The following is a 121,896-nucleotide window of genomic DNA, read 5'->3' on the forward strand; positions in this document are numbered from 1 at the left end:
CCAAGCTGGGGAAGGCAGCAGTGCCTGAACCAGCCCTGCCATTTTGACTGCTTGAAGTTGGTTTAGAGTTGATATTTGTTGAAATTATTTCAGCATGTGTGTCTGGCTTCCTGTCTCAGTCGCAGGCATAGACGGAACGTTCAGAGTGAGGAAGAGTGTGTGAGCCAACGGGAGAGACAGAACACACAAGAAGTCTGTGCCAAACCAGCATCGCATTTTCTTTAACACTTTGTTCAGTTGTCCTGAAGTAAAAGAACTTTTTCTAAAAATAAAACAAAATATTATAAAAGCTATACAATCAAATGATTTAGAGCAGATTATAGGTTTAAATGTGCAAATAAAATTTTAAAATAAATATCCATCCGTGTGTGTATGTGTGAATGGTGTGTGTGTGTGTTCTTGCCCATGTGTGTGATATGCCCCTCTCCCTCTCCACGTCCCTCCACCACCTGTCTCCCTCCCCTTCGTGCCCCCTCCTTGCCATGACTGATAACCCTGAAAGCAGAAGGCTGAAACTCTGATGTTCAGCTTATTAAAAGGCTTTTATTGAGCTCAAAATAATTAAATTTGTCTTTAAAAGCATCTAACTTGATCGAGTGAGCAAATGCAAAAATGAATTTTTAAAATTCATGGAGTTAGACTCCTGCCTGTTCTTTTCAGGCGTGAGCAAATGCAGGGGAAGCTGCAAAGGATGGAGTCAGGGTCTGGCTCTATAATCATCTCATCTGCCCTTTGTCCCTTTCCAGTAGTTAACCCACTGGGGCCTCAGTCCCTAGAAAAGTGACTTGTCCAGAGAACTGTAGCAAATGCCACTGGTTTCCCCATCGTATGGAAAACTGCTTCACCAGTTCCATGTCTGTCCACGTGGGTCCAGCTTCCAGCCAGCGCTCCTCGGCCCTGGTGCCTGAGGCTTTCTGTGGTCCAGAAGCTTCTCTGCCCACCATACTGCAGGCCAGATAGCCTGGGGGACTTACACGGTTGTGAGCAGCCTCCTCCAGGGATGGGAGTGGAGGGTAAGCACGTCAGCTTCCCCGCCCTCTGTGGGGAACCCCAAGAAGATGCTCCCCATGTGCCCAGTATTCCTAATGCCCCCAAGTGTACCCAGGTGGCTTGCTTGTTGGCAACTGGTCCATTGTTCCCCTGCCCCAGGTTCCCACTGCCCTCCCAGGGTTTCTTGGCATCACCTCCCAAACAATTACTTGCATTCAACTCTGTGCCTCAGGGTGTGCTTCTGGGGCTCCCAGGCTCAGACAACAAATTGTAAAGTGCTGGCAAAAGACACCAAACTATAATGTGAGGTCAGAGCACCTTGGCGAGACGGGTCCCCTGTGAAGAAGGCATGGACGGACCTGTGTGTGTGTGTGTGTGTGTCTGTGTTCAGGGCTGTGTGTGTCTGCTCAGGTGTGGACATACAGTCACCAAGTTTTGTTTTCAACCAGATATATCCAAAATACCATTTCAACATGGAAAGAATGTAAAAACTGTTAATGAGAACACCAGTCTTAAATATCAGACTCTTGCCTACTAACGTGTCAGGGTTCTGCCCCTCTAAGGACTTAGGACAGTGCTCAGCTCATATGGACACTATACAGTGGAAATGAGAAACATATTTAAGGGACTAGATCTGATAGACAGAGTGCCTGATGAACCATGGACGGAGGTTCATGACGTTGTACAGGAGACACGGATCAAGACCATCCCCATGGAAAAGAAATGCAAAAAAGCAAAATGGCTGTCTGGAGAGGCCTTACAAATAGCTGTGAAAAGAAGAGAAGCAAAAAGCAAAGGAGAAAAGGAAAGATATATCCATCTGAATGCAGAGTTCCAAAGAATAGCAAGGAGAGATAAGAAAACTTTCTTCAGCGATCAATGCAAAGAAATAGAGGAAAACAACAGAATGGGAAAGATTAGAGATCTCTTCAAGAAAATTAGAGATACCAAGGAAACATTTCATGCAACGATGGGTTCGATAAAGGACAGAAATGGTATGGACCTAACAGAAGCAGAAGATATTAAGAAGAGGTGGCAAGAATACACAGAAGAACTATACAAAAAAGATCTTCACGACCAAGATAATCACGATGGTGTGATCACTGACCTAGAGCCAGACATCCTGGAATGTGAAGTCAAGTGGGCCTTAGAAAACATCACTATGAACAAAGCTAGTGGAGGTGATGGAATTCCAGTTGAGCTATTTCAAATCCTGAAAGATGATGCTGTGAAAGTGCTGCACTCAATATGCCAGCAAATTTGGAAAACTCAGCAGTGGCCACAGGACTGGAAAAAGTCAGTTTTCATTCCAATCCCAAAGAAAGGCAATGCCAAAGAATGCTCAAACTATCGCAACAATTGCACTCATCTCACACGCTAGTAAAGTGATGCTCAAAATTCTCAAGCCAGGCTTCAGCAATATGTGAACCGTGAACTTCCTGATGTTCAAGCTGGTTTTAGAAAAGGCAGAGGAACCAGAGATCAAATTGCCAATATCCGCTGGATCATCGAAAAAGCAAGAGAGTTCCAGAAAAACATCTATTTCTGCTTTATTGACTATGCCAAAGTCTTTAACTGTGTGGATCACAATAAACTGTGGAAAATTCTGAAAGAGATGGGAATACCATCTGACCTACCTCTTGAGAAACCTGTATGCAGGTCAGGAAGCAACAGTTAGAACTGGACATAGAACAGACTGGTTCCAAATAAGAAAAAGAGTATGTCAAGGCTGTATATTGTCACCCTGCTTATTTAACTTATATGCAGAGTACATCATGAGAAATGCTGGGCTGAAAGAAGCACAAGCTGGAATCAAGATTGCCAGGAGAAATATCAATAACCTCAGATATACAGATGACACCACCCTTATGGCAGAAAGTGAAGAGGAACTAAAAAAGTCTCTTGATGAAAGTGAAAGAGGAGAGTGAAAATGTTGGCTTAAAGTTCAACATTCAGAACACGAAGATCATGGCATCTGGTCCCATCACTTCATGGAAAATAGATGGGGAAACAGTGGAAACAGTGTCAGACTTTATTTTGAGGGGCTCCAAAATCACTGCAGATTGTGATTGCAGTCATGAAATTAAAAAACGCTTACTCCTTGGAAGGAAAGTTATGACCAACCTAGATAGCATATTGAAAAGCAGAGACATTACTTTGCCAACAAAGGTCCGTCTAGTCAAGGCTATGGTTTTTCCAGTAGTCATGTATGGATGTAAGAGTTGGACTGTGAAGAAAGCTGAGCACTGAAGAACTGATGCTTTTGAACTGTGGTGTTGGAGAAGACTCTTGAGAGTCCCTTGGACTGCAAGGAGATCCAACCAGTTCATCCTAAAGGAGATCAGTCCTGAGTGTTCATTGGAAGGACTGATGCTAAAGCTGAAATTCCAATACTTTGGCCACCTGATGTGAAGAGTTGACTTATTGGAAAAGACCCTGATGCTGGGGGGGATTGGGGGCAGGAGGAGAAGGGGAAGACAGAGGATGAGATGGCTGGATGGCATCACCAACTCAACGAACATGAGTCTGAGTGAACTCCGGGAGTTGGTGATGGACAGGGAGGCCTGGTGTGCTATGATTCATGGGGTCACAAAGAGTCAGATACGACTGAGTGACTGAACTGAACTGAACTGAAGTGGGAAGTGAAATGTTTGGTTCCCCTCAATAAATTCATTTGTTGGAGCCCTACACCACAACATGATGGTGTTAGCAGGTGGAGACTTTTAGAGGTAATTAGGATTAAATGAGGTCATGAGGGGGTAGCTCCCACGATAGGATTAATGTCTTTAAAAAAAGCTATTCATTTCATTTATTTTTTTGACTTCTCTGTGCGGCATGCAGGATGTTACCTCCTCACAAGGGATCAAATCCATGCCCCGCCCCCTACAGTGGAAGGCAGCATATTAACTACTGGGCCACCAGGGAAATCCTGAGACTAGGGCCTTTATAATAGAAACACAAGAGAGCTTGCTCCACCTCCCCCGCTCCTGCTGAAGGCACATTGAGAAGATAGCATCTAAGAACCAGGCTTCCCTGGTGGCTCAGATGGTAAAGAATCTGCCTGAAATTCAGGAGACCCAGGTTCAATTCCTGGTTCAGGAAGATCCCCTGGAGGAGGAAATGACAACCCACTCCAGTATTCTTGTCTGGAGAATCCCACGGACAGAGGAGCCTGGTAGGCTACAGTCCATGGGCTTGCAAAGAGTCAGACATGACTGAGTGACTAACACTTCACTTCACTGTTTCATGGGATGCTGGGGAAGACTAAAGGTAGGAGGAGAAGGAGGCGACAGAGGATGAGATGATTGGATGGCATCACCGATTCAATGGCCATGAGTTTAAGCAAACTCAGGGAGACAGTGAAGGACAGGGAGGCCTGGCATGCTGCAGACCATGGGGTCACAGAGTTGGACGCGACTTAGTGCCTGAACAAATGCAACAATAAGATAGCTAGAAGAATTGAAAAAATAATGTAAAACACTGGAAATAAGGTCCATAATAAGCACTAAATAAATCAGTTGCTATCCAGTTGCTAAGTCTTTTAAGAAACATCTTTGGGTCACATTGTAGGGTGTGGTTTAGTCACTAAGTCGTGTTGACTCATGACCCTATGGACTATAGTCTGTTAAGAATTCTTTGTCTATGGGATTTTCCAGGCAAGAATACTGGAGTAGCTTGCCATTTCCTCCTCCAGGGGATCTTCCCAACCCATGGATGGAACGTGCCGCTCCTGAATTGGCAGGTGGATTCTTTACCGCAGGGCGGATTCTTGAGCCACCTGGAAATTTCAACTAAGCCGCCTTTAAAACAACACATTTTTAATTACTCATTCTTTTAAAAAACAATATTCTACCTGCATATTTTCCGCATATTCCTCCCATTTTTTTAAATGAAAAGAAGTCATGAATTAACATGTAAAAGATTCTGCCGTTGCCCCATCTTCCATCACATGCTTGACAACACCCCAGAGCACAACTCTCCTGGGGCCATGATCCCCCAAAGACCAGGAACCCTGGCCCTCATGGTCTGTCTCTCTGAATTTCTTCATTTTATTTTATTTTTTAAAGGTGAAGGCCTTTTTTAAAAATATATTTATTTATTTGGCTCTGCCGGGTCTTACTTATGGCATGTGGGACCTTATTTGCCCCAACAGGGACTGAACCCAGGTCCACCTACATTGGGAGCATGGAATCTTAGCCACTGGGCCACCAGGGAAGTCCCTGCGTTTCCCCATTTTATCTTCTAGGTATAGAAGTCTTAGTACCTCAGACCTACAGATGCTTCAAGAGCCCATGAAAATGCTTGAGCTCCAAAATATGGGGGAAAACCTTGCAAAATCAGATGTTTGTTTAATTAAACATCTAGAAGACATAGCATTATGTCAGGTTCATTAATTGCTCCATTTAATCACCATAAAAATTTCAGGATACTTCATTATGTCTGAAACGAATTTATAGGTGAGATCTCTTCATTGTGCAAGAATGCCCAAGAATACTGACCCCTTGGTGGAGGAGTTGTGGCCAATTATAATTAAATGAATTTCTTGTAGGCAAAGCATTTTAGAAGCAGCATTATCAAAAAAATCTTTTGATTATAAACAAGTTAGATGATTATATACGAGTTAGATGTGAATTCATTTCAATCTATTTTGGGGGGATGTGGGGAAGGACTTTCTAAAAAGAGTCAGGGCAGGGGGAAGAAGGGGAGAAGAGCCTGATGCTGGCTAAGCCCCCTCCCCTGGACTCATACAGCCTCCTCAAGGTGGCAGCCCCCTCCCCTGCTGACCTCCTGCCAACACTCTCCAGCACCCAGGCGACCTCTCCAAATCCCCCGCTCACCTTGGATGAACACCTTCCAGTGGGGCTTCTTCTGCCCTCAGGGAAAATCACAAGTTGCAAATCATAGCTTTCAATGCCCTGATCCCTGCCCACCCCGTGACTTGTGTTCTCCTGCTCAAGAGTCCGAAACGCAGTACTTGGATTCAATCTCAAAAATGACAGAATGATCTCTGTTCATTTCCAAGGCAAGCCATTCAATATCACAGTAATCCAAGTCTATGCCCCGGGCAATAATGCTGAAGAAGCTGAAGTTGAATGGTTCTATGAAGACCTACAAGACTTTCTAGAACTAACACCCAAAAAAGATGTTCTTTTCATTATAGGGGACTGGAATGCAAAAGAGGGAAGTCAAGTGGGCCTTAGGAAACATCACTATGAACAAAGCTAGTGGAGGTGATGGAATTCCAGTCAAGCTATTTCAAATCCTGAAAGATGATGCTGTGAAAGTGCTGCACTCAATATGCCAGCAAATTTGGAAAACTCAGCAGTGGCCACAGGACTGGAAAAGGTCAGTTTTCATTCCAATCCCAAAGAAAGGCAATGCCAAAGAATGCTAAAACTACCACACAATTACACTCACCTAACACACTAGCAAAGTAATGCTCAAAATTCTCCAAGTCAGGCTTCAACAGTATGCGAACCATGAACTTCCAGATGTTCAAGCTGGTTTTAGAAAAGGCAGAGGAACCAGAAATCAAATTGCCAACAGCTGTTGGATCATCGAAAAAGCTAGAGAGTTCCAGAAAAACATCTATTTCTGCTTTGTTGACTATGCCAAAGCCTTTGACTGTGTGGATCACAATAAACTGTGGAAAATTCTGAAAGAGATAGGAATACCAGACCACCTGACCTGCCTCTTGATAAATCTGTATGCAGGTCAAGAAGCAACAGTTAGAACTGGACATGGAACAACAGACTGGCTTCAAATCGGGAAAGGAGTACGTCAAGGCTGTATATTGTCACCCTGCTTATTTAACTTATATGCAGAGTACATCATGCGAAATGCTGGGCTTGAAGAAGCACAAGCTGGAATCAAGATTGCCAGGAGAAATATCAAGTGAAGAAGAACTAAAGAGCCTCTTGATGAAAGTGAAAGAGGAAAGTGAAAAAGTTGGCTTAAAACTCAACATTCAGAAAACTGGGATCATGGAATCTGGTCCCATCACTTCAAGGCAAATAGGGAAACAGTGGAAACAGTGACAGATTTTATTTTGGGGGTCTCCAAAATCACTGCAGATGGTGACTGCAGCCATGAAATTAAAAGACGCTTGCTCCTTGGAAGAAAGTTATGACCAACCTAGACAACTTCTTAAAAAGCAGAGACATTACTTTGCCAACAAAGGTCCATCTAGTTGAAGCTATGGTTTTTCCAGTAGTCATGAATGGATGTGAGAGTTGGCCTATAAAGAAAGCTGAGTGCTGAAGAATTGATGCTTTTGAACTGTGGTGTTAGTTAGAAGAGCTCTTGACAGGTCCCTGGACAGCAAGGAGATCCAACCAGTCCATCCTAAAGGATGGATATTCATTGGAAGGACTGATGCTGTAGCTGAAACTCCAATACTTTGGCCACCTGATGTGAAAAACTGACTCATTTGAAAAGACCCTGATGCTGGGAAAGATTAAAGGCTGGAGGAGAAGGGGACGACAGAGGATGAGATGGTTGGATGGCATCGCCGACTCAATGGACATGAGTTTGAGTAAATTCTAGGACAGGAGTGGACAGGGAGGCCTGGCATGCTGCAGTCCATGGGGTTGCAAAGAGTCAGACACAACTGAGCGACTGAACTGAACTGAGCTGCTCAACTCCTCTTACCAGGCAACACTTCCAGGAGTGGTGGGGGACTCAGGACTTGGCCTTAGTCACCCATCAATACCTCGATTGAGCAGATTGGCTTTTTCTGCAGTTGAAATGAGAAGTGGAACCAGGAACTAGCAAGAGGACTAGCAACCCCCACTCCCTCCCGGCTCTAGCACCCAGCACATAGCCTGGGATAAAGGAGGCACACGGAATCACTTGATGCAAAACCAGATGAGTGAATGGGACTGCTTTGTCATTCAGAGAGGGACAGATGGGGGTCACAGTATGAAGACACAACAGTGCCTGCTCTTGGAGCACACACTTTGCTCCCAGTGCTCTGCTGGGACCTTCCGGGGGATGATCTTAGGGAAGCTTGCAAAGAAAGACCCCTGGCAGAGCTGCTACGATCCCCTTTCTCCAAGGGAGAAATTGAAGCCCAGAAAAAGTAGTGAGGGGTTCAGGGCATAGAGCCACGAGATCAGAACCCCGGATCAGAATCCCAAGTCTGTCCAACTCCAGGAGACAGTGATGGCCCAAGGAGCCTCCCTGACCTGTTCCTTGAAGGGCAGTGAATGTAGCCTGGGGAAGACGCCTTTAGGGGCAGAACCTTCGGAAGCTACACAGAGAACGTGCTGCCTCCCGTAGCCCCTGGTCTGATCTTTGTTCCCCGCCCTCTACCATAACTCTTGAGATCTTGCGTAATCTCTGTCTCCCTCTGGCCACCTCTGGTCCTTTGACCTTTGCCCCTGGACAAAGGTAGTAATTATTGTCCCCACTTGGTGCCTTCAGACCTTTCCACTCCCTCCCCCTGAGGTGAATTCACAGAGAAACCATGATCATAACATTCAGGCTGCCTGGTAGAAAGGAGACTGCGTTTTGCCAACAGAATGTGCAGCAAAAATATCTCTCTTTTAAAAGGGAGAAAGAGAGAGAAATTTAAAGACTCAAGATCAGTAACATGTAATTATCATCTGGTTGGGGCGGAGAATTCTAATAGTTTCCAGAAAAACACAAGCAATGAAAAAGGAGTGTGCTTTTCAAGGCAAAAAGGGACCTGGGCTCCAGCAGGCAGTGGCGCCATTTTGAAATTCCTGTGGCCTTTGAGGTCCTTCCCAGGGAGAGCAGGGAGCCCCTAGCATCCTCTCCCCTTTTGTCTTCCACCCTGAACGGGAGTCTCTGAGAGTGTAGGAACTACCTGTGAGCCAGCCTCAGACCTGCTCAATACAGAAGCTCCGCTGAACAGATATGCTTCAAAGCATAGAGGAGGTTTCCCTGCTCCTTTCTTGGGGGTGAAAACAGCTTCAAAATGGCAGGGACAGCTAAGTATCTTCCAATATCTTATCCCCTATTTGGAAGTTAATCAATCCCCCAGTGTTAGCTAGGTAACATTGTAGCCCAGAATAAAGACCTTTCCCAGCCTCCCTCTTGGGCTCTGAGAAGACTGAGGGATGTCAGGGGAATGTCTGTGCAATTCGTGAGTGTTCTTAAAGGAGAGATACTTATTCTTCTTCCCTTGCTTCCTTCCTCCTGTGAGGAATGGAGTTGTGATGGCTGGAGCTTGAGCAGCCATCTTAGAACATAAAGCCCAGAAATGACAGAGCAACAAAATAGAAGGGGCCTGGGTCTCAGCACTGTGGTGCTGGGCTACCTGCCAGACTGTTATAGGGGAAAGAAAGAAGTTTCTGTATAGTGTAAGTCACTGATATTTCAGTGAAAGACCATCCTTATAGTCAAAATTACCTTGAAACTCTCTTAAGTAGAGAAGAGGAAATGCAAGCTAATTAAAACTTCAAAAGTAAGAACTCCATTCAATGTGGTAAGATGTTCACAGCAGGTTCATGGTTTCCATTCCAGGTGTACCATGGAACGCAAAGGAAGGAGGACCCATCTACATTAAATTGTTTTTTTTTCCTTCCTCTTTCTCACTTTTTTTTTTTTTTTTTGCCTAGTGTCTAAACTTGGGCTCTCCTGGCATCTCAGCTCAAAAAGAATCTGCCTACAATGCAGGAGACCCTGGTTCAATTCCTGGGTCAGAAAGATCCCCTGGAGGAGGGATAGGCCACCCACTCCAGTATTCTTGGGCTTCCCTGGTGGCTCAGACAGTAAAGAATCCACCTGCAACTCAGGATACCTGGGTTTGATCCCTGGGTTGGGAAGATCCCCTGAAGGAGGGCATGGCAACTCACTCCAGGATTCTTGCCTGGAGAATTCCACGGACAGAGGAGCCTAGCAGCCTACAGTCCATTAGGTGGCAAAGAGTCAAACACGACTGAGCAACTAAGCACAGCACAGTGTCTAAAGTTATGTTATGGAGATCTATCAACCACATGGCACTTTCTAAATGATGCAAATTTTATAAACACCTACTAAGTGACAGATAAACATGCTTTTTCTTATCTGTTATTTCTGTTTTATAATTAAACCAAGGCTCAGAGAGGAAGCGACACACTGTTAGGGAGAAGAAGGGTTGCAGCTCAGAGGTGGGTGATGGGGACACAGGGCCACCCGAACATGTGCATACAGACACACACCAGAAGCAGCTGACCCTCAGATCAGACTCTAGTGTGACCTGCAAACCTCCCAGGCACCCAGGTCTAGGCTCAAGTCGGAGTGTCCACACTAAGGACCACATGGCTGAGAAGCCAGAATATGGTCGGATGGAGTTGGGGTTATCCTAGGATGGGGGCAGGTGAGAGCCACCCCCGCTAAATGAGAGGAACTGGGCAAAGGGAGCCGGGACTCAGTGAACGGGCGCCACCTAGTGGCCAGTCCCGGGGTGGCGCCTCCCAGCCGCCCACAGTGACTCAGCCTGAGCCTGAGTTCAGAAGACACCTGACAATCTCTCCCAAAACACCCAATTAATCCTCATTTAAAATGAACGTTGTCAACGCACATAGAGACACACGTTTCTTCTGTTTTACATTCAGTTCCGTTCAGTTCAGTTCAGTCGTTCAGTCGTGTCCGACTCTCTGCGACCCCATGAATTGCAGCACGCCAGGCCTCCCTGTCCATCACCAACTCCTGGAGTTCACCCAGACTCACGTCCATCGAGTTGGTGATGCCATCCAGCCATCTCATCCTCTGTCGTCCCCTTCTCCTCCTGACATTAAAAAGGAGCAAAACCATCATTGCGGCTTCCTATTTTTATTGAGTTGTCCAACACTTCACCTCTGGTTCAAGTGAAGTCCTCTAGGACTTCCAGCCCTGCCTCCCAAGATGGGGACTTAATTGGTCTGAGAGTGGACAGGGCATCGGGATTTTTCTTGCTTGCTCTGCAAATGTTGCAGGAATAAACCACTTCTGTCTCCACGTTGGAGCTGTTTCTAATTTGCTCTCTGTTGCTTTTGTTACAATCACGCATACTGGCCTGCCTCAGAATCCTGCCCCCTCCGCCTGACTGTTAAACTAGAGTGCCTTTGTTCAGAACCCTGTCCACCTGTAGATGGCAGGAAGGAAGAAATAAACACATCCCCTGCCTGAGGCTTGCCATTCTAGGAGATGTTTGCAAGATTAGTGGCCTTTTTACTTTGTTTCCTCATCTCCCTCCACCTCTGATCTGTGAAAGAACCCAGCATCCAGACCCCATAAGATGGTTATTTTAAGACAATTGTACGCCGTCTTTTCGGTCAGCTGGCTCTCCGAATAAAGTTGTATTTCTTGCCTCAACGCCTCGTCTCTGATTCATTGGCCGGTTGTGCAGTGAGCCGGGAGGACTTGGACTCGGGAACACAAAGAGAACTTTGAGATAAGCCTTCGGGGCCCTTTCCATGGCTGTACTTGTTCCCGAGTGCCTCCCTTTGCAGAAATGCTGGGGATGGTGTCCCCCTGGGAGCCCAGGACTGGCACCCACTCCTTGGCCTCAGCTGAGACCCTGAGCCCTTGACCCTCTGGGCTGCCTCGCACAAAGCCCTTCACCTCTGTTGGCCTCAGTTTCCCCTTCCGTCACCTGGACTGAGCAGTGTCTCTGAACTGTTTGGGGAGATCAGTGGCCCCTGTAAGAAGTTTCAGAAGCGATGGGTCTTTTTTCTAGAACCAGGTCAGTGGGTGCCCAGCTGTGTTCACGGCTGTAGAGGTGCCTGAATTAACCCTTTTAGTCCTCGCCACCACCTCTTGAGGTCACTCCTTTTATTAGCCCATTTCATAGATGAGAAAACTAAGACATAAATAGGTAAAATAACCTGCCCAAGGTCCCACAGCCAGTAAATGGTGGGGCTGAGTTAGAACCTGAGCATCTCTGTGACCTTGGACAAGTGGCCTCATTGACCCAAGCCTCAGTTTCCTGAGAAAAGAGACCCTAACTAGACCCTAACCTGTAGATGAGTCAGGGGCACATGAGGTTGGAAAGTACATAATAGGTACTCATTAAAGAGAGTCTTCCTTTTTTTTTTTTAACTAGAGGGTAATTGCTTTTCAAAGTTGTGGTCTCTGCCATACATCAACACTGTCGTCGGTTTGATATGCACACACTTGTGTGGTTTTGATGATCACAGGTGCTCAGCCACCCACCCACCCACCCAGGTATCTTGGCCTGTGGCTAGGGGAGTCAAGGTGGACAGCAGTGGGAAACCCCTCAGCCCCAGAAGAAGCTCTGGTCTCCTCCATCTCAGCAGCTCCCTACCAATATCTAGTAGAAGGCCTGTGTCTTGCTCAATTCAGCTTTCGGTTTTGTTTCTCTGAAAAACCACACATAGAAGTTTCATTTTCATTTTCTCCAGAGACTGATAAGGTTGGCTGCCTAGGGCCCCATTTCCGGGGTGTGAACAGCTGACAGCCGACAGCCGTCCGGATGAAGCTGGAGTGTCTTCACAGCTGCCAGAAGCACCAGCCTGGCCCACAAGAGTACACCCAGCCTTGACTGGACCCACCTTCTGCAGGCTCCAGAGTCAGAGCCTGCTGCTGACTCCAAGTCTCCCAGGCCCCTCACAGCTGCTGCCAGAATGGCCGAGGTCCCTGCTGACCCAGGAGACACAGGTACTTTTTTCCCTCTAAGGACCCATGGGAGTGCCCGGGTGGGACTTAAATTTTCTTCTGGTTCCTTTTCTTGGTTCAGATGACAACCACGATAGGCTAATATCTGAAGGCACAACCGTAAGAAAGAGAGGGAGAGAGCATTGCATCGGGTTCAGAGCCTTGCTCTACACCAGGCATCTTGCAACACGCTCCGTGTGCGTTTTGCAGGAACCCTCAGGGGAAGCCCGCTGAGGTTCCCACCTCACTCCTGAAATCACAGGCGGCACAGGTGAAATGACTCAGGGGACCACGGCTGAGCTTGGGGCCTGAACACCCGTCTTCACTTTGGTTTTGAAGAAGGAGAGAAGTTGCTTTGCTAAGAGTGGCAAGTGCTTATACGTGGCTTTCCCCCTGCTACTGTTCTTTCATTGAACAGCACACATGCAACTTAACTGGCACTGAACAGAGCTGTTTTCTAGGGTCCCCACTGAAAGCATGTGGGCTGGGGGCTGAGGCGGTTTTTGTCTGTCTTTGTTCTGTGATCAGTAACTATCTGAACCTCACCACGATCTGAAGTAGTCACGAATCTCACCATTTCAAAGAAGGGGAAATGGAGACCCGAGGTCACACAGCTGGTAGATGGCAGAGTTTTGGCTCAAACCCAGGAAAATATGCTGTGTCAGGGAGGGGGGTTAACTGGGAGTGGCCCAGGATCCCAGGCTGGTTGGTTCTCAGGTTCCTGTTATATTTTCCAAAGGAGACATGTCAGGGGCACTGGGTAACTGAATTTAACTTGTTCCCCAGCAGGTTTTCCTTTTAACTGATCCCTCATCCCATTTTTCAATTTCTGGTTCAGCAGCCAGAAGACTCAGTGGGGGAGGCAAGCCCAGCCTTCACTGCATGGACCCCATTTCCTCTTTGAGGTCAGGGGAGGGAGGAAGAGAGAGAGGCTCACCCAGGAGCAGGTTTTTCAGGAATCAAAACTCTTTTCAAGGCTAGGCAAAGCATCAGTGGGTTGGATGGGTATGACAGTCTCGGGGGTAGTGTTTAGTGAGTGAAGTTCGGGCTGGGTCACCCCAGGGGTGGTAATACCCATCACCTGCCCCCAGAAGGATGCAAACATTCCATTCATAAGAGCAAGCCACACTGCCCAGCGCAGAGCTGGTAAACAGGTCATCCCCTAGTGCTGCCCACTCAGAATCCAGCAAGAACCCAGAGGTCAAAGGGTTGGGCTGCTGCCCTGGAAGGGTAACTTGGTCTTCCCAAGAAAGGCCCTGCTTTGCATTCCCACGGCGTTCTCAGGGGCAGACACTTTCTCTCCCAGCTCCATGCACTGCTGGCTCTGCGTCCACCAGTTCTTTCACTCCCCGCAGGGCAGCTGGCTTGGGTTTATGGGAGCCTGCCTGCGAGGATTGGGGCCATTTGGAAAGTTCCTCTTTGAGCCTCGAGGCATCCTGCTTAGGACCATTAACTCTGGCAGAGGGGAGGCAGAAACAGAGGCCTTGGAGGAGCGCCCATCCCCTGCCCAGGCCATCTGAGCACACACCTACCCAGTAGTGGACACTCACTCTTTCATCCAGTCCCTCCTCCACTCAAATGCTGTAAATAGTTCCTGAGACCCTACTGCATGCCTGGCCCATGGCTATACACAGAACCACTACAGTGAATCTGGCAATCACAGCAGCAGATCCCTGGGGACACTCTGCAGGGGACCCACACAGGACCAGCATCCCACCTGATCAGGGAACTCAGGACAGCCTTCCAGCATTGGAGTCTGAGTGAGAACTCACAGTGGACAGGTGGAAAGGGGGGGAAGAGCACGCCTGGCAAAGGGAACGGCATGTGCAAAGGCCCAGGGGTGAGTATGGCTGAAAGGAATTCAAACAGGTTGGCACTTGAAGGGCAGTTGAGGGTGGGTAAAGATGAGGCTGGCAGAACCCGTTCTGCCAGCCAAGAGGAGGGTGGACTGGAGGGAACCTGGAGTTGGTGGAACTGCTGTCATTGAGGGGATGCTGACAAGGAGTGGGGAGTGGAGGCAGAGAAAAGGAGAAGAAGGGGTTGAGAGAGTCTGGAGCAGTACCACCAGGACTCCATGGTTGGGCAGCAGGGTGAAAGCTCTGTTTCTGAACGCCTGCTAGGTTTCTGATGGGGATGAACAGTGACATCGCCCCTGTGGATGGTGAGCCCAAGGAGTAGATTCCACAAGGCAGGGTGGATGGGGGATGGAGAGCACCAGGGACAGGCCTCACTCCCCCCGCTCTTCTGCTCCGCCCTTACCCTCCTGCATCCTGCGGCCTCCACTCTCCTCTGCTCTGAGGACACCTGAGAGCTGACTGTTCCCAACTGTCCTCCAGTGCTCACACAGGCGGGGGACACTCGGAAGGCCTGGTGGCTCCTCTGGCCACCAGACTGTCCGGCCCAGGTCATTTCTGAGCAGCCCACGCACCCCTCCCTGAACAGAGACACTGATGGATGTCTACTTTGACCTCTGTTCCTCCGTCTGCCCTGGATCCCTCTCTGAGGGCTCCCGACGGCCCAGGCTGCGTCGTGGGGACCTCAGTTCTGTCTCTGCCCCTGTCTTGCTCTCCCAGACCTTGAGCAGAGGATTCTGGAGGTGTTGAGGGATGCTGGCTCCCCTGTGAAGACCGCCCAACTGTTAAAGAAATTCCAAGTGCCCAAGAAGAAGCTCAACCAGCTCCTCCACAAGATGAAGCAGGAGTCAAAAGGAGTTATGCTCGCAGGCCCTGCGACGTGGTGCTTGGGCGACGGCGGGACCAAAGAAGTGGTTCCCACAGAGCGGGGTAACCTGTCACCGCGGGCGGGGGAGGTGGGGGTGCGGGACCCAGCATGAGCGGTCCTGGTATCAGCCAAGCCCAGATTTGGACCTGGGTTCAAGTATGGGCTCTGCCCTTGAGGGTGCATGCAGTCTTCTCACTGCATCCTGATTTCTTTCTCTGGCCAATGGAGGCGAGAGGATTTGATGCAAAGGGCTAAGCCCATGCCAGCACATAGTAGATGCTCAACAAAACTTTAATAATAATGGTTATGACACTACCAATGACACAATAATAATTGAACAGTCTTAGCATCGCATGAGATCTACTTCTCTGGTTCTGCAGCCCATGGACCTAAACAGCTGACATGTGTCAAGTACTTACAAAAAGCTGTTGCAGGACCAGGGTTGGGGGAGGGGGGGCTGAAAGTGAAAGTGTTAATCACTCAGTCATGTCCAACTCTTTGCGACACCATGGACTGTAGCCCACCAGGCTCCTCTGTCCATGGAATTCTCCAGGCAAGAATACTGGAGTGGGTAGCTGTTCCCTTCTCGAGGGGATCTTCCCAACCTAGGGATTGAAACCAGGTCTCCCATATTTACAGTCTGAGCCACCAGGGAAGCCCAGAAGTGGATGGGGCAGGATTTGAAGCTAAGTTCCTTTAACTCTAGAATCTGAGTTTGGAGACCCGTGTGCTGGGTCCTCTACAGAGCAGCCCGCCTTTGTCTGGCAGAATCCACATCCCCTCTCCCGTTCCTTCACCCTCTGACTGTCTTTCTTTCTCCAGCGGAGAGGCCCCAGCAAGATACAGTTGCAATTCCAAAGAAGCCAGGCCCCCAGCTCAGTAAACAGGGTAAGCATCCTGGTTTCATTCAGCACCAGTTCCCTCTGCCCCCAGACTCTCATGGTCATTCAGGAAGCTACACGTGTCCAGCGACAACCACCACACCCACTGAAAGGTCCCTCCACTGCACACAGTGTTCAGAGGCAAGGCTCTGTCTCTTGGGGAGAGGCTAAGTGACTGAGAAATCATTTGTCTGATGAATGGTTAGCATTTGCTGTGTACCTAGCGTGGGCGGGCACTGTTCGAGCCGCTGAAGAGAATTCCCAACCCCCAGAACGACCTCTGTGGTGCAGTATTATTATTGTGTCCATTTCACAGATGAGGAAAATGGGCACAGGGGCTGGTAAGCAGGGGAGTAGATTCAGCCTCCAGGGTCCTCTTTAACCACTGGCCTCCCACCTCCCAGAGGAAGAGATCTACCAGTTTCTGGAAGCCCATGGGCCCCATAAAGCCCTGATGATCGCCAAGGCCCTGGGGATGAAGACAGCGAAGGAAGTCAACCCAGACTTGTATGCAATGAGGGACAAGCACCTCCTGGACTTTGACCAGAAATCAAACTCTTGGACAATTTATCGATCAGGTAGGCCCTTACTCTGGACAGGGTAGAGGGCAGAGCTGTGAAGAGAAATTGTAACACTCAAGCCCTGGTCCTTGCCGGGCTCCTGCTAAGTACTCTGGCTGCCCCACCTTGTCAGAAGCTGGAGTCTTGCTGACCTGTCCCTGGCAGGGGATTCCAGGAGGGAGGGGAATGCTGGTAGGAGTAACCAAGGAGGGCTTCCTGGAGGTGGGGTCCACCCCTGACTGTATCAACCCTGGGACACAGGTCTCAGTTTGAGTTTGCGAACAGTTTTCTGTAAGCATTTTGCCCAACTTGGAGTTTTAAAGTTGTTGAAGGAGTCGGCTAGGCTGGGCTTACATTCCCACAGGTGGAGTCCCAGAACTGACTTAGGCATTACAAACAGCAGGCCCAAGGCCTAGAGACTCCAGTACTTTTAGGAGATCACCAAATGCTTCAATTTCTCTTTAAATTGGAAGAGAAAAATGGATATCATAGTAAGAATGAATAGCTAATAATTCCAGCTGATTTATATTTGCCTTTATCCAAACACAGTCATTAAATGCAATTTTAAATACTTTTTATGGAGTTGAGGGCTCACAAAGACACAAGAGCTAAGGGCCCACGAAGGTGGGAATGTGGCCCTTTGTGTGGAGCCCACGTGGAGCTAACACCCCTGCTTATGGCACCCAAGGAGGGTCTCAGCATCTTAAATGCTAGATGTTAAACAGTGGTGACTACTCCAAATTATTAAAACTGCCTTGTGAACCAAACAAAGCTTTTCCCATGGTTAGAAGCAGCCCGTGGACAGCTCCTAAAGGGAGAGAGGAAAGGTCCCGAGAGGAAAGGTCCCTATAGGAAAGCGGAGGTTAGAGCTGTGGTTTCCTTGCAGTGGGAGGGGGCAGAGGGTGCAAGCAGGCACCAGCTGCCCTCCCACAGTGGCAGAGGACACATGGGTAGGGTGGCCTGTGGGACAAAGTACAAGTTTACCTGCAGCGTTTGGTAAACACTCTGGCTCCTGGGGCCCACTTGGGCCCACTGACTCAGAACCCCAGGGTGGGCCCCTGGGAATTCGTGTTTTAACCAGCCCCACCCCCCACCCCCGCCCCACCCACCCAGGAGATTCTGGTGCTGTAGACTAGTATTTGGAACTTCCATCCCCTTGAGAGGCCAAAAGGATTGAGTGGAATATTATTTTGCAGAAGGTTCTAGAAATCAGTCCACCCCAGTTATTTACCAGCAAAATCCAATCAACATGATCTGTCAGAAGGGACCAAACAGCCACATTTCCATCCAGAACTGTGAAGATATCCAGATTGGACATGGGAATCTCCTAGTGAGACAAATGGGCTCTGTGGAAAACGGTGAGTCCTCTGAGATGCCTGGGAGAGGGGTCCTGTCCATCTGGGTGGGGTGAGGAGCAGGGGGTGCATGTCTCCAGAGAGAAAGGGCAGCTATCAGATTTCCAAGGTCCTTTCTGGCTTCCCCAAGAATCAGGCTGTCTCTCCTTGTGCCTGGATCAAACCCTTCCTGCATTCCCTTTACTCTGCCATCTTTTGCCACATTTTCCACAAGAAACAACTTCATTCATTCTCTCTCACTAAGATGGCACAAGGCATCATTGTAACATTGTGTTTGTTCCAAGACACTGTTTCTTCCCTCATGTTAACATTTCACAAACTGGGATCCCTCTTACTGGGTGCATCCTGGCTTTGATGAAATAACAGTAAGCAAGTGAGTACCTACTCCGTACCAGGCACTGTGGGGAGAGGGGACAGGGCCACCTCTCAGTCCAGCTATGGGACATGAGTGAAAGCATTGACCCCAAATTTGGGACACCCCCTTGACCTCGAGAAAGCCCTTCCCCACTCTGGGCCACAATTTCCCTAACTGTGAAATGAGGACTTTGTTCTAGACTCTAAATCAACCTTTCCCCCACCTTCAGTCCTCTGAGCTCCACCTTCTGTAATTTTGGCTGAGTCCCTGGCTGACTGTTTACTTGGTGTTGCTAAATGGTTTACCTTTTATTCTACTCAAATTCATTTTAAAGTAAACTTTTACAGCATTTCCTTGAAAACCACGAAGGTCACCCCAAGGAGACTTTTTCCCAATAGGCCAGAGGGGTGAGAATGGCTAGGAACAGAGGGCGAGCTCAGTATTTGGGTTTTCAATGCCCCATTGACACCCCAGGCATCCCAGTTATAAAACCCTGGAAACCCATGCTAATTGTTCTGCCGATCCACCTGCTCTTCAATTCAGAGCCTAAAGTAGTCACTTCCAGTCTGCTGGTGTCCAGAAAGAATTCAGAGTCTTGTTTCCTCTGTCTGGCTAGGATTTATCTGTGTGCATGGTGGGGAAGGGGTGGGAAGAGCGGTATCAGAGGGTGGGGGTTAAGGGTCATGTTTCCGTGTCCTCTACCAGGCTCCACGGCTCCCTGCTACCTCCCTCCAATGGCTTCTGCTGATCCCTCAACTCTGGATTCCCAGGCTGGATCCTGGGGGCCCCAGGACATCCGGATGGAGAAGTCTGTGCTCAGGCGAGTTCAGATGGGACATGGCAATGAGATGAGACTTCACAGCAACCCAGCCAAGGGCTCTGCCCACGGCGCCTGTGACAGCCCCCCAGGTAACGGGACAGTGGGCTGCCATCCTGCCCCCACCCCACCCCATCTGGCCTCCTCGATACATGGGACTTGAGCCAGTCCTTGTGGGGAGAGAGGCATGATGGGAAATTCTTCCCATCCCACCAGGAGGCTGTCCACAGAGTAGAGCAAGGGGGTCTGGCAGAGTTAACACTAGGGTTCCCATTCCTGCTACCCACCTAGGAAACCTCGATGTCTTCATCTCTACAATGGGCAGGGATCATTTCCTGGGCCAGATGAAGCAGAGACAAAGGAGATGGCTGGGCTGGAAAGGCATCTAAGGAGCCACCTAGGTGCTGTTGACCAGAGGGCTGAGGCGAAGTCCTCGCTGGCACTGAGCATCCAGGCTGGGGGAGATGCAGCAGAGAGGCCTGGGAGAGGAAGAGCCCTGGGGATGCCAGGGCACAAGTTTCCAGAAGAGAAGAGGCTGTGAGATCAAAGGAGGGTCACGGGATCTGGCAACAAGGGGTCTGCAGTGACCTGAGGGGCCAGAAGGAGTGAGGGCAGTGGAAGGAGGTGAGACAGAGCGTGGCCAGCTCTCTTCTGAAGTTTGGCAGGGGAGGCAGGAGCAAGATGGCAGGGGCTGGGGACTGGGCCGGGGGCCACGTGAAGATTCTAACTGAAGATGGTGATGGTGTTCCAGAGTTGCCAGAAGGCAGACAGCAGAGAGACAGGGACAAGGGTCCGCGGGGGCAGTGGTTGAGTGCCCAGGGAGGCACAGAGGACCAGGTCAGTGGGGATGGGCAGCAGGAGGAGGGGAACTCAAGCTGGCAGACCCAGGGGCCGAGAGAACTGGCAGCCCAGGCACATGAAAGGAACATACAGAGGCACCACGTGAGGCCACATGTCTGCCCATGACAGAGCACGGCACGGACCACTGCAGGGAGGCTCCAGGAGGATGGTCAGCTGTGCAGGACCTGGGAGCCAGGTCGGAGGTCAGGCCTGCTGTCCAGCTGCTCACAACCCCTCCCCAAATCCCTTTCTATGACCGACCTGCAGCCTCTGTCCTGGGCACCAGCCCAGACGCTTCCATCGAAATTCAAATCCCTGAACCAGGACCTCAGTCCGAAGGGGTCACGTCCCAAAGAGTCCACATTCGCTCCTGCTTCCTCGAGGACACCACCGTCGGCAACAGCAACAGGATGATGGTCCACCCAGGGGCAGCTGATGTCAAGCGAGTCAAAAGGCCTTGGGAAACAGGAGGGGACGCGGGTGAGCCTGGGGCAGGGCGGGGCCCCCATGCTCTTTCTCTCATTCACTCAACAGTCATGAATCTCCCGTTTCCTAGAGTCTGGGAGGCAGGAGAGTCATGGCAGAAGTGGAGTCCACCTAACCCATCACTCAGCTGGGAGCCTTTGCTTCCCCATCTATAAGTTGAGGGTTAGAGGAGCCCATGGCCCTTGGGCTGTGGGGAGGACTGGATGCACTCCACTCACTGCTGCGGCACCTGGACCAGACCAGTGACATATATGTGGGGCCCGGTGCGGCAAGAAAAAGCAAGGCCCCTTGTTCAAAACTTAAGAAGAATTTCAAGACAAAGACACGAGAGTGGTAAGCCGCCATGAGGCTGGGCTGCCTTGGAACCTTCTGGAACACGATCCCTCCTCTATTCTTAGTCACCCAGCTCACTAATTCTTCCCCACAAATAACACTGTAGCCACCTTACGCTTCTCCCACGTCTTCAATTGTTAGGAAGAAGTCATTCATTCATTCATTCATTCACCCACTTTGGCCCCACTCCTGCACGCAAATTCTCCCCATCCCTGGAGATACAGCTAAGAGCACAAAGAGACCAATACACCCCACTCACGAGATAAGAGTCCAGTAACGAGTAGAGACTAGCCTTTTGAGACCAGCACTAAAAAGAACTATAAAACGGGAGGCAGCAGTGTAACCTAGTAGACGTGCCTTAGCCAGGCCGACAGAGAAGCTCAGGATGAGGTGGCATCTGTGCCCAGGCCTGCAGGAAGGGAGGAACCAGACAAGCATAGATGTGGGAAGAGCACTGCAGGCAGAGGGAACAGCAATCGCAAAGGCCCTGAGATGGGAACAAGGTCCAGAACCACACACATGAGCCCAGGGAGCAGAGGGATGTGATCCAATGGGCAAGGCTGGGTCTCTCCCTGCTGGGAAGCCCAAGAAAAAGGTCTGGGTCTTATCTGAAGTAAGCTGGGGTGGCCTGGGGGGTTGGAGCAGGGGGCAACATGATGTGGGGCACAATTTAAAAGTCTGACCAAAGATAATCTGAAATCAAAGGGGGCAGAAGAAGTGGGAGCAGTGGTCTGGGGGAGAAAGGATGGGGCTTCGGAGATGGGGACATGAGGTCATCCACCCATGAAGCCTGCACCCCAGGCAGCGGCTTCAGCAACCATGAACCAAGTCACCTCGGTTGTTCAGTTGTTCATGGGGAGACGGCTGACGTGTTCCTGGTGTCCCCTCTCTTCCCCAGAGCCTCCCCACCGAGATGCACCATCCAGAAGCGAGGTCCCTCCTGTTGGCAGTCAGGCCGACCCCGTCAGCGCTGAGACGCTCATCTCAGAAAAGCTGACAGCTATGACCCTTGAGAGGCATGACTCCGAAAGGACAGAAGACACCTGCTGAGTGATGGACCCGAAGAGCTGGTGTCCCCCAGGGTTGGGGGGGTGGGACTCAGAGCAAACAGCCTGGAGGCAGACTCACACAGAAAGAGCCTGGGGGCGGGTGAGCTCTCTGCTGCCATAAATGTCATTTTTTACCTTCTCGCCTCCGGACACACGACCAGTGTGGGTCAGCATTTGGGCTGGACCCGGCGTGGTGTGAGGGCTATGTCGAGGCAGTCTGAGTGCGGCTTGGAATAGAGTTTCCAGACCCAGAGTACTGCAGAAAGGAGTGAGTTTATTAAGAACAAAGACCAGAAATAATGTGGGCACTGCGGTCACAGTGGGCCGTCAAGTCCCAACAGGCCTGGGCAGTTGCTGTCCGAGTGCTGTCCCCTCCCTGTGTTGTGGCCAGGTTTGTCCTGCCCTGTCTGGGGCTGCTCGCTCGATGGCTGCTCTGCTTCCTGTCACCAGACTCAGTTCCTCCGGCCACCCCTGCTCCTAACATCCATCCCCGCTGTGCGACCCCTCAGCCTGATGGGCAGAGACTGCTCTGGTTGGGGCCATGGGGTGGGGGTGGGGGGGCGCAGAAGGCAAGACTGGCACCCACAGCATGTGGACAGGAAGAGAAGCTAGGGGGCAGACACTGGGGTCTGGAAACTAGACTTGGTCTGGACAGTGCTGGCCTGCACCCCGTGGGGCCTCCTCTGGCTGCTGAGATGTCTGCGAGCCATGCTGGAGGGGGCATCTGGGTGGGCCCAAGCTGGATCTCCAGCCGAGGAGGGCAGGGACAGGGCCTATCATGCCTGAGGACCTGGGGTGGGGGTGGGCTGGGCTGGGCTGGGCTGGGAGCGCCCCGTGACACACTGTGCTTTTCCCATGTGCTCTGTGTGTGTCTGGGCTGTGCCCAGGGTTTCACAAATAAAGTCGTGTGGCAGCAGTGGGGAAAAAAAAAAAGGACTTGCCTGGATGGTGCTGGTTTTCCACCCTGTGGGGTCTCCTTTGGCTCCTGAGAAGGGTAGTCATTCCCTTCTCCAGGGGATCTTGCCAATCCAGGGATCAAATCCAGGTCTCCCACATTGCAGGTGGATTCTTTACCAGCTGAGCCACAAAGGAAGAATATTGCAGTGGGTAGCGTATCCTTTCTCCAGCGGATCTTCCAGAACCCAGGAATTGAACTGGGGTTTCCTGCATTGCTGCTGCTGCTGCTGCTAAGTCGCTTCAGTCATGTCCAACTCTGTGCGACCCCAGAGATGGCAGCCCACCAGGCTCCACCGTCTCTGGGATTCTCCAGGCAAGAACACTGGAGTGGGTTGCCATTTCCTTCTCCAATGCATGAACGTGAAAAGTGAAAGTGAAGTCACTTGGTCGTGTCCGACTCCTATCGACCCCATGGACTGCAGCCTACCAGGCTCCTCCTGGTAGGAGGGATTTGCTATGGGATTTGCCAGGCAAGACTACTGGAGTGGGTTGCCATTGCATTATCCATTGAGAACAAAGAGCAGAGATAAAGTGACCACTGCAAGTGCAGCGGGCCAACAACTCCCGACAGGCCAGGGAGAGATGACAGGTTTTGCAGGTTAATAGCCGATTTTTAAGAAGCAAGGTCCAATGCTGTAAAGAGCAATATTTCATAGGAACCTGGAATGTCAGGTCCATGAATCAAGGCAAATTGGAAGTGGTCAAACAAGAGATGGCAAGAGTGAACATTGACATTCTAGGAATCAGCGAACTAAAATGGACTGGAATGGGTGAATTTAACTCAGATGACCATTATATCTACTACTATGGGCAGGAATCCCTCAGAAGAAACGGACTAGCCATCATGGTCAACAAAAGAGTTTGAAATGCAGTACTTGGATGCAATCTCAAAAACAACAGAATGATCTCTGTTCGTTTCCAGGGCAGACCATTCAATATCACAGTAATCCAAGTCTATGCCCCAACCAGTAACGCTGAAGAAGCTGAAGTTGAATGGTTCTATGAAGACCTACAAGACCTTTTAGAACTAACACCCAAAAAAGATGTCCTTTTCATTAGAGGGCACTGGAATGCAAAAGTAGGAAGTCAAGAAACACCTGGAGTAACAGGCAAATTTGGCCTTGGAATACGGAATGAAGCAGGGCAAAGACTAATAGAGTTTTGCCAAGAAAATACACTGGTCATAGCAAACACCCTCTTCCAACAACACAAGAGAAGACTCTATACATGGACCTCACCAAATGGTCAACACCGAAATCAGATTGATTATATTCTTTGCAACCAAAGATGGAGAAGCTCTATACAGTCAACAAAAACAAGACCAGGAGCTGACTGTGGCTCAGATCATGAACTCCTTATTGCCAAATTCAGGCTTAAATTGAAAAAAGTAGGGAAAATCACTAGACCATTCAGGTAAGACCTAAATCAAATCCCTTATGATTATACAGTGGAAGTGAGAAACAGATTTAAGGGACTAGATCTGACAGATAGAGTGCCTGATGAACTATGGACTGAGGTTTGTTACACTGTACAGGGGACAGGGATCAAGACCATCCCCATGGAAAAGAAATGCAAGAAAGCAAAATGGCTGTCTGGGGAGGCCTTACAAATAGTTGTGAAAAGAAGAGAAGTGAAAAAAGCAAAGGAGAAAAGGAAAGATATAAGCATCTGAATGCAGAGTTCTGAAGAATAGCAAGAAGAGATACGAAAGCCTTCCTCAGCGATCAATGCAAAGAAATAGAGGAAAACAACAGAATGGGAAGGACTAGAAATCTCTTCAAGAAAATTAGAGATACCAAGGGAACATTTCATGCAAAGATGGGCTCAATAAAGGACAGAAATGGTATGGACCTAACAGAAGCAGAAGATATTAAGAAGAGGTGGCAAGAACACACAGAAGAACTGTACAAAAAAGATCTTCACGACCAAGATTATCACGATGGTGTGATCACTGACCAAGAGCCAGACATCCTGGAATGTGAAGTCAAGTGGGCCTTAGAAAGCAGCACCTGGCAGAAGGAGGGGGTTGGGAAGGGAATGATGTTCTAGGCAAGGGCTCAGCCTGAGCAAAGACACAATGCTCAGAACTTCCTCAACTTACTTAAGACAACTTACTCAGAGCAGCACAGCAGTGTAGGTGTTGCTGAAAAACCCAGTGCAAAAAAAACACAACTGGACGATCAGCTGGAGGGGAATCTGGACTTGATGCTGAGCTCTGAACAAGCACCGCTCCACCTGCACAAATATTCAGGGAGAACAAGGAAGTTGGCTTCATTACAAGGAAGGTAGGCTTTTGTCTGGTGGACTGGAATGGCTCTGTCTACAAGGGGACAAAGTTATCTCGACCACCCCTGTGATCTAGGGCTCCAAAATCATTCCTGCCTGGGATAACCGGTTTGCAAACATGCCACCAGGATGTCAGGGGCATGAAATCAGGTTTGGCTCCTTGCTTCTGGCATTGTCTTCCCTCTGCAGTGAGCTGAAAACTAAGTGCTTGCCTCAAAGTTTGCCCGGCGTCTGTGGTTAACCAGGCCTGTATCGGCGGGTGATCAAAATCATCTCAGAGCTCAACTTCAGCTCCCACCTGCAGCCCAGGCCAGAGCACTCAATTTTCCTGTGAGATTTCACCTCTCTTTGTGATTAATTTGGTGTAAACACGCTGACAAAGCATTGTTAGCAGTTAATGGGGGCTGGAGGTGAAGGTCAAAGCTGGTCTCTTCAGGAATGAAATTAACTAGCTACCATTAATACAAAGAATGATTAAGTCCATCTATCCCCAGCCTTTTGCTCTCACTAGCTCATCCATTGCCCCAGGTTTTTCAATGATTCTTGTGCACACAGAACTTGAAGCCTCTGGAGTGGGATAGGGTGAGGGTTGGGATGGGGAAGGAAGAATTTCCTACTTGAGTTAAAAGCAATTTTCCAAAATCACCATGACCTGCTCACAAACATGATTCTATTTTCCTTCTTTTTAAAAACATTTTATTAGAATATAGTTGATTTACAACGTGTCAGTTTGCTGTACAGCAGTGAATCAGTTAGACATAAATAAATACCCACTCTTTTTTAGATTATTTTCTCATATAGGCCATTAAAATATATTGAGTAGAGTTCCTCTGTGCTATACAGTGGTCCTTTTTAGTTATGTATTTTATGTATAGTGACGTGTATTTGTAAATCTCAGCCTCCCAATTCATTTCTTCCCCACCCTCTTTACTCCCTGGTAACCATTAGCTTGTTTTCTACATTTGTAACTCTATTTCTGTTTTGTGGAAAAGTTCATTTGTTCCCTTCTTTTAGATCGCAAGTATAAGCGATGTTATGTATTTGTCTTTTTCTGTCTTTCTTATTTCACTCAGTATGACGCACTGTAGGTCCATCCATGTTACTGCACGTGGCATTATTTTGCTGAGTAATGTTCCATTGCACACATGGCTAAGTAACGTTCCGTTGTACCTGTGCACCACATCTCCTGTATCCATTCCGGTGTCAGTGGATGTTTACTTGGCATCAGGTCTTGGCTACTGGAAACAGTGCTGCAATGAACGTTAGGGCGCATGTATCCTTTCGGATCTTGTTTTTCTCCAAATATATGCCCAGGAGTGGGATCGTGGGGTCAAAAGGTAGCTCTAGTTTTAGTTTTGAAAGGAAATAGCAGTATGTGTCGTGGTTGGCACGGGGGTGGCTACCCACCTGGACCATTGGTTGTCTCGGGGCAGGGGGAGCAGGTTCCCGTTGCTGCTGTAACAAATTGCCGCATGTGAGGGGTTTAAAACAACACAAACTCAGCATCTGGTCCTGGAGGCAGACTGGATGAAAGTCATGGCTTGAGCAAAGCCAGTTCCTCCGGAGATTTGGCAGAGAACCGTTCTCTTGCCTTTCCTAGCTTCCAGGGGCACCTGCTCTCCTGGCTCACGGCCCCTCCCTCTATCCCCAAATTGAGCAGCATCACATCTTCGATTCTCTCCCCTCCCTCCTCTTTCCACCTCTTCTAAGAACCCTTGTGATTACTGTCTGCCCATCCAGGATAATGGTCCTTTATCAAGGTCCCCTCAAGGTCCTTTATCACCTCCACACCCTGCAAGGATGAAAGGGTATCATGCACAGTGATTTTCAGCTCTCAGAACATCTAACAAATGCTGAGTTCCAGTCCACCCCAAATCGACTGATGACAGTCTCTGGGAGAGAGGCCTGGGCTGGGGTATGTTTTTTAAAGCTCCTCTGTGATCCCAAGGAGCCCCTTGGGGGCTGAGATATCCCTGCCTGGCTCCAGTTGGACATACCCAGGACACCAACAGACCACAGCTGTTAGGACCGCAGAAATCCCTCACCCAGCATCACCTTCTGGCTGGTGAGGGAGAGCGTCTAGAGGGAGCCAAGTCCCAGCCAGGTTCAGGGTCCCAGGTCCCAGGTGGCCCTCAGCCTGGGCTGTGGAGGATTCGGGTTCAGCCTTTCACTGCTTTGGTTTGAGCGCCACCTGCTGGCGACAGACAACTTGGCCACTGGCCGGCTGCAGCCCCCACCAGGCTGGGCTTGTGAACTTCCAGGGTCCCAGTCTAGGGTGGGGTGGGCTGGGACCATTCCCTCCCATTAAAGTGGCCAGACTTACATCTGGGGCCCTGCCTCACAACCTAAACTTGTCCACAGACCCCAGATTAAGTCCCTGCACTGCCCTCCCTTCCCCCAGCTGCCAGCACTCCAAAATCAACAACCCAGTGCCCGCAAAAGCTGATTCTCTTTCCTCAAGAGGAATACCCCTATAAGCTTGGAGACCGACCCCCACCCCCTGGAAGATCCCAGCCCAACTTCTGCGGGAATCCCAGGGACCTGGTCTACAGCGTCACAGCTCTGAGTCCTGACATTTGTGGAACTCCTACTTGCACTAACTCACTTCATCCTTCCATCCAGCCTGTGAAGAAGGGAATTCTCATCCCATTTCACACAGTGGGAATACTGAGTCACAGACAGGTTAAGCTCCTTGCCCATGATCACACAGCCAGCATCCAATCCAGGGGACAAAGTGGGTGAAAACAGTCCCTCGGGGTGTAAAAGAAAACCTCTGTACATGGCAGGCCCACATGCTTGGGCAATGCCTTGGTCTAGGAGGTGGGGGTGGCTCCCAACTTTCCCCACCTAAGTGCAGTCAGCCACCTGTCCTCAGGCAGGCCCACCACGCAGGTGAATGCCCCCATGTCTCTGCAACAGTATAGGGCTGAAGGGAACAAGCTCGGGGCAGCCCGTTTCTGAGTTCAGCCGCTCCCTTTCCTGCTGTGTGATTTTGGGCAGGTGTCTGGTCTGTCTGTGCCTCAGATTCCATATGTATGGAATGGGCTAATCATGGCTCTTCCTTCACAAGATGGTTTGCAGGATGAAATCAGTGTCTGGTTCTTAGGAACCAGAAGCCCCTGTGGCAGTGCTGTTGATAAGTGTGGCCCTCCCATATGGCCCCCTAGGAGACCCACATCTCAAAGGCTGCCCCTTTCCATGTTGCCCACCCCCAGGCCCCCATCCTCCTCCAAATCCTGGTATAGCCCCTGGTTTTACTCCAACATCAGTGTGGACAGGATGGTCAGAAGCTGCACCGCCCCTAGCAAGCCCCGTCAGGCCCAGTAGGCAGAAGCTTCACCCTCTGGGCTGCGACTCACCCTGAGTGATCTGCCACCTCGGGCCTCAGCACCTCAACTCCACAGTGCACACACAGCTCAGGGCCCAGGACAGAAGGGGTGCCCCTCCCGACAGGGAAGCCCCCTCCCACCGGGACGCGCACACACACACACACACACACACACACGCTTCTGGGCAATATCACCTCCTCCTGCCTACCCAGGGGTAGCCAGGCCTGGGACCATCAGGGCTCATATTCTTAGCAGAGGCTTGGCCCTGGAAACACTGTGCAGTCTTTCTGAGCTTCGGATTCCCCATCTGCAAAGCAGAGGTTAACACATGCTCCGTGGCAGTGTCCAGCGTGCAGTGAGCATTCCGCGGACATCTGTGGACGTGGCTGCTGTGATCCTGTGCTCACAGCTTCCCACACAGCCATGGCCACAGTGACAGCAAACAGCGAGCCTAAGCTGCTGTGACTTAATGCCATGTGCTGCTCAGGCCCCTCCTAGGAGGTATCCCGACCCTGTCTGCAGAGGACGAGAGCAGGCCAGGCCTCATCCCATAGCCTGTGACTCTGCGTTTGAATGCTGAGCTGTCCCTCCACACAGACGTCACCTGTTCAGCCCTCACACCAGCCCTAAGAAATGCACAAAGAGATTTTGCCCACTTCACAGATAAGGAAACTGAGGCCCAGGAAAGATCATATCTCCGTCTGACCAGCCCCCTGGTGGGTCAGGACCCTCCAACAGAACCTGGGGCAGGTTGTGGGGTGACTCATAGATGATGCTAGGAGGCTGGGTGGGCCTGGTCCCCAGAGCCATGAGGTGTGTGTCCAAATGTGGATTTGTCAAAACTCCCTTCTCATCACAGAGCCAATGGCTTTGAAGTTTCAATCTTCCTCAAGGGATGAGAAACTCTGGAAAACTCACTTTGCCCTAATAAATCCAACCTACAGTGCTCAGCCAGCCTGAATCACCCTTTGGCCACACCCAGAGGGCATGTGCAGCTGCTCAGATTATATTGTGAAAGAACCTTCAGTGACACGGAAGGAGACCCAGCATCTTGTGTGTGGGGACAATCCCGGCAGGTCCCAGAGCTCCATGTCGGGGGTGATGCACTTTTTGGATAAAAAGTATCTGGATGCATGGGAAAGAGACGGAAGAGTCGGTGTATGTGTGTACGTGAAGAAAGGCTCTCCTTGGCTGAAACTCCAGGTGCTTGGTTTCTTTCTGCTTTACCTGCGTCTTCGACTTTCCCTGCAGGGCGAGTGCATTAATTGGGTAACTATAAACATGGGCTTCCCAAGTGGCACCAGTGGTCGAGATTCTGCCTGCAATGCAGGAGACACAGGAAACGCGGGTTCAATCCCTGAGTTGGAAAGATCCCCTGGAGGAGGGCGTGGCAACCCACTCCATTATTCTTACCTGGAGAATCCATGGAGAAAGGAGGCTGGCCAGCTACAGTCCATAGGGTTGCAAAGAGTTGGACATGACTGAGGGTCTTCCAGGACAGGAAACATCTGTCATAGGGCCTCCTGGGCCCCCCAACCCTGTGGGCCCTGACGTGGGCCATGGCCAGGGCTCTGACCACCAGGTGGCGCCCCCGATCTTCTTTTGCAAATCAAGCCCAAGTTTGGAATTAATGGGGCAGTGGGGCGAGTGCTCATGGGATTCAATTTTCTGCCTCTAGTGAGCCCAGGACACCCAGGGTCAGGACTGGGTCCTGAGATCCAGAGCTTCAGACTCTGAGAAGTGGGTAGGAGGTCTCTGTGGACTCGCCACACCCAAGTCAGCAGTTCTTCCATAGAGCAAGGCGATCACCCTGCACATCTCTTCCCTCTGCCCAGAGGTGTGTGTGTCCTCAAAGTGACCTTCAGGTGACCTTGTGTTCAGTCCCCGCAGGGATCCCACCTGTCCTGGCCCCTTCCCAGCCCTCACTGACTCCCTCATTCTGGTCAGTGTCACACCCCATGCAGGCCTGAAGCGCCATCAGCTCTTATCTTCGGCTGCCTGTCTCTCTCAGCATTTCTATCTGATTTCCTCTCTCTGCCTCTGTCTGCCTCTCAGCATCCGCTCCTACCACATGAAATCTTACTGTCCAGCAAAGTCCAGGTGTCTGCACAGGCAGACTACCAGACCCCACCCTTGAGAATTCAGGTGAGTAGGTCCGGGTGGACCCTGGAATCAGCATTTCATGCAAATCTCATCAGCTGCAAACACTCCGTGGTGAGCTCACTGCTCAAGATCCCTGCCAGCCTAGGCTCTGGGTCTGACCTGGCTCTGCCAGCCCCTCGCCTTCCTCTCCTGACATCCCTCTGTCTCCCTCCCTGGCCTCAAATTGCATAGCCTTGAATTTACCCCAGGCCTCCTGCTCCAGGGCCTGTGCACACACAACTCCCTCCAGTATCCTGTCTCTGTGTCTTCCTGGCTCGCCTTCCAGGTCTCAGTTCAAGTGTCTCCTCCTTAGAGAGTCTCCCCTCAACCTCAGGCCCTCTTTGCCACACTCGCTGAGCTATTTCCATCTAAGCATCCAGAGTGATCTGCCATACCTTATGTCCCTGCTTCTTTCATTACCGTCTCTCCCTGGACCACATTCTTTGCTCTACCAGGGTAGAGATCTCGTCCATCAGTTTGTCTGAGATCCTCTCAGTGTCAAGAACTATATCTGGCTCTCATATACGACACAATATGTTTGTAATTCATAAATGAATGAGTGAACACCCCCAGGTGACTGATGCCCAGTGAGGGCTGGAACCTGGTCAGTTAGCCCGCCCTTCAGGGCCTTTGAAGGTCAGGGCTTCACTCCCTGCATTTTCCCCCAGGTGCTTCCCAGACCTGATCACTCCAGTCCAGGGTCACCCTTTCCAGCCCCTGAGCCTTGGCTTAGGCAGTGCCCTCCACCTGGGTGCTCTCTCAACTCTGCCATAGAACTCACTGTTAAGGCCCCACCTAACTTTGGACTCTACCAAGAAGCCTTCCTGGACTGTTCCTTGAGTCAATATTTATCATTCTGTCCCATAAACTCCACCCCATGCTTTATGGGTTTCTCAGGGCATTTGCTGTTTTCTCCAGGTGCAGCACCCCCAGGCACCTGGCCTGTATTGATCATCCTCAGACCCCAGTGTGGGTTCCATAGAAATGCTGGCTCAGGGGCCCCTGACGAAGAGGGGCAAGATGAGTGTAGCCCGGGAATCAGCATCAGCAGCCTGCTTTCCGGGACCTTATGTGGGCTGGTGGTTGGCTGAGCTCAGTGACTCATGTCTTACCAAGCCAGGAGCCCAAACCCAGAAGGAGCAGCTCTTGCCCTCTGCTCTCTGCCCTTTGCCTTCTGCAGGACCCAGGGCAAGCAGGGGAAATAGAGGCCTCCTTGCCCACCTTGTCCCAAGGGCAGGCGCTTTGTCCCAGAGTAGCCTCAGCAGTTCAAACCCTCTCCCAGGCTGTGCAGCCCGGGGCAAATGCACACCCTCTCTCTGCCCGGCTTCCCGCCTGCACTGAGCTCACAGGCTGCTGTGGTGGTTCAGGAAGCCCAGACACCTGACGTGCTTGAACCAGCCTGACACAGAGAGGCAAGAGCCGTTTACTGAAGAAGAAACAGTCCAAAGAGTGAGCAACTCTTCCAGTCCCCATACGACACACAAGGCAGAAGGGCGGGTGTGCTGGGGACCCTCCAAGGTCATAACAGGGACCCTCATCCATCCACCTCCCACCTGGACGGCAGGGAGGGACTTAGCTCAGCGCCTGTTCTCTCCACTGGAAAGTGAGATCTGAAGACAGCAACTGTGCCATCATTTGGGGACCCTGTCCCTGTGTGCAGTCCCAGATGATCCTGTCCCCTCGCCCTATAAGGGGAGTCCGTCCCAGCAGGACTGCATCTTAGATTCCTCAGGGGACCACAGTCACAATGCAGGAAGGTCAGGTGCCCCAGGAACCCCAGTCTCTGCACCCACCACTCTTGGGGCCCTGGCTGCTAAGCACCCCACAGAGTCGAGCAGGTGGACTTGAACCCAACTGGCGGGCCAGGACTTTGGGCTGGGACTTCGCTCTGGGCTGAGGTGTTTACAGAGACCCCGGGCCTGGTCCAAGTGCTGACACCGTGGCTGATGTCCCTGTTGGGTTAAGCATTGATGGTCCTGGCTGATTCCGGCTTTGGACAGGGGACGCCTAAGGGAACTGCTGGGGCCAGACATGACAGAAACGATTCAGAGTCTTTCCACCTGAGGTGGGGGCTGCCCTCCCACCCCAGACCCAGCTTCTCCTTTTCTGGCTTTCAAAGCCCGGACCAAACCTCCTCTCTGCCCTTGGCGCCAAGCTGCCCTCCCTCTTGCCCCAACTCCTTTGACCCTATCTCTCTCCTCCAGGCTGATCCCCCACCCCCTCTTCCAGCCTGCCCTTCCTCTGTGAGGGATGGGGTGGGGGGTGGGCTGAGCCAGTCTTCCCTGCCCCTTCCACTGCTCTGAGGTGGTCCTGGCTCCTCCTAGGTGAGACAGAAATCCTGAAGGGTGAGGCCTGGCACTCTGGGTCTCTGCCCTCCCAGTGCCCCGGAAGTAGGGGAGGGCCTGGCCAGGCAGCTCCAGGCATCCCCAACCCCTGCTCATCACATTCTTCCCAGGACCCTACAGATCTCTCTTGAGCAGTCTCCCCAGGGAGAGAGACAACCTTCACCCAGTAGAGCCCTCAAACCCACCATATCCCCCTGCTTCCAAATCCACCCGGCCCGGACGCCACCATCTTTCTACAAACACTGCAGGAGCCTCCCCACTGACCGCCCCTCTCTCACCTCTCTGCCCCTTCTCCACCCGGCATCCAAGAGACTTGGAAAATGCTACTCCAGTTCTGCTGCTCCTCCACTGCAGCCCTCAGTGGCTCCCCATTGCCCCCTCAAACTCGGCCCTCAGGCCAGCCAGAACCGGCCCTCCAGCCCCTCTGCCTCTTCTCCCCACTGCTTACCCCCAGCTCAGCCCACCACCCCTAACTACCGCTTCTCTTCCCCACATGCCTCGGCCTCACCCTGGCCTCCAAGCCTCTGCACAAGGCTATTCCCTCTTATGGGACGCCCTTCCCACTTCTTCATGTGGCTCAGCTCAGACATCTCTTTGCAGGCAGGAGGCTCCTGTCAGTCTCCCCGTCGAGGTGCTGTCTTGGCCCTGCATGTGGCCCTAGGACTGGCACTTGGCCTCCACTGGAGGCAGCTGTGTTGCACTGAGTGGGCCTGGGATGACCAGAGACTGTGAGTATCCCCGGGACAGAGCAGAGTGGGTGGACCCAGTTCCTGCCAGGCGCTCGTGGGGACATATTCCATCTGCTGCTCAGGTCCCCTCCCAGCGAAGCCTCCCCCACCCAGCTCTTCACTCCAGCTAATGGTAGCAGGTCTCAGCCCTGCCCCGGGTGGCCCTTCTGGGTCTGCGAGTCAGCGAGTCCTCAGCCACCCCCACATAACCTGCTGGGGAGCTGGCCATTGGCCAAGGGAACATGTCCGTGTCGCTATCCATCCCAGGCCTGCCCACAATTGGCTTACAGGTGACAAGGGGCTCAGAGCTTACCTGCTCTGCTGTTTCCTGGCAGGGGGCTGACCCCTCTGAGCTTCAGGCTGCCCTGGAGTGGAGCTAATGGTAATCTCCCCACGCAGGGGGCCAGGGTGAGCTGGGCAGTTGTTGAGAGCCTGGAAATAAGCCTGATATGTAGTAAAAGCTCAAAAAATGTGAGCATTTCCTTGTTAATTTCAACATCCTTTTACCAAGATTTCATTTTCACATTTGTGTCTGCCCCTGGTGTCTCATACCACCAGGTGTTCTGCAGGTGTTTAGTGAGTAAACAACGGTTCCTGGGCTCCAAGGAGACCCTGGCCCTCTTTACAGGCTGTGGCAGGAAGTGGGGGGTCTCTGGAGCTGCCCAGCTCCTGTGCCCCAGCCCCTGTTTCTCATCTAATCTCATCCCACCGCCTGTTGGCTCTGGAAGGAGTGTGAGACAGTGTGACCCCAGCCATAGGAACTCAGGCCTTCCCTGCAGACCCCAAAGTTCCCCCTTCCTCGGGCAGGTCACAAAACACCCCACGGGACTGATCACAGCCAGGCATGATGCTGGGGCCTGGGCTAGCTGGGCCTGGAAAGTTCTTCCAGGCAGGACTCCAATGGACAGGGAATGATTAATGGAGCTGGCTAGGGCTGGATCTCTGGCTGGAAATGTCCAAGCTCTTTGAAACAGTGGTTTGGATTAGCTGTGGCAGCCCGCCCCTACCCTAGCAGGTCTGCACCCCACTGCCCAGGACTTTGGTAAAGCAAAATCAGGCATGCAAAACCCTGTCCTAGCAGGGCAGGGGCAGTGCAGGGGACACCGGGGGGGGGGAACCTCCCCCCACCTGCCAGGAAAGGAGAATTCCCCAGAACTGGTGGCATCCAAGGGGCAATGGGGCAGGGAGACTGTCCTCAAGTCCTTTGTCCTGACTGTGCTCTTTGACTGGCTCTGAACCTGAAGCCATTCCTGGGGAGCGGGTAGCTTGTTTGCAGACTGGGGCTCCTGGCTCCCCCAGCTCAGCCCTCTGCACTGATAAGCCCACCTCTGAGCTCTCCCCTGGGGCCACAGTCCTGATTCAGAGTGCAGCCCCTTAGGGTCAGGTTGGGCCAGGCCTGCTGTGTGCCCAGCTGGGATATGCCCCAATTCCTCCTCCCTACAGCCCCAAGGGTAGAGAAGGGTGGTAGGGAGGAGCCAAATCAGACTGGGAGCCTTTCCCAGCTGAGTCCAACCCCAGATGTGTCATGCTGTTCTCTGAAAAATGGGCAATAATCCATCTCAGGGAGCTGCACTCGAAGCGGGGAGACCACTGGCCACGGATCACACAGCTGGGAAACAGCCCTGTAGGAATGCTGTCCACATATCTATCCATGACTCCCCCAGCCATCACTAGAATCTCTGCCCTCCTGCAGATGCTGTCTGAACTACAGCCACTTCCAGGCATACCCTGGGTGTCAGTGTAAAGGATGCTGGCTCAGAGTGGAGCCTGCTTTTTCTGTCCATGAGGAGGAAGTAGTAAGGATAGCACTGTGTGGTTGTTAATTACAGGGGCTCCGCTATTTGGGAATGCATGTTTGTGCTAAGCCACTTCAGTCCTGTCTGACTGTTTGAGGCCCTATGGACTATAGCCTACCAGGCTTCCCTGTCCATGGGATTCTCCAGGCAAGAATACTGGAATGGCTTGCCGTGCCCTGCTCCAGGGGATCTTCCCAACCCAGGGACTGAAGTCATGTCTCTTATGTCTCCTGCATTGGCAGGCGAGATCTTTATCACTAGCACCTCCTGGGACCTGAGTTCAAATCCTGCCTCCCTATGTGGCCTCAAGCAGGTCTAGTCTCCCTTGTCAGAGTGTCCCCATTTGTAATGAGGACAAAGACAGCTCCTCTTATGGGAGGTGATCCGAAAGCGACTCTGGGCCAGTCGCCAGAAGCATCTTCGTTTTCACCATTCATGTGCTTGACTTGATTCCTTAGAAGGTCTAGGTTAGTGTCCAGGGTTAATATCCAGGGTTCAGCCCAGGGCTCAGGAATATTGATCATAAGCCACTTGTGCTTTCTGGCCTTGGTTTCCTCTTCTGTTAGACAGAAATAGTAACAGTCTGCACTCCTCGAGTGCTTAGAAGTTACCAGGCCCTGCTCTAAGCTGTTCATGTATATTTGTTGTTGTTCAGTCACTCAGTCACATCCGACTCCTTTCCATCCCATGGACTGTAGCACGCCAGGCCTCCTGTCTCTCACTATCTCCCAGAGTTTGCCCGAGTTCATGTCCATTGAGTCGGTGATGCCATCCAACCATCTCTTTCTCTGCCATCCCCTTCTTCTGCCCTCAGTCTTTCCCAGCATCAGGGTCTTTTCCAATGAGTTGGCTCTTAGCATCAAGTGGTCAAAGTGCTGGAGCTTCAGCATCAGTCCTTCCAATGAAGATTCAAGGTTGATTTCCTTTAAGATTGACTGGTTTGATCTCCTTGCAGTCCAAGGGACTCTCAAAAGTGTCTTATCTCATTTAATTCTCACCACAGCCTAGTCTGTGCAGGTGTGGGGAGGGAGGGCCACACCTCCCCAGGCTGCTAAGAAGAGAATGTGGCTTAGTCCTTCTAAGAAGCTAAAACACTCCTGGCAACAGAGAGTGCCTTGTATGGGCACCCGTGTTACTATTCCCAAGGTGGGACTGTAGGTTTTACTTATGTCCTCGCCCCACCCCAGGACATACCAGTGTCCGCAGAGTCAGCCTGAGGGTCCAAGCTCACTGTCGTAGATGCCTTTCTTCCCCTCTTGCCTCTTCCAACTCCCAGACTGATGTGAAGCAACACGGGGATGCTGCAGGCTAAACCCCAGAAGCCTCCTTGGAAGACCAGGTCTGTTTCAGGCATTGTGTGAGGTAAACAAGGGAGGGGCCACCCACACCAGGGCAGCAGGATCTAAGGAGGAATTGCAGGGCTCAATGTTTTCTGGGACATAGACACAAAGCCCTTGAGGACGTGGAGGGGCTTCTGGCTCTTGACCCCTTTGGATATAGCCATTCTGCAGCTACTTGGGAAAGAGGGAGGAAGCTTCCCATCCCAGGATGAGATCAAGCAAGGAATGTACACTCCATTGTCTATGGTCTCGCAGTGGCTTGCCCTGGGTAAGAAGGTGAACTGATGGTTCCCTCAGGTGGCAGTTTGACAGTGGGAGTGAGTGGATAAATGAGTTAGTCCAGGTCAAGTGTCTACCATAGCGTCAAGCTTACAGCACCCTAATGTGCTGGTTTTTCCATAAATGTCCCTTCCTGGCCTGAATTGCATGAGTCTGTGACTTTGCATTGATGTGTGCTGTGTTTTAAGTAGCTTCAGTCATGTCCGACTCTTTGCAACCCTATGGACTGTAGCCCACCAGGCTCCTCTGTCCATGGGGATTCTCCAGGCAAGAATACTGGAGTGGGTTGCCATGCCCTCCTCCAGGGGATCTTCCCAACCCAGGGATCAAACCTGTGTCTCTTATGTCTCCTGCATTGGCAGGTGGGTTCTTTACTACTGAGCCACCTAGGAAGCCCTTTGTATTGATACATATGACCAATTGCATAGCATGGTGAAGAGACACCAGGTGAGAAAATGCTGAAGGATTTAGGTTTAAGTCAGAAACCAATTGGGAGAAGGCAATGGCACCCCACTCCAGTACTCTTGCTTGGAAAATCCCATGGATGGAGGAGCCTGGTGCGCTTCAGTCCATGGGGTTGCTAGGAGTCAGACATGACTGAGCAACTTCACTTTCACTTTTCACTTTCACGAATTGGAGAAGGAAATGGCAACCCACTCCAGTGTTCTTGCCTGGAGAATCCCACGGATGGGGCAGCCTGTGGGCTGCCGTCTATGGGGTCGCACAGAGTTGGACACGACTGACGCGACTTAGCAGCAGCAGCAGCAGCAGCAGAAACCAATTAAGGAGTGAGTTGAGACACATCTCTGAGCCCCAACTCCCCAGGTGCTAGAACTTTGGTGGGAATGTGACAAATTGGAGAAATTCATATTTACTAGGGCTCCTCTCAGGAAGAGTGTGTTTGTGATTGCAAGAAATCTCAGGACAGACTGACTGGTCTGAAGATGAGACTCTTTTCCAAAGATGTGTTTAGATGATCAAAGCATCCCCTACAGCTGCTTCTAAAGAGGTGCAGCCATGGCTCCAAAGGACTGGTTTAACAGAGCAAGGCTTCCCTGGTGGCTCAGAAGGTAAAAAAACTGCCTGTAATGCAGGAGACCCAGGTTCAATCCCTGGGTCAGAAAAATCCCCTGGAGAAGGGAATGGCAACCCTCTCCAATATTCTTGCCTGGATAATTCTATGGACAGAGGAGCCTGGTGGGCTACAGTCCTATGTAAACAATCCTATGTATGGGCTATGGGGGCATAAAGAGTCAGACATGACTGAGTGGCTAACACTTTCACTTGCACTTTGGAGCTGAAGCAGAATAGCTCCAATGAAAAAAGAAGGTTAAATCCTATCCATCACCTTCTCAGTCTTAACATAGGAAACAGGCACAGGGACACCCAAGGAGGAGGAGTTTTCTGGGCCCGCTGTACTCTCTCTTCAAGAGTCAGTCCCAAATTGAGAAGCCTCCTTTTTGGATGGAGAAAGAGGCAGGGAGACAGATAGGTCCCTTATGGCAGCAAAAATGTGTCTCTCCTTCTTCTGGAAGAATCCACAGGGTGTACTGTTCAGTCCTCTTTGCTTGAGATACCTCCCAGCTATCCCAGCAGACACTGGAGGCCCCTGGGGTGCCCTCAACCTGCCCCCAGGGAGTAATTTCTCAAGGATGACCTCATATGATGACCCCTAGCTAGGCCACCCCACTGGACTGTGTGCTCTATGGGGACAGGGCTGTGTCTGTCTGCTCCGCCATTGTATCTACACGTGTGTAAAGTTGGTGGGTACTCAGTTAATATGTGCTGGATCAGGTTACACACAATCAAAGCCTTGTCCAGAGATGAGCATCTGTTTTCGTCCTCGATCTGACATTTCTGAGCTCCTATGTTCAGTGAACCTGAACTTCTCTGCCCAGCCTGATGGGCTACTCCACAGCTCAACCCTAGGCATCTTCTGAGCTCAGGGTGCCACCAGGCCAGTCGGTCCCCAAATGTGGTCCTTCCCACGTTGCTCCTTCCTGCCGCATCTGCCTGTTGTCACCGCTCTCCACTTAATTCCAGATTTCTGCAAGTCCCAAATACGCTCACTTCTCCCCTCCTCTCCATTCTGCATGAACATCCTCGGGCGGCATCAGACATTGTTTTCCTAAGCATGTAGATAATGGAATTATTTTTCAGCGCTTATTAAAAGTTATCATCTGGTTTTTAAGTTGGCTCTGACATCAGGATAACTCTGTTCTCCGACATGGACACCGTGGTGAGCCCACCGGTGTCCCAGACAAAGCCCTCTTCGTACCTCGGAACTGCCAGGATGTGGTCATCCTTGGAGGGCTCCACGTTTGGGTGGACAACCATCACTTTAAAGCTTGGAATGCAACTGTGGGACATAGCTGTTGAGTTTTTTTCCTGAGCAGGGGTACAGCCAGCCTCACCTGCAGTGTTCTCCACTCTAGAACTTACACCACAGCCTGGCTGAAGCCAAAAATCTAGGGAGCATCCTCGGTCCTTCTTGGTGTCCCACCATCAGCCTATCCATCTCCAGGCTGGTGGCCCAACCCTAGAGGTAGCCTGAATCTGACACATTCTTTCTACCCTCCTCTCTCTGCTGAAGCCCCTCCTCCATAGGATGGAGACCCTTTCTGTCCCCCTCACCCATCTCTCACATGACAGCCAGAAGGAACATTTGAAAACCGTCTACACTACTGTCTGCACTGTGTGTGCTCAGTCGCTTTAGGCATGTCTGACGCTTTATGGCCCTACGGGCTATAGCCCACCAGGCTCCTCTGCCCATGGAATTCTCCAAGTAAGAATGCTGGACTAGGTTGCCCAGTATTCCTGTCTTCAGCCATCTTCCTGACCCAAGGATCAAACCCGGGTCTCCTGCATTGCAGACAGATTCTTTACCTTCTGAGCCACCAGGGAGGCCCTGCTCTGTTAAACCAGAGTCCTTTGGGTTGGCATCAGCAGGCAGGTTCTTTACCACTAGCGCCACCTGGGAGTGGTTCTCAAACTTGAGTGTGGGCCAGAGTCTGAATGGGGGGAGTAGTCCTGGGCCCCACCTCTAGTCTCTGATTCAGCATGTCAGGAGTGGGGCTCCCAAGACCGCCTTGGTAACGAGTCCCCAAGTCCTGCTGCTGCTGCTGCTGCTGCTGCTGCTGCATGGGGCCCTGTGCTGACTTCAAACCAAAAGCAGAACCATACATCCAATACCCCGCTGGGCAGGGGTTAGCGCACAGACTCGGGAACCAGACTGTCTGGACTCAAGCCCTGGCTCTGCCACTTTCTGTGTGTCCTTAATCAAATGGCTTAACATCTCCGTGCTTCAGCTCGTTTTCCTTCTCTTCAAAATGGGAGCAATAATAGCATCTCCTTCCCAGGGTTTTGTGAGGATTGAATGAGCTAACACCATGTCTGGGTCAGGTTCTCCCGAGAGCAGACTAGAGACAAGGATGGGAGTGACTCTGGAAGCCCCAGGGGAAGAGTAGGGAAGGGAGACCGGAAGCAGGAGGCAGGCAGTGCAGGGGCTTGGACGAGGTAGGTCATCCTCAGGGGCAGCTTGGACTTGGCCCTGTGGTGGGGAGTGGGGCTCCAGGACCCCATGCAGGACACACTGTTGGTAACTGTGAGATGGAGTTTATTCCCAGCAGGAGGTGAGGGAGACTTGGGGTTTACCCAACAACAGGAGGAGCTGTGGGTTGATGGCTGCCCCCAGCGGGATGCGGGGCAGTGTAACCAGCCTGCCCCACAGTGGGAAGAGCAGTTCCAGTGGCCTCAGAAAGCCCCCAGCACTCAGAGTCACAGCTGCTACTGGGAGAGAGCTAGGGGCACATGAGGACATCCTGAAAATACCAGCCTTGGCAGACAGAGCATGGGGAAGAGCTCATGGAGTTCAGCTCCCCTCGTAACCCCCCATGAACTGAGCCCTAATCGAATCGCCTTCCAGGCTTGCTGCCCCTCCCTGGCCAGCTTCCTGCTCCCCTGACATGCCCAGCCTGAGAGCCCTTGCCCTGGCTGCGACCTCTGCCCAGAGCATCATTCCCAGCTCCCACAGCCCCTCTTCCCCTCCTCCCTGCATTTCAACACCGTCCCCTGCGCAGGGAGTGCCTCCCTACTGCTCTTGTAAAGCCCACCACCACCAACACATCCCTCTCAATTCCCATTCCCCTTTCACTCCCAGCCTAACCCACCTACTCTAGAACCTCCACATCCATTTCCTTGTTTATTGGCTCATAGTCTGTCTCCCACTGGAGACAACTGTCTACCTCACCCTGAATTCCAGAAACAGCAGTGTTTACCATTCTGTCCTCAGACTCTAGCAAGCACAGAATGGCCTTTACTAGATGAATAAATGACTAGAAGTACTTGCCTGAGAGGCAGAGAATCAGCAGTGTCATCTAAGGAAACTGCTGTCCTGAGCTGGCATTGTAAGGCTTGAATCTCAGCCCATTTCTCACTCCTGTGTCCTCCCTCTGACCCTCAGTGTATTGCTTTTCTCATGGGATCACTAATACCCCTCTCACTGTGGGACCTGGAGGCATTGACCATGACTGTGTAGGGGGGACTCCTCCTGCAAGGGTGAGACCCATAGATCTGAGGACAACCTGGACAGGGTCAAAAACATGTGCTTCCTCCTCTGTCCTGGGCACTCCCAAAAGCCTAGTTGAGTATGAGTTAGAAGTCAGAGCAGAGAAACCAAGGTAAAAGCAGCTTCAAGAGTAGCAACAGATTATTTACCCTCCTGTAGGAGAAGCTCAGAGGAAGGATGTCTGGGGTGAGTAAGGCACCTTGCAGAAGTCAGCAAAGCCCAGTGCTTTCTGCCTTGTTGCCCCTCTATCTGCAACACAGAGCTTCTACCTCATAGTCCAAGATTGTGGCTTGTGCTCCAGCCATCATGTCTGCATTCCAACCATCAGTTAAAAGAAAGAGGTGAAGAAAAGCTTGCTCTCTCCCAATATGGACACCTCCCAGAATGCCACACATAAGACTTCTGCTTATAACTCATTGGCCAGCATGTGACTGAACATTTATCAGACACTGATAAAACAGCAGGGGGCAAGATGAAGAAAGCCCTGCTTGCTGACTGATGGGACCCACACTCCAGAGAACGGGACAGAGAAGAATCAGATCAACACACACATGAGCTGGTGGCAGTGAAGCCCTCTGAAGAGAACAACAGTGATGAGAAGGAGCAGTGGGGAGTGAGGGGGTGGAAACCTACCCAAGCCGAGGAACACAGAGTCGGCCTTTCTGAAGAGGAGCCGTTTGGATGGAGCTACTGACCATTCCAAGAAGCAGGAGATGGCTTGCATGCCTCCACTGGGCTATGTGCCTGCTGTGTACCCCTGGGCATGTCCCAATATCTCTCTGAGCCTATCTTTTCTCCTCTATGAAGTGAAGAGCAGCCACTCTCTCACTGGGTTGTGGGGTGGAATCTTGCTCACAGAACTGGATCTCCACGAAGAAATGAAGCTTACAGAGACCAAAGAACCTGGTTCTAGACCAGTAATTCTCAACTGGAGGGGGGTGTATCCTAGGGGACATGTGTCAATGTATGGAGCCATTCCTGGTGGTTACAGAGAGAATCATGAACCCCAAAAGTCAGCAGTGCTGAGTCTGAGAAACCCCGCTCTCTGCAGTCACCTGGCCAGAAGGATCAGAGTCAGGGTCTGAATGCAGGGACAGTTCATTCAAAGTCCACTCTGTCTTCAGGGTGAGTTTCAGAATCCCTACCCCAGACCCCTTCTGTGTCCTCCAGACAATGGGGTTTAGGTGTCTGCTTTCTCAACAAACAACCACTTCAGTGATGACTCAGATATTCACTGTAGTTTAAGGAGAACTAAACTTTGTGCTTATAAAGTGCCAGGCACGTATTTGCCGCTTCCCCCCGGCTCCCCCACCACCACCCTCGCCCCCCCACACACCAAAATCCACACACCAAAATCCGTTACGAGTTTAAAGTACAGCTATTATTTTTACAGCATCGCTTAGAAATGGCTTGCAATCTCTAATTTGCTAAATTGATGTGTATATTGACTAAATAAATATTCGGCACGAAGCCCGAGTCCCCCTTCCACACTTATTAATCCTCAGGAAATGGAAACACAAGACATGAAATGAGCTTTTGCTCAGAGCTACAGACAGGAATACATTAGGTTGTTTTTCAAGTGCTCGGGGACTTGACGCGCTGCAGCAGAGGCGGGCCAATCAGCTGCCTCTATGGTTTCCATAACGCACGTGTCTGCCAGCAGGCGTGATTGTGTTGCTAAGGCTCTTCCTCTGACTTTGAGAGTCTAAGACAGAAGACTCTTATCTCAGTGGGGGGACATCTGGAGTGACTGCCTTTTGGGGAGTTGATTTGAGGGGCTGATGTCTGGCACCAATATTCATTAATAGAAATCAAAACTGCTATAGGACCCCCAAGAGATAACCTGGGGACAGTTTTCTTTCTTTAAGGACTGGGGTTGTTTTAGTTCTCTCAGCTATGGGGAGATAAGAGAGCTACCTGAGGCAGAGGAGGCAGGGGAACATGTCTTCTGTCAACAGCCCCTCCCCCTGCAGCAGGGAATAAGGAGACAGAGGGGTGCAGTTCCCAGGGGCAAAGTTTGCTCTTAGTTTCTGGAGGCTCTGACCTGGCATGCTGATGAGTCCTGGGGCTGACATTATACCAGGATGGCCAAGGGGAACACTAGACAGGTAGGGGTGACCCAGGGGTAGAGAAGGTCTTGCAGGTACTACCATCTAAATGTTCTTAATCCACAGAACATTCACCTACCAGGCTGGCTGGCAGCAGCGAAGAAACAGAGCCCGGAGTTAGCAGACAAGTTTGTCTCACGAGAATCAGGAGATACTAAATGCTCTCTGGAGAGAAAAGGTGAGAACTTTGCTTTTGCCCTACTGGGAGGAAGTGAATCCCAAGAGGGAGGCATTTCTTCAAGTGTAGTCTCTGCCCAAAGCCAGCCCAGACTGCTCAGGGTCTCCTCCCCGAGGGGGAAGCCAGACTCCACGGACTAGAGATGGAGGGGGTTGTGGACATGGTGGAGACTTCAGTGTCCTGGTCTGTCTGATGGGCTTGTTCACAAGGGGACCACTGGCAGTGACCTCGCCTGGCACCTAATCCTGCAAGCAAGCCCCTCACTGCAGAGGACAGTGGTGACACCCCCTGGACATGCATCCACTGACGGATGGAGCCAATGGATGGGAAGGCAGCAGAGGCTTCTCTGCAGACTGTGTTTAACCCCCAGTGAGCCTGTGGGACCCCAGGATGGAGCAGCTACAGAGGACACAGGGGTGAGAGAGCAGAAAACACAGATATCTCCAAGGGAGGCCCCTCACTCTCGGGGCAGGAGGAGCAGCCAGTGCAAAGGCCCTGGCTTAGGACCAGATCTGGTTAACAGGTGGGATGGTGGCCCGAGATGCGGGCAGAGGGAGCCCAGAAAGCCAACTCTCCTGCAGACCAGCAGAGACTTTGTGGATTAAATAAAGGGGAATCCTACGGCAGATGCCACCATCACACATCTGCTAGGGGAGGAGACAGACATCAGACCACACTGAGTGCTGGCCAGGGTGCCAACTTCTTGTCCACTTGGAAGTGTGCCTGACAGTTCCTTAAAAAGTTAACTCTGTATGTGCCCTACCCAAGAGTAAACGTCCGGAAGGAAAGACCAGGACAGGCATTCACAGCAGCCTTATCCTAAACAGGCAGCACTGGAAACAAACAAGGCAGCCATAGAGAGGGGAATGGCTCAATCAACTGTGCTCACTGCTTCCAGTGGAGAACCACACAGCCAACTCCCAGCAGTCTCTGCAGTGAGGTTGCCTCTCCTGAGACCAAGCACCAGGGAGGGCTTCTGGAAGTGCAGTCTGGTGAGGACTCAGGGCAAAACAAGCAGAAAACAAAACTGCGCACGGAGGGTGAACCCAAGTCGACCTGGGACTTTGTCTGCCATGGGTAAGGAGAACCTTGTTTCTAGTGACAGAAGGATCAGTGGTTCCCTGGGGCTTGGGGAGCTGGGGGTTAATAAAGAAGGGGACTTTCAGGGGTGAAGATGGAATGTTCTGGATCTTGCTCCAGATCTGGATCCAGGTGGTGGGTCCGCACAGGGGTCCAAACTGCTCCCACTTCCGACTTAACACCTGTGAGTTTTGCTGCAGGTAAAATATGCTTGAGTAAACAGTATCCGTGCAATGGGGTCTGCAGGTGGGTTTGGGATCCACACCTGCCCCTCCTCTGTCTCTCTCTCAAGCTGCCCAAGTTTCCCAGACAGAAGGCAGAAGTTCTAAGCAGGTGGAAAGTGCCTCACTCCAGGGCCGAGGGCTCCTGAGGCCACCGCGCCTGCCTGCCTGCGCCACATCCATCGTGTTATTGCCAGAGCCTGAGAACTGCTCCCCAGGCGGAATCTTGAATATTCATCTGATTTACTGCCCGCTGCCGACAGCTTTATGAATCCGCCCACCAGTACCTGCAGCCGGTCATCAATCTTCCCCCGAGACTGTGCTGCTGCCAGTAACTCATGAATTAAAGAGGCCCCTGGCGGCCCCCACACCTCCCTCCCCCACGCGGCGCGTCGTGATGGAGAAGAACCTGACCAGAAGTCAAAACACTGCTGCTGCCTCGCCTCGCAGCTCAGGCAACCTTGGATGACTCCCTCAGCCTGTCTGCAGTCAGGAAGAGAAACTCAGGGGCCCTCAAAGCAGCCCCTTCCGAGCTCCCAATCCCAGTTTCCCTGTCTGCAGAGACGCAGGGAGTGCTCAGCATCACCTCTGTCTGCTCACCTGGGCGAGGGGCTGAGGCAGTTGGGTGGGCAAGCCCAGGCGAATGCAGGATGCTTGCTACGATTCGACTTGGAGATGCTCACTGAACGAGAGAGGTGGTGGTCCTCGCAGCAAGCTCTCCTAGGCGTTCTTATCAAGAGTGGGAACGAAGGGAGCATCTCCCTCCAGGACTTTGGGGGTCTCCAAGTGCGCCCCCCGGCCCCCGTCCATAGGGAATAAACATGATGATGTTTGTCCAGGAAGGAACAAATCTCACAGACTTAGCTCTGGGCTTCAGGAAGCAGTCCCAAGGGTTGCAGAGCTGACTCCTGGGCAGGAACCCCTGGTCCTGAAGCTGCTACCCATGCCTTAGCCAGTCTGGCTCACCCAGGACCCCCAGCACCTGCCATGGGGACAACATTCAGCAAGTGGTCCCATGGCTGAGCAAACCTTCGCCAACAAGCAAGATGTTAGCGACCCATGCAAAAGCATCGGGTCAGCCCCTGCCTGGCTCCTCCCTGATCCGCAGGTGGCTGGGAAGCAGAGTGGTAGATGAGCCCCTCTGAACCCAGACACACCAGGGTTCAAAGCTGCTCTGCTCCTCAGCATCCAGCGACCTTGGCGAGTGGTCTGGCACTGCCTGACCCCCATCTCAGCCTCAAAAGCCAGACACATGGGTCACAGTTTCCTCAGAGAGTTGGTGGGGGGCTCGGAAAGGCAGCCTGTTGTCAGTGCCCCCACCGCCCCCCCGACCTGAGCCCTCGGGAATGTCTGCTCACTGTCTTCCTGACACTGGGCTGTGCTGGGTGCCAAGGTGGGGGCCCTGTTCCTCTGCAGGTCACTCAACAAATACTCATGCATCCCTCTGGATCACAAAAAACTCATAATACCTGTGCCTGAGGACAGGCTGAGGGAGGCCCCCCTCCCCAAGTGCATGCTCCCAGCAGTCTCTGCAACGAGGCTGCTTCTCCTGGGACTGTGACCTGTCGCCTGACTGAGGACCTCCAGCCCTGCCAGTGCCCTGCCAAGGCCTCTCAGAGGCACGGGCTTTCTGGGCCGCTTCAGGCCAGCTCCAAGTCAAGGTGTTGACAGGTTAACCAAGAGGCAATGGGAGCCCCCAGCACAATCCTGGGTTGTGGGGGACATGCACCAGCATGTCCGTCCCTCCTCCTTCCTCTGCTGTGGACCAGAATCCCCTTCCCCATGTGTCAGGAGTCAGGAGGTCAAGGAGCCCACCAACCACCAAACTGGTTCTAAGGATGGGGTATCGTGGAAGGAGGGGAGGGAGAGGCAGAGGCCAGAGCCAAGGGCACCAGTTTCTCTACTGGGCTTCCCTGAAATAGGGCAGAGCTCATGGGGAGAAAGGTCTCCGCTTCTGGGAACACTTCCCGGGGGGCTTGGCCTCAGCCTCTAAGGTTTCTGACCCGTGGACTTTTCACCTTGGCACCAGCTCCCTGACCACGCTGGCAGTGTTTACCTTGTGGGAAAGGCCAGATACGGGGGGCGAGTGTGTGTATGTGTATGTGTGTGTGTCAGCGTGCACACACCCACTGGGGCAGGAGATCAGAGCCAGGGCAGCCACACTCGGGCCCCTGAGAGCCTCTGGGCCCTGGAACCCTCTGTGGCCCCCTCCTCCTTCACATCTTGCACTTAGGGCTGAAATGCTGGTGAATGAATGACGCCAAAATCACCACCCTCCTCTCTGGGGATTTGCCCCCAGGATGGAGAGAAGAGTTAAAATCCAAGTCCCATCCTGGCTAGCCATTCTAGTGCCTCATCTATATAATGGGGACAATATTAACTCCCCAGCCTCAGCACTGAGCAAAGGAACCAAAGAGGCAGTGCTTGGCATGCTGTGAGCATGCTATAGAAGCTACTGTTGCCGGACCATGAATGCTCAGTAAATGTTTACTAACTAGATGGGTGGGTGGGCAGAGGATGGATGGATGGGCGGAGGATGGATGGATGAATTTATAAGCAAGTAGACCTCTAGATAAGTAAGTGGAGGTAGATGGATGGGAGAGTGGATATGCATTCATTCGCTACCCATCCCTGCATCCATCCATCCATGCGTTCTTCCATCCAACTCTCGGTTGTAGGGGCAGAAAGCGGATGGATAGGTAGACAGATAGACGGATGGGTAGATGAATAAATGCATGGGTGGATATCTGGTTTGGTGGGTGGATAGAGGAAGGGTAGATGGACATTCCGATGAACAATTAGATGAATGAACAGATGGAGAGAGAGATGAATGGGCAGATAACTTGCTGGATGACTGGGACCACAAGCGAACACCTAAATTGCCTCCCCCTGGAAGGTGGAGATAACAATTGCTTCAGCTGATGCCTGGCACCACAGCCATGAACAAGGCCGCAGGGGCCGGAACACCGCAGCCTGAACAATCTGCTCGTTAACTGGCTCACAAAGCTTTTCACCTATTCCAAGCCAACGGGGTAGCAGCGTGACATTTAAGGTTTCCTTTCAGCAATCACTTGTGTGCCTTTCACAGAACGCGCTGTGCAGCTGTTCTCTGGCTTGCATTCTCCTCCACAGGTGCCTTCAAGCCCCCAGGGTGCTAATAGGTCCAGCTTCCCCAGGGCCAAGGTGGGGGGTCCCCTGAAATGTTGGGGCCCCCTTGCCATCTCCTCTGTCTGGAGCTGTGCCACCAATCACCTTAATCACCCTTCAGTTAGGGGGATTAATTTATAACAGGGTGGCAAGGAAGTATCAGAGAAAGGGTTTCCTTGGCAACCAAGGTTTTAAACCCAAGATCCTCTGGGTTTTAAAAGCCGCTTGGCATCTAATTTCCCCCTCAAAATTAGCTTGAAACTTTTCAGATGCTGAGATTTTAGCATAGCAGCAGGCTAGCACTTACGTCAGAAACCACAAAAGGTAGATTTCTCCCCTGCCAGAGGCAAGACCCTGGCAAATTGTTCGGTTTCCTCTGCCACTTTGTTCTTGGTGGAAAACCAGGCCATTATGAAATGACCACAGAGATGTCGTTTTCTGAACTGCAGGCAGCCAAGCTCCCAACAGCAACTTGTTTTTTGGCTCAAGTTGCTTCAAATCCTGTTGAGTTCTGCTGTGAGGGCTGAATGGAGAGACCCTCGCCCCCGGCCCCTCTTTAGGCATGGCCAAATGGTCTCGGGCTGTACTCGCTGACAACCTGGGCCCATCTTCCCAGGTTGAGAAGGCTAGTGCCACCGGTACCCACCCCCCCAGAGGGGATAGCGCACGATTTCAGGGTCTCCTCTTGGCCCAGGTTTCTCTCACTGGATGTTCCCCATCACCAGCAGGCTTCCTACCTCCCTGTGTCAACAAATGAACCCCAGCCAACTCCGCGGCCTGGCTTTCTGTAGTCTGCACCAGCCTGGGACCCACTCTACCTTTCCCTCCTTCCACCATCCATATCCTTCACTCCGCCCAGGCCACACTCCATCCATTCTGCCTTTAACCACCCACACAGTATCTACCTTCTCTTCACCCTCCACCCATCAGCAAATATATTCCACCCTTGACCCACCCTGACACTCACTGACACCCCTCGCTCCACCTGGATTTCCTCTACTTTGCCCTTTAGATCTTGGTTTTCCAAATCTGACAGGAGTCTAAAAAGAGCTTCAGTCGCTCAGTCATATCCTACTCTTTGCGACCCTATGAACTGCAGCACAACAGGCTTCCCTCTCCTTTACTATCTCCTAGAGTTTTTTCAAACTCATGTGCATTGAGTCGATGACGCCATCCAACCAACCCATCCTCTGTTGTCCCCTTCTCCTCCTGCCCTCAATCTAGCCCAGCATCAGGGTCTTTTCTAATGAATCAACTCTTTGCTTCAGGTGGCCAAAGTATTGGAGCTTCAGCTTCAGCATCAGTCCTTCCAATGAATATTCAGGGTTGATTTCCTTTAGGGTTGATTGGTTTGATCTAGGAACACTGCTCAAATGCTGCTTCCTCTAGACCTCCTTCTTCACACCTCCCCTTTCTCTGAACCTTTATAGCAACCTGTCTTTACCCTGGAGGGCACCCAGCTCTTCCTCTCCATCCAGCTGAGCAGCTATTCTGGCCTGGAGGCATGTTGTCTAGAGAAAAATCAAGCTGAGTTGATTCAAATCCTGGCTCTCATAGCATCATAGCTGTATGGCCTTGGTGAGAAGATGGAAGGGTGGCTCAGGGATGGATGCTGAGTTTACGGCTGATTGACCCTGAGATTAGGTGAGCCCCTGAGTGGAGGTTGGATGGGTGTCCAGATGGAAGGTCTAAGGGGGCATAGATGGAGGACGCAAGAGTGGGTGATTAAGTGCAAGGGTAGGGCTGGATCGGTGAAAGGAAGGAAGGGAGGGAGGGAAGGAGGGCCGAAGATGAGCCCAGCTTCCAGGAAGATTTACAAAGTCTGAGGGACGGCCCAGGAGGCTGACTACCCAGAAATTCTGAACGGAGGAGAAAACAAACCTGTGGATTCTTTTTCACAGAGACTAATGCTCCTGATAACTTGAGGCTTGAAGTTTTTTGGTGACCCTGGAGAAAGGACAAGGCCTCCCTTGGGACCAATTCATTAAGAAGGACAGTCCTGATCAGCTCCTCTAAGCACTTGGGTTGACTCTAAGTGCCAGGCAGTCAGAGGGCGTTCAGTAACTGTTCATTGGAAAGTGACGAATTGATCTTGGAGACCAGCCATCGAGGGGGGGCGGCCAGCTGGAAACAGCCCATAGGAGCTCGTTTCCTCACTCTGAGTGGCAGGAAAGTCTTGTCCCACAGCAACAAGCCCAGACCCCAGTCTTCAGTTATTGGCCCCATGTTTGTGCAGTGACTGTAACCCCAGAGGCTCCAGGGGGTACATGCCTCCCAAAGAGAACTAACATCCACGGTTCCAGGAGGTTGAACCTTTGACCATCTGGGTTCAGGCATGAAGGACCTGAGGTGGGCCAAGTCAATTCAAGGCAACTTGAGTTATAAACTAGTTCTCAGGAGTCAATCTGCCTGTGAAGCCTGGAAGACCCCATAGATAAAGGGCAGTGATCGTGGCATTGAGTGACAACAGGCCTCTTCCACACAAAATGAGGCTCTCCTTTCCAGGAGGATAAACCACCATAGATGCTGATCAGAGATAGGCTCAGAGGTCCCAGGAAGGTACAGACCCCTCAGCTTGCCCGCCGAGGTCTGTTCTGACTTGGACAGTCTTACAGACTCTTGTCCGGGCACCTGAGAGAAGGTTACATTGCACAACCCCAGGGGGCACCCTTCACAGTGACTCAGGGGGAGGAGGGTGGGTTTCAGTGCACTTCATTGTGGGAGGGGGTCTGTGGGCCTCTGGTCTCCCAGTGATCCATCTAAAAAAACAAAGAAAACTTCCTAACATAAGTCACTGAGCCTTGTGTTGTTAATAAAACTGTCTCTTTTCTTCTTCCCTCAGACTCCCTCCCTGCCAGGAAATAAAGAAAGGGGTGAGGGGAGGGGGAAGGTACAAATTCACTTCTGCTTTATCTCTAAAGTGTTTAGCTAACTGCCAGGCACATAATAAGAACTCAATAAATAACCATTATTAGAGGAGGAAGAGATGGAAGAAATCGGACAGATCAGAATTTAATTCTGCCATGCGGATTTATTGTGCTTCTGCCCAAGGAAGAAGAGAGAAAGAATATCTCAGCTTTCCATCTTCTCTTTCCTGAGCTGACTCTGAGGTAGGCAGTGTCCTCTCGTCCCCTTTTGCCTGCAGCCTGTTGAAGGAAAAATAAAAAGAAGCACCGATCTAGCACGCTTGGCTGAGCCCCTGCTCCCAGCCCACAACTCCCTCTGACTTTATGTTTAATTTCCCCAGGTCGAGAGGAAGCACTCTGATGATCCGAGTTAATTCAAAATGTAAATTCATCTCCTATCACCTAATGGCTCTGACTCAGCTCTACAGGACGGGAGCAGCTGCCGCATGAGTCACCCGGGGCCCTGGCTCCCGGGACCCTGCTCCTAATGGTGATGAAGCCCTCGGCCAGGCTTCAGACAGACACTGCTGCCTCTGTGCCCACTGAGGCCAGACCACAGCTCACTTCGGAGGGCAGAGTGTTCCACTACCAGGGGGTGGGGGTGTGGTGGGGTGGGGAATGGGGGTGGGAGGGAAAACCACAGCGCAGGGGTCAGCCCAGGAGACCCCAAATGAGCCGAACTAGTCTCCCAAGAAACCCACTAACCGAGATTCGGGATCCTCAGCCCGGGCAGAGTCCACTACAGGCTGGGGTTCCCCACTGGGTACTGAGGACTATCTTCACCCAGATCCCAAAATATAGCCGTGAACCCTCCAGAAATCTTCACTTGAGTGACAGCCAAGGTCTTCCAGATGCTGGCTGGACGGCCCCAGAGCTGCCACAGAGCGGGTCCCCTCCCTCCCTGGGAGGTGTGAAGGCCCCACTGTGTAAGCTTTGTGCCAAAGACAAAACCAGCAGCAGGTTGTGAGTTTCTGTGGGGGAGCCAGGCTTTGGGTCAGGATGGGGGTGGAGGCGAGGGGACCTTGGGGGTGTGCTCATGAGTTTCCTGTTCCCCACTGTCCTTCCCTGGGTCTTAGCATTGGAAGATCTCAGCAGTACAGGAGGGACAGTGGAACAGACAGGGAGCAAGGGGGCGTCCCAGGGGTGGCAGGTTGGAGCGGGAGAGACTTTCTGGGGGCAAGACAGGGCAGTCTTGTACAGCTGGGGAAACCCAGGCTTGGAGAGGAAGTATTTACACTGCACCCAGCGCCTACCGTTAGTCCCTTCTACAGGCTTCTGCTCCCAGGTAGGGCTGAGGGCTCTCCTGCCGGGGCTGGAGCCTCTGGGTCCGGGGCACCAGAGTCTCGCCCTCCCCTGTGGGGTGACATGAGCCCCTCTTCCACTGTGAGAGCTTCCAATCCACTGTCAGAGGGGGCTGGGGCCCGTGACCCCCCAGACTCAGGAATCCTTCCCTTTGCTGAGGACCCCTCGACACCTGGAATCTGAGGTCTCAGCTCTGCCACCTGCTGGCCTCCATGAGTTCTGCAGGCTGCTGGTATGTTTCTCCTCTGCCAGTTGCTGTGATGACTTTTAGGGTGCTCATGATCATCTGAAACCAGGCCAGGCATTAAATGGCACTGAATCCCATAATGAATCAGCCCATCCTGTTTCCATTTCTCTGAATCCTCCTGGTGCTCTTCAGGAGAGAAGCTCAAGAGGCTGCCTCCAAGGTGGCCACATTCCCCTTCGCCCCCGCCATTATCTCTCTTTGTGACATGGCAAACCAGGCCTTCATCTCAGAGCCTTGGCAGATAATTGGTTTCTAACACAAGACCTGACTTTTGTTTTTATTGTATTTATTCTTTGTTTTAATCACTTTATGGAGCTTTAATTCACATGCCATCAAATTTACCCACTTACAATGTACAATTTAATGGTTTTTATTATAATATACTCACAGGATTGTGCAACCTTCGCCACAATCCAATTTTAGAACAGTTTCATCAGCCCCCAAAGAAACCCTGCATCCATTAGTGATTTCTCCCCAATCTCTCTCCCTGACCCCTGACCCCTGGAAACCACAAATGTTCTTCCTATCTCTGTGGATCTGCCTATTCTGGATATTTCATATCAATGGAACCACATAACGTACGTGTCTTTTGTGGCTCGCTCCTTCTACTCAGGCTTTATGTTTATATGCTTACTTTAGTGAGGAATTCTGGGTTTAATTAACCATTGGGATGTAATATTTTCTTCTTCATTCACTCTAAAGTATTGATCATTTGCTTAAGTTACCAGTTACCCAAGGAAGGTAGGATGTGCTTAGAACATTTGGAATACACAGTGCAAATCCTGTCTGAGAGGTGGGGTCCCATTGCTCTTGTTTCTCTGATTTGGGGAAATTTTCCCCTTTCTCCTCTTTTCAGAAGCCACTAAGCCCCTTCCTCCATCCTCTCTGACTTTTCTTCAAACCCTCATTGCACAGAGGAAAGACGGGGACCAGAGCAATATTTCCACAAACAAACCGTTTTGCCCCTCTATTCAACAAACACAGAGGAACAGATGTGGCCTCGGCTTCTCCCAACCATGCTGTCTGGAATCAGCATATACATCGAGTTTAATTATGCAATTAAAGTCATTTTCTTGAGCTGAACAAATATTTACAGCATATTTTGCTGAAAATGGCTTTGCCTGGAGAAAGGTTCTGCTGTTGGGCTGGCAGGTCTGGTGTGCGAATATTCACACATTTACAGACCCTGTTACCGGGGGGCCACATGGTGATGAGCAGGTGGCAGACAAGCAGGTCCCCAGGAACAAATATGTCAGTGAAAAATGTGGCAGGTGTCAGCCAGGCCTGTATGTTCTGGGCCTCACCATGGTGTCACTGTGGGTCAGTGACATCTGCTGTTTCTCCATGGCAGCCCTGAATCCCAGCTCTGCAGCATCAAAGAAACCTCTGGGCTGGGGCAGAGAGAACACAGAACCTGAGAGCAGCTGTGTGATAATCAGAACCATAGCCATCCTGCCCTGTGCTGTGATCCTGGGAGGTGATACTTAACAAAAACCCATGTAGAGCATCTCCCAGGGGTCCCACTGTGTTCAGCTTCCCATGCAAGAAAATGCAAGGCAAAATTTCCAAAATGCAGAAAAACCCACTTTGTAAATTTTACTCCCTCTGAACCTTGTCTCCTTATCAAGCCCCCAGTTTTCCCCTTGGAGGAAACTGGATCTCATTGCACTGCAATGAAGCCAGAGGACTTAAGGTTTTCTCAAGGGCTTCTTCTCCTCCTGCAGAGTTTTACAGTTTTCATCCGAATTCTGAGTTGGGGGGTGGTTGTGTAGCATCAGAACATTGGGGTGGGGCTAGGACAGGAGTTATGTTCAAAATACTTAAAAACCAGTGGGAGTGATGATCAGCCAGAGATAATCCAGAAGTCAGATTTGGGAGCCCCCCCCAGCTGTGTGGGAAGGTCTGGAGGTCCTGGGGGAGGACCTGGGATGGGTGATTTGGGGCCAGTCTGGGAGCTGGGGAGGGAGCTCCCCATCAGCCCATATGGGGGTGGGGGTTGGGTTTCAGCTTCTCACTTCCAGTCCCATTGTATTGAATGTCAGCCTAGAGTGGAGTGGAGCCCATTATACAGTTGAGGAAACTGAGGTTTCCAGAGTTGTGTGTCATCACCTGAGAATACCCTGCTACAGGGAAGGGGGGTAGTGACTCACACCCAGACCCTCTGAATCCCAGAACCGGTGCAGAGCTGGCCTGCTCATTTCATGCTCCTTGGACTCTAGCAGGGGCATTATTACTATTATGTCACGCTGCAGGTCCGGGTGTCACTTCAGGTGACACTGCTGGTCAAAGGCAGAGCTGGGAGGTGTCCAAGGTCACCAGTATTTACTACCTTCAAGGAGGGAAGGGGGCAGGAGGCTGGGGGCAGGCAGCCGGCCCTTTCCCATACATGACGGAACCCAGTCCCTGTTGCCGCAATCGCTGACAGTGAGGACAAAGCAGGGGTCACCGCCCTGGCGGGGCACAGCACCAGGAGCCTCCAGAGCCCGTGCCTGTGGCCTTAGAGCCCTGGAAGGTACATGCTGTGTGGCCCAGAGGTGGGGGGCAGCAGACCAGAGGCTCTGGGTTAGGGCAGGCTGAAGGAGAGAAGCGAGAAGGCCCCCAAGAGCCCCCTCCTCACCACCACCCCCCACTGCCCTGGATTCCCCTCAGATGCCCAGGTGAACATAGGGACAGGTTTGTTGTCCTGGTTCAATATGTGTTGTGTACCCACCGCATTCTGGTCTTTAACCCAGACCCCAGCAGGGCTCCGGGAACCCATGGAGGTCAGGGGGCAGCTGCCACCCTGGATTCCGGTAGAGGACGTCAGTACCAAACTCTGTTGGTTTGGATTCACGTGTACCGTGGGGAGAGCTGATCAGGAACTGGGAGCCTGACTTCTCATTCTTACCCTGACCCTGAGCAAAGGGCCACTCTCAAGGCCTCAGTCTGATCACCTGCAAATGGCCTTGGCCTTAGCTGACTTCCTACTACAATAGAACCTCAGCCATCAAGGTCCTGCTGCTACTGCTGCTAAGTCGCTTCAGTCATGTCCGACTCTGTGAGACCCCATAGACAGCAGCCCACCAGGCTACCCCGTCCCTGGGATTCTCCAGGCAAGAACACTGCAGTGGGTTGCCATTTCCTTCTCCATCAAGGTCCTAGCGTCCCTATTATTGTGGGCTCAGCACAGAAACTAGGACTTGGAGGTGAGTGGAGCACAGCTGGCTCGGTTTGGGGAAACCAACTTAGGTACCAACGGCGAGAGCTGAGTCCTTTTGGTTCCCTGAAAATTCTTATTCTGTTTAAGACACTTCCTCCAGGCTGTCTCCCTCGCTTCCTAGGCCAGGTGGCAACACAGTCCTGTGTGAGTCTGCTGGCTGGGTGGGTGATTCTGTGCGCAGGGAACTGTGAGATGGACGGCTTTGCTCGAAAAGAGATGAAGCCTCCGAGAGCCTAGAACAGGATGCCAAAGTCTGGGGCCTGCATTTTAAAAATGGTGCCCCAACTATATCCTGAAAGTGCCTCTCAGGGGTCCAAGGAACTTCCTCAGAGGCCCCCAGGGAGTAGAAAAAAGGAAAACGGGAGGCCTGGGTCCCGACACCTGCCCAGCCTCAGGTGGGCAGCCTCCCGTTCTGTCTCCCTTAGAAGCTGGGTTTCTGAGTCAGAGTAGCTGTCAAGCATGGGTTCTGTAGTGAAAAGGAAGAAACAAGTTTGAAAGCCACTGATTTAAATTAATACAGCAGATAGCACTTAATTCAGTTAAATGATTTTTTGCTGTCAGTGATTTTGCTATCAGAACATGACACTTTGCCAGCGGAGCCCCGTCGGCTCTCAGCTCCTTAAAGGGGAAGAAAACTCTGGTTATGGTTTGGCAGCCCTGAAGGACCCACCTGGCCTTGGTTTCCCCACCTATAACATCGGGTGGATCTCAGCTTGCCCATCCACGTGGATCCCAGAAGAAACAGAGGACTTTAAGGGGACGGTGAGTCCATAAGCTGTGGAAGCGAGCAGAGCTGAGAAGAACTGACTTCCTGGTGTGTGCTGAGCAGGAGAGCTGGCCCAGAAAGGAGACTAGCAGCCAGAGAAAGCCCGGTGCATCTATTGAACACATGTGCCCGGTCCAGCATGTGGTCTGTTCAAACTGCCCGGAGGACCCGATAAACACTGGGGACAGAGGCACCAGAGGAGGTGCAAGGCAGCCCACTTGAGCCCATCAAAGGCATGATGCCCTGTATACAGAAGGTGCTCCATCAATGCCTTTTGCTGTTTTCTTCTGAAGGATATTTCTGTCTCCACTCTCCTCCCCAGTGGATGACAGTGAAGAAAAGAGTTGCTAAAAAGGGCATTTATTGACAAAAGTCTGTGAAATTGGACACAATATAATTCTTATGAAAGGCCTAAGCCCCACACCCAAGGTTTTGTCAAGAAGCATGCTTTAAACTCTCCTGTTCCCCTTACCCAAGACCCACAATTTAAAGGTTTGTGGATGTTCAAGGGCACTAATGGATGGCTTCGAGTTAATTCAGAAAACCCAAAGCATGGTGCCGTGTCACCTCTGGGTGACAGTCTCTCTGCTCACACCTCCCCATCTGGCCCCCTCCACCCCCCAGCTCACCCCCTCCACCAAGGTGGTCCCACGTTCTTTGGAAGGGATTCTATCACAGAAGGTTTCATCAGAGTCCCCTCTTCTTGGCTGTTCAGATAAGAAAAACCAGGCAAACAAATTCATCTTTTCTATAAAAGTTTATTTTGTGATTTTTTTTCCCAAGAAGTGTTAGGGGAAAATGTTGAAATTATGTAAAGGTAAGGAACCATGGTATATAAAAATAATTTAAACACACATATTAATAAGAAAGCAACATTGCATTCTAGCAACAACTAGGAGGTAATCTTGCCCAAGATTTTTCTAAAGTCATTAAATACGTTTTAGACGACAGTACACAGACACACACGCATGTGCACACACACATATATACAGCTCAAGTGTCCTTTTTCTGTGCATCCTGGCTAACTGATACAGCTAAGGGGAAAAGACAAAGAAGACTGCTTGAGTGTCCCTAAGTTGAACAAACGTGCATTGTATCATGAATGTTTGCTATTTCCTGGAGCCTGCTATTTCCCTCCCCAACCTCTTTAGTGACTAGCTTCAGTCTGCTGTACGGTCTTATCTGAAAAATTAAGGGTTTCGATCAGCCCCTGGGTGCGCTCATTGCGGTGCTGCAGGCAGTGAGAATTCGGGAAGCGCCGTGTCTCCTGCTCCTGGTGCGTTGTGTGGATTGGAGGTGGACAGTCAGGCGAACCTGATTACATCTGGCTGATTCTCTGCTTCAGGGCCAGGACCTGATTCTTGATCTCTGGGGGTAGATCGACGTTCACTTGCTCCTCAAGGTACTTCTGTATTTCCTCCACCTCCTCCTCCCAGAACTCCTTGGAGATGTGGAAGAGCTCCTTCACGTCGACATCCCCCAGGCCCCGGAGGTCCAGGGCATCCTCATCGGGGATGTAGCCGATGGGCGTGAGCTTGGCGCCGCCTTCCCTGACCACGCGGTTGAACATCCACTCCAGCACCCGGGAGTTCTCGCCGAAGCCGGGCCAAAGGAACCTGCCGGCCTTGTCCTTTCGGAACCAGTTGACATGGAAGATCTTGGGCAGCTTGGCTGCGGGGCGCTGGGCCATGCTGAGCCAGTGTGCCAGGTACTGGCCGAAGTTGTAGCCGAAGAAGGGGCGCATGGCGAAGGGGTCGTGCATGATGACTTTGCCTGTTAACAGGGGACTCTGTGGGTAAGTGAGGCCTCACAGGACTATGGGCACACTTACTGTTGACACAGCCCCCTGGCTTTCTGTACCTCTCTGCATATACAGAGAGAGACACGGGGAGACAGAGAGATAAAGAGACAGAGGGGCAACTGAGAGACAGAGATATAGAGACAGAAAGAGACAGAGAGACACAGAGATATAGAAACAGAGAGAGAGAGACAGAGAGACATAGAAACAGAGACAGAGAGAGACAGAGAAGCAGAGCAACAGAAAAAACAGAGAGTCGGAGAAACACAGAGATAGAGCTGTCACTGTCCCTTCTTGGTGGCCCCGGATCTTGGCCAGACTCACCCTTGTACTCCGCCGCTGCCGTGGCCTCAGATCTCATGGCCGCCCCCACAAACACACCGTGCTGCCAGCTGAGAGCCTCGTAGACCAGAGGGACACCTTTAGCAGGAGAAAGAAACACTCCTTAGAGGCCTTGACCCCCAGCCCCCTTCAGCCACGACGCCATCTCCCAAGTGGAAAGACATGCTGCATGTCGTCTCTCTTCTAAAGGGGCTGATGCTGGAGCGCCAGAGCTAAGGGCGGACACTGCCACGTCAGAGTCATGGCAGGAGGCCACGTGGCCAAAGTCAAACTAGGAGCCCCATCCCTGGACAAGGACCCCGGAGTTTCAGCGGCCAGAGACTAAGTTCTACGCCCGAGCTTGCTCATTACCCTGTCATTTGTGAAAGGAAGCTCCGTATCCCTGACATCCTTCAACCAGGTCACGGAACGTGAGCCCTTGTAGTGACACATCCCCCCATAGTGACACACCCGTGTCCCAGCCTGATTGCCCAGGAGCCTCACCAACAGGCCGGCGCCCTCCGAAGATGATGCCCTCAATGGGCACGCCCTCTGGAGACTCCCAGTCAGGGTCAATGATGGGGCACTGGCTGGCCGGAGTGCAGAACCGTGAGTTGGGGTGGGCACAAGGCTCCCCTACAGCAGCAAGGGAAGACAGGCCCTGAGCGTCTGGCCAAGCACACACACCCAAGGGCCGGGGCGCCGGGCCTCCTGGGGGGCTTACCATCCTTGGGGTCCCACTCCTTGCCCTTCCAGGAAATGAGCTTGATGCCTGAGGCCAGCGGCTGATCAATGCCTTCCCAGTAAACGCCCCCGTCACTGGTCTCGGCCACGTTGGTGAAGATGGTATTCTTCTGGATGGTCTTGATGGCGTTGGGATTTGTCTTCACAGAGGTTCCCGGAGCGACACCAAAAAACCCATTCTCTGGATTGATGGCCCGCAAGTTACCTGGAAAGTTTTAAACCAAGGAGTGGAAGTGAGTACCAAGGGAAGTGTACCATCTTATATCTTGCCAGGTTAATTTCTGCACCAAATTCTCAAGTCTTTATTTTTTCCCTCCTCCCCAGAATCTCTTTCTCTTGCCTCATGCCAGCATTATTAATCAACTTTGACTTTCTTACCAGTTTCCCATCAAACTATTTTAACCAACCCAGGTATCTAAGTGGTAAAGAATCTGCCTGTCAATGCAGGAGATGTGGGTTCGATCCCTGGGTCAGGAAGATCCTCTGGAGAAGGAAATGGCAACCCACTCCAGTATCCTTGCCTGGGAAATCCCATGGACAGAGGAGCCTGGCGGGCTACAGTCCATGGTGTTGCAAAGAGTCAGACATGACTTAGCAACTAAACAAAATATAAACAAACAGTGATAGAAGGTCCCATTTCAATCCAGATTGGATATGAGATTAAAGAAAGCTGATGGAATACATATGTCCGAGCTTTTGCAAGAACTAACTGAATTTAAAAATCCAGACACTGTGGACTTGGGAGGATTTGGCATGTTTAAACCCCAAAACTTCACTCAGGTCCAACGATTATCATCAACACCCGGGCCTAAAAGAGTCACCTTGTTGGTCAAATTTCATCCAGGCGATATCATCACCCACACACTCTACTTTCCATCCCGGGAGAGTAGGGTTCATCATGGCCAGGTTGGTCTTCCCACAGGCGCTGGGAAACGCAGCCGCGAAGTACTTCTTCTGGCCCTTGGGGTTGGTGATGCCCAGAATCTGTTGGAGACAAGATTTCTCCTGAAGCACTTGGTTCCTTTCTGCCCCAGAGGTCCATGCCCTAGTCTAGGAGGGGGCCTGGAAGCCATTCATCGTTACTGATGGAATTCCCAGTGTCCTTGGAGCACTGGAACTCTGATGCATACCAGGAATGCTAATGCAGTAGGGGTCTGCCACTTCCCCTCCTCTGCCCGACCCTCTGCTGCACACATTTAGAATTCCCTGCGTCTTACCAGCATGTGCTCTGCCAGCCACCCCTCCTCCTTGGCCAGCCGGCTGGCCATCCTGAGGGCAAAGCACTTCTTCCCAAGGAGCGAGTTCCCGCCGTACCCACTCCCAAAGGAGATGATTTCTCGGCGGTCGGGCAGGTGGGCGATGAGTGTGAGCTCGGGGTTACAGGCCCAGTTGTTAACCAAAGGCTCTGTGCAGGAGGACACGCCCACATGAGTGTGCCAGGTCCCCAAAGGAGTTTAAGGGCAGGCTTTTTCTTTTTTTAATTCTGGCTTTTGATTTTGAAATAATGTGCTTACTTTTTAAAGGCAAAGGGCACCCCACGGAGTGGAGGCACTTGACGAACTCGCCGTCCCCCAGCGCTTCCAGGACGCTGGTGCCCATCCTCGTCATGATGCGCATGCTGGTCACCACGTAGGGCGAGTCTGTCAGCTCGATGCCAATCTTGGACAGAGGAGAGCCCAGGGGCCCCATGCTGAACGGGATGACATACATGGTGCGACCTGTGGGGCCGGGAGGTGGGAGCTGGTGAGAAACAACCCCAGACTCACAGACAACCACCATCTGTGACCCTTCTCATGATCCCCCTCCGACAGCATCACATCTTGCTTGCCACCAGCCCCTTGATTGGAAGAGTCCACTGAGAGTCCTGTGGACTTCAAGGAGATTACTCCAGTCAATCCTAAAGGAAATCAACCCTGAATACTCATTGGAAGGACTGATGCTGAAGCTCTAATACTTTGGCCACCTGATGCGAAGAACCAACTCATTGCAAAAGACACTGGGAAAGATTGAAGGCAAAAGTAGAAAGAAGTGGCAGAGGATGAGATGGTTGGATGGCATCACCAACTCAATGGACAAGAGTTTGAGCAAAGTCTAGGAGATAGTGGCGGACAGAAGAGCCTGGCATGCTGCAGTCCATGGGGTTACAAAAAAGTCGGACACAACTTAGCAACTCAACAACACCAAATGAAAAGGTGGACACAACAGCAAAATTAAAGAGTTTTCATAAATGTGCAGCTGGGTTCCACCAAGCTATCTTAAATTCACAAGCGTAGAAATTAGTCTATAAAACAAGAACTGAGATGTACGTTTTCAACATGTGGCCAGTTCTCATGTGGAATTTATAACTCTCTGAGCAATGGGAGTTCCTGGGACAATTACCAGTAGGACAGAGATGATAATAAAAGGTTTGCTGATATTGTACCCAGTCAAATAAATGTTTCACTCACCCTTCATGCACCCGGAAATCGGATGTTGAATGCTTTTTCAAAATCCTCCTCGGACATCCAGCGGCCCAGCTGGCTGAGGCCGTTTTTGGGGATGGGCACCGTATCTCTTTGCTCTCGAGTGATGATGACCGTCTTGCTTTCAATTCTGGCCACATCCCTGGGGTCAGTGAGAGCCAACCAGCTGCAAAGAAAAAAAAGTTAAAATACACAGATTAGGGGCTTCCCTAGTGGCTCAGTGGTAAAGAATCCACCTTGCAATGCAAGGGACACAGGTTCGATTTCTGATCCAGGAAGATCCTACATGCCATGGAGCAACTAAGCCCTTTCACCACAACTGTTGAGCCTGAGCCTGTGTGTAAGATCCCGGGAGCCTCAACTACTGACGCCCCCACACTCTAGAGCCCGTGCTCTGCAACAAGAGAAGCCACCACAATGAGAAGCCCTGGCACTGCAACCAGAGAGTAGCCCCTGCTTTCTGCAAGCAAAGAAAAGCCATCGCAGCAATGAAGAACCTGCACAGCGAAAAATAAATAAGTAAATAAAAATTTTAAATACACAGGTGGGGATTAGAGAAGTGCTGGTATTCTTCATGGCATCTGCTCCCTAGGTTCCCTCAGCCATGGACCATTCAGGAAGGGACCAGTGTTCTCATCATGTTCTTCCCACACATGGCAGGTACCAAGGGCACTAAGGATGCTGCATCAATGTGGACACAGCCACGTCCACTGCGAATAGTCGGAGGGACACTCACTAGACCAGGAGTTCATGTTTTAGGACAGGGCGTGTCTGACCTTCCCTTGAATCAGGGACCTGGTTTGCAAAGACAGTTTGCATGTGCCCCTTCATTGATGACTTGGACTGCTCTGCAAACATTGTAAAATTAAGTCTACACAGTTCTGGCTCTTTTACTAAGCTTTTCAAGAGTCTGCAAACCACACAGCCCCGCCCCAGCTCTGCTGAGGCCCTCCGCCCCCTTGTTCCACCTGCACCCTGGGTAGAGAGGAAAGCCGAATGCCAGGGGGCAGAGGCGTGCTCACCAGTTGTCATACTTCTTCAGCCTCTTGATCACACCCTCCTCCTCCATGTGGCTCAGCAGCTGCCGGTTCTCCTCCTCGGAGCCATCGCAGATGTGGACTTGGTCGGGCCGGCACAGCTTGGCGCTGCTCTCCACGAACTCCCTCACGGCCTGGGGCAGGCTGTCCAGGGAGCCCCGGACGATTTTGGCTGAGTAGTTGAGGCCGTCTGAGAGCTGAGGAGGCATCTCTGCAGAGCTGGGCTGGGGGGCACGGATGCCAAGGTTCCCTGCAATAGAAAAAGCACAGGCTTCCTGAACAAGATAACCATGGACACCCTCAACTCTGCACACTTGGTCGGGGTCACCGATGTGGCTGGGAGGAAAAAGAAAAGCAGTTCCAGTTAGCACTGAAGTCTGTTAGAAACGCATGTGAACAGGCTGTGCCTACCTTTCTCTTTGGACGATCAGGTCAGAGGCCAAAGGGTCCCTTGCAAGGCTCTTCCCGCGGGTGAGTGTGCGTTCCCAATGGGAAGGCCCTGTTTAGGGTTTGGAGGCAGAACTTCCTGGCCTTTAAATTCCAAGAAAGAGAGAGGCCCGGCCCCCAACCACACCCAGAGAGGCTCGACTCTGACGTCAGGGGCTGGTCTTTGGATCACGGCCACGATCAGTTATGCTTTGGACTGGCTCACCACAATAAACCCAGGCAGATAATCATTGAACAGACAGTCGTTAATGAGTGCCACGTGGCCTGCGGCCCCTGGACCAGCCATGGCAGGCCCTTACACAACTTCTGATTGATGGAGCTCTGCCCCAGTCCCCTGAAGATGCGAAACACAGGCCCTCCCATTGAAGGGCAGGGTGGAATGGCACAGAGCCTCGTGGGGGACCTCAGGGGTTTTGGCCATGCGTCTTGTGTACAGATGGCTGCTGGTTGCCAGAATAGAGCAGTGGTGAGGTGTCACCCCACAGGCAAAGGCCCATGGGAAGAACACCCCCAAATGTGGGATGGTGCCTGGCTTATTGGCAACTGTCTGACCTAATTAAGGGCTATTAACCTTATAGTGTCCATGGTGTGCCCCCTGCCCCTACCCCAAGTATAAATTCCACAAGGGCAAGGATCTCTATCTATTTTGTTCCTTTCTGTATGCACAGTTTCTGGCACACAGTAGGTGCTGAATGAATAAATGCAGAGCGTTGTTGTAAGTGCTCTGCATTGACTAACTCCTTGCACCCTAAGTGGAGTCCACAAGCCCCACTGTGTGCAGACAAGGACACTGAGGCATCAGGGATCTGGCGACTACCCCCCAATCCCAGACTGGACTCCCTGAGGACCCTCAGTCACACCTGCCTTGTGGATTTTTCAATATGTTCCTAGGTGGCCAGGGAAGGTGGGGGCTACCTCTGCCCAGCCCACTCTGTGAGCTGCATTTGTCGTTTCTACATTTGCAAACACCACAGAGACCCCTCGGCTTTCCTGGGGCCGTTTAAACATATCCTAAGGTACAAAGTTTCTCTTCTTTTAGAAAGCATCTAAAAGACCAAGATGGTTCAGACAGAGTTGCAGAGAGGGGCTGGAACACAAGCCGCCGAGCTCCGGACTGCCTCTTGTAAGGGACCTTTGCCCTTCCTGGAACCTTCCACGTATCATCCCAGGAGTTCTGGGCTGGGTGCAGTATTTCTGGAGTCAACTGTACACTTTTTTGTTGCCCTTGCAAATCCTAGCGTCCAGGGAGTGGAGGGGGCTTGGCAGTTTTGCTCGATTACACTTGAGCAATGAGACCTTTATAACAGCTGTAAAAAAAATTTGCTTTGCAAGCCATCACAACATCAGTCCAATTTAATGAGCTATGGAACTGCTGGCTAGCTTTTCGAGAACACTGGGTGAGAAGTCAGGAGAACAGGGCCAGGCCCCAACCACCGGCAGCCAGCCCCACAGCTCAGTGGGCGTCCTCTCACTGGAGGAGGTCAGTGGAAACCTGCCCTCGTGCCCCGTGGAGTGTGAGCCGAGACGGCTCCAAGACTGTGTCTGTGAGGAGCTGTGACAATCACAAGGCATTGGGAACAACAATCTCAGACCAGAAGTTCTTTGAGGACCATCCTATGGGACTTCACTCCCACCGCCGTGTTGAGTGTACACACGTCACCAACTTCCACCAAAACTATCAACCCATTGCTATGCTTCATTTACTCAGATTTTGTGTGTGTGTGTAACATAAGGCTTTGTTTGTAAAAGCCAAAGCTGAAAACAAGCCAAATGTCCACTAAGTGGGTAAGGAAATTGTGGGGCACCTATACAGGATAATACATGACTATAAAAAGAATGAAGCTATGAATTATGAAATAATAATGCAGCATTGAGGGAAAGTACAATTTTTAGAATGTAAACATTTTTATGATTCCCATCATATAAAATTCTACAAAACAAACTAATTTACTGTGAAAGTATAAATCAATAGTTGCTGTGAGGGCAGAAGGAGAGATTTTTTTAAAGGATACAAGCAAGTTCATTTATTCAGACTTTTAATTCAGCCAATTGAATCTTTCAGTGTAAGTACAACGGGAGATGTTTCTGTTTAGTTTAAAATCATTTGCCTAAATGGTCACTGAAATTCATTCATAACAATGCTGTCAACCAAACAGAAGCGTGTCCCGTCTAATTTCTACCACAACGTAACACTCCGTTGCTGGGGACACTTTCTGAGCATCTGACATGAGTGAAATTAGCCATTCAGAGGCACAACCTTTGAGTGAATACGAAGCACACACATTCACACCCGGGTGGCTGATCTCCCCAAGTGAGTAGAGATTCCCAGTTTGCTGATTAAAAACTGTAATAGTGAAACCGAGCCCCCCAAAATCGTGTTCCCTTACTCAGTTTATGATTAATCTCTCTACCCAAACTGTCCCCTTATCTGCCTCTTCTGACCTCAATCCTGTTCTTGTCCCCTCAGAACTCCATGCTGTGCTAACTGAGCACTAATCAACCCGAGTTAGATAACTAAGACCATTGTTGTCAGAACTTCATTAACGCACTGAGGTTGCTGCTGTAGGTCTCATCATTAACGTACAAACTCGGATTGTTTCTCCAAGGCCAGGTGAACTCACAGACCCCTGAGCCACAGATCACCTGGCCAGAGAGTCATAAACCAGAGAATCCTGACCCCTGAAAGTACGGTTAAGAAATGTCACAAAACAATGGTCAATTCCTGTTTCTTTGCTCTTCCTCTTTAAAAACACCCCAACTCAGAGACCAAGATGGAGCAGATCTGAGGCTTGTCTCCGGCTGCCCCACTTGATGCCCTCTGTTGATGATGACTCAGGACCCGGGTCTGTCCCTGTCCTCGGAGACTCCCTGCCCCAGAAGGGACTCACTGAGCAATGTTTTCAAAGGACTGACTGGTGATGTTGTGTCTTCCCCATTTACCCACGGGCTTCACTGTAAATGGGTTTCCCAGGTAGTTCAGACGGGAAAGAATCTGCCTGCAGTGCTGGAGACCTGGGTTCAGTCCTTGGTCCAGGAATATCCAATGGAGAAGGGAATGGCTACTCACACCAGTATTCTTACCTGGAGAATTCCATAGACAGAGGAGCCTGGCAGGCTATATATAATCCATGGGGTCGCAAAGTGTTGGACACGACTGAGTGACTAACACTGAGTTGTAAGTCAGTCTCAGAACTGAGTACCAGCCATGGGGACCTGCCGTGGCAGCTCTGCTATCGCTCTGCTGCTGGACTCCCTGAGGACCCTCAGTCACACCCGCCTTGTGGATTTTTCAATACATTCCTAGGTGGCCAGGGAAGGTGGGGGCTACCTCTGCCCAGGCCACTCTGTGAGCTGCATTTGTCGTTTCTACATTTGCAAACACCACAGAGACCCCTTGGCTTTCCTGGGGCCGTTTAAACATATCCTAAGGTACACAGTTTCTCTTCTTTTAGAAAGCATCTGAAAAGTTGAGCCCAGACACAAAACTGCTTTGTTGAAAGGAGAAAGATCAGACACTGAAAAAAAAAAAAAAAACCAGTTTCACTACATCTCCTTGAGGTCACACACACTTTTTTTTGTTGTCCTAAGCTGTAGCTGGCTGACCCCAGGGTTCTGAGGAGTGAGGAAGCAAGACTTTGAAAAGCCTTTGTGTAATTTGTGCTGTGTCCGACTGTTTGCAGCCTCATAGACTGTAGCCTGCCAGTTCCTCTGTCCATGGGATTTCTTAGGCAAGAATACTGGAGTCGGTTGCCATTTCCTTCTCCAGGGAATATTCCTGACCCAGGATGGAACCCAAGTTTCTTGCATCTCCTACACTGGCAGGCGGAATCTTTACCACTAGCGCCACCTGGGAAGCCCACTGAAAAGCCTTTATCGTGAAAAACCTTTATCATGTGCAAAACAGATAAGTAGTGGGAAGCTGTTATATAACACAGGGAGCCTATACGTATGTGTGTGTGTGTGTGTGTGTGTGTGTATAGACACACACACACATATATATATGTGTGTGTGTCATAGAGCCTGGTACTCTATGACAACCTGGAGGGGTGGGATGGGAGGAGGAGGGAGACTCAAGAGGGAGGAGATATATATATAATTATGGCTGATTTATGTTGTTGTACAGCAGAAAGCAACACAACATTGTAAAGCAATTATCCTATAATTAAAAAAGAAAAGAAAAGATTTAAGTTGCCTGTGTGGATGGAGCCGTCAGGAGGGCAACTCAGAATCCGAGGCAGGACCAGGATGAAAGGTATGAGCAGGTGAGGCGAGGGGTGGGGAATGGCTGCATTCCAGATAAGCAATGAAAAGCAAAGCCATGAACTTGGGCGGAATCTCCCAGAAGATTTTGAGAACAGTTTGATTGACATATATTGGAGTTTTCCTGGTTACCTTGAGGCCAATAAAATTAAAACAGAAATTCCCAAGACCAGCCAACCAGAACTTGGAGTTCCTGTAGAGTCAGGAGCCGTGGTATCCACCCTGTGTTCTGAGGGATTTAGGGGGCATTCTTCTGAGTCTTCTCAATGTTAGGTCCACGGATCAAGGCAAATTGGAAGTGGTCAAACAGGAGATGGCAAGAGTGAATGTCGACATTCTAGGAATCAGTGAACTAAAATGGACTGGAATGGGTGAATTTAACTCAGATGAGCATTATATCTACTACCGTGGGCAGGAAGGAGAAGGCAATGGCACCCCACTACAGTACACTTGCCTGGAAAATCCCATGGACGGAGGAGCCTGGTACGCTGCAGTCCATGGGGTTGCTAAGAGTCAGACATAACTGAGCGACTTCACTTTCACTTTTCATTTTCATGCACTGGAGAAGGAAATGGCAACCCACTCCAGTGTTCTTGCCTGGAGAATCCCAGGGACGGGGGAGCCTGGTGGGCTGCTGTCTATGGGATCGCACAGAGTCGGACACAACTGAAGTGACTTAGCAGCAGCAGCAGCAATGGGCAGGAATCCCTTAGAAGAAATGGAGTAGCCATCATGGTCAACAAAAGAGTCTGAAATCCAGTACTTGGATGCAATCTCAAAAAAGACAGAATGATCTCTGTTCGTTTCCAAGGCAAACCATTCAATATCACAGTAATCCAAGTCTATTCCCGAACCAGTAATGCTGAAGAAGCTGAAGTTGAATGGTTCAATGAAGACCTACAAGACCTTTTAGAACTAACACCCAAAAAAGATGTCCTTTTCATTAGAGAGGAATAGAATGCAAAAGTAGGAAGTCAAGAAACACCTGAGGTAAAGGGAAATCTGGCCATGGAATATGGAATGAAGCAGGGCAAAGGCTAATAGAGTTTTGCAAAGAGAATGCACTGGTCATAGCAAACACCCTCTTCCAAAAACACAAGAGAAGATTCTACACATGGACATCACCAGATGGTCAACACTGAAATCAGATTGATTATATTCTTTGCAGACAAAGTTGGAGAAGCTCTATACAGTCAGCAAAAACAAGACTGGGAGCTAACTGTGGCTCAGATCATGAACTCTTTATTGCCAAATTCAGACTTAAATTGAAGAAAGTAGGGAAAACCACTAGACCATTAAGGTATGACCTAAATCAAATCCCTTGTGATTATACAGTGGAAGTGAGAGATAGATTTAAGGGACTAGATCTGATAGATAGAGTGCCTCATGAACTGTGGACGGAGGTTCGTGACATTGTACAGGAGACAGGGATCAAGACCATCCCCATGGAAAAGAAATGCAAAAAAGCAAAATGGCTGTCTGAGGAGGCCTTACAAATAGCTGTGAAAAGAAAAGAAGCGAAAAGCAAAGGAGAAAAGGAAAGATATACCCATCCAATGCAGAGTTCCAAAGAATAGCAAGGAGAGATAAGAAAGCCTTCCTCAGCGATCAATGCAAAGAAATAGAGGAAAACAACAGAATGGGAAAGACTAGAGATCTCTTCAAGAAAATTAGAGATACCAAGGGAACATTTCATGCAAAGATGGGCTGGATAAAGGACAGAAATGGTATGGACCTAACAGAAGCAGAAGATATTAAGAAGAGGTGGCAAGAATACACAGAAGAACTGTACAAAAAAGACCTAGATAATCACGATGGTGTGATCACTGACCTAGAGCCAGACATCCTGGAATGTGAAGTCAAGTGGGCCTTAGAAAGCATCACTATGAACAAAGCTAGTGGAGGTGATGGAATTCCAGTTTAGCTATCTCAAATCCGGGAAGATGGTGCTGTGAAAGTGCTGCACTCAATATGCCAGCAAATTTGGAAAACTCAGCAGTGGCCACAGGACTGGAAAAGGTCAGTTTTCATTCCAATCCCAAAGAAAGGCAATGCCAAAGAATGCTCAAACTACCACACAATTGCACTCATCTCACATGCTAGTAAAGTAATGCTCAAAATTCTCTAAGCCAGGCTTCAGGAATACGTAAACTGTGAACTTCCAAATGTTCAAGCTGGTTTTAGAAAAGGCAGAGGAACCAGAGACCAAATTGCCAACATCTGCTGGATCATGGAAAAAGCAAGAGAGTTCCAGAAAATCAGCTACTTCTGCTTTACTGACTATGCAGAGTTCCAAAGAATAGCAAAGTCTTTGACTGTGTGGATCACAATAAACTGGAAAATTTTGAAAGAGATGGGAATACCAGACCACCTGACCTGCCTCTTGAGAAACCTATATGCAGGTCAGGAAGCAACAGTTAGAACTAGACATGGAACAACAGACTGGTTCCAAATCGGGAAAGGAGTACGTCAAGGCTGTATATTGTCACCCTGCTTATTTAACTTATATGCAGAGTACATCATGCGAAATGCTGGGCTTGAAGAAGCACAAGCTGGAATCAAGATTGCCAGGAGAAATATCAATAACCTCAGATATGCAGATGACACCACCCTTATGGCAGAAAGTGAAGAGGAACTAAAAAGCCTCTTGATGAAAGTGAAAGAGGAGAGTGAAAAAGTTGGCTTAAAGCTCAATGTTCAGAAAACAAAGATCATGGCATCTGGTCCCATCACTTCATGGGAAATAGATGGGGAAACAGTGGAAACAGTGGCTGACTTTATTTTGGGGGGCTCCAAAATCACTGCAGATGGTGATTGCAGCCATGAAATTAAAAGACGCTTACTCCTTGGAAGGAAAGTTATGACCAACCTAGATAGCATATTCAAAAGCAGAGACATTACTTTGCCAACAAAGGTCCGTCCAGTCAAGGCTATGGTTTTTCCAGTGGTCATGTATGGATGTGAGAGTTGGACTGTGAAGAAAGCTGAGCGCCAAAGAATTGATGCTTTTGAACTGTGGTGTTGGAGAAGACTCTTGAGAGTCCCTTGGATTGCAAGGAGATCCAACTAGTCCATTCTAAAGATCAGTCCTGTGTGTTCTTTGGAAGGACTGATGCTAAAGCTGAAACTCCAGTACTTTGGCCACCTCATTGAACTTCCTCCTAAGGAGGAGGAAGGGTGAATGGCCAGTGAGATGTGGTCAGAACCCTCCTCACCCACAGCATTTTGACCTCACCTGTGCTATATATTGGGTCTTCCCAAATGGCTCAGTGGCAAAGAATCTGCCTGCAATGCAGGAGATGCAGGTTTGATCCCTGGGGTGGGAAAACCTCCTGAAGGAGGAAATGGCAACCCACTCCTGTATTCTTGCTTGGGAAATCCCACAGACAGAGAAGCCTGGCAGGGCTACGGTCCATGGGGTCGCAAAGAGCTGGACACAATTGAGCACACACGCACATGGCACATATTGTATTAGAGGGACATACTAGATCTATGTTTGAGCAAGGAATTTCAGAAAACATTGGAAATCCACCGCTTACAATCAATTCTTTCATTGGAAGGATGGAACAGCTGAGACTCAGAGAGGACAAATTACACGACTCAGTGACTAAACACCAACAAGAGAGAGCAAATAAACCATTTTCCCAAGCTAGGGCTCTCAACTGCAAGCCCATGACCTCCCTTCAGTTCAGTTCAGTTCAGTTCATTCGCTCAGTCATGTCCGACTCTTTGCAACCCCATGAATTGCAGCACACCAGGCCTCCCTGTCCATCACCAACTCCCGGAGTTCACCCAAACTCTTGTCCATCGAGTCGGTGATGCCATCCAGCTATCTCATCCTCTATCGTCCCCTTCTCCTCCTGCCCTCAATCCCTCCCAGCATCAGGGTCTTTTCCAATGAGTCAACTCTTTACATGAGTCAACTCTTCGAATAGCCAAAGTATTGGAGTTTCAGCTTTAGCATCAGTCCTTCCAAAGAACACACAGGACTGATCTCCTTTAGAATGGACTGGTTAGATCTCCTTGCAATCCAAGGGACTCTCAAGAGTCTTCTCCAACACCACAGTTCAAAAGCATCAATTCTTTGGCGCTCAGCTTTCTTCACAGTCCAACTCTCACATCCATACATGACCACTGGAAAAACCATAGCCTTGACTGGACGGACCTTTGTTGGCAAAGTAATGTCTCTGCTTTTGAATATGCTATCTAGGTTGGTCATAACTTTCCTTCCAAGGAGTAAGCGTCTTTTAATTTCATGGCTGCAATCACCATCTGCAGTGATTTTGGAGCCCCCCAAAATAAAGTCAGCCACTGTTTCCACTGTTTCCCCATCTATTTCCCATGAAGTGATGGGACCAGATGCCATGATCTTTGTTTTCTGAACATTGAGCTTTAAGCCAACTTTTTCACTCTCCTCTTTCACTTTCATCAAGAGGCTTTTTAGTTCCTCTTCACTTTCTGCCATAAGGGTGGTGTCATCTGCATGCTGCTGCTGCTGCTAAGTCACTTCAGTCGTGTCCGACTCTGTGCGATCCCATAGACGGCAGCCCACCAGGCTCCCCCGTCCCTGGGATTCTCCAGGCAAGAACACTGGAGTGGGTTGCCATTTCCTTCTCCAGTGCATGAAAGTGAAAAGTGAAAGTGAAGTCACTCAGTCGTGAAGAGTCTTGCCTGGAAAATCCCATGGATGGAGGAGTCTGGTAGGCTGCAGTGCATGGGGTCGCTAAGAGTCGGACACGACTGAGAGACTTCACTTTCACTTTTCACTTTCATGCATTGGAGAAGGAAATTGCATCTGCATATCTGAGGTTATTGATATTTCTCCCGGCAATCTTGATTCCAGTTTGTGCTTCTTCCAGCCCAGCGTTTCTCATGATGTACTCTGCATATAAGTTAAATAAGCAGGGTGACGATATACAGCCTTGACGTACTTCTTTCCTGATTTGGAACCAGTCTGTTGTTCCATGTCCAGTTCTAACTGTTGCTTCCTGACCTCTCTACTCTACCGCAAAACTGATGGGAGTGACCACAAAAATGTCCTTCAGTTCAGGAATCTGAATTCCTGTGTCAGCCTGCCCCTTTTCTGGTAAAGATCAAAGGGACAGTGGTTTTCTAGGAGATGATAAGAAACTAACAGTGTAAATCCCATGTCTTGTCCTGGTGTCAAAGGTTGTGCTCAAATCAACTCTGGGTGTCCATTGTCACGGATGCTGCTCCATGGGCACAGACTGGCCCAGCCGTGGAAGTTTCCAACAGCAGGAAAACACTGGCCAGTCCTGCAATGATCTGCGCGGAGTCACCTGCCCTGGGAAATTGCCATCAGCCACTCTGGCCATGTTTGTTAGAGACAAATATTTAGATATTCTACTTTTATGGGGAATCTTAAAATCTCTACAGCTCGGAGGGGTCTTGTTTTATCCTCTTTTGTTTTACAGAGCTAAATGAGTTGAGTTCCTATTTTAAAGCCATAGAGTCATACAATTGAGGTCCTTAAAAGATGATGCTCATCCAGCTTAATGAAGAAATAAAAATGGATCTAGAAGGAACCCATTTTGCCCCCGCATGTTAATAAAGCAAAATTTTTGCACCAAAGACATGCACATAATATGTGTTAAATGAATGCTAATAACCAAATGTTAGAATCTATCTAGGGGCTTGGCTATCTCCCCTTTCAGTCATTAGTGACCCATGGAAATAGCGACTCTATAAAGTCTTGTTTATTTCCTTTGAAGATTTCTCTGCCAGGTGTTTAGAGAGCTGTAAAGACCATCTGGGTGTGCAAGAGTGATGCACATGTTGGAATTCAACATCCCACCCCACATCCACCCCGTGAATGACCTCAGAGCACAGGGTCACCTCTGTGGGATGCTGACGCTTAACAGCTGTGGAAGCTGGGGCACCAAGCGGGGACAGGAGAATCACCCTCCAAGTCAGGATCAGCAGAAAAAGTCCACGACTCCTCTGGGCCACCTTTGCTAGATGGCTGTTTGAATTAGGTGGCTTATGGTTTGCAGCCAAAAACATCTTCTGTAAGACAAGATTCCAACCTACACAGAACCCCAACTCAGGAGACCCAGGTCGATTCTGGGCCCAGCTTCTCTGGAAACCTGAGACCGGCATCCATGCCTCACTCTATTCACCTGTGTGGGGAGGAGGCGAATGAGACACTGCACATGTTCATTGCCATGTATTCTGAGGTCCCCGGTGGCTTTGGTTTTCATCTTCTTCCCCTATCACTTACTTTGGAAAATCAGTGACTCTGTGTCTGCTAAGTCTCCTTTCTTGTTGGAGGCTGGGGAGGACTTAGTGTCCATGCTACGTGTACATATTAAAATGGGAAGTCAGAGTCACATGCCGGCTAACTTAGGTGCACAGCTACATCGGCTGGAGAATGGTCAAAAAAAAAAAAAAAAACTACAAAAGAAAATTAAAAACTCGGGTTTGCCCTAATTTTTTTTTTTTTGCAACCTTGCCTTAGTTCTCTTCGTCAGTTTCATGCTGCATTCAGAGTGTAGCCAGATTTTGGCTCCAATCCCCAATCTTCTATTATTTCTATATTCCAACTTTCTACTCTGATTTTCAGTGTGGAGGGTGCTAGCTGGGCAAAACAGCTCCACATGGTCTTTGAAAATGCGTGTGCCCCCTGTGCTCAGTGTCCCTGGATCGGTCACCTACAGTCTCAGTTTCCTTATCTCTAAAATGAGATGGCCTTTCTGACTCTCAGTGCCCTTGGGATTTCAAGTGCTACAGAGGAAGTTAAGTCCATTTTCGCAGTGTCTGGGAGAACACAGAATACTGTTCCAAGCACACTAGCAGAGAAAAGACAGCACCACCAGGTGAGGTATGGAGCAAAGAGAACTCATTGCATCGTTACCACAAAAACAATCCAACACACTTGTTCTGCAGCGAGAAAATAGATCCACTTTGCAGCGCAGTTAACTGTCTCCGAAACAGTGACAATTGCTCGGGAACTGAACACTCCTCTTCCCCAGTGTTCCACAGTAACTATGCAAATTCTTCCGCACGCCCGCGATGTTACGGCTCAGAACTAAAATATCTTTTCTGATGTATGCTAGGGATAATTCTCCAAACTCAGTACATCAAACACTCTCAGCTCCTCTCCTGAGGGTGCGTGCATGCTAAATCACTTCACTCGTGTCCAACTCATTCACGACCCCATGGAATGTAGCCTGCCAGGCTCCTCTGTCCATGGGATTCTCCAGGCAAGAATGCTGGAGTGGGTTGCCGTGCCCTCCTCCAGGGCATCTTCTCAACCCAGGGATTGAACCTGCATCTCATACGTCTCCTGCATTGCAGACGGGTTCTTTACCACTGAGCCACTGTGGAAGCCAAGGGTTGGGGGCGGGAATTCACAACATCGAGACTCAGGGACACGTGACACAGGGTCGGGGTCCAGCCAGCACGTTTCATCAGGGACTGAAGCATCTAACTTAGGCATGATACCCTGAAGTATTTTCAAGTTGAAATATGGAGGAAATGGAAGTCCGTCAGGATGCTATTCTTACATCCTGGTACTGCATCAGAGTCCAACTTCATACACACAGAAAACCCTGTTTGAACAATGACCACAGAGTCTGATGGGGAAAGATGCCAGCCCATAAGCCCCCTTCACTAAACTAGTCTGTGTTGCTTTGAAGAGGCAACCAAGTAAAATAAATGGTAAAGGTGGAAAGGAACTTCCATTTTGGTGTTTTGGGTATTTCAGGAAAAAGTAAAATTGTCAAAGGGGTGAGAAATCTGCTGGAGGCACCTAGAATCAGGCCAACACAGATAGAGGAGATTCATCTCATCAGTGAGTCAGTGTTTCAGATGGGAAAATGGGAAGCAGGAGCTGGGGAGACCTCTGCCCCTTATATGTGTTAGTGTCTGTCATTCTTTAATTTTCAATCAGGCAGAATTCCAGGGACTTCCCTGGTGGTCAATCCAGTGGTTAAGACTTCAGCTTCCAATGCAGGGGGTGAGGATTTGATCTCTGGTCAGGGAGCTAGAATCCCACATGCTTCACAGCCAAAAATCCCAAACATAAAACAGAAGCAGTGTTGTAACAAGTTCAGTAAAGACTTTTAAAATGGTCCACATCAAAAAAAAAAAAAAACTTAAAAAAAAAATTCCATTCTGCAGTTCTGCCAAAAGCCGAGGTTAGGCCAGGTTACTTTCCCTGTATTGGCTCAGGGAAGCTGTGACGCAAGAGGCCTCTTTCTCAATCCTTCTCTGCCTTGTTGCGGGTGTGCCTGGCCAGGACCACAGGGTCTAGGGCACAGTCGTCTGTCTCAGGGGCTGACCTCAGCCCACAAGCCCCTGTGGGCTCCCTCTCCACGTGGCAGGGCCAACTGCTATGGGGCTGGAACACAGTGGGAAGTCTGGGCTCCCAGACACCAGTTTTAATACAGAGATGGGTCAACGTCGCTGAGCAGTGGACCCTCTCTGAGCATTCCAGTCATGAGAAACAGAGATTGGCTGGGTATTTCAACCTGAAGATGGGACCCCCAGTGTCCTTCAGGGAGGCATAGTAGCCAACAGCATGGACGCCAGAGTCCAACACTTCCATTGCTGCCTGGACCACGTGGCCTAGTCAAGTCATAGTCTTTGTATGCTTCTTCAGTCTCCTCACCCCTTAGGTGAGGATAATTATAGTACTTACATCAGAGGGTAGCCAGATCATACCTGGTAGCCCAAATAAACACCTTTATGTTTTTATTTTTTATTGGAGTATAATTGCTTTATGATGTTGTGCTAGTTTCTACTCTACAACAATGTGAATCAGCTATATGGATACATATATTTCCTCCCTCTTAGCCCTCCCTCCCACCCTTCCCATCCCACCGCTCTAGGTCATCACAGAGCACCTAGCTGAGCTCCCTGTGCTTTACAGCAGCTTCCCACTAGCTATCTATTTTACACGTGGCAATGTAAATACATCAATGCTACTCTCCCAATCCGACCTGCCCTCCCTTTCTCCCCACTATGTCTACAAGTTGGCTTTCTACATCTGCATCTCTATTTCTGCCTGCAAATAGGTTCATCTGTACCACTTTTCTAGATTCCACACTGTATGTTTTTTTTCGCAGGGACAGAAAGGCAAAGGCAAGACCCCTGATTTCTAGGAGTCTGTGTTCTCACTCCTTTCATCAAACTCCGCCCCCTTAAACCAAGCCCGGCACATAGTAGGTGTACAGCAAACGATCGCTAAACAAACCAAGCTGGAGGACAAGTTCTATACAAGGAGGAGTGGAACTTCCCACGGCCATAGTGACAAGCACATGGTGCAGGCGATAAATACGCCCAATCCATGCACCACCCCTACTAAATCCCTAACCGTGGAGCAACAGCAGCAGCACCTCAGGTTTTTATTTAACTTTTTCCATATGCTTTCCTGTCTACTCTTCTACCCTCTCATTTCCTGGAATCAGACTCATGTTATCATGTGTGGAGCGAGCGGCTCGTTTTTCACTCCATTCCCCTCGTTGCATCAGCTCCCTGGAGCACGGTCTACCTGGACTTATTCGAAGCTGCCGGGAAGGCGTTTTTCTGAGCAGTGTTGTTTACTTTTCCAGAAGTCCCACAGTGCCTTCTCATAATTAAGACCATCAGCAACCACAGGAGTACCCACACTGAATCAAATAGGTGCACTAAATATCCCGAGTCGTTCCCCAAATCCAGAGTTCCAGCCAACCGGGCTTCTATTATCAGCCCGCAGAGCTCATTGTGAATATTGGTAAACAATTCTGGTGGGAGACGTGTCTTGACAGCTTTGATAAATGGCTGGAGTCATTTTCCATCTGGCCAGACGCATTCCAATCGCAAGCCGCTGAAAATACCCTTTTCACACCTGACCTTTGCTAAGTGCCGAGGCACGAACCAAAGTCCATTCCCAGGCTGGGTACCTAATTTTTATTAATAATATCTCCACTCTATCAATCATCGTTAACTAACGAGAACATTTGAAGAAATTAATTTAAGCCCGGGAAGAGGGAGCATGGCAGCCCACCACGCTTCCCTCCCCGCTTGATTCTGCATCATGGGCCACATCCCAAGTGCCCACGGTGACTCAGGTCCTCCTGACTTGACTTTCTCCAACAGAGGACGGTCTCTCCTTCACAGAGCCATGTCCTGGACTGGGGGGCTGTGCGAGCAGCATTTCTTAATGGTTTTCCATCCCTGATCTCATTCAGCACTGGGGAAGCCATTGGTCCTGACACTGTGGGTGCCACGGCTGGTCCACAGGTAAGGGTGAGCCGCCTGTCCAAGAATTCACCTGACAGCAAGGTCAGCCTTTTTCTCCCTGGGCTAAAGTCAGGCCTCCATATTTTGACCAAGGGTGGCAAGCAAAGAAGACATAAGAGACGCAGTTTTGATCCCTGGGTTGGGAAGAATCCCCTGGAGGAGGGCATGGCAACCCACGTCAGTATTCTTGCCTGGAGAAACTCACGAACAGAGGAGCCTGGTGGGCTATAGTCCATGGGGTCACACAGAATTGGACACGACTAAAGTGACTGAGCATGCACGCAAGGCAAAGGAAGAGAAAGAGGAAAAGGCTGAATCCCAGGCATAGGAACAGCTCTTTAGTACCCTTCCCACTGACCTGTTCCATCAACCCATCCTGTATTCAGGATGGGAAGACATTTGTCTTCCTGGTCCTCTGGCATTTCAGGAAAATGGTAGCCATGAACCAGTCCTTCAGGGACTCGTGTTTATTTCTTGTGTTTATTTCTATTCAGCAAATTATAACTTCTGGGTTCCAAGTTTCAAGATTCATGAGCGTTTTGAATGCTGTGGGCACCTGTGAAAAATGCAACGAGCCACAAACAAGCAAGCTTGGATTCTCCGTGAGCTGGCCTGTGGTGGTAAATTAAAATTTCACATGCTGAATACAATTATGTAAAGTTTAAAAATAAAATAAAATTTAAAAAATAAATAAATAAAATTTCACATGCTGGAGGGCACGTCATGTTTGCAAAATACCTGTATTTAAAGATGCACGTCAAGCACTTCTGTGTTTAGAACATTTTTGCATACATTTTGAACACGCAAAACACAGCTGAGCAAATGTAATGCTTTGTTTTTTCCTTTCAAGTGAAAATTTCAGGTGTTGATTCTGTTAAAATGAGTCTTCAGAGCCTCCATTTGCAGAGAGAAAGAAAGAGAGAGAAATTAAATCACATTCAGTAGGCGTCCACATATAAAGTAGCTCATGTGAATTATTAATGATAGATTTTGGGGTGGGGGGAACTTCTTGGACTTTTTTTGTCGTACTTTTAACAATTGAATGCGATGCTCATCAGACGTCTCCTTGTGAGATGTCACATTATTTAAATGAGAGCACATCTGACATTTCCAGAAGAGCATGCTAAATTCTGAAAAGAGAATGTTCTTCTCACTGATTTGATGGGCACCACTTGGGCTTTTCAAAATAAAGGTTTTGAGCACTTTAATTTTGGAGTGACTTGCCTTAGTTCAACACAGAGATTTAAAATACTCTCAACTACTTTAAAGAAGAACAGCGAAAAAGTTTTCTTCAAGACAAACAGAGGAACACTCCACAAGTGACATTTGAAAGGCACTGATGGTGGATAATAACTGCTCCAAATATACTTAGAAACACTTGGCGTTTCATTGTTCTTTATGTATCTAATTATTCCAGGTATTGTCATGTCAAAAAAGTTTCATATGACACATGTTGTTCTTTTTTTTTTTAAGTGTAAGTCAGAGATGAAATCTAACTTTCCATGCAAATAGAGGCCTGGATGGGTAATCTCTGTGAGATGACCTTACTATCTCCAGTTGCAGGCACTCACATTTTAACAAAAGGGGATTTACTTTTGCTAAATAAGTTTTTGCCCATGCTGCTCCTTCCCTTTCTACAAGTGCCTGGGACATTTACTGATACATAAAGTGTGTTAATCACTCAGTCATGTCTGACTCTTTGCGACCCCATGGACTGTGGCCCACCAGGCTCCTCTGTCCATGGAATTTTCCAGTCAAGGATACTGGAGTGGGTTGCCATTCCCTTCTCCAGGGGATCTTACTGACCCAGGGATTGAACTCCACTCTCCTGTATTGCAGGTAGATTCTTTACCATCTGAGCCACCAGGGAAGCCCATATTCATGCAATTCATGAGGCCAGATACCGTGCTAACTGATGTGAAGGATGAGATGGGTGTGGGATGGTGCATAGAGCAACAAGAAGAATCTGAAAATTTTCAGTCCATTGGTTTTTTAATTTTTTTAATTTATTTTTTTCTAATTTTATTTTATTTTTAAACTTTACATAATTGTATTAGTTTTGCCAAATATCAAAATGAATCCGCCACAGGTATCAATATCAATATCAAAAAAACCGCCATTGGTTTTTTTAAATCTGCTTACCTCACCCTCCATATCAGTCTGTGATCAGCCCCTGGGAGCTACAAGGAGCTCTTCAGAACTCCAAAACCAGCTTCCTTTTTGTGAGTTAAACTTGGTCACATCCTTGAGCCACCTTTGTTTCTACCTCAGGGCCTTTGCACCTGCTCTTGTCTCTGCCTGGAGCATTCCTCCTGCCACTCGGGGCTCAGCCCTTCCCAGGACCCCCCAGCACACTGTCTCCTCATGTGTCTCTTTCCTTTACTTCCTTTACTACTACTTGACATTAGTGTCTTCAATTGTTACAGGTTAAATTCAGAATCCCTGACTCAATCATGATGAGCTCTGTGCTGGACAAACACCTTGTCAGTCTTGGTCATGATTATGTCCCAGATCTGATCATGGTAAATATCCAGTGGCTGCTGTTGTCTGCATAAGTAAATTCAGCTTATGCTAACCAACTCCTTTGCTTGAGTTCTCCACTCCTGGGCATGCTGAGAGTATAATTTGGCTTCTGAAAGCCATGCAGGATGTAGATGCCAGGAGCTCAGTCCCAGCACAGCTCTGGTCTCATTGCAGGTTAGCATGTTGGGGTTCTTGTTCTAAACATCAGTCTCATGAGCTTGGTTAAGAGGAGCCCAACTCTGAGTCATCTACTCCTGGGTTCCTCACAACATTGGGTTTAAGGATGGGAGCTTGGGACTTCCCTTGCAGCCTAGAGGTTAAGACTCCACATTTCTACTGCAGGGGGCATGGGTTGATCCCTTGTCGGAAAACTAAGATCCAGTATGCTGCATGGTGCTCCCCTGCCGACCCTGCCACCAAAAAAAATGATGGGAGCTTTGAGTCTTAACACTGGGCTAAGGGAAAATCAGCCAGAAGTAAATGTTCCCCTTAACATAACAGGAGGACAGCTCTGGGGGCCCTGCCCAGGCCCCAGATTCCTTGCCACTCTTATGTCTTGTGTGGACTTCCAAGCACATCAAGAAGGCTCCAGGTTTTATCCGTACTAAGTACTTTACCTCTCTAGTTTCCTGACTTTGTACAAGAATTCTTCTTTGAGTAAACAAAGTACCAAAAAACCCAAGCAAGTGTCTTGCTGGGAATAAATAACAACAGCACTAAATTAGATGATCGATGGTAAGTTAACAAAGGGATCAATACAGGCCTGCAAACTTGTTCCAAACTCCATCTCTGAAAAAGCAGTACCGTCATGAGTCACCATAGACATAAGAGCGAGAATGCAGAAACGCCTTTAAATTGGTGATTCATTTGTTTTTTAAACAATAATTTCCCTCATGTTCTGTGCATTTACATAACCACGCCATGAAAACTCTTAGGAGTCAGGAAGGAGAGTCAGCGTGGGTGGTGGGGGGGCTTAAGTTCATCTTTCATCATAAGATCATAAGACCGTCTCTATCTGCTAAATGTCAGCCAAAATGCCCCAAACACATACTGCTTTGCTGGGACCTTTCTCTGGTCATTTTTAATTTATTTATTCATTAAACCTTTCATGGTAATTTGCCATCTGAAAAAGAAAGATGATGGCAAAAGGTTTGTGGCGCAAAGTCTACAATATAAGCCTGAATGAGCCATTTGAAATGTTTAAAAGATTTTCAATGGTGAAAATATAAAAATTAAAGGAGGAAAAAAGGAAAGCTTTTGGTGCTAACTTATAATATGCTAACATATAAGAAATGCAATTACATATTCATCACTTGCAGTGAAATGGTTATTAAAACAGTATGGTATTCTAAAAATGATAGGGTTATTATAAAATAATAAGGAATTTATCTCACCTTCTTTTGCATTAAGATACAATAAAATTACACTCTGAAAACAAATTACTCTTCCTGTTATCTTCACAAAACAGCAAGGCCTGGGCCGTCCGCTAGAAACTTTCTTTGCCTTGCTGTGTCAAGGCATCAATTTCAAAGTCAGACTTTCTTCCTTCCTTTGGTCATGACATTTGAGAACTGGAGAGAAACTTCTAGAAGGAGACTGAAACCCTTCTTAGACTGCAGAGGCCACTGTGGCTGTGTGTGGTTGCCTGACTCTGTGGGCTAGAGAGAGATGGAGTGAGGAATCCCATCTTGCCAAGACCCTTCCTTTCACCTGGACGCTGAGCTAAGCTGCCCCATGCATCACCTGAGGCCCACCTGAACCCCAGGCTGTGGCCAGCTCTGCAGGCTGCTTGGGCATGGCTGGTGTTTGTTGGGGGGAGGGGGATGGGGGGTTTCTGTGCAGCTTGTTCCTGAGATACAATGAGACACACTCTGTGCAAGGCATTATTCTGAAGCCATTGCCAATGGAGAGAAGAAAAAGACAACTGAATGCAAAAAAAGATCAAGTGTTCAGAGTGGCCCTGTCCATTTCCTTTATGGTGTCAGGACAAGCGAAATCCATGTCATCCAAGTCCAGGTGGTCCCTGAAAACCCCTCCCTCCAGCCCTGGCTGGGAGAGGCATGTTCAACCATGCATGCAGTGGCTCCAGAAGGAGACCCAGGAAGGGAGACAGGTGTCAGGGAGGTTAGAAGCAGGGCATCCTTGGTGCGTGTGGTCATGCAAGCTGTCCCAGGGTTCTCGTATGGAACAGCACAATGAGAATAGCCCCATTGCACGGGGCCTTGGGAAAAATCAGAGCGATAAGGCCTGGCAGCCCACAGCTGAATACACAGCTCTCCCCTCCCCAATAACATTACTTGTCTTTGCCTCTGTCTGCTATTCTCTTTCTGAACAGAAAAATCCAGAGGTCCTGCAAAACCCCCAAGCATCACCCTGCTCTCACTCTTGCACTTCGCTGACACCTGCAAACCCTGTCAAGTCCTGACTGTCCCCAAAGGAGTCGGAGACGTCAACCCATAGGACCCCACAGCGCCACTCACCACCCCTCCAGGAGTGCCAACCTGAGACTGTCTGATCATGTTTCCCAGGGAAGATACACTTATAATTTGTCTGGCTTCTTAATTTCTCCAAAGACAATGTGACAGACTGCTCTTCCCCTCTGTGTTGGCTTTGATGATGTCTTCCTTTGTTTTTCCATCTCGCCCACTCTTCCCTCGCTCAGCCCCCACTTCTGTATTCAATTGTCACTTTAGTATTAGCCCACTGTCTGCCTGGCAACCCACTATTATGCACTTATTTTATTACTTGGTTTCCTACCCTGATCTGGTGATTCATTTCTAACCTTTACCGACTGTAACATAACTCCTTTTCTTTACTTTCTTTCCTCCCCACCAGCCCCCTCCACCTTTAACTTTCAGATGTCAGTTTCAGGTAAAGCTTGCTGTCCTCATGTCCCCAGAAACTGGCCTTATCTGCAGCTCTAAGTTGACAGTCTTGTTTTTTTCACTTAGAGCCATCAGTTTAATAGAATCAAGAGCTGTACCTAATGTTTTCAAGTCACTTTGAATAAGATCAGGAGACATAAACAGGAATCAAGAAAGAAAATAAGGTGATAAATTGATCCCACGGGCAGATACTGGACAAAAGTCCAGACACTCCTTTTTCTAACCTCACCTGGCTTGATTGTGTAACCAGAAGGTTACATAAACATAGGTCAATGGTCACAATTCTGATGACCCATGCATGATGTTTCTAAATAATTTTAGAATTGTATGGGACAGTTTAAGAAGAGTTAAGAATGTCCGGCTTTAAGGATATCCTGTGCAAAGGAAACCCAGCATATAAAACATTCAAAGTTATTTAACACAATAAGCCCTCTTCATGTCAGTGATAGCAGGGAGGTGTCAGGTGGAATTTTCTGGGGGTGATGCTTAGGAAGAAAGAAGATAGGAGGAGAATCTTGGAAATCACAGAACATTTAGAGTTGGAAAGGAACACATGGATCATTTTATCTAACTCCCTAAGGTTTCGATGAGGAAATTGAGGCCCTGGGAGTTTAAGAGATTTGCCTGAAGCTTAGAGGCAGGTCTCTGAATTCCAAACCCCAAACTCTTTCCAGCAACTCAGCAACTGGAAGTATTGCTTTTGTTAACAGAAATAATGATTATAAAAATCCTATTTCAAGTTTTTATGACCATAACCTCCTAATTCTCTCCCCCCCATAACATAATTCAGACACCCTAAAATAATTCATCCTTTAAAAGTACAGTGTACAGTTCAGTGGTTTTTAATATATTCACAGAAGTAAGCAACCATCACCCCACTCACTTTTAAAACATTTCATAACCTCAAAGGGAAATGAGTCGCTCATTCCCAGCTACTCCTCATTACTATCTCCTAACCCCTTAGCAACCACCAATCCCTTTTCCATCTCTATAGATTTGCCTGTAAATGAAATCAAATTTTCTATAAATGGAATCATACAAAATGTGGCCTTTTGGAGCTTCCTTCATTTAGCATAATATTTTCAAGGTTTATCCGCATTGTAGGATATGTCAATACTTCATACCTTTTCGTGGCTGAATAGTATTCCACTGTGTGTTTATATCGCGTTTTGCTTACCCATTGATGGACACTTGGGTTGTTTCCATTTTGGGGCTTTAAAGACTGATGCTGAAACTGAAGCTCCAATACTTTGGCCACCTGATGGAAAAGACCAACTCATTGGAAAAGACCCTGATGCTGGGAAAGATTGAAGGCAAATGGAAAAGGGGGCGGCAGAGGATAAAATGGTTAGATAGCATTGTCGACTCAATAGATAAGAATTTGAGCAAACTCCGGGACACAGTGGAGGACAGAGGAGCCTGGTGTGCTACAGTCCATGAAGTCACAAAGAATGGGACATTACTTAGCGACTGAACAACAACAACAAATGGTCGATGTTGCTGGCCTTGTATGAATTTACTTGGTAACTGTGGTTGGTGTCCCATCTTTCTCCTAATCTTGCCCTCCATCAGGGCATATACTAAAGACCCAATATTCCTGGGCCAGCCCCACCCCTCCACAGCCAGCACTGCCTCTCCAGCCTTAAACGTCACATTATCTCTAAATGGCTTAGAGAGCCATTTCATGTGTTTTATGAAACACCCTGTGTGACATTTCTGCCTTCTTCCATGGCTCCCCTTCTGCCCTCTCTCTCTTAAAGATCTTTTCAGAATTCTGTCATGCTAACCCATCCATTTTCATTTTGCAGATCTGAGAGATCCTGTGGACAGGATTTTATATGAAAACGTCCTGTTTTCTGCCTCTAGACCCCTTCTCTTCTTAAATCTGATCTTTATGATTCTGAGAAGGGAGAAAAATGGAAGATAATTCCAAAACACTGAAACTGAATATCGAAGAAATTAACACAGTTTGTTAGAGACCAGCGCAAATCTGACCCATGTCTAGACAAGCAAGCTTTCCGGGAGACCTCATGGCAATGATTCAAGTTCTAAGACAAAGAACAAGGAGCTGGTGTGGGTGAGCAGGAATTAAGATTTCCTGTTAAAAATATTCATTTACCTTTGAAAAATCCATAGTTAAAGCAGGACACACACAATTAAATTGGGTGCCCCAAATTAAATTATGTGAAGCAGTTATAAAAACGGTGTCATGACATGAACATTATGTATTTCAGGAATATGGAACTGTTGCCCTGGTAAGTGCAGCAGAGGTGGAAACAAGCTAAGTGAACTTCATCAGTTCTGCACCTCTAACGGCAATCCTGACAGAGGCCGAGTTAAAGTTTACCTTTTAAGATCCTTTGAGAAAGCCTTTGCTAAGCAAATTAACCGTGTCAACAGGATTTCTGGTGACTGTTGAAGCTCCTTAAGAGTTCAAGCTGTTCCCTAACACATTAAGCAGAGCAGAGATTATGGATACACTTATGTACTGGTGGGTACTGCACAGGGACAAAAAATGCACAGGCAATCCAGATCTTACAAAATGAAGTTCCCCGTCTTCTTCACCCATAGTTAACTAGCCCAGTTCTTGCTTGTTTTGAATGTGATAAAATACCTTATTTCGTAAATTGGAAAATTATTTGCACTTTTACTAATTCAGCCAAGCCTTCTCTGACATTAGTCCAAATTACAATGGGGCAAGCTCTTCTAGATGGGGCTTCCCTGGTGGTTCAGTGGTAAAGAATCCACCTGCCAATACGGGAGACACAAGTTCTATCCCTGATCCGGGAAGATCCCCTAGAGAAGGAAACGGCAACCCACTCAGTATTCTTGCCTGGGAAATCCCATGGACAGAGGAGCCTGGTGGGCTACAGTCCTTGGGGTTGCAAAGAGTCAGAGATGACTTAGCGACTCAGCAACAACAACAAAGTTATTCTGGCCATGATATAGAGATCTACAGACTACTGAGTTCTGCTGGTAAGGAGCATTTTGAAACTGGATGGTAATGCAGACAAATATAGGCATCAGGAATATAGAACCAAAAACTGAAGTTTAGACACGATAACTTAACCCTGTCTTTAAAAATCACTCTGTGGTAAATATCAAGCGGTCAGAGGAGGTACAATTGAGAACAAGGTTATCCTTAGAAAAGAGAGAGAACAGGTAAAAGGGCCTGGAATCTCGGTCCACCTGCATGCAAGCATCACCTGGGGGACACATCATTGTTCTCGTTTTACACAGGAACCTGTGGTCCAGCGAGGCTTATTCGCATCCCCCAGGATCACAATGCTAGAAGATGCCGTGGGCAATCACACGGGGGAAAAGATGAGCTCTCCAGAGAAGCGATTCTCTGCAGAGAAGTCTTGATTCCGAGGGGGCGAGGGGTGTCCTGGTCCAGGCTGAAGGGAGATTCCAAAGCTGGAGTCAAGACAGAGACCCGAGCAGGAGAGTGTGGACGGAGGGCGTGAGGTGGAAGGTCTGGAGGGAGTGTCCCCGAGGGAGAGGCTGAGCCTCACTCCCCGATAAACTACCCGCCAGGTACTTGGTTCACTGTAGCCGTTCGGTATCTGTCATCAGACAAATGATAGCAGAGATTAGTCTGGAAAAGGGAAGATCAAAGCACACTTTCAGTCAGGGAGGAGTCTGCACAGGTGTGGACACTGAAGTGTGTTACAGAGGACAGTGGACTTCGGGGTGAGGCTGCCCCTTAGACTAGAGCTCCTCCAGTGGGGTGATTCTGTCCTCACTCTGGGGATATGTGTCAGTGTCTAAAACCCTGAGTATTCATTGGAAGGACTGAAGCTGAAGCTGAGACTCCAACACTTTGACCACCTGATGTAAAGTGCTGGAAAAGACCCTAATGCTGGGAAACATTGAGGGCAGGAGGAGAGGGTGACAGAGGATGAGATGGTTAGATAGTATCATCGACTCAATGGACATGAGCTTGAGCAAATTCTGGGAGACAGTGAAGGACAGGGAAGCCTGGCATGCTACAGTCCACCGGGTCACAAAGAGTTGGACACAACTTAGTGACTGAACAACAACATCTTTGGTCATCACAGTGGGGTGGTGATACTAGCATCTGGGGGTAGACACCAGAGATGCAACTCAGCCCTGGGTAATGGCACAAACAGCCCCACACAGAGAATCCCTCCGCCTGTTCAGTTCAGTTCAGTTCAGTCACTCAGTCGTGTCCAACTCTTTGCGATCCCATGGACTGCAGCATGCCAGGCTTCCCTGTCCATCACCAACTCCCAGAGCTTGTTCAAACCCATGTCCACCGGAAATACCAATAAATGATGGGTGGAGAAGCTCTGCCGGCTACAGTCAACCTCTTCACTCAGTTCTGTGCTCACCAGGCAACCTTCACCTCTTGCTTGTTCTGCTTGGTTGCTGGTGGTGTCACCATAGCTACTGTGGTTTCCACCAGCCAAACTACTGATTCCTCATGACAGGGCAGATTCTGTTCACCAGAGCCCATGCTATTTCCAGGCAGCACGATCACCACTCCATGTGTCCTTCAACATAAGAAGATCTATGCAAGAAAATCTATGCAGTAATAATATTCTGTTCAGTAAATGCTACTGTGATCCCATTTAGCAGATGAAAAGACTGAATCTCAGAAAAATGAACCAGTTTATTTCAGGGGACAACTGCTGGAACAGGAAGCCACTCGTTGACCCTGAAGTCTATACTCTTAAACCACTGGATTTAGCTGTCTCATTAAAACCATGCAATGCTTCTTTTTTGGACCCAGCAGTTTACATAAGTATTTTCCTTTAATCTTCCCAGTCATCCTATGAGTAGGAGGCGGACGGCTGTCTTACAAAGGCAGAAAATGAGTCTCAGAAAAGTTGCAGCTTGCTGGAGCTAACCAGTGGAGCTAGGACTCACCTGGTCTGTCTGTCCACCAGCCACAGTACTAATCACAGTAGCTGCGAGAAATGAGAAACCCTAGATGGTAGAGTTGGGGCCTATCTTTCTAGAAAGGGAGTGTTTTGCTGTAAATTAAGAAATTGGCACCAACTGATACATCAGTGCCTTCCTGACAGAATTAAGTTCCTAGACCTTCATGGCAGCAAATCAGACCCTGAGCCCAAGCAACAGCCTCAAGGTGATCACCCCCTCACCCCATCCCATTGGTCACCCTGTGCCATCAACCCGTGACACAACCCGCACTCATTATAATGAAGCACAATGCCACACAAACAACTGTAGAAACAAATACCAATGCCACCTTATGAATATTAGCGTGTATAAGTTTGACATTTTTGCAGATAGCAACAGTGCAGAAAAACTTCCACTTGCAGAGTCAAGCTCCCATGAAAAATGTCCCAGCGATATCTTTAGGCATTATTATCTAGAATAAGCGTCAATAGCTATTACATCCTGAACATTTGCACTGATAATTCGGGCTCAGAATCGTTCCATCAGATGAAGATGAGCATTCTGATACTGCTAAGAACACAGACGTCCTTGAAGTGTGTTCCCTTCATCAGTTCTGCTAGGTTAACTTCCACGGCTGGCCCTATTGAACTCCACTCTCAAGCAGCCAAACTCTGCCCGGCACTGTCCCCTCATTAGTAAAAGAAGCAGAAAGCTAATTGGCTTTTAAGCTGTTGATTCCCTGCATTCATCACTAAGACACCACAACCGGTTCCTGCTGGAGTGAAGGCCCATTTGTGCCAAGGCAAAGACTCAGCGGTCTTTTGTCTGTTTATGTGACGACCACTGGTAATTGGAAAATTACCTCTAAATTCATCTTTCAAAACACAACTAAAGTCTGGGCTAACCGTTGAAGGGTGCTTAGTCTATAACTTCCTGACAGGCTACTGGAAAGAAGCCAGATGAAAGTCTCGGGAAGAAAGTGAACATATGGTGCTAAAGTAAACAGCGAGATGAAGGGTGTCGGTACACGTCCACTCCAGAGCCTAGCGCCTTCTTTCTCTGGAATGTTCCTTGACTTGGAGAGCCTGTTTGCAAGAGCTAAATGCTTGCACAGTTTGATGAGAAGACTGAGTTTCAGGAATCACAAATGCTTATGTCTGCTGTTGTCAAGGAAGGTCAAGACCATCAGCAGTTGGGACATGCCTGGTGGTTCAGTGGCTAAGGCCATGAAGTCCCAAAGCAAGGGGCCCCTGTTCAAACTCTGGTCAGAGAATTAGATCCCACATGCTGTAACTAAAGCTCCTGTATGCCATAACTAAGACTTGGCATAGCCAAATAAATTAATTAATTAAAAATATTTTTAAAAAGACCATCAGCAGTGCCTTGCTCTGTCTACCACAGGAACTCAAGACTTAAAAGTGTATTATATCAACTATAATTCAATTTTTTTTAAGTAACTGATAGATTTATAAAGTTTTTTTTAAAGGACATCGACATTTGGATTCTTCAAGTTCACTCAGCGGTTGAATGTCAGGTGCTGTTCACACCTCTGAGGGACAGAGGGGATCAAGGGAGCCCTTCCTTCCTGGAGCCACATTCTAAGCTGGAAACAAACAATGATCAGGCAAACATATGAACAAGAATTCAGATGAAAGAGAAACTAACACACGGGGTGGTGATAGAAATCATGTGTTGGGGAGAGGAGCATTCTAGACTATGGCTCTACCAGGGAAAGCACACTTTTGTTGAGCAGGAGTTGCCATGTTTACATCAGAGGGAGGAGACCCCCCCTCCCCGCAAGATGGGCCTGCATTTAGTATTTATGAGGAAAGCTGAGGCCAGGGAGTCTGTGGCCAAGAAACAGTGGGGCAGAGAGGGAGGCGGTGGGATAGCCCAGAGACCTCTGGCAGGTGCTGGACAGGGTGGGCATCGCCACCTCCTTCTAGATCAAGCTTTCAAGGTCAACAAACTGAAGACTAATTTCCTCATGCTCCAGCCCAGGCCGTTTAAAACAATAAAGACTAAATGGGTCCCAGGGAGCATCTCCATGAATGGTAACCTGATGAGAAAAATGTTTTGTCTGTAATAATGGATGTGTCTTTCATGGGAGAGAGAGAGAGATGAGCTGGGTCATGTTTATGATCTTTATGGCTGTAGGAAAATGATTCCTGCTCCTTAAGAAGTTAAGATGACCCAGCAGCTTGCCTCCTTGCCACCCAGTCATCTCATCCATCACCCTCGACAGAATGACACCTGTGTCATCTCTCTCCTGCAGTCAGAGGGGATAAGGCAGGCATTCCCATCAGCAAAGATCATGGTTACCATTGCTTGGTCAAAAGCATGAATCTAAGCACCCAAGGGTACAAAGAGACATGAGAGCAGAGATAAGGAAAGGAGAGAACTTCGTAAAATAACTTGGGTGGCATTACTCCCTGAGGCAAAGCCCACCCGTGGCTTTCTCTGGAACCCAAAGAGAGTTCAACTTCTGATCTGGGACCATCTGTGCCCCTGTAGGAGCTAGCCCTGTACTTCACCACCTCCCAGGAGCTCAGAGAGCAGGGAACGAGGGGTAGGGGCTTAGATGGGCTGTATGGCCCAGGCAGACACAGAAGAAGCAGACGTGAAGGAGTCCTGAGGGAATGCTTCAGAGTTGGACTAGTGAAGAGACAGGCAAGTGAGAAAACCTGCAGGATGCAAGTGTGTGTGTGTGTGTGTGTGTGTGTATGTGTGTAAGAAATGGGGGACATTTCCAGGAGGAAATGGGGGACACCTGCACCAGCATCGATGTGGTGAACCTGTCAGCACTATACAAAGTTTAATTATCATGACTCCAGAGCTGTCATTTGACAAAAACAATGACTTTATAAGTTCATAAAGCGCTTACAGTACTCTTGGAATGATCCATGGTGCCAACATCCAGTCCCCTCCTTTTGTTACTAAGTAGTGGGAAGTGATGGGAAATATCCCATTTGGCTTGGGGCCAATCTGCCTCCTGCATCCTTTTGTTTGATTGACAAAGGACTTAAAACTTCTTTCAATTAGTTGCCACGGTTTGAAACTCAGAGGAGTTTACTTGTACGCTCAGGCCCTGACTTGTCTAGAAAAATAAGGCTCGAGGCATTGCCTCTCTGTGGCTGTGGCTGAGTGGGGCTGGAAGCATGGGACCCCTCAGGAGAGGACATCCCCCTGCTTCTGGCAGCCAGAGTCACCCATGGGCCTGGTCCCTAGGGGCCATGGCTTTGCTGCTTTGTCCTAGATTTTAAAACATATCCTTTATCCTTGGACAACAAGGAGATAAAATCAGTCAATCCTAAAGGAAATCAACCCTGAATATTTGTCATAAGGACTGAAGCTAAAGCTCCAAACTTTGGCCACCTGATACAAAGAGCCAACTTATTGGAAAAGATCCTGATGTTGGGAAAGACTGAGGGCAGGAGAAGGGGGCAACAGAGGATGAGTTGGTTGGATGGCATCATCAACTCAATGGGACATGAGTTTGAGCAAACTCCGAGAGATAGTGAAGGCCAGGGAAGCATGGCATGCTGTAGTCCATGGGGTTGCAAAGAGTCGGACATGACTGAGCAACTGAACAACAACAATCCTTTCTCCACAATGTTACCACTCTGGGGTGCTACATGGAACAATTGCTGTCACAGGGCATGGCATAGGTTTCCAAGGGTGTGGAGGAAATGACTCTGGTAAAACAGTCCCCAATGCTTCCACCTCCACGAGGCTCTCTTCCCATCTCCACGGACACCCTGGCACTCTGGGACCCAGCTGACAAGGCTTAGATCCCAGATGCTATCCCCACCCCTCGTCAGAAGCTGTCTACATGTGGACTTTGTGGGTGAGAGGACTTTGGAGTGTGAGCTATTTAGCACTGAAGTCATAGTCATTCTGTCACATCAGCGTAGTTCCAGGGCTGTGTTGCAAAGACCAACATGGCCCTCAATGTCAAGATAAGACAGGCGAGACATGGGAATGTTTGAGTTCTGTTGCACACACACAGACACACTCCCATGCAAGTTGTATGGAAAAATACAATATCCTTCCCAAGATTTCTGTCAATTTGCAAGGGGCTTAAATTCTTATGGTTACAGGGATGGGATGGGAAAGAGGGGGTGTGGCCATGGAGGGGGTCCTTCGAGGGATTCCGGGGGGTGATGGTACTTGGTATCTTGATGGTGGTGGTGCCTGCACAAATCTACATGTGTGAAAGAACTACACACACACACACACACACAGAGGAGTGCAGGTAAAACGGAGAATTTAGGTAAACTCTGTGGACTGTACCCATGTCTGTTTCCTGGTTTTGATATCGCTCTGCAGGTACGTAAGATGTAACCACCACAGAGGACTTGGCAAAGGGTACATGCCCCTCCCCTTCCACCCATTGCCGTACACTCTTTCTTGGCAACTTCCTGTCAATCCCTCATAGCTCAGTCGGTAAAGAATCTGCCTGCAATGCAGGAGACCTGGGCTCGATTCTTGGGTTGGGAAGATCTCCTGGAGCAGGAAATGGCAACCCACTCCAGTATTCTTGCCTGGAGAATCCCATGGACAGAGGAGACTGGTTAGGCTATAGTCCGTGGGGTCACAAGAGTCGGATACGACTTAGTGACTAAACCAACCAACTTGTCAATCTAGAATGATTTTCAAAGCAGAAAGTTTAAAAACAAAACCAACACTCTCATGGTGGCCTCTGTGTCCAAACCCCAGTTCTGGGTTAAATTTATGTGTGGACCATTCCGCCAACCCACACTGCCCTGCACTGCACACCTGAAGACGTGGAAGCCAGCCCTTCCTACACATACACAAACATCCCATAGCACACACATCACCCCCAAACTGAGGATTCTGTGTGTGCAGCAGAGCTCACTGACAGCTGGAAGGAGAGACACACAACCTGCAGCTTAATAAGATAACCTCAGCTTAGGAGATAACCTCAGCCTTCCCTGGTGGCTCAGATGGAAAAGAACCTGCCTGCAATGTGGAAGATCCAGGTTTGATCCCAGGGTTGGGAAGATCCCCTGGAGAAGGAAATGGCTACCCACTCCAGTATTCTTGCCTAGAGAATTCCATGGATAGAGGAGCCTGACGGGCTACAGTCCATGGGGTCACAAAGAGTCAGACACAACTGAGCGTCTAACACTTTCACTTCTAGGCAATACCTCAGCCATTTCACAGCACAGTTGACCCCCTGGACAACACTGGCTGGAACTACACAGTAGGTCCCCTAACAATGGGTGTTTTCAGTAGTAAATATGGCAAGGTTTGTCAGTTTGGGGGTGATGTGTGTTCTATGGGATGTTTGTGTATGTGTAGGAAGGGCTGGCTTCCACGTCTTCAGGTGTGCAGTGCAGGGCAGTGTAGGTTGGCGGAAGGTCCACACATAAATTTAACCCAGAACTGGGGTTTGGACACAGAGGCCACCATGAGAGTGTTGGTTTTGTTTTTAAACTTTCTGCTTGGATTGTTGGATGTGAATTCTGTTGGATCCCTGGATGTGAATGTAGGGGACCCCTGATGGGCGGGGAGAACTGCACGTTATGAGTGCTTTCAACTCTATGGGGGGGTCAGTGCCCCAATCCCTGTGCTGCTCAAGTGTCCACAGTATTGTCTGGTCGTCCCTCTCCCCCATTCTCTCTACTCTTTTCCCTGCTGCCCTCCTCTTTCGACATCAGACAAGGAAAGGCAAACGCAATAGAAGTGAATTCCCCAAGTCTAACGAGAGTAGTTTCCTTATCTCACCTAGGGTGTTGGCTGGGAACCTCTCCTACCCTCAGGCAATTTATCAAGGTGATTATCCACGTTAGGACAGTCCTGCTCTCCAGAGATATGAGTCAAGCTGCTTTAGACAATGGGTCTCCCCTTGGGTGGCTGCCAGAGGGGCTCCTGGCCTGCCCCAAGCAGCCTCTGGGAGACCTGGTTGATCTGCCAGCCTCCCACTGGCTCATCTGGGCTTCTAGTTTGCTTTCCAAGCCCCTTCCTTCCTTCTTTCTTTCCCCGCTTCCTTCCTTCCATCTATCCATTCACAAATATTTGGCTGAAATACAACCCTGAGGACCCCTAAACTAAAGAGAAGCCCATTGGCTCTGCATCTCAGGAGGCAAGCCCTACACACAGAGACTCTGAGTCCCTGTCAGCCACAATGCAGCCCTTGTTCCAAAGGAAAATGATCCCTTCCCCTTTCCAGAGTCATGATTCTGAATTTTAATTCTGTAGAATATATATTTTGGAACACGTCTTGATGAAAACCCAGAAGGACTTTGGGGAGAAGACAGAAACCATGAAAAGACTCTCAGCTTCCATCTGGGGATTGTTTCCTGTTGCTGTTTTATGGCAGGTAGCCTTTCTAAACCCTTCAGATTGAGAAGTTAAAGAAGTATTAGACACGTGTTATGTTACAAGGTTATAGACAGCTAACCTTAAAAGGTAAATGGAACCCACTACATATTTATTCTGAACACTTGACTCTTGAAACCAGGTAACTTTATTGCATAAAATGATTGCACAACTATTCATTCAGGTCCATTCATTCAACAGACATTTGTTGAGTGCCTTGCACGTGGCAGACCTGACCCAGTACCGGGAAGAAACAAACATCAGATTAAAAAGCACACACACACAGGAGGGACCTTGGCCCTCGGGGAGCATGCATTTTAGTGATATTTGTTGTGAGTACACCATGAGCCTTCAGGTTTTAGAGGAGATGCCAGCCACTCTGGAATGCTGGGGAACGTGGATCTGACAACAGACGGGGGGTTCAGTTTTAAACAGGGAGGTCAGAGAAGGATCAGAAGAACTGAGATCAAATTTTACGGGAGGCAAAACTTTTCCTTTGTCCTCAAAGGATCTCCAGCTGCGCCTGAGAATTAAATGATCTAAGACAGATTACCAGGCTTCCCAGGTGGTTCAGTGGTAAAGAAACCATCTGCCAATGCAGGAGATGCAGATTCGATCCTTGGATTGGGAAGATTCTCTGGAGAAGGAAATGGCAACCCACTCCAGTACTCTTGCCTAGAGAATCCCATGGACAGAGGATCCTGGTGGGCTACAGTCCATGGAGTCGCAGAGTCAGACACGACTTAGCAACTGAGCACTCACCCAAGACAGGTTAACAGGAGTAACGCAGATTGTTGCATGGACTTGGGTACCCCCAAGGGAACAAAGACCCAGTGAAGGGACCAGGTCTGGGTGTTTATCCACCAATTGAGCAAAGACAGGCAACCATGGAAAAGTAATAAAACCTGGGGAGACTAAAGGAAGATAGGAAGTATTTGAACAAGTCTGCTTGTTCAGATTTCTTTCTGCCTCCACATCCCATCTCTGTGACAAGACTGTTTCTCTCCTCCTAGTATCAGGAAAGCAGCAGGTGGGGGTTTCATCTCCTGCTTTCAGGAAGAAAGAAAAGGGAAGGGAGTTAGGGGCTCCTGCTTGCATCTGATCTTTTCCACATGCCTTTAGCTCAAAATAATCCTTATGCCAAAGCAAGGTCTTTGGGGTGGCACATTCTGCCATCTTTCAAACTCCAAAGTCCTCGAGGGACACCCTGCTTAGGGTGCGAGGGACAATAAGGGGCTGTGTGGCAGGAGCAGGTGGGAGAGAGGTGGTCACTTGACATCTGGGGGTGGATGGGAGACACCAACTCTCATGGCATCTGGGAGGCTCTGTGTGGGGCAGGGTGGTGTTTCGAGCAGAGGTGAGATTCTAGTCACCTGGGCTGAGTGGGAGCAGGGGAGGGTCGGAGGGGTGGTCAGAGCACTGGGAACCGAGCAGGGACCCATCGGTATGGTTACCATTGACCTTGACAAGAGCAAGAATGGAGTAGCTTCTGCGAAGACCAGGACATCCCAAGCTCTCCTCAGGACCGGGCAATGTTGGACCTTACTCATCTTAGGCTTTAGAGTAGGATTACCAGGGAGAATATCAGCGAGATAGCGAAGGATAGGGAAGTCTAGTGTTCTGCACTTCATGGGGTCACAAACAGTCGGACACGACTTAGCAACTGAACAACAACAACCATGTTGCTGAATTTAGACCTTTTTTTAACGCTGAACCTACAGGAGAAATATAAAAATGTAAAATAATACCTCTCTATCTGTTCTGTGCCAAAAGATTTAGGGATGTCATTTTGTTTTTAAGGCAGATTTAATTTTAGAACTAGCAAAAGAAATCTAAACAGTGAAGCTTAAAAGACTTACAGGATTCCAACGACATCAACTCATTTTATTATAAATAATAATCGTTGCACAAATCAGTGAAAAATATTAATACCTGACATTTATTTTGTATTTACTATATCCCCAGCACTGTGTTCTTTTTCAGCACTTGGCATGGATTATTTCATTTATTCCCCATAATAATAAAAGTAAGAAGGCACTATTTTTAGGCTCAAGTTAGAGATGGAAAAATAGAAGCTCAGAGAGGGTGAGTAAACAGTTGAAGGCCACACAGCAGGGAAGCAGGGTACCACTTTTACTGCTACTTTATGCTTCCTCTGGATGTTGAATAGCAGTGAGACACTTCCTTGGGACGTAGAGACAAATGGAACAGCCCATAAACCCCCAGCATGTATTTCAGACTTTTGAACCTACAGAATTTTTTTCCAACAACAAAAAAGTGAACCACCTTTTCTTCTGCATTAGTTTCTTGTACTATTTTTAAAAATGATGTACAGAAAAAGATCCTTTCCATTGACCTCTTCACCTCTTCAGCAGACCAGCCCGTAAGTTAACTACCAATCATGGGCTGCACTTTTCAGATTTTTACCCCCAAAATACGCTTGTTATCACACTCCATTTAATCAGACAATGTAATCAAGCATTAATTATTTATTTATCTATTTATTTCCCCAATGTTTCTTCATGTAGAAGCAGGACAAAGTAGAGGTCATAATGATAAAGTTCTGGGCAATTTCAGAACACTTCCTGAACTTGTGCTTAACAGTAAAACTGGGCTTCCCTGGTGGTGCGGCTGGTAAAGAATCCGCCTGCAATGCGGGAGACCTGGGTTTGATCCCTGGGTTGGGAAGATCCCCTCGAGAATGGAACAGATACCCACTCCAGTATTCTGGCCTGAAAAATTCCATGGACTGTATAGTCCATTGGGATCGCAAAGAGTTGGATATGACTGAACAACTTTCACTTTATTCCCATGCTTGTACCCTGCCACTTCCCTTCTCACAAACATCCCACACAATTTTAAGAATTCTCTCCCACACCTTCTCTGTCCCCAAACTCTTCCTCCGTCCACCAGCAATGCTGAATGGCTCATTATATAAAAGTACATTTGCTCTGCGTTCATACCAAAGGTCAAAGTATAAAGACCCGTATAACAACAACAGTGTTTGCCAAACAGGTTAACTGGCATGTTTGAAAACGGACACTCCTTGGCAACCCATTGGTTGAAGCCAGAATAACAGCAATCACATCTCGGGCAAAAGAGTGAGGCTGTTTAGGTACTCTTTTGGGATGAGTTATCTTTATGACGTGCAGAGGAGCCAATCCAGTCCTTGTAAAAGTGGATTAAAAAATAATTTACTACCAGTTGCTAGTCAGGCTTCAGTGCAACAGAAGTAAATAAATACAGAAACAACCAACTATGCAGAAGAAAACGTTGGTATCTGCTCTCCAATTCTTAATATTTAACAAAGTAAAAGTTAACTTTCACTCTCCTTTTTCTTAGAATTGAGTTGATTATAGTAATACCTGCAGTTGAGGATCTTAGCACCAGGGCTACCTCCTAACCTATTATGTGTTAAATTCTCTTTACCTTAGAGCAGGCCCACCATCCATTCAGGCAAATGGGCCATGGATGTTGAGTCCGGAAATTCTGGGATCAGATCTGCTTTTGAAAGATTCTTAGCGCCCCCATCTCCCCACAATGGAGCTATCTGAGTTTATTATCAACACCTACTGCAGGATGAACAGTTGTTGAAAACAGTAAAGAGTTCTAGGAAGGCTTCTTAAAATGAAGGGTTTCAGAGATGTCTTTCCATTGTTCAGGTGATTATCCCTGCAGGGTGATAATAGAAAACCACCCTGACATTTACTTATGTGAGACTCAGGATATAAAAATCACACTCACCCTTCATGGACGCTGGAGAAGCCAGAAAAATGAATGGTGAAGCGTTACAGGCGCCAACATCCAGCGATTCCACAAAGAGCTGTGGAGGGTCCCCTCTGTCCCAGATACACTGGATACACAACCACTGACAAAGACCCCTTGTCGCAGATTTTCTGGCAGTTCCAACCTTTAGTCAGCATTGCATCATCAAACTCCTTTTTCACTTGGGACGCTCAAATACTTCAATGTTTACCACGTGGCTTGTAAAGATTTTGCACTCAAGTTAGAGGGGCAGGGACTCATTAAGAGGTAAGGTCCATGACATCACATTGAGCAGACGGAATAATTTCAGAAGACGATGACAGCCTGGCCTGCCTCATTTAGTGCTGTCCTGCAAGACATTCATTTAGTATTTTTTGTTGTTTCAAAATATTTTTACATTGACCACATACATATATCTCTGTGTAAATCTATTACATTTCCAAATAATATTAATAATATATATCGTGTCTGTCCCACGCATCCATGCCTCCTGGGTCAAAAACAGACTCTAGAGGTAAAGCCTGTAGCCAAGAGAGCTAAGTAGAAGGTGCTCGGACACTTGCACCAAGCACTAACGTAGCTTCCTGCCCTTGTTCTATGTAAGCACCATACACTTGGCAGGACCCTTTTTTACTCTGAGCCACACTGGCTGATCAAAAGCTGATACTGTGGGCGGGCAGAGGAACAATGCTGCCCTGGATGCTAAAAGGCCAGAGGCTACAGGCCCCTGAGTGTCTCCCAGGAACCCATCCAGCAAGCAGCTGTCAACCACACAGAAGTCCCCTGACATCCTGTGCAAGAGACATGGTGAGCACCTTTGTCTTCTGGAGGAGCCAAATGACCGACAACTAAACGTGGGTACTGGAAGGACCGGAGACTGGCTCATCCCAACCCCAGGCATGTTTAGGAGATGAAATAGCACTTGCCTTAGGAAGAGCAGGCAGACCTCCCGGGTCTTGGCAGGGCTACATTACACCCATCAGTGCCATCAAGGACACCGATGACGGCAAAGCCCAGCCAGATGCAAAGCTCTGGATATTAGAACAGACACACAGCTCAGCTTACACCCTGTGTGGCCACTTGTGATAATTAGGAGATGGGTCTGGATGGAGCAGGGATAAGGAACTGCAGAAGAAAACATCTGGGAAGAGGTACGGAGGTAAGTGAAAGTGTTAGTTGCTCAGTCATGTCCGATTCTTTGCAATCCCATGAATTGTAGCCCATCAGGCTCCTCCATCCATGGAATTCTCCAGGCAAGAATACTGGAGGGGGTAGCCACTCCCTTCTCCAGGGAATCTTCTCGACCCAGGGAATCTTCCTGACCCAGAGATCAAACCTGGGTCTCCTGCATTGCAGGCAGGTTCTTTACCATCTGAGCTACCAGGAAACCCACCAAGGAGGCAACTAAATCGAATCTGGGGCATTTAGACTCAACCGTTGTGGGCCCAGGAGTTAATTGCTCTTTTCATTTTCAACTAAATGCAAGTGGCCTGCCTCCTTCTCTAACTCCTGATAAACAAGGATCAAGAGTTTAACTGGTGGAAACTGCCCCCCACACTCTGGGTGAAACAGGGTCACATCTCATTTTGCAAGTCTCCTGTGCTCCAAGAGCCTATTAGCAGAAGTTCAGCATCTTCTTCTGAAGATGCCCACCCCCCAACACACATCCCACCTCCCCTCATATTATATCATCCAAGATGGCAGGGAGGCTTAGGAAGCAGGAAGGGAAGGGTCAGTTCAGATTCCACAGAGAACCCGGAATGGACATGACAGTCACCTGCCTCATTGAAGAAGCAAGCCCTGCCAAAATCAAGCTTCCACATTCCAGATCCTTCCAGAGGCTGCCAGCCATGCCCACTGCCTTAGGATTGAGGTTGGCCAACAGGTGGGCTCCAAATACTGTCCATCTTTGGAATCCAGCCCTGGCGCTGCCTGGGGAGCAGCCTCACCAGCCCTTCATGGCAAGGGACAGGTTCACTTCATCGTGAATCACATGTGAGGGCTCCTCCCCATGCCCTGGTCAGTGGGGCTGCCTGGACATCCTGGAAGGAAGACAACCTTCTGGGGTGTCCCTCTTACCACTGCCTTCTGAACGAAGGCCTTTCGGAGGCTCCAAAGTGACATGTCCTTCAGCGGGAGGTCTTCCAGTGAGTCCCAGAGATATCTGAAAAGAGTAAAGGAAATGCTTTACAATCTTTGCTGGAACTTCCTACGTGAGAACCAGTTTGGAAAACCACAGGTCTGTCTCCTCTGCTTTATCTCCTTTGAGTAGTTCATCCACGTCACCCTTCTCTCCTTTTCAAGGAGGCTCTCTCTTGCTTGCCCTCCACCCCTTAAAGCCCCTACTTTTCCTTCCAAGTCTATTTCTGTTTCCCCTTTCTACGTCTCTCCTTTCCTTTAAAAAATGTGCTTTTAATCAGTAGTTGAAATTTCTAAACACAAATTTGTGATATAAATACTGGCAAAACATTGTAGCTGGATGAGCATTAGAGCAATAACACAAAATTACCCAAGATGACACTAAAGAGGTTGTGATTGTTCAAGGAGAAAAACTCATTTCAATGATTTAAAAGAAGTTATTGAAACACACTCTTTTCCCAGTAACCTTCAAATATTTATCTTCTCCTCATAAAGCATATAAATTGTCATAGAAACCCAGACATAGTGTTAAAATTAACCATCCAAGGTTTTAACCAACAATCCTATTACAGCTGGTATGTGAAGGGATTTTTTCTTAATTTTATTGGAGTATAGTTGATTTACAATGTTGTGTTAGTTTCAGATGAGTTTCTTTCAAAAGCAACTTTAGTTTTATCTTTTGTACTATCAAAAAACAACCCCCCAAAATGAGTATGTACTATACACAATAATGTGAAATAAAATGAGAAGAGGCTTGGAGAATGAATGGGCAGACACATAAAAGGCACGTTGATGGGCATAGTTCTCTGGCTGTGTATGGGAGGAAAACCCATCACCAGTTTGTTGGAAGATGTGCTCAAAGGCCATTGCTCCCCTGAGGTTCTGGAGGCACCCGCCCAAACCCATCCTCAAGACTGCTGTCTTCTTTAGTTTTTGTTTGTTTTCCAGGGTGCATTTTGTTTGTTTTCTAGTGTGGGAGGGTGCTAAGTCACGTGGTCATGTCCGACTCTTTTGTGATACCATGGACTGTAGCCCACTAGGCTCCTCTGTCCATGGGATTTTCCAGGGAAGAATACTGGAGTGGGTTGCCAGGCCCTCCTCCAGATTCAGGGATCTGACTCACGTTTCTTATCTCTTCTGCATTGGCAGGCAAGTTTTTTACCATTAGAGCCACCTGGGAAGCCCCATCCACGTATATTTATTCACAATCAGAAACTAAGACAATTGCACTAAATTTCAAGATTTTGAAAAGTAAAAACAACACGGAATGAAATTTTCCTGGAACCGTGTAAACCATAACTTAAAAAAAAAAAATGAGTGAACTGAAAATGATTTTAATCATCTGTTGGCTCCAAACTTGTATTTATTTGTATCTAGTGGAGACAGAATCCTGGAGAAATCAAAAATCAGTCATCTCCATTAAAAAGAACTTACTGAGGTGAAATTCCAACAGAAAGTAACCCCTTTAAAGCAAACAATTCAGGGACACATAGCTGGTGCACCATGGCTCCTTCTGAGTTTAAACTCTCTTCCTCCCATCTCCCCTACAGCGCTCCCTTTCTGCCCCTCCTCCTCAGTAATCTACTCCATTGATTTCCATTTCTTACCTCCCCACCATCATGTCCTGAGCTCCCTCCCGTTCTCCATCACACCCACCATATTTCTCCCCCTCTGCTCCCGCCCTTGCCCTCCTCCATAATCCACTGCTGACCCCAGCCCGGGCCTCAAGATCCTCCTAAGAGTTCCCTCCTCTTTCTTCAACCCACTCCATCTGTCAAAACTCACTTCAGTTCATTCTTGACTTTCTCCCATTGCCCCATTCATCCATCTATAGTCCCCCAGGTCCCAGCGCCCCCTGCAGGTCCCCCTCCACTCCCCCATCCATCTCCCCTCATGGTCTCCCAGCCCCCAGCAGGTCACCCTCTACTGCCCCATCCATCTCCCCTCATGTTCTCTCAGCTCCCCCTGCAGGTGCTCCCCAACTCCCCTGTCCATCTCTCCACGTGGTCTCAGCGCCCCCTGCAGGTCGCCCCCCACTTCCCCGTCCATCTCCCCACCTGGTCTCTCAGCGCCCCCTGCAGATTGCCCCCCACTCCCCCATCTATCTCCCCTCATGGTCTCTCAGCGCCCCCTGCAGATCCCCACCACTCCCCCATCCATCTCCCTTCATGGTCTCCCAGCCCCCAGCAGGTCATCCTCTACTCCCTGATCCATCTCCCCTCATGGTCTCTCAGCGCCCCCTGCAGGTTCCCGCCCCCCCACTCCCCCATCCATCTCCCCTCGTGGTCTCTCAGCGTCCCCTGCAGGTTCCCCCCCCTCCCCCATCCATCTCCCCTCGTGATCTCTCAGCGCCCCCTGCAGGTTCCCCGCCCCATCCATCTCCCCTCGTGATCTCTCAGCGCCCCCTGCAGGTTCCCCGCCGCCTTCCCCCATCCATCTCCCCTCGTGGTCTCTCAGCGCCCCCTGCAGGTTCCTCCCCCACTCCCCCATCCATCTTCCTCGTGGTCTCTCTCAGCCCCTGCAGGTTTCCCCTCCCTCCCCATTCATCTCCCCTCGTGATCTCTCAGCACCCCTGCAGGTTCCCGCCGCCTTCCCCCATCCATCTCCCCTCGTGGTCTCTCAGCGCCCCCTGCAGGTTCCCCCTCCCCCATCCATCTCCCCTCGTGGTCTCTCAGCGCCCCCTGCAGGTTCCCCCCAGTCCCCCATCCATCTCCCCTCGTGGTCTCTCAGCGCCCCTGCAGGTTCCTCCCCATTCCCCATCCATCTCCCCTCGTGGTCTCTCAGCGCCCCCTGTAGGTTCCCCCTCACTCCCCCATCCATCTCCTCTCATGGTCTCTCAGTGCCCCCTGCAGGTTCCTCCCCACTCCCCCATCCATCTCCCCTCGTGGTCTCTCAGCGCCCCCTGTAGGTTCCCCCTTCACTCCCCCATCCATCTCCTCTCATGGTCTCTCAGCGCCCCCTGCAGATCCCCACCACTCCCCCATCCATCTCCCCTCATGGTCTCTCAGAGCCCCTGCAGGTTCCCCCTCCCCATCCATCTCCCCTCGTGATCTCTCAGCGCCCCCTGCAGGTTCCCGCCGCCTTCCCCATCCATCTCCCCTCGTGGTCTCTCAGCGCCCCCTGCAGGTTCCTCCCTTCACTCCCCCATCCATCTCCTCTCATGGTCTCTCAGCGCCCCCTGCAGATCCCCACCACTCCCCCATCCATCTCCCCTCGTGGTCTCTCAGCGCCCCCTGCAGGTTCCCCCTCCCACTCCCCCATCCATCTCGCCTCGTGATCTCTCAGCGCCCCCTGCAGGTTCTCCCCTCCCACTCCCCCATCCATCTCGCTCGTGATCTCTCAGCGCCCCTGCAGGTTCCCTCCCCATCCATCTCCCCTCGTGGTCTCTCAGCGCCCCTGCAGGTTCCCCCATCCATCTCCCCTCGTGGTCTCTCAGCGCCCCCCTGCAGGTTCCCCCTACACTCCCCATCCATCTCCCCTCATGGTCTCTCAGCGCCCCCTGCAGGTTCCTCCCCACTCCCCATCCATCTCCCCTCGTGGTCTCTCAGCGCCCCTGTAGGTTCCCCCTCACTCCCCCCATCCATCTCCCCTCATGATCTCTCAGTGCCCTCTGCAGGTTCCTCCCCACTCCCCATCCATCTCCCCTCATGGTCTCTCAGCGCCCCCTGTAGGTTCCCCCCCTCACTCCCCCATCCATCTCCCCTCATGGTCTCTCAGCAACCCGTGCAGGTTGCCCCCCACTCCCCCATCCATCTCCCTTCATGGTCTCCCAGCCCCAGCAGGTCATTCTCTACTCCCTGATCCATCTCCCCTCATGGTCTCTCAGCGCCCCTGCAGATCCCCCCACTCCCCCATCCATCTCCCCTCATGGTCTCTCAGCGCCCCCTGCAGATCCCCACCACTCCCCCATCCATCTCCCCTCGTGGTCTCTCAGCGCCCCCTGCAGGTTCCCCCCGACTCCACCGTCCATCTCCCCTCATGGTCTCTCAGCGCCCTCTGCAGGTTCCCGCCCCCACTCCCCCATCCATCTCCTCTCATGGTCTCTCAGCGCCCCCTGCAGATCCCCCCACTCCCCGTCCATCTCCCCTCATGGTCTCTCAGAGCCCCTGCAGGTCCCCGCGCCCCATCCATCTCCTCGTGGTCGCCAGCGCCCCTGCAGGTTCCTCCCTTCACTCCCCTATCCATCTCCTCTCATGGTCTCTCAGCGCCCCTGCAGATCCCCACCACTCCCCATCCATCTCCCCTCGTGGTCTCTCAGCGCCCCCTGCAGGTTCCCCCTCCCCCATCCATCTCCCCTCATGGTCTCTCAGCGCCCCCTGCAGGTCCTCCCCCACTCCCCATCCATCTCCCTTCGTGGTCTCTCAGCGCCCCCTGTAGGTTCCCCTCCTCACTCCCTCATCCATCTCCTCTCATGGTCTCTCAGCGCCCCCTGCAGGTCCCCCTCCACGCCGCCCCCTCAGCTCCCCCGTCTCAGGGCCCTTTGCAGGTCCCCTCCACTCTCCCTCCATCCCCACTGGCCATTGTCTCAGCACTACCTGCCGCTCCCCGGGCACCTCTCACCTCCTCTCCCTCACTTTCTGCCTCCTCCATCACCCTCTCCCCAGGCCACGCCCCTTGCACGCCCCTTTTTCCCACTCTGCGCCTGCGCACTGCACTGCCGTCTTTGACCCTCGAAGCCAGTCGGGCTGGCAGCAGCAGGCAGTGGACTGCCAGCATGCAGCACGAGGCGGATTCCAGTGGGCTTGGCGGGCGGCGCGTCCAGGCCACGCTTCTTGGGTGAGGACCCTCCCCAGGGGGGCCAGACTCCAGCCTCCTCTGGAGGAGGAGCTGCTCCGCGTGGACGCGGGTGTGGGAGTTGGCGGGATGGCGGAAAAGTTCCGGGAGCTGCACCAGAGAGGTGGGGGAGGGGCCCAGTCATGGAGGGACCAAGCCGGGAGAGGTGGTCCAAGAAGGGAACGATGCCCCAGGCCTGGACATGTGGTGAGCCTGAGGCCTGAAGGCCAAGGCTGCGTGGGTGGAGGCCCTAGGCCTGAAGCCTCCATGGCTCAAATGGTGCACAGTCTGTAATTGTGTCCTGGTGGGAAGCTGGTTCAAGCCACCCTTCTGGACCTGGAATGTGCATTTGCTGAAAGCCTGGCCAGTCTCAAGCCTTCCAGGCCTGGAATGTGCATTTGCTGAAAGCTTGCCCAGGCTCAAATCTTTTGGTTCTAGAATTTTCTAGACAAACACCTACTTTAGCCTAAATCCTGCTTAGCCTCAGCTCCTTCTCAGCCTAGGCTGAGTTAACTTAGTCCTGACCCATGTGAGCCCCCAAGTCTTTGGGGACTGGAACCTTATCAGGCCTTGATCAGCCCCAAAGCCTACTAGGCTGAACCCCCCACTGTGCCCACCCAGACAGGCTTGCTTCTTTCTCTGACAGAGGCGGAGTCATAATGGCAGGGGCTGAGCTGTCTGTCCCCCCTGAGCAGTTCACCCAAATCAAAGAACCAGAGTTGATACCAGACAGGGCCCTGGAGGAGGAGAAAGAAGAGGAAAATGACAATGACGGGGTGCGCCGAGTAAAGGAACAGTCGGGCTCTGCGGGTTTGGAGGTGGAGAGTGCTCAGGGACCCTTCCAGACCACGATCCTGGAGGAGGTGCCAGAGCTGGTGCTGGCTGCCCCGGAGGAGATCGAGAGGCACATCCTGACCCTGCAGACCGTGCACTTCCCCTCGGAAGAGGCTGAACTGCAGGACCTCAGCTGGCTGGATCCCCAGCAGGAGGACGAGATGCAGGTGAGGGTGCGCCAGGCCGGTAGTGGGGTGCAGTCGCTGGTGTGGCTCGAGGAGGCAGCCCAGCAGAGCCTGCACCAGTGTGTCCTCAATGTCCAGGAGGAGGTATACTCGCTGCAGCAGATGGAGGTGATGCAATTTCAGCTTCTGGAGGAGAATGTGACTGGGGCCGTTGAAGACTGTAAGTCGGCAGTGAGCCTGGAAGAAAGCACTGGATCCATAAAGGTACACCTGGTTTTAAGAAAAGGAAGGGGGAGCCACAAAACTATTTTTTAGAGTTCTCCTTCCCTGGGTTGGGGAGATCCCTCAGAAAGGCATGGCTACCCACTCCAGTGTTCTTGCCTGGAGAATCCTATGGACAGAGGAGCCTGGCGGGCTATAGTCCATGGAGTCGCAAAGAGTCGGAAATGACTGAGCGACTAACTTGTGCATTATTACATATGGACAAGGGGTTTAAATTTTGTATTTTAAACACAGGGACTTCTCAGGTGGTCAGTGGTTAAGACTTCTCATTTCAGTGCAGGGGGGTGCAGGTTTGATCCCTGGAAGCTAAGATCCCATATGCCTTAATGGCCAAGAAACCAAAACATAAAACAGAAGCAATATGTTAACAAATTTAATAAAGACTTTAAAAATGGTCCACATCCAAAAAAAAAAAAAAGATTAAATTGTTACAATAAAAATATGTCCCAGAAAAATCATGGAAGAACTTGTGCAGTTTTTTTAGAGTTTAAGAAGTTACACTAATTAGAATACGATAAGATCCATTGAGTTTCTAAACTGTATTAATGTTCCATTCAAACCCTTGATGCTTAATAATTACAGTTTAAGCATTTTGGTTACAACGGGCAATTTTCTGTACTTTTTTGTGTTTTCCTCTGTGGATTTTATGGTTTCATCAAGGCAAAGAGTTACACCAGGCTGTAATTAACAGTATTGTGCTTGTTTGAATACTTGTTTTTGTGTATTAGCTCCAGAAAGGTCAGGAAGAGGAACAGCTGCTGACTGAAGGTGGATTCAGTGAAAAAGCAGAAGAGCAGTTTTTTCTTGTGGAAGCAAGGCCAGGAGATGAAGGAAGAGATGAAATTGTTCTGACATTTTCAAACTTAAATATGGAAGAACAAAAAGAGAAACCTGAACTGAGTCAAGCACACCTTGAAAAACCCAGCACTACGAAAAATCGAAACAAGGCAAAGGGTAGGCCAGTTCCTTTGGTGCAAAAAGCTCTGCAAACAGCAGGGCAACTGATTCTCTTTAGTAGGGAGAGGGCAGTTTGAGTTTGTAGTGGTTGCTTTAGTCGTTTTCAGAATGGCAGGAAACTTTGAACTCTGTATTGTGAATCAAATGCAAAAGAGTTTTGCGTTTTGTGACCAAATGTTTTAAAAGCATAGTACAGAGACTCACTTCTACTTAGGTGCACTTAAATAGAAGCTTGGATTTCCAAGGTGGCTCAGTGGTAAAGAATTTACCTGCTCGTGCAGGAGATGCGAGTTGGGTTGGGAAGTTGATCCCTGGGTTGGGAAGATGCCCTGGAGAAGGAAATGACAACCCACTCCAGTATTCTTGCCTAGGAAATCCCCTGAACATAGGAGCCTGGCAGGTACAGTCCATGGGGTTGCAAAGAGTCGGAAACGACTTAGCAACTAAACAACAGCAACAGATAGAAGCTTGGGCCCCATCTGCCCCCTACTTTGCAGCCCTGGGGGCTGGGAGGTCTGATGGAGACCAAAGCCAGTGTGTCAGTGCTGGGAGATGGACAGAGTGATACCCAGAAGGCAGCCAAGACATCTTCTAAGGGAAGGGGATGTTTAGTTGAGGCTAGAAAAGAGGATAAACCTGACCCTCAAAATTTATTTGTTCAGGTTTTTAAAAAGTTTAGTTTCTCTCTTATCTAAATCAAGAGATTTCACCCTTGAAATTTCAATCTTTAGCTCTTTTATAAAAAGCTGTATCTGGCCACCCTTTGTTGTTTCCTCCTTCTAGCAACAGTTGGTCAGGGCTAAAAAGTGATTCAGTTTAGAAAACCACACTGCTACCACTGTCCCTTCTTACTTGTGGTTAGCATCATCTCAAAGTATTTTGCAATTTCTTCTTTGACCTATTGGTCCTTTAGGAGTGTATTGTTTAAATCTATATATTTGTGAATTTTCCAAATTTCTTTCTTTTATTGATTACTGACTTCAGTCTGTGATGGTCAAAGGGCAGATTGTTTCTGTCTTTTAAAATTAATTGACACTTGTTTCCTGGTTTATTCTATTGTCTTTCCTGGAGAAGGTTCCATATACACCTGTGAAAAATGTATATTTTGCTCTTGTTGAGTGGAGTGTTCATAGAAGTCTATTCTGTCAGATAGGTTTGTGTTGAGTCTTCTGTTTCCTTGATGATATTTTGCCCAGATGTGCTGTTCACTGTTGAGAGTGGGTTGTTGAAGTCTCCAACTGCTATTGAAGGCTCTCTTCGTACTTTCAATTCTTTCAGTTTTTGCTTCAAGTATTTTGGAGACCTATTTTTAGGTGCACATGTGTTTATAATTGTTATATCTTCGTGATGATTTGACTCTTTTACTATTATGTTCTTTTTTTTAAATGCTTTCTTGTTTATTTTTGACTGCGAGGGCTTTTCCCTCGCTGCAGCAGAGCAGGGACTACTTGCTGGTTTCCATGTGCAGGCGTCTCATTGTGGTGGCCTCTTGTGTTGTAGAGCACAGCATCTAGGGCGTGCGGGCTTTAGTAGTTGTGGTACATGGGCTTAGTTGCTCTGCAGCTGGTGGGATCTTCCCTGGATCAGGGATTGAACCCCATGTCTGCTACATTGGCAGGTGAATTCTTTCCCACTGAGTCACCCGGGAAGCCCTACATTATGTTCTTATCTGTCTCTTGTAACAGTTTTTGTTAGAGTCTATTTCGTCTATTAGTATAGCCACCCAGCTTTCTTTTGGTTACCATTTGCATGGAATGTCTTTTGTTGGGTCACCACGTTAGGTTTAAAAAAAAAAAGGATGTGCCAAGTTACTTTGATGTATTTAAGTGGAATCTGAGCACCTAAAGGAAAATGTTTACAAACACATAAATGTTGTCTCTCCCTCCCGCAGAAGTAAAACAAACCTTCCACTGCAACTTCTGCAAGTTCACGTCTTCTAGAATTTCGAGTGTCAATCGTCATATGAAAATTCACAGCACTGAAAAGCCCCACGTGTGTCACCTGTGCCTGAAAGCTTTCCGTACAGTCACCCTCCTTCGGAATCATGTCAACACCCATACAGGTAAACAGCTGAGGGGGGCATTTCCCTTGCAGGATGCGTGTTGAGACTTGTGTAAGAAGGCACATCCACCTGTTTCTAAATTAAAATGGTGTCTTTTTTTAGACTTTAGTTTTGTCTTTTTTTCTTCCACTTTGGTTAAAAACATTGGATGGTCCAAAGATTTTTCTTATATCTCTCTGGAGCATTTGGTTTAAAGAGCCTCTTCTGAATTTTTAAATCATTTTGAGACTGAGTATCGTTTATACGTTATAATTGCCTAGAAAAATTGTTGTTAAATCTTGTTTGAAAGAATAAACTGTGTGCTTTTACAGGAACCAGGCCCCACAAGTGTGGTGATTGTGACATGGCATTTGTCACCAGTGGAGAACTCGTCCGGCATAGACGTTACAAACACACTCACGAGAAACCCTTTAAATGCTCCGTGTGCAAGTACGCTAGTGTAGAAGTAAGTTCACTCTTTGTAGTTAGTGTCTTATTAAGAAGTTTCTGTAAATCAAACTGCTAATAGAATCTCTTCCAATATCTCGTTCTTGTTTCTAAATTTAATTTTTAAAACATGATTCTTTTTTTTTCTTTGACACAAACTAGTGAAAGTAATATATAATGGTGTACAGATTACAAGTAATCTATGGTCCTTGAGAAATAATTCTCATATTTGTGTAAACATTCTACCCAGCATTCCATGTAGCACTCATTCCACAAAACCAAAATGTATTTGCTCTAACACAGAGCACAGATCCGGTTTGAATTTTTGCTGAAATCTTTGAGCTTTCCTCAGTGGTACTTGGTTCCATGCAAAGCAACTTGCTTGAAGATTTAAACATGGCCATTTCTGTTCTTAAGGACAGAGACCACCTTTTTGAATCTTCGGTTTTATCATGATCATTTCAACTAGATTGGTTTACTTATACATCCCAGAAAACTGAGCTCATTCTCAGTGAAATGACAGCAGCAGGGTAGAGTCACTTTTTAAATTTCTTATTTATTTATTTTTATTTTTGTCTGTGCTGGGTCTTCGTTGCTGCACGCAGGTTTTCTCTAGTTGCAGCAAGTGGGGGCTACGCTGTAGTTGTGAAGCAATAGTCTCTAGGGCGTGTGGGCTTCAGGAATTGCGGCTCCCGGGCTCTAGAGCACAGGCCCAGCAGTTGTGACTCACAGACCCAGCTGCTCCGAGGCATGTGAGATCCTCCCCGACCAGGGGTCAAACCAGTGTCCCCTGTACTGCAAGGCAGATTCTTAACCACTGGACTGCAGTTACTTTCGAATGTCACTTTTCTGCAAGTTTTAAGGACTCTGCCGTCCAGTACAGCACATGCTGAGTCCTGAGCCCATTGGGCAAGGAAAAGACACTCGAACTCAACTAAGCCGAAGGGGACAGCGAAAGTTTAAATGCAGTAGTGATGCAACTGTGTTTCATCAACTAGGAAATTTCACAGACAGTGTCAGGATTTGATTCCAAAAATAATTTTCTTTTTTGCTATTACTATTTTTAAAAATTGTTTCTCATCTGAGTTAAAGGTTGTAACTGTATAATGAAAATGTAACCAAAAGAGTGTGTGTGGGGTCCAGCTGCTCGCCACTCAAAAGCCAATAAACAGGTCAGGTTGGTGGAAAGGAAAGTTTGCTTTATTTCAGGTGCCAGCATAGCCCAGTCAGTAAAGAATCTGCCTGCAATGCAGGTTCGATTCCTGGGTTGGGAAGATCCCCTGGAGAAGGAAATGGCAACCCACTCCAGTATTCTTGCCTGGAGAATCCCATGGACAGAGGAGCCTGGCGGGCTACAGTCCATGGGGTCACAGGAGTCAGACACACTTAGGGACTAAACCACCAGCAACTTGAGGGAGAGGGTGGCGAAAGTCTGTCCAAAGGCCGACTCCCCCAACCCCGACAAGCAGAGGGTGAGAGCCTTTATAAACAGAGTTGGGGGGTGGGGAGCTACATGCAGAAACAGCAGTCATCTGTAACACTCATCTTGAAATTGGTCATCACTGGTTGGACCAGCATCATCTTGGTTGTTTTAGGTACAGTTAATCTTCAGTTCCAGGATCCCTTTGTTCCCATTTCTTTGAGGCCATTTCTCAGAATTGTGGCAGCTCATGTCCTCGGTGCTATCTGGTCTTCATGTAGTTAACTTTTCCACCTGGTGTTTTAGTATCTATAAGACAGTTCACAGGATATGGCCCAGAATATTGTCTATAGCCCTTGAGAAAGAACTAAAGGTCCTTCACTATGCTGAATGAAAACATCGTTATTTAGTGTCTTTTGACTTTGTTTTTCTTTAGTTTCAGCATTTCTTGCTCTCTGGTTGAACTTATTCTTTTTTTTTTTTTTGAACTTATTCTTCGACTAAAGTTTTGCACAGACAAAAGGCAGGCAGAGAACATTTCGGGGGGAGGGGAGGGGACAAGGACCGTAGGATCCTGAAAGTGAAAGTGTGAGTCGCTCAGGTGTCCGGCTCCTTGTGACCCCCATAGACTGTAGCCCCCCGGGGTCCTCTGTCCATGGAATTCTCCAGGCAAAAATATTGAAGTGGGTTGCCTTCCCCTTCTCCAAGGAATCTTCCAAAGCCAGGAATCGAACTTGGGTCTCCTGCATTGCAGGCAGAATCTTTACTGTCTGAGCCACCAGAGAAGTATAGGCTCCTGCTCCATTTCAAAAACACAAATGGGGGGTTTCACAGAATGAAGCCACAGAATGAAGGTCTGCTCTAAGGAGGAGTAGCCCAGGTCCCCTCCCTAACATCACCCCTATACACAAGTGCCAGCAGGAGTAAGTAAGGCTGGGGTGTAGGTATAGCAGCTTCTGAACTCCCCTCTCTCCCCATCCTCGCTTTCACGGCTGTCCAGAGAAGGTTTATACACAGGCTTCTTTGATGGGCTTCCCTGGTGGCTCAGACAGTAAAGAATCTGCCTGCAGTGCAGGAGACCTGGGTTCGATCCCTGCGTCAGGAAGATCCCCTGGAAAAGGGAGTGGCTACCCACTCCAGTATTCTTGCCTGGAGAATTCCATGGAGAGAGGAGCCTGGCAGGCTACAGTCTATGGATGGGATCACAGAGTCGGACACGCCTATATGACTAACACTTTTCTTTGATCATTCACACCGTGCAACTTATCAAACCTTTTGTGCTATGATTTTAAAAGTTCTTTTTGTTTTGCTTTCTGGTACACTCAAAGATCTCTTTTTTTCTTCTAAAAATATAAGCTGGGACTTCCCTGGTGGCGCAGTGGATAAAGAATCAGCCTGCCAGTGCAGGGGTCCGATCGCTGGTCTGGGAAGATCCCACAGGCCACAGAGCTCCTAAGCCCGTGGGCCACAGCTACTGAGCCCACGTGCTGCAACTCCCAAAGCCCGTGCGCCTAGTACCTGTGCTCTGCAACAAGAAAAGCCACCGCAGTGAGAGGCCATCACACTGCGACCAAGAGCGCCCCCACTCACTGCAGCTAGAGAAAGCCTGCCCGCAGCAGCGAAGACCCAGTCCGACCAAAAATAAATAAAAATGAAAATCTAAAAGCCGAATTTCTTTGGTTCGGCTGTTGTTTTCCAAGTCTTCCCCTGTTCTAGAATGTTCTTCAGGCTTATTAGGGAACCCAACCCAGTGCAGCCCTCCTAAGATTACAGAGAGGCTGCTCAGGGCTTTCTGACATCTGTATTCCAGGCATGGGTGATTACCTTCTGTTCTACTAAAGGTAGATAAAGGCCCCAAATAAGTGATTACAGAGTAAGAACAGTTCTTGAAGGTAATAAAATAGGCAAAAAAAAAAAAAGATCAAATGAGAGGCATGTCTGCCTTTTAACTAAGCAGGATACATACATTCTAATCAAATTAGAATGTGGTGTATTTTTTTTCTACTTAAATGTTACTTTTCTTCTACTTAAAAGTTACTTCTCTGGTGGTACAGAGGACAAGAATCTGCCTGCCAGTGCAGGGGACACGATTCGATCAATCCCTGATCTGGGAAGAGCCCACATGCCACGGAGCAAGCCCTTGGGCCACAACTACTGAAGGCTGAGTACCTAGAGCCCATGCTCCACAGCAAGAGAAGCCACTGGGCTGAGAAGCCCGTGCCCCACAACCAGAGAGGAGCCCTCGCGCTCTGCAACTAGAGAAAAGCCTGTGCAGCAAGAAAGACCCGATGCATTCAGAAATAAAATAAATAATTTTTTTAAAGTTACTTCTCATGGAGAAACTACTGCCGCGTGGAACCTATTCTTTTGTTAAAAGATAGTTATTTCACTCTTTGCTGTGGGTTGTGGCATGTGGGATCCAGTTCCCTGACCAGGGATTGAACCTGGGCTTCCTGCATTGGGAGCGTAGAGTCCTAGCCACTGGATCACCAGGGAAATCCTTGGAACCTCTTCTTAATTACCAAGAAGGCTTTCCTCCATCCCTGGGCTGTTTAGGGTCCACAGGACTTGGAGCTGTGAAGTGCCTCCAACAGATGCAGGTCCATTCAAGAGCTCATGTTTCAAGTTTCTCTATTTACACAAACAATAGTTTTATGGCCTCCGTGCTTCTGCAGCATAATCTAAACTTTGCCGCTTTTGAGAGGATGTTGCTTTAGAAATGAAAATAAAATCGTGTTTGCACTGAGTGTCTGGATTTCCATCTTCTCTTGCAAAGCGAAGCTGAAGATGAGAGTCTCTTGATCCTCCTGCTCATTATTGCCCGAGGATCTCAGTGCACACAACTCAGATGAAGAACACCATCCAACCCAGAAAGGAAAATGAAAGGCTTAGCGTGTTTTCCAGGGTGTGAAATGGGCTCTGATGTTAACGTTGGACTCATTTACATATCTTTTATAATGCTACTTTATTCAAGAGTCCGCAGGTTTGATGTTTCCATTGCAATAAATATCTTTCATTTGTTTACCAGGCAAGCAAGTTGAAGCGCCACATCCGCTCACACACGGGTGAGCGCCCCTTTCAGTGTTCCCTCTGCAGCTATGCCAGCAAAGACACCTACAAGCTGAAGCGGCACATGAGAACACATTCAGGTAGGACTTTCTCCTGCTTAAGGCCAAATAGGTACAGCATTGCTTTCTCTAAGGGCTTCCCAGTACAGAACCCACCTGCCAGCTCAGGAGACACAAGAGACGCGGGTTCCATCCCTGGTTCAGGAAGATCCCCTGGAAGAGGACATGGCAACCCAGTCCAGTATCTTGCCTGGAGAATCCCGTGGACAGAGGAGCCTGGCGGGCTATAGTCCATAGGGTCACAAAGAGTTGGACATGACTGGGCGACTGAGCACACAGGCACGCGTGGGTCTTGAACCATGAGCAGCCACCAGATGGTAGGAGAGTCGCTCCCTCTGGCCCACTGTCCACACAGCTGGACATGATGTTGTCCGGCTTGATTCAGGAATCTCGCGCTCACTGGAGAGTCAAATGTAGGATGAAGGAGCTGAAAAGGGAATATTGGGGGAAAGAAAGGCTTTCAGCCGCAGGGGAGCACCTTTGGGGAGGTGCTCTCCTTTGGGGAGCACCAGGGTTTCGGGGTGGGGCGCCTCAGCAGGGGTCACTGCTGTCTTCCACGTCCCAGGTGAGAAGCCCTACGAGTGCCACATCTGCCGTGCCCGCTTCACCCAGAGCGGGACCATGAAGATGCACATCCTGCAGAAGCACAGCGAGAACGTCCCCAAGTACCAGTGCCCGCACTGCGCCACCGTCATCGCCAGGAAGAGCGACCTGCGTGAGTGTCTGGCGGCCGGAACTTCCTTTATTGTTCTTTTCATTGGCGTGTAGTTGCTTTGAGCTTTCCCGGTGGCTCAGACCGTAAAGAATCTGCTTGCAGTGCAGGAGCCCTGGGTTCAATCCCGGGATCAGGAAGATCCTCTGGAGAAGGAAATGGAAACCCACTCCAGTATTCGTGCGTGGAGAATCCCATGGACAGAGCAGCCTGGCAGGCTACAATCCATGGGGTTGCAAGACTTGAATATGATAGAGCCGCAAAGACTGACTTTTCACAGCTGCTTTACAGTACAATGTGACTTAGCTATATGTATTCATATATCCCCTCCTTCTTGAGCCTCTCTCCCACCCACTGTGTGCAGCTCTGGGAAACCTGAGGAGTTCTGGGCCTGATGGCAGGGAGGCAGTAGGATTCAAGAACTGCTCCTGGGGTTGGGTTGGGGGTTTTTGTGTGTTTTTTTTGGTTGCTGTTGTTTTTTCAGCGGTCCTATAGTGCCATCTTGTGGCTCTGTCGCATAATTGCAGTTTCAGAGTTTGGTCCAGGTCCAGTCTAGGTACAAAAATGAGCTCTCACAGGCATTTGAGCTCATAATGGGCTTCCTCCAGGCGTTACTTGGCTCCGTATTGGGTCTGTTTTTTTTTTTACAAATGACAAAGGGGATCAGAGACAGAAAGCGAACTTACCCCAGAGTCCCGTGACCAGGATGCCAGGACATGGCCTCGTTGCAGGTTCTGAATCTTTTATCAGTGTTCTGTCCAGTGACACTCAGTAAGCTTTTCTTAACCCCTTTCTGTGACCCTGAAAAGTTCTGGGAACTAAAGGTACAAAAGAAAGAAGTGAGACATGGTTCTTTCCATAAGGAACTTGCTTCAGTGAAACAGTCCTCTTCCTGTGACATGAAATCCACATTGTGACCAGGTAAACCATCATAACAGAGGAGGCACCTTGAGCACGTCTGAGTGCCGGGTTGAGAGCTGGGATCATATGCCACCTTCAGGGAAAACTGGTTGTAGTTGGTGTCGGGTGGGGGACAGGTAGAGTGAGTGAGCCAGCCTCTCTCCTTTGTTCCAGGGTTCCTGGTCCCTCAGTTTCCACTGCCTCTGTCCTCTTCCTAAAACACATAACACTGTGATGCTCAGAATATGCCAGCAGAGAGAGAGTCCCCAGTTTGCCCGGAGAAATTCTAGAGATGAGAGACGCTATTTTGAAAACATTTCTGAAAGGGTAAAGGTGTTTAGTGAAGCCTTAGCTTTTATTTTTCTTCAAAATCTTTGTCAGTTTCAAAACACAGCCCAGCGGGACCTTGTAGGGCGTGAATCATGAGCCAGTTGCCAAGAAGGGACGTTTTCGACACCACCGCCAAGACATACAGGTTATGGCCCATCTGAGTCAGTGACACCCTCCATACATGTCACGAGATGTTCTGTAAACAAGCCAAGCTCAGCCCTCCTTCTTGTCTCTATAGGAGATACCAAGCTCTTTAAATGACTGAGCAGCACACCTGGCATGTGTACCTCCACCCAGCAGTTGCTGACTTTAGTTTAGCCTCTGACACAAAGGATCACAAAGCCAAGTCGCGCTAGACTCAGTTGACAAGAAATTATCTCAGAGTGTGTCTGTCCATTACGACATAGGAAAATCAGAGGCTTGACATCTAACAGAACATCTGGGCTTTTACATCAGAATACAGAGGTTAGGGACTCCTCTGGTGGCCCAGTGGTTAAGACTCAGAGATCCCAATGCAGGGGTCCAGGTTTGATCCTTGATCAGAGAACTAAATCCTGCATGCCCCAACTAAGACCTGGTACAGCCAAATAAATATATTTTTTTTAATTATGCAAAAATTGCAGAGGTTATATCTTTGTTACGTAAAACCATCCTAGGCAACAGAGTGGTAAAGAACCCACCTGCCGATGCAGGAGACGCGAGACACGGGTTCTATCCCGGAATTGGGACGATCCCTCGGAGAAGGAAATAGCAACCCATTTCAGTATTCTTGCCTGAGGAGCCTGGTGGGCTACAGTCCATAAGGTTGCGAAGAGTCGGACACAGTCAGCATGTGCACAGACACGCACATAAAACCATCTTAACATTATCCTAAAAATCCACCCACATAGTAAGGTTCTCCAAGTGCTTTGTTTAATGAACATGTTGGGTCCTATATGTCCTACCTTATGTGCTTAACTCCATGAGAAAGAATATTAGCATGAGATGTCAGTACACTGTGCATTTAAAGCATCAGTTGTCAGCTGAGAATGACTTTATGGCTGGGGAGGTGGGCATTTGGCAGTATCTGAGGGCACTTTGGCTATCACCCTGGGGAGGAAGGGATGTGACTGGTGCTAGAGAGGGGAGGCCAGGAATGCTGCTAAACATACATCCTGCAGCACCCAGGGTGCCCCCACCCCGCCCAGGAAGACATCAGCCAGCTTCAAGTGTTACTACCAGCAGACCCCATTCTATTGCGCTTTGCTTTATTGCGCTCCTCAGATGCTGTGTTTTTTACACGTTGAACGTTTGTGGCAACCCTGCATTGAGCAAGTCTATTTGTTCCATTTTTTTCTGATGACATCTGTTCACTTCTTGTCACTGTATCACATTTTGGTATAAATCTCACAATATTTCAAATCCTCCACCAGCAAAAAGATTATGACTTGCTGAAGGCTCAGATGACAATTAGCATTTTTTAAAGCAGTAGTTTTAAATTAAAGCGTATATCTAGTTTTTTAGACACAATGCTACTGCACACTTAATAGACGATAGTTTGGCATAAACATAAGTTTATAGGTACTGGGAAGCAAAAACATCCATGTATTAATATTTGTTTTATTTGGTTTATCGTAATGGTCTGAAAGAGAACCTGCAGTATCTCAGGGTAGTTCCAAAGCTGAGAAACTCTACTTGAAGGGTAGGGGAAAATCGACCTCACAGAAAATAATTTCTTGTACATGATGCTCCATGATGCTTTTAGGTGTCCATTTGCGCAACCTGCACACATACGAAGCTGCAGAGATGAAGTGCCGTTACTGCCCTGCTGTGTTCCACGATCGCTACACTCTGATCCAGCACCAGAAAACTCACAAAAATGAGAAGAAATTCAAGTGTGGATACTGCAGCTACACCTGCAAGCAGGTACTGTGTATCAGGGACCCCGGGCAGGCGCTGGGGGCAGGGGGAGATGGAAGAAGGAAGGGCTGGAGTGGGATTCTCTTCCACTTTGAACATATTCTGGAAAATCATGCCTTCCATAAAAGAGACTATTTAGAATAGCCAAAAGACAGCTGTGCGTGAGCCAAGAGTTGTTTTTACAGCGTGGGTTCAAAAGTGTGGCTCACAGACCCCTTGAGGTCCTTGAAGCCAATCAGAAGCATAAGGTCAAAGTCACTGTCATTAAGTAGTCATGCTGCCAACACACTCTCTGCCCTTTCGCTATGTGACGTTGGCATTGATGGTGCAAAAGCAGTGGGGCTGCCCGAACATGAGTCAGAGCAGCCACACCAAGCAGGACTGTTGTGTGTCTTGTTTTTTAACTAATTTGCAAATTTTTGGTTGTGCCGGGTCTTTGCTGATGCCTGTGGCTTTTCTCAAGTTGTGGACATTGGGAGCTACACTCTAGTTGCAACGTGTGGGGTTCTCATCGCGGTGGGTTCTCGTTGCAGCACACGGGCTCTAGGTGCACAGGCTCAGTAGTTGCGGCACGAAAACTCAGTTGTCCCACCGCATGTAGGATCTATATTTTTGTCTTGATGCCCCAAATGAGTTACTCATAGAAATCTTAGTTAAAATTTCTGGTGATTTCTTTGCTGAGAACAATGATTTTCACCACTGTGCTTTTAAATCGATAGGGAGATTTGCTGTACACCGTCGGGTAATAGCCAGGAATACGTGTAGATGCTTAACTTCCTTCAACCCCCAAATATCCGCTGAATTGAAACTCTAACAACAGGTTTTCAAGTTTGCAGGATCTGTCTGCTCTTTGTAAACTCGGATCATGGCAAATAATTATAGGAATGAGGTTGCAGCTACATGAGCTCTTCTGGAGAGGAAATTGATTTCGGTTTCACTCTTCCAAGTGTGGTCTGCCTCATCCCCCCGGGAGTGAAGGACCGGCTGGGATTAATCGTGAGAACTTGGTAACCTAGGGGCAAGGACTGGGTAAGACCTTGCTTCCTAGAGGCCATACTGTGCAGCTTCCATGGTAGAGCTGTGTTGAGAATGCATTGGCTTTGTTTTTTCTTAAAAATGCACACATCTTTGGAGGAGCGGGGGAGAGGTATGCAGTTAATAATGGGGCTTCCCCAGTGGCTCAGCGGGAAAGAATCCGCTGCAATGCAAGAGATGCAGGTTCAATCCCTAGGTCAGGAAGATGCCCTGGAGGAGGAAATGGCAACTCATTCCAGTATTCTGCCGGCTGCAGTCCATGAGATCACAAAGAGTCAGACACGACTGAGTGACTAAACACACACAATAAATAATGCCTGATACTAAAAAATTGTTAGTAGCTAAGCCTGTTTGTTTTCCTTGCCTTCTAGGAACGTCATATGACAGTTCACATACGTACCCATACCGGAGAGAAGCCGTTTATCTGTCTCGCCTGCACTAAATGTTTCCGACAGCAGCAGCTTCTAAATGTGCACTCCAAGAAACAGCACAATATCAATTTCGTCCCGACTGTTTACGAATGCCCCAAGTGTGGCAAAGGTTTTTCCCGCTGGGTAAGCTCACTCAAGTCACAATAAATCCTCCTTGAAAAGATCCTGGGATCCCCCAGGCACAGTGTCAACCCAGGCAGTTTAAACCTGATTATAGAAACTTGCTACGATTTAAGATAGCATCTGTCATGCCTTAGGAAAGTGGTTATTAGTTTTTTGGAGTCACGAAAGTCTTGGAAATCTTATATAAATGTGTGGTCTCCCTTCTGTGGAAAAAGACAATTCTGCAGACAGAATCTTGCAAATGGCTTTAGGGAGTCCTCAGACTAAAGAACCCCTGCTTCTCAGGTAACGTTTTAAAGAATTGTCCTTGTGGGTTCAATTTAGGCTACTTCATAGAGAGAATGCTGTTTTTCATACGTTTTGTAGATATTCTTAGACTCGTGCCATTGGTACTATGCTGAGAAATACACTTCCTCTTCTATTTATCATTTTTTAGATGTTATATTAGTTATCTATGGCATAACGAATTACCCCCAACGTACTGGCTTAACACAACCCACATTTGTCCTGTCTCATTTCCTGTGGGTCAGGAAGTTGGCATGGCTCTGGCTCTGGGTCTCTCACGGGTCGCAATCAGCATGTTGTCAGGGCTGCAGTCATTTGAAGGCTTGACGAGGGCTGGAGGGACCACTTCCAAGCTGGCACCCTCAATATTGGCTGGAGGCCACAGTTCCTGATCACATGGACCTCTCCATTGGGCTGCTCAAGTATCCTCATAACCAGAGCGAGTGAGACATAGCAAGGAGGAAGCCATGGTGCCTTTTGTCCCCTAGTCTTAAAAGTGACACGACCCTACTTCTATTCATTGCAAATGCATCACATAATTCAGGCCCTATTCCAGGGATGGGGGATGAGTCCCTTTTGAAAGAAAAAAGTCAATTTATGGACATTTTAAAAGCACCAGAGATGATTAGCCAGATTCCTAGATATAATGTAAGCTTCACTCTAACTTTATAAAAGTTTAAAATGATCTGAATTTGACTTTTATGGAGGAAACTGTCTTTCCTCTTAAGAGACGACGGTAGGGTCGTTGTGTGTTTGGGTAGTGTCATGGGACAGTTTTAGAGTGTTAATGCTAAAACTTCAGAATTTCAAACAGAAGCAGTGGCAGTGCTCCAAAAACAGTGTCATTCATGCTGAGTTAAAATTGTAAAGAAGCCACAGGGAAACAGAGGAAAGAATAAGTCAGCCTCATAGACTCCTTCAGAACATAAAATCAGAAGTTTTGAAACTTTTCCTCCTATTCAAGCAAGCACATTGGGGCTTGCCTCTAGAATATATAAAGAACTTTTACAGCTCAATAATAAAAAGATAAGTATTCTATTAAAAACAGGCAAAGGATCTAAGTAGACATTTCTCCAAAGAAGATATACAGATAAACCATAGGCTTGTGAAAAGATTCCTCACTAAGGAAATGCAAAGCAGGATGACGGTGAGTTACCCCATGGGACAGCCATCAGGATAACTGTTATTAAAGAAGGCAGATAACAAAAGATGTGTGGAGATTGGACCCCTCATACACTACTGGTGAAATTTTTAAATGATGAAGTCACCTTATAAGATAGCCTGGCAGGTCCTCAAAAAGTTAAACGTAGAGTTACCATGTAACCTGGCGATTCCACACCTAGTCATGTACCCCAAAGAAGTGAAAGCTTATGACTACACAAAAATGTGTACACAGCCGTTC

General features: G+C 49.2%; 3 protein-coding genes across 5 annotated transcripts; 2 read left to right on the forward strand and 1 right to left on the reverse strand.

Moving 5' to 3' along the window:
• The first annotated feature begins 12,350 nt into the window (after positions 1-12,350).
• ZBP1 (Z-DNA binding protein 1) lies at positions 12,351-22,805 on the forward strand. Of its 3 annotated transcripts, XM_070381507.1 has the most exons (9): positions 12,351-12,597; positions 12,805-13,211; positions 15,168-15,377; positions 16,138-16,203; positions 16,601-16,774; positions 17,953-18,114; positions 19,172-19,375; positions 20,391-20,603; positions 21,841-22,804. In XM_070381507.1, the coding sequence occupies exons 2-9, from the start codon at positions 13,187-13,189 to the stop codon at positions 21,990-21,992; spliced, it is 1,206 nt and encodes a 401-aa protein (XP_070237608.1). In that variant the 5' UTR covers positions 12,351-12,597; positions 12,805-13,186; the 3' UTR covers positions 21,993-22,804. The 3 variants fall into 3 exon arrangements, with proteins under 3 accessions (XP_070237608.1, XP_070237607.1, XP_005888049.2); XM_070381506.1 differs by lacking the exon at positions 12,805-13,211 and having other exon boundaries at positions 17,956-18,114; positions 21,841-22,805; XM_005887987.3 differs by lacking the exon at positions 12,805-13,211.
• Positions 22,806-57,662: 34,857 nt separating this feature from the next.
• Positions 57,663-100,978, reverse strand: PCK1 (phosphoenolpyruvate carboxykinase 1). Its single transcript, XM_070381508.1, is given in 14 exon segments — positions 57,663-58,687; positions 59,037-59,132; positions 59,538-59,669; positions 59,758-59,982; positions 60,599-60,761; positions 60,995-61,182; positions 61,292-61,495; position 61,690; positions 62,225-62,405; positions 63,262-63,526; positions 78,587-78,840; positions 78,967-79,122; positions 98,613-98,982; positions 100,713-100,978. Coding segments are annotated over 11 exon segments (1,974 nt in total). The 5' UTR covers positions 78,651-78,840; positions 78,967-79,122; positions 98,613-98,982; positions 100,713-100,978; the 3' UTR covers positions 57,663-58,232.
• A 5,022-nt stretch (positions 100,979-106,000) lies between these two features.
• Positions 106,001-120,675, forward strand: CTCFL (CCCTC-binding factor like). The gene is made up of 5 exons (XM_070381509.1): positions 106,001-106,768; positions 107,515-107,740; positions 109,635-109,805; positions 110,117-110,250; positions 120,027-120,675. Exons 1-5 carry the CDS (start codon positions 106,205-106,207, stop codon positions 120,231-120,233), a joined length of 1,302 nt encoding a protein of 433 aa, XP_070237610.1. The 5' UTR covers positions 106,001-106,204; the 3' UTR covers positions 120,234-120,675.
• Positions 120,676-121,896: the final 1,221 nt, after the last annotated feature.

Source organism: Bos mutus, chromosome 13, assembly GCF_027580195.1.
Source record: "Bos mutus isolate GX-2022 chromosome 13, NWIPB_WYAK_1.1, whole genome shotgun sequence".
Classification (NCBI taxonomy): Eukaryota; Metazoa; Chordata; class Mammalia; order Artiodactyla; family Bovidae; genus Bos; species Bos mutus.

Coding starts and splice junctions, on each gene's coding strand:
- ZBP1 (XM_005887987.3), top strand. CDS start 12,564: ATGGCCGAGGTCCCTGCTGACCCAGGAGACACAG. Junction 16,204..16,600: donor CCCCCAGCTCAGTAAACAGG/GTAAGCATCCTG, acceptor CCCACCTCCCAG/AGGAAGAGATCTACCAGTTT. Junction 20,604..21,840: donor GGAAACAGGAGGGGACGCGG/GTGAGCCTGGGG, acceptor TCTCTTCCCCAG/AGCCTCCCCACCGAGATGCA.
- CTCFL (XM_070381509.1), top strand. CDS start 106,205: ATGGCAGGGGCTGAGCTGTCTGTCCCCCCTGAGCAGTTCACCCAAATC. Junction 106,769..107,514: donor AAAGCACTGGATCCATAAAG/GTACACCTGGTT, acceptor TTTGTGTATTAG/CTCCAGAAAGGTCAGGAAGA. Junction 109,806..110,116: donor TCATGTCAACACCCATACAG/GTAAACAGCTGA, acceptor GTGCTTTTACAG/GAACCAGGCCCCACAAGTGT.